The sequence below is a fragment of the Miniopterus schreibersii genome (assembly GCF_964146895.1).
Source record: "Miniopterus schreibersii genome assembly, chromosome: 7".
In the NCBI taxonomy this organism is placed as follows: Eukaryota; Metazoa; Chordata; class Mammalia; order Chiroptera; family Miniopteridae; genus Miniopterus; species Miniopterus schreibersii.
Window position 1 is genome coordinate 4,800,073 of NC_138108.1, and position 127,758 is coordinate 4,927,830.

Consider the following 127,758-nt stretch of genomic DNA (forward strand, 5'->3'; position numbering starts at 1 on the left):
ACTGTTTTTTTAAAAAATATATCTTTATTGATTTCAGAGAGAGGAAAGGAGAGGGAGAAGGAGAGATAGAAACATCAATGATGAGAGAGTCATTGATCGGCTGCAGCCTGCACCCCGGGCATGTGCCCTGACTGGGAATCGAACCCCGATCACCCAGATCCTAGGTCGATGCTCAACCGCTGAGCCACGCCCGGCCGGGCTCACTGGTACTACTTTCTGATTGAAAAAAGAGACCTGTTGCCCTGGCTGGTTTGGCTTGGTGGTGAGAGCGTCTGCCCTTGGACCAAAGGGTTGAGGGCTCGATTCCTGGTCAGGGGCAGGCACCTCAGTTGCTCAATCCCTGGCCCCAGCCAGGGTGGGAGGCAACCAGCTCATGTGTCTCCCTCACATTGATGTTTCTTTTTCATTCTCTCCCTCCCCTCCCCTCGCTCTAAAAAAAAATCAATGGAAGAAATATCCTCAGGTGAGGGTTAAAAAAATAGAAAAAAGAGACATGTTCGTGCAGTTTCATTTTTGTAAAAGAAAAAGGCACACACATGGTGTCTGTGCGTGCACACGTGTGTGTGTGTGCATGTGTGTGTGTGCGTGTGTGTGTGTGCATGTGTGTGTGTGTGTGCGTGCACACACGGAGAGAGTCTGGGGTGACATACGTGAAACGGGACTTTCTGGGCGGCAGAATTCAAGGTGCTTTTCTCCCCTGTGTTTTCTAATTGTTATTCCATGGGCAGGAATCTCTGGGTGACAAAGGGGAGGTTATCGTCCCTGGCAGAGTCTTTGGAATCCACCGCGTTCAGAGAGCGAGAGGAGCCGCACCTCACCCAGTGTGGGCGTCGCAGGGATGAACACGAGCGGGCTGCACAGGAGCGAGAACTGCTCCCTCGGCGACGTGGACAAGCTGGTGAGGACGGTGCAGCTGGCGGTGTACGTCCCCACCTTCCTCCTGGGCCTGCTCCTCAACGCGCTGGCCATCCGACGCTTCTGCACCTTCCTGACCAGGAGGTGGCCGGACTACGCCGCCACCTCCATCTACATGATCAACCTGGCGGTCTTCGACCTGCTGCTGGTGCTCTCGCTGCCGTTCAAGGTGGCCCTGGACCGCCCGGGCTCGGCCGCGCCCGTCGCGTCGCTCTGCACCTTCGTGGAGTGCCTCTACTTCGTCAGCATGTACGGCGGCATCTTCACCATCTGCTTCATCAGCCTCGACCGGTTCCTGGCCATCCGGTACCCGATCCTGGTCAGCCACCTCCGGTCCCCCAGGAAGATTCTCGGGATCTGCTTCGCCATCTGGGTGCTAGTGTGGGCCGGGAGTTCCCCCATCTACAACTTCCATGGGAAAGCCACAGACTACAGGTGCTTCCACAATATGTCCAACGACACCTGGAGCGCCAAGGTGCTCTTTCCCCTCGAGGTGTTCGGCTTCCTTTTCCCCATGGGCATCATGGGCTTCTGCTCCTCCAGGAGCATTCACATTCTGCTCAGCAGCCGGGACCGCAGCCAGGACTGGGGCCACCGGAGGGCCTGCATCTGGACCATCGCGTCCAACCTGGCCGTCTTCGTGGTCTCCTTTCTTCCCGTCCACCTGTCCTTCTTCTTGCAGTTCCTGGTGAGGAATGACTTTATTGTGGAGTGCACAGCCAAGCAGAACATCAGCTTGTTCTTGCAGCTGTCCCTGTGTTTCTCCAACATCAACTGCTGCCTGGACGTCTTCTGCTACTACTTCGTCATCAGAGAGTTCCGCACAGGCATCACGGCCCTGCAGCGTCCCAGAGGCAAGCCGGCCCGCTCGGAAACCATGACCACCAGGGGCTAAGAGCAGAAAGCCCTGCCCAGGGGACGAGACCCTAGCCTCGAATTCCAGGAGCAGACACCCGATATCCTGATCCAGGGCTGTGTCGGGGGGGGGACGGCATGTGGTGCATTGACTAGTGTGCTTGTCCTTTAGTTGCTCATTGAATGCCGTGTCTGCTCATGATGCCCCAGAGACCTTCCCCCCCACACAGACCCAGGCTGCTCAACGTAAGTCACCCCGTGTTTGGGGGATTTCTGATAATGAACCTAAGAACCAGGAGAGTTCTTGATCTCTAAGTCCAAAAAGCATGAGGCAGAAGAATTGAGGAAGAAAATCAGACCATCTGGACAAGGCTGGCTCCCAGTTCTCCCCGTCTTCCGTGAGGTTGGAAGATTCTGGGAAGGGAGAGAGAGAGAGGGGCTCGGAGAGGGAATCAAGAAGGCTGGTCATGGTGGCAGGCGTCCTGGGCCGAGATGCAGTAGGGGGGTGGGGGGGTGGATCAAGCACCTTTTCAGTTTGGGGATCCTAGGGTGTACTTTCCAGGCCTTTCTGGGGCTCCGTTGGCCAAAGACCTCGCAGAGATGGCAGCAAGTGGGGTGATCAGGGCAGAGCAAGCACACACAGAGAGCCCCATGTTTCTTTTGGGCTTTTGAAAGGCCTGGGAGGCCCACAAGAGGGTTGCAGAAGAGTGAAGGGGCTGGTGCGGACCAGGCTGTGGGGGAGCTGCAGATGCTTTGTGGAATCGGGAGGCGGCACAGTGGACAGCTGTTGGTGAGACCTGAGGGCCACGGGGATAGAGGATACCCCTGGGGAAGGAAGGCGGCAGGCAAGGGCAGGCCCTCCCCCATGGCCACAGGGGTGTCGGCTGCCTGGCGTTTTAGGGCGGAGGCAGCGGTAAGGAGCCTGGGACAAAGGACATTCCTGAACGTGACTAGCTTGTATCTTGAACAGACTGGGAAGTTGTTCATTAGACTTGGTTTCCTGGAGAACAATGAACCAGAATCAGGCTCGGTTGGGTTCAGCCGGGGGACACAGAGCGCGTGTGCGTCTTGGCCACCTGCGTCCTGGCTGGGCGGCTGGCCGCAGGGGCGCTGTCCCCCGAGCCGGCCACTCGGGCGGCTGGACGGGAGAAATGTGTGAGCGGGGGATGGAGGCACTTTCTGGGTGGAAACTAAACCCTTGGATCACGGCTTGGCTCGGGCTCCCGGAACCATCCGACCCGATCCGAAGGAGCAGCAGGGACAGCTGATGTTTGCAAGGATAAATCAGGCTGTGAGGTGGCTTTGCCAGCTGGAGTGAGCGGGATGGGAAGCGACAAGTGAGACCAGGGGAAGGTTTTTGGAAGAAGAGCAACTGCCTTGCCTTCCACGCGTGGAGAGGAGGCGTCCACCGCCAAGTGGGGTGGCCGCGGGGGAGGAAGGGGGTGGCTCGGATAAAACCCTAACGGGGGAGGAGGCGAGGCTGGGCATTGCCCTTGGCGTGGTGACAGGGAGTCCTGTGAGGAGGTGGGGACCGGCAGGAGGGATGGAGGGCCGGCTGCTTCCTGCCTGAGGATCCCCCACTTGACTGAGAGCCATAGACGGGCAGGAGCCCTTCCTTCCCCTGCCTCGGGCGGCTGCCTCCGGGGTGAGGTGGTGCTCCGGGGGCTGGAGGGAGGGGTGGGGAAGAAAGTACCAATGCAGGGGTGAAATGGGTACAGAGGACTGATCCTGCCCAGGACCAGAGGCCCTGCCCCTCGAGCTGGACTCCAGGCACCAGCCACTGCCGTCCGGGGCTCTACGGGCCCAGACGTGTCTTGCCCAGCTTCCCCAAGCCCTGGGCGCTCCTCGCGTGCCTCAGGCTGCACTGTCCCATGGCCATCCCGGATAGAGACACACCTGTGCTACTACAGAAAGCCAGGCTGTTGTATCCAACAGGACATTTGGGGCTGGACTGGAGTCAGAGCCTGGGGCTGGGTGGAATTAGGGACCACCCCTCCTCCAGTTTCTCTCTTTGCATTGGGAACCGGGAGCTTACCCGGTGGAGTGAGAGCACCCTTTGCGCTGCAGTTGTATCTACCAGTGTGCTGAGGGCCAGATAGTCTTCCTAAGAGAAAAGGGACAGCATGACCCTGCCCAGGCCAGGTGACAGAGAGAGCGGAGGGGAGTCTTGACTCAAGATCTGTGCAACTATAAGGTGTAGGTCCTTGGAGGGGTAGAGCAGTCTTGGGTTGACTGTGGACTGGTGGGTGAACCTCGGGGACCCCTTGACCAATCCCAGTACACTGAGGGGAGGAAAGGGGCCTCTTCTTCCTCCCCATAGGGATCCATCCCAGCCTGCAAGTCACCAGGGACTCCTCAGAGTCCTCAAGAGTGGGCACAGACCCAGCACTGCTGGCCAGGCTGCTCTGCCTGGGCTTCCACTAGCTGGGCCCCAGCCCAGCCCTGGGTCAGCACTTGGACTTAGCAGGCAGAAAGGGCAGAAGGTCAGGGTCAGTGTCAGTGTCAGGGCACAGATGCATCCAAGGGCCCAGTCCTGCAGCAAGTGGCAGCCAGGGAGTTGGGAAACTTTGAATTTAGTTTTGGGAAAGACTGAGATTCCTGCTATGAAACCCAGTGAAACTTGGAGGCATTTGGCCTCAAAAAGTGACCTTATTTGTACTCCCAGAAAACCCGAGACATACTTGTTACTTGTACGTGTGTGAAACTAGCACAATTAATTGGAAAAAATGATTTGATTAATCTGATTTGCCAAATAAATAGATTCCTGGGATGCTGTGTGCTCTTGTCTGGGGCAGTACTTCCTGGCTCCTGATGGCCTTTGCCAGGTGACCCAACAATCTTGGTCCAAGGGACCAAGAAGGGACCAGATCCAAGTGGCCACCTGGACACCAAGTGTGAGAGCACAGGGATTGCCCTCAGGCCTGGCCCAGGGGCACAGATGGGGCCTGTCCCAAGTGGCAGGAGCCAGACCTTGCAGGGTCTAATTGCAGCTCCCCACATCCACTTGGGTCCTTGGTTCTCCGTGGTAGCAACTGGGCCACACACACGGGATAAGCCCTGTGCTCCCTCCAGTGCCAGGTCCACTCCCTTCTCCCACCACCTTGTCCTACCACATGACACTGGAGCTGCTTTCAAAGGCCCTGGCTCCTCTGTACACATGGTGTGGCCCAGGGCAGAAGACCTGCTGACCACTGATGGGGTGAGGACACGGCCAGTTCTCCAGGGGTCTTTCCCTGGTGACTCCCCTCCTGACCACCTACAGACTGGGTCCAACTCTCCCAGGTTTGACTTGAATTTTCCTTCGTGGCCCCTCACATGTGAATCCTGCTAACCTGTCCAGACCTCCTGGACAACGTGAACTGCTAGACTCTGGCCCAGGCCACCCCTTCCTTGGGAGTTCCCCACTCCTGAGCACAGCCTAATCACGGCCTGGGTGTCGAGGGCTAACCGTGACCAGCCTTGCTCCTTGACAGTTGCTATGGACTGAACTGTGTCCCCCTAAAATCCATATATTGAAGCCCTAACCCCTAATATGATGGTATTTGGAGTTGGGTGGGGCCTTTGGGGATACTCAGGTTAGATGAGGTCCTGAGGGCAGAGCCCTCATGATGGATGTGCCCTTGCAAGAAGAGACACCAGAGCACTTCCCTCCTCTCTGTCCCTCCACCTGCGCTCACTAAGAGAGGCCATGTGAGGACACAGGGGGAAGGTGGCTGAACCCAAGAGACAGCCCTTAGCAGACCTTAACCCTGTCGGCACCTTGATCTCGGACTTCCAGCCTCCAGGACATGGAGAAAGAAACTCATGTTGTCAAAGCCACACAGTCTGTGGTGTTTTGTTATGGGGAACGTGGACCGTCCCAGAGCCCCCCTTCACCTGCCATACACCCCCCTCCACCACCTCCCAACAGGGCCATGTCCTCAGGAACAAGAACTGACCCTCCCTTGGCCGTTGGCCCCCAGGGAGCATTAGACGTGGAGAATGCCAGTCTACAAGCTGCATTTGTCAACGATACTCCTCTTGAGTCCCTCTCTGGGGACCCTGTGAAGATGACAGTCAGGATATTAATGCTGTACAGCTGCAGCGGGATACTAAGGGAGCTTGGATCAGTAAGATACAGCCTTGTAGCAAGTGGCTGCAGATAAACAGCAATCGCAAAGAGGTTTGAAATGGCTGAGACCTGGTAGGCGACTATAGAGACTAACGATGTTTAAAAGTGATTTTGTTAATAGATCAGTGAGGCCAGAAACTGAGAAGAGCCACCCTATGGGTGTGAGGACAGCCTGGTGTGCAGAGCAGTCGCTAGGTGTCCTCACGTAGGAGCCGTGTGGACGGGGTGGAGCAGCCCACACCTCACGACCCTCCCTCCATCCTATGTCCACAGCACAGGCTGTGCTCGGACAGTGACCTTCCAGGGCCGGGAGAGGCAGCTGAGGCCACTGTGAGACCCCACTGCTGAGGGGACAGGGGACTCACAGACCCAGAGAAGTGATGCTTTTTTGGGGTGATACCCCTGTGATGGGTGATACCCATCACAGCCACCACTTGCTTTTTTCCACCCAGAGCCGGCTCCTCTAGTGAGCCAAGGACACAGAGCTGTGAGTGGACATTTGAGGGGGGGTGTATGGCAGGTGAAGGTGGGCTCTGGGGCCGTGAAATGGAGACAGAGACGTCCCTCCTCCCCAGCTCAGGCCTGAGCATCCTCCCCCCCCAAGAGCTGGTGAAATGTCCCCCCCTCACAAAGCCACTGTAGGAGGGGCCCCAGGGCACCTGAACCTTGAGCCGTGAACTGAGCTTGTTCTCAGCTCTTTTAAGTTTCAGAGCTGGGACCCAAAGCGCCCTCACTTCAAAGCCCCGCATCAGTTCTGCTTGGGGGAGGGGCCCGCAGTTCACCCTGAGGTCTCAGGCAGCCTTTGTTCTGGGGGCTGTCCCCTGAGCAAGTGTGACCAAGATGCTGTCTGCGAGGGAGGCTGTTGAGACCTGAGGCTCCCCCGGGGGCCCACAGTCACATAAAAGGTGCCACAGAGGGAGGTTGCGTGCAAAGTGTGTTCGCTGTGGCCCTGCTTCCAAATATAGTCACATGGGGGGTTGGGGCTCCAACACGTGAATTTGGGGGACGCGATTCAGCCCACTGCATAGGGATTTACTCTGTGCCCTGGAGTTAAAGAAATATTGTGCTTTTGTTTCTTCAAATCGAATGTAACCGGCTCCGAGCTCAGCGGCTTTACTGTAGGATTGTCCAGCTCCATCATCTGGGCCCCACACAAGTCCTAGGGCAGTGTCCCTCCATGGCCGATGGCTGCACATCTGCAGAGGCCTCTGCGCCTCCGCTTACACTGGTCACAGCCACTGTGTCCGTTCAGCAGGCCCTTCGATGAGGGATGAGGCGCGGTGCCACCCTTGGGCATGAGGCTCGTGCCTGCAGCTCCGACACACCCGTGTTAAGTGGTCTTCCTCCTTCAAGCCCCAGGCTCCCTTCAGCCATCCTGCCACTTTGGGGGACTTTTCTTGGAACAGGCTTGGGGAGCTGGCCCTCTGACCTCCCCGAATCTGGCCACGCTCCTCGGTGCTCCCCTCAGCAACCCTGCAGGGATTTCTTTTTCTGACCCCTAGACACAGCCCAGCTTCCTTTCCAGGCCGCGGCCTCCTCACCAGCGGGCACTGTGCCTGGTGGCCCGGCGGGGCAGTGCCCCCTGCTGTCTGTACAGGGAACCACGCTCTGCTTCAATTCAACTCAGCTGACCGTTTCCAGAGCCACCCAGGTGTGGACACAGTGAGAAATCTGCAGCCCAGGGCGGGAAGAGGGTCTTACCAGAACCTGACCATACTCGCACCCTGATCTCGGACTCCCAGCCTCCAGCGCTGTGAGAAATGAATGTGTGCTGTTTAAGCCCCCCAGTCTGTGATATTCTGTTACTGGACTAAGGACCCAATTTTATAATTAGGTGTTAGTGAGATTGACAAACTGTTATTTACCAAAGTTCCCCTTCAGAAAGGGAGGTATTTGGGAAAGTCCTTGGAGGTGAACGTGGGAGAAACAGCTCCTAGAGAGGAAGGAGCCAGAATCTATTGCCTCTGAAAGGAAGGAAGGAGGAAGGGAAGCCAGAAAAGTTCAGGGAGGTGGAAAGAACCAGAAAGATGGCAGAGGGCATGTGTGACCTGAGAAATCTCCAGTAAACGATGGAAAATCGTGCAGTGCCTGGTGTGAGCCAAGGGCCTGAGGCAGCACCCGGAAAGAGAGGTGCAGAGAGATGTCAGCCCTGGAAGTGTGGTTGTCATGGGGAGGGCTCTGTTCCTCCTCAGGACTGTGACTTTGGGGTTCCTGTCAGGCTTATTCAAGCCTGCAAGGGTCAGGGAGTCAGGGTGACCTTGGGAAAGTCACACTGCTTGGTGCCTGGGACCAGAGCAGTCCACCGCCACCCCCCAGTGGGCTGAATGTTAGACTCTCTGAGACTGTCTCCCTCCCCTGCCTGAGCTGGCAGTGGGCACCCCCACCCCAGGGTGAGCTACATTCAAGTCGGTCTTCCCAGGATCTTGGAGGCAGCCTGCCTGAGGGTGGTGAAAGCTCGGGCTCTGGGTCAAAAGGTCAAGGCTCCTGGCTCCAACCCTAACCCACTGAGCACTCATGGCCAAGTTGCCCCACTCAGTGTAGCGTGCCTCAGCTTTCATTGGAATGCCAGCTCTACCTGGGATGCAACAACAGGTTGGAAATGTCTGTCACATGGCAGAGCTCGATAAATGTTAGTTCTTGGAATTGTGGTGAGCTTCCTTTAATTTTTTTTTTTTTTTTTAACAAAAGAATCAGCCAGTTGTTCTCTGTGTGGCCACTGTGGATTTCTCCTGCAATCTGGAGAGGCCTGTGGATTTTCCCCAGGAGAACAGCTTTAAATGCTTAAAGTAAAATACATAGGGTTATAAAGAAAATCTGATATACTGAAATACAACTACCAAAAATTAAGAATTGTGCTATAGAAATATGTATCTCTTTATTGGGTAAGGTCCGGTGACAAGTTTAATAACTATGGTGATTTTGAATTAGTGATGAGCTGAGCTGGAACAATATTTTGAAATATCTGCCACATCTGTGGCGTGTATGAAAATAGCTGTAATTTCTGTTGGTGACCAAGTCCCAGGAACCGTCCACACCACTGTGGTGTGATGTCTACGCACCCGGGGAAGGAAATGCTAGTTTCAATTAGCCATTAGTGAAAACAAGTGTATAATGTTTTCCCCCCCCCAACCAGCTCATGACCCGCCTTGCGTTCCACTCCTGGTCCCCAGGTTAAGAACTCCTGGTTTAGGCAGAGACATAAGCACACCGGACGGACGTTCTTGGTCCAGAGAAGGATCATTTTATGTGCGTGACTTCTTGGTTATGCAAGTGTGGGCCACCAGGGTGCCTTCCTCTTCTTTGGGGTGTGTGGGCTTTGGGGCTCTAAGACGCTGGATGCAGCACTGTAGGCGAGGCCCTCGGGCTCTCTGAAAGCAAAAGCACTCATACCCCAGCCCCGCCCCTGAGGTGCAGTCAGGCTCACCCGCCCAGGTGTGCTGGGTGGTCCAGGAGCAGCGGGGAAGAGCAGGGGCTTTCAGAGCAAACCTCCTGCGTGGAGGGGCCCGGATGCTGTGCTTCCCTCGCTCCGACAGCGGAGGGCTGAGGCCGCTGGGATGTGGCTCACGCTAGATGCCCCTTCCCACCCGGCCCCCCTACTCCAGGGGTTGTGATTCCGGAAAGAATGGCTGGGGGTGGAAATGTGGACTAAAAGGAGCTGCTAAGCCTGAACCTAGACCACAAACAGCACCCCAAGCTCCCGGGCAGCAGCACCCCGAGAGAACAAGCTTCAACAGCGACCCCTTGCGACAGCGGGGCCAGCAGTAGCCTGTCCTCCTGGGGCGAGGGAGCAAAGCTGACCTCCGCTTCGCCTGAGGAGGAGCCTGGGCTTTTTGAATAATTTGGGGCAACCCTCATGTCCCAGTGAATCGGGGCAATAAAAGAAATGGGAACATGTTGGTAATCTAAGCTGGCGAAGCAGGTCGCACCAGTTACATTATAATCGTCATATTAAATGTGATACTTCAGGGTCCTCACTGTTCCTTCTGTGCGCTCAGTAACAAGCTCCCCTCTCAGCGAGGGAGCTCCCCTGACCTTATGTGACCCGGGAGTCATCACTCCTGGTTCAGCTGCTTGGCCACGTGCTTCTGCCTTAGGACGTTTATAATGAAACTGGGAGAAAGCTGTAATTCAAAGAGGGAATGTAGAGAGCAAAGGGCAGGCATTTTTAGAGACCTCCCCTACGCATCCGGAACTGCAGTAATCAGCCCGCCTGCAGGGTGCGGTGCAGCATCTAGAAGCAGCAAAGGGGCAGGAGGGAGGGCGGGGAGGGTGCCCAAGGTGAACGAGAAATCCTTTGGCAGGGCCCGTGTCCTGCTCATCTCTGTCCCCATTCCCTGGGCAGAGCCCAGCCCATAGTAGGGCTTTATAACCATTTGTTGAATGAATGACTGACATCACCTCCTCAGTCCCTTTCTGGTTCCATCCCGGTCTGCAGCTGGGGTGAGCCAAATGATGTACAAAAGGACTTCTCTTAACAGCTAGGAAAACTGTGGCGACACCCCTCTGTGCAGAGACAGGAGTGGAGAAGGCGTGGGGATTCCTCCTGGCCTCCCCAGGACACAGGGTGTAGAGTGCTTTCACCTGATGTGTGGGCTGGCTTGCCCTGAGGAAGGGAGGCCATGGGGCTGCCCAACCACGGGTGGAAGGCAGCTCTTCCGAGCCAGGGCATCTAAATCCCCGGGCTAGGAGCCAGCTGAGTGGGGCCGCGAAGCCCCGGGACTTGGTGCATGTTCTTTCCACCCAGCGTTTGTCCCAGTTCTGGCAAACACAAGTTGTATCGCCAGCAACAACATCAACAGCACAAAGACAGAGTCGGATTAGATCCAGCTGGAAGCTCTCCTGGTTGGAGGCACAATCTCTTCTCAGCAAAGCCTGGCTCAGGGAGCCTTGGTGACAGCAGTCTCCTGGGTAACCGTGGGCCAGAATGGGAACTCGGGCCCTGCTGGGGGTCTCTGCCGCCAACTGGGCAGGCTGTGCGGGCAGCTCTGCTGTGAGGGTGTCCCTAGGGGAGAACCAACCTGGGTGGGCGCTGGGGCTCCATCTGCATCACCGGCCTGGGAGAGGGTGCACCTGGGTGGTCAGGGACTGTGAGGCCTGGGAGAAGAGGGCACTCCCAAAACAGGCTGCAGCTGGCCCCTCCAGCCCCATGTTGCAAAGCCCCCAAACGCCACAGCCCAGGTCTGCCCCCCATGAACTGGGCATTTCTGAACATTAGAGAATCAAGTTTTTCTCTTTTTTGAAATGAAAAGACTTTTGCTCCCCAGACTGGTTTAGAGCTGCCCCATTTCCCAGATTACACAGTGCTCCATCAGATTGTGGCCAGCTGCACTGAACCACCTGCATGCAGAGAGAAAACCCAGGACTGGCCAGCTGCACCCCCCTTCCTGCAGAAGCCCAGACGAGACCTCATTTCTTATCTTCTTGAAGGAAAGATTTCAATCCAGAGACATAATGTAGCAAAGTAAGAATTTGTTGGCTGCAGCAAAAATATACTTAGGACAGTGAAACAAGGAAGGACATAGGAGAGGCGGCAGGAGAGCCTGGGCTGGGCCGCTTCGGCTCCCTGGGAAGTCAGAGAAAAGGGGGCCTTGGAGACAGGTTCAGGGGGTTAGCCTGAGACCCTCTGCCTCTGCCATTGCTCCCCTGGATGCAAGTCTCTTGGGGACCCTTAGAGGAAAGGAAGGGGAAGGGAACGGTGTGGGCGTGCTCCCCTGGGGGAGAGCGTGTGCTGGGTTGCTCATCCTGAGCGTATTTCTTTCTTTCTGGCAGGTGGAAATCTTAGGGGAGGTCTCAGGGGAGGGTCTCAATAGAATATTCATCAGCTTCCCAGGTGTGCTCTTTCAGGGTCGTGGTCTCCTCTGATTGGTCAGCACCAGGGCAGGTGGTCATTAGTCAATGCAGCTGGTCCTGAGGCAGCCACAGCGTCACTTGTCTGGCTGGGCAAACTCCCTCTCATGTCCAAGATGCAGGTCGGGGCTCTCGGTTCCCAGGAACCCCGAGCATCAGAGCTTTCCTCCCCACGCAACTCCCTGAGCTCCCAGCCCCACCTGGGGAGGCGCAGAGCCGGGCTCAGGGTCAGGCCCAACTGCCTGGGACGCTGGTGGGGGCTGTGTGGCCTAAGCAATATGTAGACCTCATGAGGTTTCCTGACCCAGTGTTCTGCCCACCACTCCCCTCCAAGTGTGGATAAAGACCCCAGGTGCTGGGAGGAACAGAGGTCGGAGGTGAGAGACGGTTGAAGTGGGCAGGGCTGAGCCCTCCTGCCCCCCCCCCCGCCTCCCCCATCACCTGAAGTTAATTCCAAGAGGCGACCTGTTAACATCCCTCAGACAACTGAGAAAAAAACCCACGAATGTGCCTACTAGTCAGGCTTTCCAAATTAGAGGACTTGCAGAGGAGTGACCCCAAGCCAATCCTGCAGCCTTGCCCACCCCCCACTGCAGGCTCACTGGCTGCACAGATACTTCCGAGAATCATCAGCGTCCCGGGTCCGGCTCCTCTGCCTTTGGCCTAGTGAGAGGGGCTCCCACGAGGCTGTGGAGAGGTTAATATGGGTTCCCTGCTGCCGGGAGGGGCACCCTGAGGACCTGGTGTGTGACAAGCTCCCGAAGAAGCTCAGGGGGACTGTGGGCTGCCTGCTTGGAGCACGGAGCAAGGAGAGGCGGTTGTGTGGGGGCGCCCGTGCTGTGAAGCCCATCATCAGAGCACCGGGGGTGTCTTAAAAGCACTTAGACCAGCCCAAGAGGACTGAGCTGGCAGAGTGCTCGCCTGCATCAAGGGGAGTGAGAGGTGAGGATGGGGGGAGTCAATGAGCACCTACCCTAGGGAGGGGAATAGGTGCCAGACACTGCCCCTCCGGGCCTCCCTGGCCTGCCCCGGCCCCAGCCCATCGTGCTGGAGTTGCCTGGGAGGCGGAGTGCGTGGAGCAGGGCGGTGGAAACAGTTGGCCACACTCTCCTTTGCCGGCCACAGGTTTCCTGTGTGGGCCGGTCTCAGGTGGTGGAGGTGAGCAGCTAAGCTTCCAATGAGCTTTGGAGTCTCAACTATTTTTCATAACCAGACCCTATAATTATTGAAATGGGACTTTTGTTCCTAAGAGTGACCGCAGGAATTTTTATGATCTTGATGGACCCCAGAAAAACAAGAAGTCTCCCTTAGATTTCATTCAAGGTTGGGTGAGAACCAACCCCACTGAGCAAGTCTGAAAGGAAGTGGGAAGAAATAGCTGCTTTCTGATTGCAAGGTTCTCGAGCTCAGTAAAACTGTTACTCAAGGCACAGGAAGCATCCTGGCTCATCTGGGCGGGACGGAGTTACTGACGGGGCTGGGGAGCTCAGGGAAGCACTGCGGGGCTGGACAAAGGGGACCACGGTCCAATGTAGGCCCAGCCACAGAGAGGATCCCGCCACCTCCTCCTGCCCACGGGACGCTGGTGGCTCGGTGTTCACTGTGCCCCATCTTGCGTACTTCTAGAAATTATAAAAGGGGGCAGCTGGTGTCTCCCATGAAAACCCTGTTGGTGGGGAGGACCCCAAATCCAGGAGCATGATCCAGATGCAGGGCCCTGGGGCAGGAGGCAACACTTAACATTTAATAAAAGGGTGACTCCTTAATTGATTGAGCTTAAAACTGCAGGTTAGCCCAAAATGACCAAGCTGACATTTTCTGCCACCAGGCTAAATGGGGATTTGAAAACTAGGTGGTTGTACAAAATAGATTATTCTGGAAAAATAAAGCACCTTTCGTACACCTGAGTTCGTGGTTATGAAATTCATACTTACACCAGAGATAATGTAAGAAGTGAATCAATAAAGCAGTGGAATCCCCGGCATATGCTTGAAAGAGCGGGTCGCCCTCAGTAAACGTTGGACCAGGAAGCTGGTCGAAGCCCCCCCCCCCGCCCGCCCCCCTCATCGGCCCTCGGCAGGCGCAGGGGCACCTCCAGCGGCGGGACTGGACCCCCGGCTTCCTGGAGCAGCTCTTCGTCCCTCCGCAGAGGCTGGAGACAACCCTCGTCTGCTCTCGCACCTTGCTCTGCGCTCCGGCGGCTGGAGCGTGGGCGACACGCAGCGGGGACGAGATGCCAGCAGCATCAGGGTGTCACTGATGCTCTGAACCCGCAGTCTTGGGAGAGCACCATGCATCCCCAGCACCCCGGCCCTCAGGGGACCCCAGGCCTCCCTTCCAGCCCCAAGCTCAGGGGCATCCTCCCAGGAGGGCCACAGGCTCTAACACGCCGCCTTGTCCCCTGGCCCATGGAGGGGGCAGGGCTCTTTCCTGCTGCACCTCGAGCCTCCGCCACCCCTCCGTATCAGTGTTGGAAGCTCAGGTGACTCCCAGGAAGCCTGCCCTGGCCACTGTCTGCTCTCCCCTTCCCTGAGCCCCATGAGCTCTCAAAGCTGGACAAGACCTTCAGGACTCAGCCCCAGCTCCCCATGTTACAGAGGGCGGGCTGGAGCCGAGGCTCGGGCTAGTCCTGCACCACTACACGGCGCACGGTGGCCAGTGGCAGAGTCCAGGCCCCTGGACCTCCAGACTCGAGCCTTCACCCCGCCCCCCGGAACCCTGAATACCCTGCTTCCCCGTCAGGGCACCTCCGTGGGGGTGGCGGGCCCTTCCTCCTCCAGCAGCAGCTGGCGGTGCCCAGAGCCCACCAGGCACCCGGGGGTGGGCAGGGGCCAACCCACCATTCCCTCCCTAAGCATGAACTGAATCTCTGAGGTCCCTGGTAAGTAAGACTCCAACACCCGTGGGTGGTAACTCCTTCAGGCGGAGAGCTGAGACCGGTTTCCATGGATACCCCCAGGCTCTGATTTCCATAGCAACACTTACAGGAGGTTACAGAGCTTCCTATTTATGTTTGCAACTGCTCTGTTCTTCAGGCCAAACCTGGGCCTAATACAGGGCTTCCTGTCTAGGATCCGTGACAGACCACAAGAGCCAGAGGGGAACTGGGTGACCCTGAGCCATTAGCCGACAGTGAGGACATTTCCTCAGCCAGCAGGCCTCCTCCATTCTGGCCGCAGGTCCATATATATGGAGACGCACACACGTAGATTATAAAGAGAAGGCATCTGTGTGGCATGAGGATAGAGACCCAGCCCCCTGCCTTCCAGAGATAACTGTTCCACGGTTTGGAGTGTCCTTCCAGAAGTAGTCCATGCACATCCATAGAGCTACCTTTCAGAAGATTCACAAACGGGGTATATGTTTTATTCTTGCTCTGCCAACTGCTCTCCCCTAATTATATGTTCTTTTAATTGATTTTAGAGAGAGGGAAAGGGAGAGGGGGAGAGAGAGCCACAAACATCAATCGGTTGCCTCCCATATGCACCCCAACTGAGGATCGAACCCAAAACCCAGGCGTGTGCCCTGACCAGGAATTGAACTGTGACCTCCTGGTGCGTGAATCGACACAACCACTGAGCCACGCCAGCCGACCCTCCTCTTTTGTGATTGCATTGCATTTAGATTTATGTCTTTGCAAGATTTAGAACAAGGTGTGTCTGAGTCTTTTATGTCCCTCACAGGATTACTGAACCCGTGAAAGGGGCCAAAGGTGTAGGCACCTGTCCTCATGCCCAGGGCAGGACCCAGGTCCCACCTCTGGGCTCACTCGGCAAAGGCTCTGGGCAGCTCTCCCGCTTCCTTCTTGCAGAATGTGGACCTGACCTGTGCCAAACCTCAGATCGGATCCACCAACATGGTTGCTTAATGCCCAGAAATCGTGAAGAACACATCACTGTCATCGTGTTTCAGGATGAGCAACGACGACGTCATCTTCCAGGGTGATTCATGGGCACTTAAAAGCAGCATAACCTTGGGCAGGCTGTGCAAGCTCTCGGAGCCCTCTCCTCCCTCATCTGCAAACGTGAGTCTGTCTACCTGGCTCATGAGGGGACATCTGCGGTCCTCGGCTGAACCAGGGAGCAGGCCCACCTCTGCAGGGTCAGATGCCAAGGCCTGCTGGCATCTCCTGCCTGCTGCCCCCCACGCCCCGTCTCCCTGACCCCAGGTTCACAGCACAGCCCACAAGACCGAGCATCCTGGCCCTGCGCCCACCCCCCCTGTCACTTTCAAGTCAAAGTCAGAAGTCAAAGATTTTTATTGTTCTACAGACACTTCTGAAAAGAGATCTAATTGAGAAAATATACAAAGCGGTTAAGAGTTCATCTCCAGGGAGCACCTAAGCCTGCCTGGGGCGTCGAAGCCCTCTCCTCGAGGCTCAGGGCTCCCGTGGTTGCATTTGGAATGATCAGTAAAAACATGCAAAGTGAGGAGGAAAAGGAAAGCGGCGCATCACCCAGAGCAGAGGGCAACGGGTTCAGAACAAAGAGGAGGCGGGGTGCAGGTGCCAGGGGCTCTCCCTCCCCTCCACAGTCTTCCAAACAGCTCTGAGCTTGGAGGCAGCCAGGAGCCCGCGCCCGCTCAGCGGGACCTACAGCCCATCTCTGGTCAGTGCTGTGCTCAGCCCCACAGCACCCGGGGGGCGGGGGGCATCCTCTGCCCTGCTCCAGCATGGCTGTGGGACCCCACTGTGCTCCAGGGGCCCACGCTAGGGGCCCTGGCTCCTCCCTCTTTGGTTCCACTCAGAGAACGATTGTGCTTGACAAACTCAGCCCCACCCCAAGCTCCAGGCTCCCTCTGGTGGGCCAAAGGCACTGACAGGAGTCCTGGGAGACCCCCCAGGACAGCCACCTTCCCTTGTGCTCTGGGTGGGCACAGTCCCCCATTCTCAGCCCAGACCCAGGAATGGGGACACGGGAGGAAGCGTGCCACCCAAGGAAAAAGCCCTTAGGACTTTTCCCACTGTGCAGACGCTTCAAACCCCACTCCACACCCCTCCCCCACCCTGTCTCCCAGCCCAGGACTCCCACGAGCTCAGCCCCTCCACCCAGTCCTCCCCTGAGGACCCAACTTCAAGATCGTGGTCACAGAAACCATCTTCGGGCGCCCTCTCTGCCCCTCCCTCAGTGGAAGTGGAGGCCTTGAGAGGTACGGATCTGCTACAGGGAGGCGGGCAGGGCCAGGCAGGAATGGGGAGATATGTCACATCTACTGAACGGCATCCAAAGTACAAGCTGAGAGGGGAAGGAGGAAGGCCAGAGAGTGGCAGGAAGAGGAGAGGAGGGGCGGGGGGGGGGCCAGGAGGGAGGGGAGACCTTCACACCACCCCGCAGATGAGTGTCTCCACCACGAAGGTATTCTCGAAGTGGCGGATGGCGTTGCAGTTCTTGGCTCCACGCTTGTTGATTCCTGCAGGGAACAGAGAAATCCCAGTGAGGCTGGTGTCCTGGCCCAGAACTGGCTGGGCTACAAAAGCCACCAGCCTTAGAGCCTGAGCAGACCTCAGAGCTGGGGGCAGGAGGCCCAGGAAAACAAACCCAGGTTCACCCAGAGGCAGAGCAGTAAAATGCTGAGCTCAGGAGCTGGTGTCAGATGGCTTGGCTCTGCCTCCCTCCTGCTGTATGACTTTAGAAATATTAACTTCTCTGTGCCTCAGTTTCCTCACCTTTAAAAGGGGCAGCAATAATGATGATGATGATGATGATAACTTATATTCTTTAAGGGCATAGAGTGTAAAATACATGGCATGTAGTAAGTGCTCAATTAACATTAGCTGTTATTGCTGCTGCTATCTGAGCTGTCTGACTGTTGGTCTCCAGCTCTGGGGTCAGGCACTGCTGGGAATGGCGGTGGTTTGGAGCCCAGGGCAGGGGCCACTCACGCCTCCGAGTAGCCCGGCGCCGCAGCCGGTAGGTGTCCTTCCCATTGCACAGGTGGGAGATGAAAGAGCCCAGGGACTCCTTGTCACTGACATGCTCTGTGACCACCATCTCCTCCTGGATGATATACGTCTGGGGCAGGTAGGTCCCTCTCTGCAAAGGGAGTGGCCACAGTGCTGGTCAGTACCCAGGGTTCCCTTCCCGTGGTCTCCACTAGCTCACCGCCCATTCCCCTTGTCACCATCCTTCTACTCACTTGAGCTGTGACCCTCAACGTTGAAATGCACCCCCCCCCATGCAGAGGCCCCGCAGCTTGGCCTTCTAACTGTGTCCCCAGGAACTTCCTACTGTGCCGAATACTGCACTGGCCCGAATTCTGCATGTGAGGGAGTCTGATCTCCCACCCTAAGGCCTGATCTCCCGCCTCTCCCTGCTCTGCAGCTGGGGCATGGAGTGGGGTGTGGAATGGGGCACGGGCTGGGGTGCGGAGCCCTGGCCCCAGGCCGGGCCTCCACAGGGAGGGTGAGCAAGGAGGCACAGACACTGCCACGACCGCGGCTCACCTTCACGTTCATGAGCAGCTCCCAGAAGTTTCGAGGGGGAAGCACGATGGTGGTGTTGAGCTCGATGACGTAGCACTTGTCCAGGGAGATGTCGTGGTAGGCGGTCAGACCCTGGGAAGAGCGGCTACGTCAGTCCCGTGGAGAGGGCCTGGCCCAGGCGGGGCTACGAGAGGCCAGCAGAGGCGGGAGCCCCACCCCGCCATGGCGATACACCCCTTTCCTGCTCCTCTCCTGACGTGTGTTTCTAGTAGGTTCCACTCACTAGATGAAAGACACCAAGTGTTAAATGCCTCAGTTGTCACAGGGCTCTCTCGGGGGTCACAGAGCTGAGGTTTAGGGAGCATAGCAATGACCTGACTGCATTTCGTCAAAGCTGTGAGGTCCACCTCTGTGGGCCCTCAGCAAGAAACGCCCCACCCCGGGGCCTCTTTGTGCTACAGCAAGATATTCTGCAATAAAAAGGGACACTGGCTGGGCTGGTGGTGCTCAGTGGCTGAGTGTCAACCCAAGTACCAAGAGGTCACCGGTTCGATCCCCAGCCAGGGCACATGCCTGGGTTTTGGGCTCGATCCCCAGCAGGGGGTGTGCAGGAGGCAGCCACTGAAGTTGATGTTTCTCTCTCATCCATGTTTCTCTCTCTCTCTCGCCCTCTCCCTTCCTCTCTCTCGCAAAATCAATACAAACATATTTTAAAAATTTTTTAAAAGGGGGGACACTGGTCTGATCCACAACAGCTGGTGTCTGCAGCTACAAGGTGGCGAGGAGGGAATCGTGGCTGGTTCACTCGGCGACGGCTGTGCTACCGGCACAGGGCGGGCAGAAGTAGGCTCGGCTGTTCAAATGGGAAATAATACGTACCTGCTGAGTAGTAATACAAGAACCAACCCTGTGTTTCGAGTACTCACAACCGTAAACTTACTTTTGCCCCACCCTGTATATAATAAGAGCAACGTCTTTAAATCCTCACAAAGCTAAGCCGTAGACGTGTCTACACACAGCTTAGCACCGGTACAGTCAAAGGGTGGACGAGGGCCAGCAGCCTTCCCTCCGCACCTGCTCTTTCTCACCACCCGTGGTGCGGGGGCAGTGGGCCCCGGGCGCCCTCTCCTGCCCCGCCTGCCCCCGCTGGCCTACCCGCTGGAAGTCGTGGATGATGTCTGCGGGGTCGCCGCCCCCGAACTGGGGCACGGGCACGTTGATGCGCTCGTAGTTGTCTCCCAGGTAGATCTTCACGTCTTCCTCCAGCTCCACCCGGGCGCGGACCTGGGAGGACAGGGAGTCCTCGTAGAAGACGCCACAGTGGAAGAAGTTGTCTCGGGCCAGCTAAGCACAGTGGGGAGAGAGACAGGCTGGTCACACAGCGCCCTCGGCACAGCCACTGCCACCTGCCTAACGACTTCACGCTCCTAAGGCCTGGGGACACAGCACACGTGGGGCTGAGGCCCATTTCACAGATGGAGAAACTGAGAAACGTGGGGAGTTGGGGAGGATGAGCCAGGCCTAATATTTTCTAGGTGGATGACCTCTCTGGGCATTTCCCCATCTGTAAAATGAGGTGCTCCCCAGGCTTCTTCTGACCTCCAAGTCCATGAGCCTGTGCTTGGGAAGGGGTGGACCAGCATGGGGAGGACCCGAGGGACAGACACTTGAAAAAGAGCCTGGGGTGAGCCAGAGGGTCCTCAGGGGCAGCCACGGGAGCTTGGACTGGGCAAGCTGGGCCGTGGGGGAAGCATGGCCACCAGAGGGCACTCACCCATCTTTCCTGCCCCCTGCTGTGGCGCCCTGAGAGGCAGTCCCTTGTGATTCCAGTTGTACCTCACGTAAACCCCACCACCTTCCCCAGCGCCCACGCCTCACGAGAAACCTTGACAAACGCAGCTTCCCTCGAGTGGCCAGCCCAGGTACTCCGTCAATAAGGGAAGGAGGCACTGACACATGACTGAGGCCCAGCGACTGCCCTGGTGGACCAGGAGGCCCACGCGTACTCCTCCGGGGCCCCTCCCCGTGCCCAGACTGCTGCCTGACTAGGCGGAACTCCCCTCCGGTCCCCAAGCAGGCTCCCGGGTGAGTCACCACACACCAATCCCAGGGCCGGGGCACAGACCTGGGGCTGCTCTAGGTGCCCCAGTCCCTGGGAACTGTGGTGGGTGGGGAACCCCAGGCTGTGAGCGGGGGCTGGGAAAAGAGGGGACCCGTCATCAGACTGGGTGCAGGGGAGCGCTGCAGCCACAGCAGAAAAAGGGTGAACAGGAAAGTGAAAACCTAGAAGGAGTGGGGAGCAGGCCGGGGGGGAGGGGAGAGAGGACACAAGGGGAAGTCAGCAGCTTCCAAGGGGAAAGTTCCAGGGAACAGAAACTCTTCAGTAATTTCCACTGTGGGAAAACTGGGTGACGGAGGACAGTTAAAGCCCAGCGCTCCAGGTGGGAGGAGGTCGCTTGGGTCATAAATGACTGGCAATTCGCAGCCTTTTGTTCCTCAGAGTCCCAGTTCCTTGTACTTAGGGTTCTTCTTTTGAGTTGCCTTTGATTTAACTACTTTCAGTTCAGGTCCGGGTCCATCACAAGGTCGCCGTGACCATGAGCAGCTCTCCAGGCCCAGCTTCCGCCCAGACTGGCTGCAGGTTCCCAGGGGAAAGATGACAGCAGATAGCTGGGGGTGTGACCGCCTGGGTGTGTGGCCGTGGCCAGGGCCGCTTTACAGGAGGTGGTGGTGAGTCTGTCTATAAACCCACCCTCCACTTTTCTCCTCTCATAACCAACATCCAAACATGGAATGGAATGGAATTCCTCAAAGCGTGACCCATGGCACAGGGTTCGGGCTTGGAGGGATCACAGAGTTCCAATTTCTGCTGGATCTGAGTTTCTGGTGATAATGGCCGGGAGCCAGGCCTGGGGCCCCATCTTCTAGCGCACACAGACCCTGGACAAGTGTCCTTACCCATTTCATTAGACACACCTGAGGTCAACAGGAAACTCCCAGTAGTCGGCCCTGGGGAAGCCCCATGGAGGGAGGGAGGCCTTTGGCATAGCCTAGGCACTCCTCCCACCTGGGGCATGCCCAAGGCTTCCTGCGGCCCCCTCCTCACAAACCCCAAGCCCCTGGCTCTCAGCTGCCCACGCCGTCCTCTCCACACACCCCTCTGCTTCCCTGGACGCTCCCCTTCCTCTGCGACCCGGCCTCCCCCTGCCCGGCCTCACCTGGGCGAGGAAGAAGTATCTGTAGATGTAGACGGAGGCAAACACGAGGCCCATGAGCAGCACGACCATGCCCATCGACAGGTAGCACACGCTGCCCACGGACCCCCCCTTCCTGTGGCGGTGGGAGGGGGGCCGCTCCTCCTGTGGACAGCAGTGCAGGGTCAGCTGGGTGGGGGTCGTGCACCCTGGAATCCCTCCCACCCTGCTGGCCAGGAGGGAGCCTTGGGGTCAGCAGAGGGCAGAATGGGTGTTCGGGATACTCCGAGTGTTATCTGGAAGGAAAGGAAGCCTCGGGCTCTCCCCAGCTCCTCCTGCCACGTACACAGAGACCGAGACCCACCACGAAGCCACAGAATGATACACTGGAGCTCCACGGGCGCATTTGGAACTCCCGTGCCCTGAGTCCCCTTCATGGGACCACAGTATATCCTTTCAAACACAGAAGGGAAGAAACACACACATGGCCATAGTGATTGCGCCAGGCCTGGCCATCTGTAGGAAATGGGGTGCTCCGGGCAGTGTGGAGCCAGGGAAGGTGGGGAGTAACAAGATCCACCAGAAGGCTGGTGTCCACAGGGTAGGACAGGAATGGAGGCAGGGAGGAGGGGGCTGTGGCAGGGAGCAGTCACTGAATGCTGGGGACCTGGGCGCCTGGAGGCGCACAGGGTCTGGGCCAGTCTCCTTCCCACCTGGCAGCACCAGGCCTGCAATCCACAGTGCATAGAGCTCAGCCTTCTGGGCAGTGATGGCCTCACATGAGTCCCGGCTGGCAGTGCCAGGCAGGCTGTCAGGAGTGGAGCCTGCAGGGTGAGGTCTGGAGGCTTCCGGAAGCCAGGGTGCTTCTGCCAGGAGGGAAACGTGGCTGTGGCAGCAGCTGCTGCTGCCTTGGAGGCCAGGGCAGGAGGCTCCTGGTAAAACTTGCTTTGGGAGCCAGACTTGGGCTCAGGACAGTAGCTGCAGGGCTGCCAAGGAGCAGCAGGCCAACCCGACCCAACTCTAGGCCACGGGTGTCTGGGAAGGCGGAAGACAGGATGTTATAATCTCAGTAACACGCTTTACCTGGAGCACTGGACGGGGAGCCTGGTGACTCGGGCTCTAACCCGTGTGGCTTTGGTCACCTCTACCTTTACATCTGTCCTCCCTCCCTACGATCCCTGCCCTAGCCCAGGCCCTCCTTCACCCTGCAAGACGCTGTTAAGGCACCAGGTCTGTCTCTGCCTCCAGTGCCCGCCATCCAATCCCTCCTCCATAGTGTCCACCTACAGCCAGGGTGCGGTTAGAGGCCAGTGCCCAGGACCCAGCCCCCCCCCATTCCCACCCTCAAGGAGCTGGGGCGGTGTGTGGGAGGGGCGCAGCCCAGAGCCAGCTCCTCCCTGGGGCCTCTGCCACTAACTGCCTGCCTAGCCCTCTTTGCGCCTTATATCCCTTCCCCTTAGTCCTGGAGCTGGTGGCAAGAGGGTGGGAACATGGTTCAGGTCCAAGTTAACAAGACAGGCCTGTATCTCTTAGCATAGGTCGTCAGTCTGATAGGGATGGAGACTGCTGTGCCCCTCAGGTCCTCTCCCCTGTGGCCCCTGGCTTAGCACACGTGGGGGGTGGGACTCAGGAAGCAGAGGGGAGTCCCATCAGAGGGGCTGCTGCCTCCCTGCTTGGGGAGGGCAGAAAAGGCCTGGAGGACCCTCCCCCTCTCTAGGCACATCCATCCCCAGGCCAGCTGGCCCCCAGCCTCAGCAGCCATGCGGTGAGACACAGAATGCAGAGGTGCCCCTGTTCCCCACCACCCTGGTCTGTGCTCCAGGGAGCTCACCTGGTAGAACCAAGTCAAACCCACTGCCCCTAATGGCCTGGGCCTATCTGCAGGCCTGGGGCCTACCCCCAAAACCTAGCCCTGCTGCGAAGGGGGGGGGGTGTCCTGGGATTGAGCAAGTTTATGAGACCACCCACCTGGCTGTCATCTCCTCAGCACCCTGGGGCTCTAACCAGGGTGACAGCACACTTGATCACTGCTCACATGGCCCTGAGAGACAGCTGCCACCTGGAGGAGGTGGGGGCTACAATGGCTTTGATTTTCCAGTGGGCTCCCAGGAAAAGCACAGGACAGGGTGACCCAAGGGCCAAGCTCTGCTGCCATCTCACTAGGAACAAGATTGGGGGGGGGGGCAGCTGTCGTGCATGGTCCTAAGGACCCAGAAGGCAGGACAGGCTGACTGTACCAGCTGAGACTCTTGCCCTCTGGACCCACACTTGTATTTAGTGGGATGCAGCTTTGAAAGGGCCTGAGCCCCAGCATGGGGCACACTGCCACTGCCCCTCCCTCCTGTGTTTTGTCCTGAGGGGGCTTTTGTCCGAATTAAAGAAGACAAAGGGCCTCAAAGCCCTCGGTGCTGGTTACAGATTTTTTATCAGCCGAGTGACTTTTACTCCTTAGGCCACCACCACGACAGCTTTGAGGCTGCTGGGGTCAGGCCTAGTCTCCTTGTTCAGGAAACAGAGAAGCCTGTGAAAACTGCTTAAAAAGCAACAGAACAGCCAGTGCGCTACAACCAGCCATAGCCCACGGGCCAGCTCCATGAAGGAAGAACCTGATCAGGTGAGGCCTCCTACCAGCGTTACAGCACCAGCTAGGCCTGGTGTTCTAAGGGGCCAGCACAGCCGCAGAGGGAGGGGAGCGAGGAGGCCAGAGAGGACAGAGGAGGGAGGCGGCTTCCGTGGCCACCGCAGACTGTGAGGGGTGGCTAATGTGCCTGAGGACACAGCCAGGATCCCTGACGCCGCCCTGTGTCCTCACGTCTCTGTAGGGGTCACTGAAGGTTGGGGATCCCCCACCTTCCCTAGATGTGTGGTGGACAAACGGCCCCCTCTCCTGCCTCTACTGACACACAGGGGCTCACACCCTGCTCCCCTTCCCATCCCACACTCCTTCAGCCTGCGGGGCCAAACCCCAGAAGCACCATGGCTGAGCAGCAGCTGGAAGAAAATCAGAACCAGAAACCCTCACGAGGCAGATGGGAAACCACAGATGTCCCTGCTTCCAGGCAAAAGGGCCCCACACAGGAGGGAGGGCCCCCGAATCCTGCCCCAATGCTGCCATTGCTTCCTGAGCCCCGCGCTACACCGTCAGGACCAAGGTTCGAATTCCAAAGCCCTGGCACATTCGCAGGCCCCAGGCACTGCGCACCAGCAGCCGGACGGAGGCCTCTGGGGCGTGCAGTCAGCTGAGCCAGAACCTGGGGCCTCGCCCCTTGGGATCCCTGCCTGCCCAGCGCCAGCTTTGGGAAGCCCCCAAGCCGCTTCATCTGTCAGGCTAGAGACCCAGGAAAACGCAGCCCCCACGTGGAACAGTTACCACAGGCACTTGGGGGCTTCCATTTAGAAAGCAGAAAATATTGCATACTGTTCCCATAGCAACTGGGCCTTCCGAGCGAAGTGCCTGGCTGTGCATTCTTGTGAGGCACGTGAGCCAGACCTGTGGGGATCCAAGAGGGGCCTGGGCCGCTGCCTGCCGGCTTTGCTTGGCCCACAGTGGTGCTCATTAAATGATTTAGCAAAGCCAGGGCCAAAGCAGCCAGGGGGAACCCAGCCAACTGCAGCATTAACTCAGCAGACCCTCACGGCTCCTGGACAGAGCGCTCCAGCTACCTCCCCTCGGTGACAGTGTCGAAATGAACTGTGGGCGGATTAAGCTAGAGTTGCAGGCTGGAGGAGGTGGCTACAAGGGAACCAGAGAGGGAACCAGAATGCACCCGCCACAGGCCAGGACTGCCAGCTGGCAGGGAGGGTCTCCCCTCCCCTCCCGTCCCCTCCCCTCCTGTCCCCAGCATCTTGTCTCTTCCTCAGCATCTTTCTTTCCTAGGCCGCAGACCACAGAGACAAGGGCACCGATGTGTGTGTGAGTGTGTGTGTGTGTGTGTGTGTGTGTGTGTGTGAGAGAGAGAGAGAGAGAGAGAGAGAGAGAGAGAACACCGATGGGGTGTGGGGAGAGCAGGCAAATGCGCTCTGCCCCCTGGGGCACGCAGAGCTGTGCTCAGATGCACAGACATCAGCTGGGTCAAAGCGACAGGGTTCATGACTTGGTCATCACTGAACCCCATTCTGTCGTGGGGTCCAGTGGCACCAGGCGCAGGTGGGTGAGGAGAACGGTGAGGTCCCCGAGGACACTCCTCCATAGCCCTCCCACCCCCCACTCCCTGCTCTGCTTGGCTGCTCCGGGTGGATTATCTCTTTGATTCTGCTCCATTCCTGAGTCAAGATGAGGCTCCAAAAAAAGGCTCCAGAGGACGAGAGGAGAGCTGGCTGCTGGAGCTCTTCTGGGGGAGAGAGCGAGGAGAGGCTGCGCTTCTGCCATTTTACCACAAGCATTTTTTTTGTCACTAACAGAAACTCATCCTCCCTGGCACTCTGCGGACAGCCTCGAAACATGCAAGGACAGGCTGAGAGGAACAGAAAAGAGAGAGCAGAAAAGTTTGGTGCTCTGGGAAGTCCCAGGGCAGGCCAGGAACGGGAAAGCCCCAAGTCCCCACACTGCCACGGGGCAGGCCCAGAGCTGGGCAGCCTGGGCTGCCTTTGAACGAAGGTCCTTTCAGCCCAGCCCTGGGAGCCTGTGGGTACTGGAACATGGGCAGGACTCCAAGCCTGGCCAGATCCGCCCTCCTGGCTGGCAGGGACCCTCCCCCCAGCGCTCCGGGAGACCCAGCTCCCCTTGCCAAGGGCCTGAGGCGGGGGCACAGAAGGTGAAATCTGATTCTCAGGTATGCAGGCTGGGGAGGGAGCAACACAGGGGCCATTAATCAAAGGCAAGAGCCCCAGAAAATGACAGCGCTGAGAAGATGACTGTATTGAACATGCTTCTTTCCTCTCGCAGCCCCCAAGCCGGGTCGAGTGGGGACGTGCCCACACCTGGCCATGTGTGCGTGTGCTTGTGCACCCAGCGAACTGTGGGAGAGGGAGGGGGCTGAGGGTGCAGGGCGGGCCCAGTTCACTTCCACGCACATCTGTCCTAAAGGTGCGGGATTGGGCCCCCATTGCTCCCTCTCACCAATAAGGGGTGACGTGGCCAGAAGGTGCTGAGAAGGGGTGCTTCCCCGCCAGCCGCCCACCAGTGCTGGCTTCTCATTATCTCAGTGGCAAACACCACGAGGGGAGAGTGGGCAGCTGGAGGCCCAGCTGGGCCTCCACCCCCCATCCCTTCTGGGCCCACTGAGGCACTTCCTTCCAGCAGCAGGTCTGGGGACAAAATGCTCCTTGTGTTTTCAGTTTGTGCTCAAATGCAGGGGGAGCCGGCTCTGAGGGTGCTGCTGCCCACCTGGCCCCCAGGCCTGCACACAAGTCGACATTTTACTCCAGCGGCCAGAGGGTAGCTCGCCCGCTGATTCACAAGCCGGTCTGTGCATCCAGTGGTCGTTCCCTGGCTTTGGATCTTATTGTTGCATCCAGTTCAGTAACCAAGAAGGGATCTAGCATCACCCCCAGCCCAGAAGAGACCTTCTAATTAGACTTCCTCTGATCCCCACCAAAGCGGCACAAAACCCAAACGACCTCTCTTGATGAAGTGGCTCCCTGGGCCTCCCCAACGGCCTGCCTGTCCCACCCACCTCTCCTCGGTGCCCTAATAAATGGCTGACCCTCTGTCCTGGGCTCTATCTGTGAATGGCTGGCACCTGCCGTGCTCACTGCCCAGGCACTGGGCATGGGAAATGTGCCCACTGGCCAGGGGTGGCCACAAAAGGCTCACGAGAGTGAACCCTTCTCCCATCGCCCCAATCGCGGCATCGCCTTGGCCCTGAGGAGCTATAAAATTTCACTAACAGGCGCATCTGTCCTAAAGGTGTCAGATTGTAATTCTCCTCCTTGACCCCGTCGCCCATTAAGGGGGGGAGGGGACCCTGCCCAACAAGGTCTGCAGAGGGGGCTAGGTCAGCAGGCTCAAGGCCATTACGAACAGCAGGAACAGCACGGGGAAGGAAGTGCATGTTTCCATTTCACATTCCGGAGCCAGGGGCTGGGTGTCAGTTACTGCCAAGGTGATGCTGGCATCTGCCACCCCGCTTGCCTGACACCATCAGCAAGGTGCTTCCCCAGAATGTGCCAGTCCTGCAAATTCGTGGCCCTTCTGATGGGGTTGGAATCACATCCTCCCGTTGTCTGGCTGGTCCTCCCTGCCGCCCAAATCCTATGGCTCTCAGAGGCAGGGCCCTGCTTCCCAGGCCTCAGCTGGGTGCCAGGCATTTGGGAGAAGGGGCAAGCTCGGGCCTTGGAGCCCCCATCCCTGCACCCCCTGGAGCTGAGCGGAAGGAAGGACAGGGGCAGGAGACGCGCTCCTTGCAGACTAACTAGTAAAGCAGCAGACCAGTCGTCAAATACGGAGTGCCCCTCCCCATGCAGGCATCAGAGGGAGGGCACTGCTCTGGTGGGGGTCACAGCAACCCCCCAACCCAGCCAAGGCGGTCGGTGAAGCTGCAGCCACCACGCCAGGGCAGTGGGCGCCCCAGGCTCGAGCATCCACACTCGGGCGCTTGCTCAGGGTGTGACGCCCACGTCTCAGGCCCCTCTGCAGTCTCCTCTTCCAAGGCAAGGGAATTTCCCTGCCCCCCAGCCCCCAGACAAACCCCGGGGTGTGTGTGGATCACCCATAAACTTGGAGAGGCCTTGGCGCCGGGGAGAGTCCTCGGAAGCCAGCCTCAGTCAGAGGCAGGGAGGGACAAAGACTTTTCTTCGAAGTCCAGTCTCGACCGGGGCGGGGAAGGGGGGGCTTAGTGCGCCCCAAGATCGCCGTGGGCAACGCTGCGTCGACACTTTTGCCTCGACACTAGAAAGCCTGGGGGGACCAGCTCCCCCTCCCATCGCCTCCCCGCCCGCGCCACAGGTCGGGTCCCCTGGGCCCCCCGCGTCGGGCCGCACGGCGCCCCAGCCCCCGGCGGGAAGGCGCGCTCTCCCCGCGCCTTAGGGGTCCGGGCGCCGGGACGCGGGGGGCGGGGCGCACCGAGGCCCGCCCCCCGCGCTGGGTGGAGGGGGGAGCCGGGGCGGGAGCCGGAGGGGAAGGAGGAGGGGTCGGGGTGCCGGGGCGCCCAGCCTCGCACCCCCCGAGGCGCGCCGGGCAGGGCGGCGCGTTCCCACGGCGTCCTGCGCCCCTCGGGGTCCCGCCACTTGGGTGCAGAGGCGCAGCGCGGCCCGCGCCCCCGGCCGCCCCCGCTTGGCACGAAATCAGGGGTCCCTCGCTCCTCTCCCCTCGCGGGCATCAGTCCCCCCCGTCCCCCGCCCATCACCACCCGCCGCGCTACTTTGGAGAAACGACGCTCAACCTTCCTCCCATCCCCCACCCGGGACCCGACTCCCGGCCCCTCCCCCGGGTTGGAACCGGCCGCAAACACCCCGCGAGCGACGCCCCCCGAACTTCTTCCCCCGCCCCCTCCCCCCGGCTGGGGACCAGGCTCCCAGCGCCCCTACGCCTTGGGGAGGGGCCTTGAGCCCTCTCCCACCGCGACCAGCCGCCCGGCCCCCTCCCCACTTCGGACTCAGACAGTCGGCGGCCGCCCTAGCTCGGGACCCGGCCCCCTCCGCACGTCGGGAGGAGCGACCACTCCCGGCCCCGCGCCCCGATGCGCCCCGGCCGCCCCCGGCCCCCCGGCCCGGCCCCTCGCCCCGGCCCGGCCCCTCTCACCCGAGGCGGCGTCAGCAGGATCTCCGCGGCCGGGCCGGGCGCCGGGGCGGAGGCCGAGGCCGAGGCCGAAGCCTTGTCGGCCTTGTCGCCCTTGACGCCGGCCACGGCGGGCTGGAAGCTGATCTTCACCATGGCTGCAGCTCCGCCTGCCCGGCCTCTGGCGCGCAACCGTCGCTGGGCGCTCCGCAGGCACCGGAAGTCTGGGCGCAGCTCGCGCGTCTCTCCGCCGCCGCCGGCGCTCCCGCCCCCGCCCCCAGGGGGCCTCCCCCGCGCGCCCGCGCCCCTCGCCCGCCCGCTGGGTGCGCAGTGACCCCTGCCGGGCGTGCTGCTCCGACCTGGGAAGGACTGAGTGAGGTTCGCTCACTCCACCCTCCCATCCATCCATCCATCCATCCATCCATCCATCCATCCATCCATCCATCCATCCTCCACCCACCCACCCTCCATCCATCCATCCATCCATCCTCCCATCCTCCATCCACCCACCCACCCACCCACCCACCCTCCATCCATCCATCCATCCATCCATCCATCCATCCATCCATCCATCCATCCATCCATCCTCCATCCACCCACCCACCCTCCATCCATCCATCCATCCATCCTCCACCCACCCACCCATCCTCCATCCACCCACCCACCCACCCATCCTCCATCCATCCACCCACCCTCCATCCATCCATCCATCCTCCATCCACCCACCCACCCACCCATCCATCCATCCATCCATCCTCCATCCACCCACCCATCCATCCACCCACCCATCCATCCACCCACCCATCCATCCATCCTCCATCCATGCATCCATCCATCATCCATCCATCCATCCACCCATCCACCCATCCACCCATCCACCCTCCATCCATCCATCCATCCATCCATCCATCCATCCTCCACCCTCCATCCTCCCAGCCACCCACCCACCCTCCATCCATCCATCCTCCATCCATCCACCCATCCACCCTCCATCCATCCATCCATCCATCCTCCATCCTCCATCCACCCACCCACCCATCCATCCATCCTTCCTCCATCCATCCACCCATCATCCATCCACCCACCCATCCATCCATTCATCATCCATCCATCCATCCATCCTCCATCCATGCATCCATCCATCATCCATCCACCCACCCACCCACCCACCCATCCATTCATCATCCATCCACCCATCCATCCATCCTCCATCCATCCATCCATCCATCCATCCATCATCTATCATCCATCCATCCACCCACCCATCCATCCATCATCCACCCACCCATCCACCCATCCATCCTTCCATCACCCATCCATCCATCCATCCATCCATCCATCCATCCATCCATCATCTATCCATCATCCATCCATCCACTTTCAGAACTGCTGCTCTGACCAAGGCTCAAGAATCCAGTCCATGCATTCTAAGATACAGTTTTTCATATGTTAACATCTCTGAAATCAAGATTTTTTTACCATTAAAATTGTCCGTGATTTTTCTTTCTTATACCTAGAGCAATGGTGTGTCTTACAACACAGTCTTAGAGCCGACGGAATGCAGTAGAGGCAGTCAAAACCCACCGGGCTCCTGGAGGCAGCATGAAGTTAACATCACACACTGAGTTTTGTGGGTTCGGGTAAGAAGGATAGCAGAGTGAACTTGGGGGTTGGGAGCAGCAGCCTAGGCTCCATGGAAGATGCGAGATCTAGGCAGGAGCTGGAAAGATGGTCAGGGTGTGGATGGGTGACAGGGACAGAGAGGCATACCGAGTCGGGGAAGAGTGAGCTGGGCTGGGTGCCCTTGCCCAGCATTTCAGCCACTGCCAGCCCTGTAATCCTCTTTGCCCTTCTGTCCTTTCCTCTCCCCCAAGGTATCCTTTCATGTCCCCCAAGTGACTGAGCTCCTTCTGCCCACCTCCCTGGTCCCAGGGCCTGCTCAGGCAGTGCTGGGGAAGGAGACACCATCATGCCCTTTGAGAGGTTTTGTTTTTTTTAAAACCTCACTGGAAGATATGTTTTTAATTGATTTTTAGAGAGAGGAAGGGAGGGAGAGACACACGCACACACACACACATCAATGTGAGAGAGAAACATCAATTGGTTGCCTCTCGAACGTGCCCCAACTGAGGAATCAAACCTGAGTATGTGTCCTGACCAGAAACCGAACTCGAGACCTTTCGGTGTATGGGGCGATGCTCCAACCAACTGAGCCACCTGGCCAGGGCCCATCATGCCCTTTGGAGCCACCGTGCCACCACCTCCCCTTCTGGCCCTCGGTGCTGCTGGGCAGTCCCACAGCAGCCTATTCAAGTGATGTCCCTCAGAGCTAAGCAACGGATGGGTGCGGCTTTGTTCTCAAAGTCATTCTCAAAGTGAGGACCTTGACCAGCAGCACCTGGGAACCTGTTAGAAAGGCAAACAGCTCACTCACGCTCCCACCGCCTCTTCCTGTCCTCTCCAGACGGCCCTCTCCTCTCCCCTCCTCTTCTTGGCTATTGCAAATAATGCTGCAATGGCCATGGGAGTGCACATGTCTTTTCATTCTGATTTCATTTCCTTTGGCTATAGTACACCCAGTGGTTGGACTGCTGGATCATACAGTAGTTCCATTTTTAATTTTTTTAGGAACTCCTATACCGTTTTCCATAATGGCTCTACCTGATAAGTATATTGAAGAGGTAGCTCCTCTGAAAAACCAGTAGAAAGACACAAATCTCTGCAAAAATCTAATTTAAAAATAAAATAGAAATATTAATACGAGAAAGGAGATATAACTACAGATAAGGTGGATGTTACAAATTATAATGTATTACATACAATCATATCTAATAAATAGGACTATTCCAAAGAGGGCGATTTTATGGAAGAGTTTAACTGGTCAGACTGGACTCAAGGAGTAGAAAATCAAAATGCCTTGTAATCAAGGAAACTACTGAAAAAATTCTCCAGCAATTATCACAAAAAATGGCTCTGAGTAGCCAGACCATTTAACTGCATGGTTCTTTCAGACTAAAGGGACAGCTAGTTCTGTTGGTACTCAATTAATTTCAGGCATAGATTATATATTCTGACACAAAAATCTGACAAGTAGAAGAGAGACACATAATTTTAGTTGTGAATAGAGAGAGAGAAACCCGGTGGTACACTACAAGAACAGCCAAGAGCCATCAAGTAGAACCTCTGAGAACAAAGACAGATTTCAGGTTTGAAAATCTATTGCGAGAGAAATTGCCTTGTAAAATCATGCTTAAAGGTAACAGCTATTCAAACCCGAGAAGCATAAAGAAAACTATTTCGACAAAACCCACAACAACCATTGTTAATGCTTCGTTATTTTTCCTCTAGTATTTTTTACTCTATATATGAATGTGTGTGTGTGTTGTGTGTGTGTGTTTTACTAAACTGGAATGAGAGAGACAGAGATAAAGAGAGGGAGGGGGGTGGAGAGAGAGAGAGAGAGTATATTTCCAGCTAGGGGTGATTTTGACCTTTAGGGAACATTTGGCAAAGTTTGTCACAACTTAGGCTGGGGGGTGGGGTGAGTAGGTGCCACTGGCCTCTAGCGGTTAGAAGCCAGAGCTACTGTGCATGGGACAGTCCCCACAACAGAGAACTATTGAGTCTGAAATACCAATAGTGTCAAGGCTGAGAAACCCTGATTAATATCCTGCTTTTTTCCCTCTGTAATTTCAGCGTTTTTGCGTGTGGTAGGGCAGGCAAACCGACTCAGCCCCCGCCGAGACATCCAGGCCCTAATCCTTGGACCCTGTGAATTTGTTACCTCACGTGGTGAAAGGAACCCTATAGCCGTAATTAAGATTATGAGCCTTAAAATAGGGAGATGATTCTGGATTATCTGAGTGATTACATGAGCGCTTAAAAGCAGAGAACTTTCTCTGGCTAGAGTGAGGGCGACGTGGCAGAGGGGAAGTCAGAGAGCTCTGAAGCGAGGGAAGGACGGTGCGGTGTGCGGAGGGGGGAGAGGCAATGCGACAAGGAACCCTGGTGCCCTTAAAGTGCCGAGAGTGTCCTGGGTGACCCCAAGAAAACGGAGACCTCAGTCCTACCACCACACAGAACTGAACTCTGCCAACAATCGGAATGAGCCTGGAAGTACATTCCCCACCCCACCCCCAAGGCACTCAAACTGGCCGAGGCCTTGCTTTCGACCTTGTGAAGCCAGGAGCAGAGGGGACAGCAGACTCGCAGGTCTCTGAGCCGAGGAATTCGCGTTGCCACTAAACTTACAATAACACGTTACAGCGATATAGAACGAATACATCTGGCGTAATTAAAAATTCTCTCACATTCGTGAACATTCTTGTCACCTTTCTTTGACCCACACCCCACACCGAATCCATCAGCAAGTTCCCTGGGCTCTGTCTCCAAAGTCTCTCCAGATCAGACCGCTTTCCCCACCTTGGTCCACGCCATCCTCGCTCCTGGGCCATCTCAGCCCGTCTCGCACCAGGACCTTCGCAGGTGTCCCCAGTCCCCTCGAAGCCTGTGCTCCCTACAGCCTGCCTCAACCCGGCTGACCTCCCAGTTCATCCCGAGTAGTGGAGCCCACAACGAGCCCTGCGGTAAGTTCCCTCACAGTAAGCCCTGGCCAAGGGCGTCTAGATCCTACCCGGTCAGGCCCTGCCTGTGTCCTGGCCCAGTTTTCCTATTCGTGGGTTTATCTTCATAAGAACACAGAAGACCCTTTGTACATTAAGAGATTCGCTTTGTCCATCAGAACTCTCTGGTATTTTTCCATTTTGACACTCGCCTTTTCATTGCATTCATGGACTGCTTTGATATGTGAATCCCTCCGATTTTCCATTATGATTTCTTCTTTGCCGGTACACTTAGAAAGACCCTCTCCTCTTTAAGCTTACATGTTCACCAGTATTTTTTCTGGCATTGTTATATACACAGAACGCTGAAATTGTTAGCCGTTACTTTTAAAGTTCTTGACAGTTGTAATGCACTGCCTACTCAAGACAAATCTTAGTATGATTTTTTTCCATCTGTCTGCAAAAACCTATAGGGATTTTTATTGGATTTGCATTAATTTTGGGGAAAGTCGGCATTCCTGTCCGGGAATATGCTTTATCTCTCCATTCACTCTCAGCTGTATGGCCCCCAGAGAAGTTTTGTGCCTTTCTTTACATGGGTCATAAAATCGATTCCTAGGGATTCCATATTTCTTCCGGAGGACACCGTCACAGGCTGAGTCCTTCTACCTGTGGCTGGGCACCTGGAGAGAGCGAGAGGCACGTTTGGGGACGAAGAACTTGGAGGTGGCAGTGGGCCGCCGGAGGCCCTTCCTGCCTGTCAGAGCCGCGCGCTGGCCACGCTCCGGGCCTCCCGCCTCTGGCTGGGCTGCGTCGGGCGATCCAAGGGCGCCCCTCGGCGGCGCTCCAGGGCCGCGGTTCTGCTAATCCTCAATCCCATCTTAACATCCCCCCCCCTTTCCTTCCCTGCTAGCTGTTGGAGTCACCACCTCCCGTGAAGGAAGCAAAAGATTTTCAACATTTTAGATTCAGCAAAATACAGTTTGGAAGATGGGTATGAAAAAGCCACTCTAAAGCCAAATCGACTCTTAAAAATGTAGTGGCTCCTTGCTCATCCGCTCAGCACCTGCTGAGGGAGGGCGCGTTACCCGCCAGACCTCGGGCATTCGGAGGCGGACCAAGACAGACAGAGCTCGGCGGGTTCCTCGCACCTCACGTCCTAGTGAAAGGAGAGAAAAACCAATCAAGTAAATAACTGTGATGCTTTCCAAGAGCGTTAAGTGATTTGAAGAAAACAGCGCAGGAACAATGGGGGGGGGGGCAGCACCGGCTGGGGGTCAGGGCGGACGTCTCCGCGCTTCTCTGCAGAGCTGTTACTGATTGGGGAGCTGAGTGAGGAAGATGGGTGTACTAGAGATCACCCCCTCTTGTCAAATCCAGCCTCTGTTTTGTATAGAAGTAGAAACCAGTGCAGAGAAAAGCGGACCGTGTGTCCGGCTGCCGGCCCTGGCTTCCAGGCCCCCGCTCCTCAGCGCGGGCACGCTTCGCCCGTGAGCGGGGGGTGAAGTTCTGGTCTGTCCACAGGGGGCTGCGGGGGCCGCAGGCCCAGCAAACGGCCCTGGCTCAGGGAATACGGCGTTGGCGGCCATGGCTTGCGTGCGGGAGGCGTTCTCTTTAGACCTGGAGCCCTCTTTCGGGCTTAAGGACTTTCCCCCGCTGTGATCACTGTCGTCAACACAGCAGAGCAAGCCTAGGGCTCAGTCACACTTAGTGCTATGGGAGAAAGCGTGCCCCAGCCCCTTTCGTATGTTGAAGTCCTAGCCCCCGGGACCTGAGACCATGGCTGCAGGTGGAGATGGGGGTCTATAAAGAGGCAATTAAGTTAAAACGAAGGCACTGGGGGCCCTAATCCACTGTGACCGGCCACCCTCCCCGGCGGGCCTCTTGGCCTCCGCAGATGCCATTTGGAACACCCGGGACGCAAAGCTAATCTCCAGGCTATTAGCGTCCTCCCGCAGTAATTTTTGTCCGATGTATGACGGTTCTTTTCTGAAGTTATCAAGGTTTTTTCAGCCAGCAGAGCTCTCCGCTCGTTATCTTGAGCTCTTTCTCGCGTGAAGAATAAGCTGGTTCCGCTGGAGCCCCGATGCCTTCGGATGTTCTGACGGGACCTTGGCTCCTGCCCCGCGGTGTCCAGGTCGCGCCATCTGCCCCCGGAAGACCCTCCTGTGCGGTAAAGGACGCGCCGTCTCCGGGCTGGGGACCTGGCGAACACGCGTCTATCCTTCTTGCTGTTTTCCGGGGAGGACGTGCAATTACGCCGGTGCTTCCTCTCCCTTCGCGGTTTCCTGACCCCGGGGAAGCCTTCTCGGCTTGAAGCCTTTGACCCTGAGTGTGCTGATTCCTTCATCTTCTTCGCTAATTTAATGCATATTCGATTTCTTTGGGAGTGTTTTAATATAGCCCTTTACTTTTTTAAAACGTGTTTACTGATTTTAGAGAGAGGAAGAGAGGGAAGCGTGGACCGGCCGCCTCCTGCACGCCCCCTCCTGTGGCTGGAGTCCGTGGCCCGGGAATCGAGCCGGCGACCCGTCCGGTGCTCGGGACCGTGCTGGCCCCACTGCGCCACACCGGCCGGGTTAAAATTACCCTTCAACTGAGCGACATCAACCAGTGTCTTCAAAAGCGCTCTGCTTAACCGCTCAGGAACGCTGTTCTCTGGTGCATTTGTTACACCCAATCCCAAGTTCCCAACCCCATGTTTGTGCTCCCCCAAGGCCACCCAGAGTCCCCTTACCGAGTGGCCACCTAGAGGCCTCATCTGACTTCCCTGGGAGCTTTCTAACGTTTCACTTGTTCGACACATTCGTCACCCTCCTTCCCCTCCTTGGCTTCTTGCGAAGCAGCCTCGTGCGTCCGGAAGGCCACTGTCACGCCCAGCACCTTTCAGCCCCGTCTGCGGTGTTTTTCTCCTTCTGATGTATTTCGAAGGCTGTTCCAGCCGCAGGTCCTGGATGGTGGATGTGTACCGATGCACCTTCTAAAGTCGGGGTGTTTCTTTAATGTTACCCATCAGCACGACCTGTTCTGAATGTTTAGATTTCTTTCCGAAACGTCCTTCTATCAAAGCCTCTATTTTTTTCATACTCACTCGAGGATATTCTTTCCATTGCTTTTCAGAGAGAGTGGAAGGGGGGATGGGGCAGAGAGAAACATCAATGTGAGAGAGACACATCGACTGGTTGCCTCCCGCACTAGCTCCGACTGGGGCTGGGGATCGAGCCGGCAATCGAGGTATGTGTCTTTGGCTGGAATCGAACCCGGGACCCTCAGTCCACAGGCCGATGCTCTAACCACTGAGAAAAATCAGCTAGGGCTAAAAGCCTCTATTTTAAGTCCAAGGAAAGGGTTGGTGGTTTCCAGCTCTTTATTAATGGTCTCCAGTTTGTTTTTTAAAGATTAATTTTTTTAGAGCAGTTTTAGATTCACAGCAGAATTGAGAGGAAGGTTACAGAGATCTCCCTCGTGCCCCTACCCCACAGACGCATAGTCCCCTCCACTGTCAGCATCCCCCGCAGAGTGGTACATCCTTACAGCTGATAAACCTACGGCGATTCACCGTAATCCCCCAAAGTTCATCGGACATATTAGGGTTCCCGCTTGGTGTGTATTCTATGGGTTTGGACAAATGTGTGGTGACACATACCCAGCACTATAGGGTCATGCGGTGTGTTCACTGCCCCACAGATCCCAGCCATTCTAACAGGTGTGCAGGGGTGTCACAATGTTGACGTCATTGGCATTTCTCTGATGACGGGATGTGAGCACAATTTGCAGCCGATTGGATGGGAGGAGGGGAGCGGCAAGCAAGGGCTCGAGGATGATCACTGATGTAAGAAACCAGAGCCCCGGGCTTGGGGGGCTGGTGGGTGGGCCTGTGTGGATTCCCGTTTGGACCTAGGAGCTCTGGGCTATTGGACATCAACACGCAGCGGTCGCTGAGCAGTGACAGTGAATTCTGGAGAAGGTGCAGGGCCTGTGCCTCGGTCCCCTCGCACCCTGAAAACCTTTCGCCTTGCGTTCAGTGACATGTGCTGGGTATCCCCCCCCCAGCAATGTTTTCGATCGCTTATTTTGTTTTCACCTTTTATTACCTTTTAAGCATCTAGAAAATTAAAATATGTTCGCAGGGGGAAATGTTTTAATGGGAGAGAAGAGACAAACCTCCTATATAGAAAATCCCAAATAATTGATATACTCGCTGTCAAGGAGGTGGAGCCCACCCTCGCTCCTGGAGTGTGGGCTGCACACAGGAACACACTCCTCAGCCAGGGGTCTGCAGCCCACAGCCGCCGGGACGTGGTGCTGTGCATCCTTGATGTGATGCGATGACAGTGGCACTTGGCCTGTGCGGTTGCCCAAATCCAGTCTCATTCTAATCATGAGAAAAACACCAGACGAATCCCGGCCATGGGGATTCTGCAATCTGCCTGACCCGCCCACCTCAAACTGGCATAAAAAACAAGGCAACACCCGCAGGGGTTCAGGTCGGTTCGTATTTGTCCCCCTCGGTTTACTCTCTGCGAATGCCCCCGGCTGCTAGAAACAAGCAGCTCTACTGCCACCCAGTGGGCGTTTTTAATTAAAGCGTTGAGTGCAGGACGAGCTGGAGGCCCCGGGCTGGGAGCAGAGTCTCTGATCTCAGGCTGCGCAGGAACCCAGGCCCTTCTCCACGGATCCCCCATCCCAATCCTTACCTGGACTTTTCCTAACTACGCCCAATTCTCAACTGTGCAATCATTTTTCAGGGTTTTATTACACTTTGGAAAAAAGTCTTTCTTGGAAGGAGGTGGAGGGAGCATGAGGGAGGGAACTGGGCATTTTTGTTTTGATGACCATGAAGAGCAGTATCCGTGTGCGGGTGTGGCCTGTCCAGCTGCTTTTGAACGATAAGAGTCTGGAGGCTTCAGCTGGCTGGACGGACCTCAGGGACTGGGGGGTGGCAGGCTGGGTCTGTGGACTCAGGCCGCAGAAGCTGTGGTCACGAGCAGCCTTGCTGTGCCGGGCCACACGGCAGCTGCTGTCAGCCAGGCTTTGAGGCACACATGCACATCGAGGCCACAGATGTGAGAGGGACAGGACCGGTGCTTCCTGCAGTGCGGCAACGGTGCTTTGCACCCCATGGCCTCCTCTGTGTGGCTGTTCATGCCTCTGGGTTAGAGGGAACCTGAGCACGTCTAGTTGGGGTTCCCCAGAAGCAGAGCCTGGGACAAGGGTTTGAACGCTATTTATTTGGGACTTGATTCCAGAAAGCCCTGGTACAGTGAGATAAGAGCCAGGGGAGGGGAAGAATCAGATAAAAGATGTCATTAAACCATTAAGGTGGTGAGTGGCCTCAGAGTTGACCTGCTGGGGTGCACCCATCCCAGCTGGGGTTCAGGAACTGGGGTGAAGGCTGCTTCTGTGGACATCAGCTGGACTCTGATGTCCTGGAGGGCAATCGGTAGCTTTCCAAGGCAGAAGTGGGTGCTGCTGGGGTGGGGCAGGGCACTGCCACGTCCTCTTAGTTGTGTTCATGTGTTGGGCTCGTCCAGTGGAGAGAGGCCCCAGGCGGGACAATGGCTGGGGGAGCGCAGGACCACACGGGGATTCAGCTGAGCACAAGGCGGCGCTATGTGGCTGAGTGGGCCTCAGCGCCTTCTCCACACAGGTGAGACTCTCTCAGGTGGGGAGACGCACAGGCCTTTGGTGCGTGGAGGGGAGAGTGCCGGGCAGCCATGGGGGGTCAGGGAGCCGGCTGGGGAGCAGCCTGTTCTGGAAGCATCCCCTGGGGTGGCCTGTGGCACTGTCCGCCACTAGGGTGGAATCTCCACCACAGGGAAGACCCAGCTACTGAAAACTGGAGCAGGCCCGTGCTATTTCCAGGGAACACCAAGTATTTAGGTGATAAAAATCTATTACCAAGAACGGGAGTTCTGATGAGCTAAAGCTCATTTTGTGGAGAATGTTGAAAAATATAAATTCCCCCCCATCTGTCTTTCTGAAGTGCTACCTGGATAAAAGTATTTCACGAACTGCAGAGGACACACCTGCGCACACACCTGATGCAAGGTCACTGAGCAAACCAACACGGGAGCCTCGTGCCAGCTGCGGAGACGCGGCTTGCGCAGCCATCGCCGCGTCAACCTGGGGGGTCTGAGTCCCCATCAACTATGCCCCGTGGAGGACTGCGGGTTGGCCGGTGGGAGTTGGGGTGGGGTGTGCTCATACTGCTCCGGAGGGAGGTCTTTCCCAGGGGCTGGTTTTGGGGTCGGCCAAGATCACTTTAAGACCGTAGTGTGTGGAGGGGTCTTACCCTGTCCTTCCCACCTTCTGGAAACCAGATGGCCAGAGAGGGGCCATCAGGCTCCAGAAGGCATGGTAAGGACACAGACCCAGCCTGGAGAACAGCCCCTGTGAACCCAGGAGTAGCTGAAGGGGCAGCGTGCTCCAGCCACCGTCCTCTGAGGGGCACTTCCAGCCAGTTCTCAGGTGGGTTCCTCACCAGCCTGAGGGCACTGCAGCCTCGGAGAGCTGTCACTGTCCAGTGGACCCTCACAGACCAGGCAGGACAGGAACCACCTGGCTCGGTTTCCATTTTTTTGCAGAGGGAGGGGACACCTGCCTGGTGACTGGTAGAAGCAGAAATTGGGCTACAGCATGAATCCACAGTCCCCAGTGTGGCCACGTCCCATCTGTGCACCTCAGAGAAAGAGCAGAATCACAGATCTGACCTCGGGATCCTGCCATCTTCAGGCAACTATAACTACAGGTAGACTGAACCACCTAGAAGATGGGAACAAGATGTGTCGTTCAGATGAAGTGCTCTTGGCAAGAGCACATCCCTTGCCATCACCCCAGAACGGGGTCCCACTCACGACATGGGTTGGAATAAAAACTGAGGGCAGGTTGTGGCTCCATGTCACAGGTGGCCTGAGGACACAGTTTCGTCCAGGGGCCATGAGCTCCTGTAGTTCTCACCTCCGTATAACTTCTCTAGCAGCTTATGAACACTCCTGCCCAGTGCTTCAGTCTTACCTTAAAGGGCTCAGAATAAAGGGTCACAGAGGCGAAGAGAAAGGATCCACTCCCCAAAAGCCATGGTGTTGAAGCAAAGCTATTAAACGGCCTAAAAAACTTCAGTGCGGAAGGCAGGGCGAGGGAGCTGTGAGCTCTACATGGTAAGTGAGGATCTCGTGTGTGGTTTCTGGTTCCAGCCTGTGACACAGCTGTCCTTGCGTCTCCTGACAGGGCTGTGCACAGGGAGACGGATGCCACGATCCTTAAGACACCGTAAACACAAACCATGCTGTTTCTCCAAAATTTTATTTTAATTTAAATTACAGGGCCAGCCATAGCCTGATAGAAATTCCTTTTCCTCAGGAGAAAGGGCACGCGCTCACAGCGTTAACAGGTGCATCCATCTCCACCTCTCTTAAGGGTTAAAAATCACATGGAATAACTGACTTATGCAAAATTAAACCTTTATAACACAGAGAGAAACACTTTTAGTATAATAGTTTTGGTAACATGAATATATTAAATGATCAAAACTTCAAATGCAACTTTTCAACTTTGAATATTTTTCACATTTTTGTTTAAAAACAAACAAAAGCCCCCAAATCTTAACTCTGCGAGATTTCAATGTGATGGTAACACGGTGTTCCCTGACAGGCCCCTCACTGTCTCCCACCCCACCCTCTAGCACTACAACGGTGTCACCGGGATGGAAGGAGCTGCTGTTGTTTCCAGTTCTAAGAACCAGCTTGGCGAGGAAACCTTCCTCCACTCAGTGTGATTACTGTCCTCACGTGACACCCTGACACCAGCACTAGGCCACGAGGACTGGGATGCTTCGTCGCGGCAAGGTCCGCCTTCCTGAACATCTGGATGTTTTCAATTCAAGAAGCTTGGATCGCTTTCCCTACTCCCAGTGAAAAACATGAGTGATTTTACACAGATTTTGGTAAAGACAGCCTCAGGAAAAACAATGATAATGTCGGCTGCCATTTAATTAAATGTAATAAAACACTTCTATGTTTTCTGGAGCTGTTTTCCTGACTGGTGTTCCTAGGAGGCCTTGCAACAGGCTGAAGCAGCACTTGGGAGTCTCGTTTTACTGGCCGACAGATAATTCAATTAGTGAGAGAGGCCAGCGGAGAATAATCGCGTAAACTTCTGAGCCGGCCACAGCCATGCTGAATCGAACTGGCAAACTCGGGCTGTAAGTGGTTAGTTGGGATCTTTGCATCAGTAAGATGAACAGATACCATTCTAATAACTTTACAGAGATATGTCCTAGGAGACGCTGCTCTGCCGTGGTCATGTAACAAAACCGGGGTGAAAATCAGTAACTTTACAAATACTGATAATCTGCAGCATTAAGGAATAGGACATTAGGAAAAATAAATCTCCCCGCAGGACACCTGTGACTAGGAACTCTTCTTTTCCTCCGAGAAGCCAGGGTCTTAATGATTCAGTGTCACAACTATGTGCTGGATTACTTTAAAGAAAGGGGCTCTACCGGGGCTCCCCCCGACAGAATCAGTAATAATTTAGCGTAATCGGTACCATTCATGGATCTGGCAAACCTGGGACTCCTGCTACGTGAATGAGGCCAGATTACGCAAGGAGGGGCTGACTGAGGCCCATGTCTGTACTGCACCCTACTGACGGCGCCCACGAGACACTGAATACAACAGACTGGCTTACTCTTCTTTTAATGCTGCGATACTTAAATGGTAAATCAGCATTTTCATGTGATCTGAAGTATTTCAATTACATAGGAGCATTCATTTTTTTTTTTTGCAAAAACTCAATATTAGGTAATAGTTACATACTAATACAATAACATTCCTCTGCTGTACAAATTAAATCATTTAAAAGAAATGAGCATTCTAAGAATTATATACAAAAGAAACCTGTGAGCCTTGTTGAAATGAAACGCGAGGTGTCGTTGCTAGCTCTACTGTTTGAAAGACCTTCCAAAAGGGAAATTAACAAATACCTTCCAACAATATCCAGGTTTACAAGTCTCAAGAAAATCAAATGTCAAAAAAATTCTAAAAAGCCGTGGAAGCATATATACATTTTCCTTTTGACCTTACGAAGCGTCACACTTTTAAGAAGTTGCTAAGTTTCAGCATCGATTTATTCGCACGTCAACTTTATCCACCCAAAAGCTCACACCGTGGGTACGTTCCCGATTCCAAACACAGCGCTGCACAGTCTTCCTGCAGGGAAGGCAGACAATCCACCAAGAATCCAGCCGGCTCCTTACCAAAGACACACGCAAACCCGCAGCTTTAGTCGGCCCTACACGCCCTCTGCCACACTATCACCCCTACCCCTGCCCTCATGAACCTAGCCGTGCTCACAACTCCTACAGCAAACAGGGTCTCTGAATTCTGAAATGACACAAAGATCAAGAAAGTCCATGTGTGCTCTAGTGTGCAAGAAAGCAGCAGCTACGCTCTCCAAGTCGGACTAAAAAACAAAACAAGGTAAAATGAAAACCGTTCACTTAACAGCAGACTAGCATAATGTTCCTCACGGATGGGTGAGAGTGCCTGACGCTGACGAGCTAACAGCAGGTGCTGGGTTTGGATTTAATATTTTGGATGTTTGTGGGGGGTTAGGCTTCTTGCTGAGCTGGTCTCTTCAAGTCCCTGATCTGTTTGACTAAATAGGTCTTCTCGTCATTAAACTGCTCGTCCTCGGTCCTGTCGTTCTGAAACTTGCTGAGGAACTCTATGAGCTTGGTCTGGTTCTTGAGGAGGATGTCTAGGATGGGCTGCGTCTTGTTGGGGTTGGCAACAAACACCTGCCGGAGAGAAACCAGCATCAGCCACGGGGAAAGGACACACAGAGCGCGCGAGGGACATACCCGGTACTTCCCTCCTGGGGCCCGTGGTGAAGTCGGGATGATTCGGTCAGAGGTTTGTGCTTCTGAAAAATCTTATTTCACAATATGAAAATTAAAAAGACTTACATGTTTTAGCACAAAAAGGACTGGCATGTTCATTCATGCTCTGAAACTCAGTAGTTGGCATTAAATATAGACGCTGATTTTAGGATAAAATGGGCAAAAATTATTTCTGGGCACAAAAAGTGAGAGTGGATTTTGGGAATAAACTCCTCCTCGGGAAGCATTAAGACATGGGTTACCCCTTACTTTGTGATTAATAATTTTCTATGACAAAGACAAACTGCACTCTTCTGTAAATACACTTATTTTGTTCCCAAATCAAAATGGTTTACCCTGTTTTGGGGTCTATTTTAAGTGAGGCTAATACTATTTCAGAAATTTGTCAACGAAATGAGATTGACAACTTCAGAAGAAAATACTGCTTGTGGTTCTAATACTCTACCTTAAAAACGTGAAAAGCTTCAAACTGGATGTTACGGCTTTTGTCTCGTAGAAGGTTCATCATTAATTTGAGGTTCTCGGGTTTACTGATGTATTTCGTCATAATTGTGAAGTTGTGTCGGTCTAACAATAGTTCTCCAAGAAGCTGAAAAGACATTTAAAGAATAACTCTCCATTGTCATAAGAAAAACCAAATTTAAAAAAATAATTCATTTAGCCTGGCCGGGCGTGGCTCAGCGGTTCAGTGTCAACCTAGGATCCAGGCGATCAGGGTTCAATTCCTGGTCAGGGCACATGCCCAGGTTGTGGGCTCGATTAATGACTCTCTCATCATTGATGTTTCTATCTCTCTCTCTCCCTCTCCTTTCCTCTCTCTGAAATCAATAAAGACATATTTAAAAAAATAAAAAATAATTCATTTAATAATCGTCATTATTAAGCACAGAGTATTACTAGGCCCTTAAAGGGCTGATGAAAGGAACTGAACTATGATCTGAAAGCTACCGGGTGCCTACTGCCCGCCACTCACCCACCCGCCTCTTCCTCGAGCACCTAAACCTTCAGTTAGTCCAACACTGCTCCCTGAAGAAAACATCCAGGCTCGTTTGGACCCAAATTTGAGCCTGTCGGAGCCTGTCTACTCTTTAAATATGCATTTGTGTTATCTCGCTAAAAAGGAGCGATCAAAGACAGTGTTCAGAAAAGAAGGTTTTTTGTTTTTTTTTGAATGCAAGTTTGAAGTCTATATTTTGAAAAGACTACATTTTTTTTTAGAAGGTATTGATAATTCCTGTCAACTAACCACAAACCTTAGCTCAACTGAAAGCTAATTTTATTATTTTAAAATTTTATCTGAATTCCACAGGACCAAGGACCATGCCAAAGTTTCCCATACACTGACTTCTGCACACACCAAGGTTAGCATATCTGATTCAGAAAGGTGACAGACATGAAAGATTTCCTGTTCCTCTCCAGCCAGGTTCCCTGAGATACTCCCTTTTCTTCTTAGTGACTCATCACTAATACCATCAGCTAAGCCAGGAAGAAACCTGTGCCTTCAGGGCTCGCTGAGTCTATGGAGCCTCTTTACACTTTATCAGCCCTCAGTATCTGCACTGTCGTTGCTTAGCCTACACTTTGCTTTTCTGGAAACCAGCAGCCACCTCCTCACACCGTCAGTGCCCATGTCTAGTGCAGGTCGTGTGGCCTGCAGTGGGCAGGCCGAGCGGTGGCCCTTGTGGACAGAGGCAGAAGCAGAGTGGGGGAGGGGCTGGCCCTGGCCGCCTGGGTTCGAATCTTGGCTCCCTGCATTTGGTATTTCTAATTTACCAGGAGGTGGGCAGGTGCCCCGTGTGGGCTACTGCTGAACCCCGTTTCTTTCCACAATAATTCTGACCACGGACAAATGTATTTTCCCCTAAAGGTCTAAGACCCACCTACCAGCATTGTTCCTTTTCTCCAAATCCAAAATTCAAACATAGGGTGAAGAGAAGGAAAGAATGATAAATAAATAACTTGTCATACCTTGAGTGACTGTCTTTTGGTCACATAATTTTCTGAATGAAGTAACTTCTCATACTCACTGAAGAACTAAGACAAAAAAACACATATGAGAGTTATTTGTTTTTTGAGGACTGGTAGATGATGTCATAAAGTTTGAGTGGAAACTGAACACCACAGAGGCCAATCACTGCCCGCTCGCCTCCTCCCATTGTTCCAAGCCCTTCCTTTGATGAGCTCAGAGAGCCTCAGGGTGACACCTGCTGATCACCTCTGTGAAAAGGGCTCTTGGGACTGACCCCTCCCAGCTCTAGACAGGCCCATATATAGCTTCAATCTGATCCTCTTCTGTTACCCAAGCTCCTTACGCATGAAACATAACTCCCTTCCCCCAATTCTTGAGTCAGCTATCATTTGTTGGTGTTATATTAGAAAATTCATATTCTTTACAGAGAAGAAGTCAAACAAAACACAAAAAGAAAAGTTACCTGTTCTTTCAATGCATCAAGTAAGGAGAGAAAGCGATTAAGAATAGAAGAGAGAAGAAACTCTGCACTGTGCTATATCGACAGAGGTCCTAGAGAACACAGGCCTTGGGCTCAAACTTGAATAATGGGAGGGACTTCATTTAGAATCGGGGGGAGAAAAGGTATTCTTGGGGGGATAAAAGGGAAGGACACAGCATGAGTAGAGACCTAGAGAATGCAAAATGCTATAGGTTTAGGAACTGATGAGTGTCCACTAGATTTACAAAACGGTGCTCACCAACAAGAACAGTGTCACTAGAGTGGGGAGGAGAAGCTGAATTAAAGTAGGGAAGCAGGAAATGGAAATGAGGGCACCCAGAGGCCAAGGCTACACTCTCAGAAAGTCAGGAGAGAAGGCCAGCTAGCTTTAAGGTGTGTGTGCACGCACACACACACACGCACACAGTCACACATGCACACACACACACAAACACACACATATTTGTTTTTGTTTTGACTCTAGTAGGCTTTAAGATTTCCCACTGTGTACACTAGCATGACTGCTGGATATCAGAACTATCCTGAGGCTGCACTGGTGTGGGGGGCGGCAGAGGATGCTGCTTTGTAATCTGTCCACACCGAAACTGTTTGTGCCTATGCTTTATGCTGGGTCAACAGCCATTCATCTGTGCTTTAGAGGAGGGGCTGGCAAACTTGGCTCACGGGGCAAATCCAGCCTACTGCCCATTTTTATAAAATGAAGTTTTAATGGGGCATAGCCATACTCACTGGTTTACTGTAAACCAATTCGTTTATGTATTTTTAGGGCTGCTTTTGCAGTGTAACAGACAGGAGAGCTGAGAGACACCAAATGGCCGACAAAGCCTCAAATATTTACTCTCTGGCCCTATGCAGGACGTGTTCCCAGCCGTGTTTGAGAGCTAAGCTAGGACTGCCCGTGCATTATTTCTTCTGCTCAGCCTAGGAAGAGATGGGTAGCTATCTACTCACTATTAAGCAAGTGGGACACCTCTCTTCAGAGGAGGCTGCTAACCCTGCCTTCTCAAGTGATCCTCAAACCGATGATCACAACCGGAGGTGCCTTTAGTTAGTAACATGGAATGTGCGCACCTCAAATTCTTGACAGAAAATCCAAGTTAGGGGTTTTCTGCTACATAATTCTTAGTTCCAAGAAGTTGCTCTCATGCACCCGCCAGATGTGCTGGGTCCTGGCCCTGGGTTAGGATGAGGACAGGCACTGTTTGGGCTCCTCGAAGATCTGCTCCCAGGGAACCGCACCTTAGTCCAGCACCTCACTTACTGCAGAGCCACCTTGAGGGTTGTGTCTGCTACATGAACTGTCGTTTGATTTCCCTTCTAGGAATGCCAATGAGAGAAATTTGTTTCCGGTCCCAGTGCTGGAAAAGGCTGTTTCTTTGGAGCAACAAGCATCTGTTTTGCTTTATGGAGACTGTGATCTTTTAAATGATTTCCCTCCTCTATGCTCTGGTTATTAGAAAGCTCAGAGCCAAGGTGTCCAGGATATTTGCCCACGTATTTTGGTGTATTTACCTCACCTCTGGCCTCATTTAAATTACCTACATCACCCTACTTCCCTTCTCTCTCTCAGATCTGACTGTACCGCATACATTTCCTTTCGCTGCCTCACCTGACTTTTTCTAAATTCCTGTTAACCAATGTCATCCATTAATAACATGTAGGAAAATCTTTACTGCAAAATTAAACTGATGCCACTGGCTGTAGTAAATTTCTTGGAAACTGGTCAGTATGTACTTTTGGGAAGCTTTGAGTTAAGATACTGGATGATAAACCCGGGGCCCTGTGGTGGTAACTGCTACAACTGGTGGGTATTAAACATGGCTAGTGTGCTGTAGCTCTGTCCTGCACCTGACACACACGCTCATTTAACCCTCACAATAGCCCAGCAGGCAGGGACTACATGAGCCCCTCACACGGCTGGAGAACCTGAGGGCACAGAGGGTGGATGAGGGCAGAGCCCAAGGGGCACACAGTGGGGCTGGGATCTGAAGCCAGACTCCAGGCAGTCTGGTGCCGAAACCCACGCTTCTAACTACTGTAAAGAGGCACCGATGAAATGACCATGCTGCCATTTTAAACCAACAAACACACAAAAAGAAACAAACCCAAATCCAAAAACCATAAGCAGAAATAAAAATAAATGACCAGCAGTGTTGACGCTATTTATGAGGGACTTACTATGTTATGTTACTGGGAGTGGGAGGGAAACACGGGAAAAGGAGCATAAAAGAATTAGAAAGCACAGGTTTTAATTTTTTACGATTTTTGTAAGATTCTATAAGAATCTTTTCATGTAGTTGAAGAACAAAGTGAACAATGACAATTAATAATACCTAGGATTTCAGAAATTCAAATGACTAGTGGAAGAATGAAACGTAAGCCAAACCCTGCAAGATAAATAGGAATTTTAAGTGGACTGTTGTCGTAACTTCCCTAAGAGCACCCATGAGATCCTGGATGTGTAAGCCAAGCTCATATGGCATAAGGAAGCACTCGTGGGTCCCGTGGAGAGCAGAGCTGGCGCGTGGTGGAAGAGAACACCTGACACCACGGCCTGAAGGTCGCTGTGGTGGTCATGGGCAATCAGGTTATCAGTGCAGAGAATCTCGTACAAACCTCAGGGGGCCCTATCACCAGGAAGTCGGACATCGACCGGCTCCAGCTGTAAGCGACCTCACTGCTGGGCCAGTCCAGTGTCCTCATTTTAGAAATAAGGATGGACTTCTGAGTCCCCCACAGGTAATGGCCTTGGTGGTGACAAGGTGGCAGCAGCAGAGCAGGGGCAGAACCGAGTCCTGCCTCTAGGCTAGAGCTCGTCTCACCCTATCAGTTGCCAGCTCCCTTTCTCTCTATTTGTCAGCTGCCCGAATGGAAAGGAGAGATAGGAAGTCAAATAATATTTTCCTTTTATCTCAACTGTGTATTATCATTCAGCACCAAAGTGCTCTACTTTCCTCTTCTAAAGCAAGAAAAGATCCAAAGGGCAGCATGTCAATCAAACAGATACAAGTCTGCTTCTGACCAGTCACACTCTACACCCCATTTTAGGGAAGAAATGATTATGGCACCATCTTAAAACTTTACACATGCAAAATAAACAATCTGGTACAAAATCTAATTTAAACCTGTCCTTTCTGGTAACAAAACTTAAAATTTGCTATTTTAAAATAGTAGTTCATATACTTACTCTATCATAATGCTGTTCCAAAAATTCCGCACTGAGCAACTTATGTCTTGTAAGCAAATCCTACGGGGAAAAAAAAGTACTGTTAAAAAGTTGTTCTGCATTCAGGTTCTCTTAAAAAAGAGAATCCTAGAATATTCCATGCCACTTAACCTAACAAAAACTTTTTAAAATTACTTAAGTTGAGCATGAATTGTATTGGAAATACTGATTTTGTATAAGAGTAAATAAAATCAACAGTCTGAAATTGTGATTGTAATGATTATGATTAGAATGATTATAATTATTCTTAGAAGAAAAAATTTAAAAACAAACATATAAGGCAACGGAAGTAGATATTCAAAGAGAGTGAAGAGCTGAAGTGAAATAGAAGTATACAACTGCAGTAAAATGTCAAATAGAAAACGGCTCCTGGTGGAGAAAGAGGAAATTTCTTTAATTAGAAGTATTAGAGGTTCCGTTTCCTTCCTCCTAAATTCAGCTGCACTCAGTTTCACATCTAATGCAAACTTTTGCAGAGGTAGAATGTTTTTAAAAGCCCTCTCATTTTAGAAACATGAGCTCCCAAGGAAGCAGAACACTGAAGAAATGTAGGAACAATTATCAGTAAGACCTCAAGTCTAATTCTGCATTCCTATGAAACAGCTGATGTCTTGCCCCACGGATTTCCCTGGAAACAAGCCAAGGGTCATTCGTTCAGAAAATACCTACAACGTTCCAGGTAATGTTCCAGGTGCTTGGGTTACAAAGAAGAAAGACATGGGCCCTGCAAGCTAGCAATGATGGGCCTCGGTCTCACCAGGGTGGGGAGGGGATCGTGTGACAGCAGGAATGGCCAGTCGGTAGTCGGTACATTAGGGAATTACATTCCTGTAGAGCCCCCTACTGGAGGGGCTGGTGCCAATAATGCCCTTTGTCAGAACCAACCTTGCTTAACTTGTACTCTGCTGTTTATGTTTGAGTTACCCAGGTTACAATGAACTAGTGCTTCCTAAGTATGTCCGAGTGCCATAGAAATGGGAAAAGCTCTGAGAAATGTCCCATGGTCAAGCTGACGTGCAGAGCACTACGGCTCTGGGTGCTTCGTGGGGCTCCATCCAGCAGCAGGAGGTTCTGCAGGGAGCTGTTGCCTGCTCTGATGGCACCTTTCCCTGAAAGGCCTCCATGGCTTGCCCCTCTCTCTAGGTACCTACCACCTTCGGAGTCCCACTCATCACTCCCATAGGGAATGACTGGACACCGACACGTGAGCATGGTCACAGGTGTGACTGTACGTCTGAGAGACCGTCTGATTAATGTCTCATGCCAGACTGCACATTCTGTAAACACAAGGCTCATGTCTATTTTTAATCTTTGAATCCCCAGCACCTATGCAGTGTACAGCACACAGCAAGAGTTTAATAGTTAATAAATAAATGAATGACCTAACATCAGGGAATATGTTTGTGAAAACGTCACATTAATCAAGATTCAAAGTATGCTTATAAAAAGGCTTCTAACTCCACCCCAAAGATTTACAGGTGTTTAAACTGCTGGATAGGGTGTGTATTGTATGTTCAGAAAAGACCTGCCCAATTTATTCTAAATCTCCCTTAGGGATTAAACAGGCAAAATTAGAGACCCTGGAGTTTTAGTACAAGAGTCTGGAAAGAAATGCTATGAGGTGCCCATATGGGGAAGGAAGAGATGGTGGGGGTAGGAGAATTGATATTATCTCAGTGTATCATGGGGCAAGATATAGGACAAAGAGGAACACGAGAATGTTAGGGCATGTATCAGGCATACTTGCTAAGAGCACTTCCCTCCTTCTAACATGCTACCCTGGTCTGTTTATGGTGGTCTCCCCTGTGTAGGAGCCTCAAGGGCAGGGGTCTGTCTGTATGACTCACCGAAGAACCCACCTACAGAACAGCACCCAACACAGGGCAGGGCCAAGAGACTCGTGGAATGAACTGAATGAACATACGAATATGGGAATTAAAGGATTAATGAGTCAGGATGGTGCGAGACTGGGAGTCAAGCCTACCTTTCTGTGGTCAATCCTCTTGGAGGCCAGTATGAGGAAGTACAGAGAAAGAAGCCGTGCTCACTGCTCGGTCATAATGTGACCACGGAGAAGGCCAGAGGAGGGGTCTGAGAGACAGTGGCCCTCACCTGGGGTTGGGTTCTTGGCTAGGTAGGAAGTGTTGTTCTGAAACAGCAAAGGTCCTGAACGCATTGTGCAACAGATCTGATTGTGCGTCTGAGTAAGGGGCTATATGCTCTGAGGCTCTATCTCAAGGAGGAGCAAGAGGCTCACGGGTGGGCCACACATGAAAAGGGGGACTGCCCCCATCTCCCCACCTAGAGGAGTCTACTTGTTATCATCTGGTTTAAAGAGAACATGAAATTCACTGGGAAACCACTGCCAATCCAGGAATCAAATCTCAATGGCCTTGGGGTAGGAGAGAAAAGGGGTGCTCTGAGACTACTAAAGTAGGGGCTGGCCCCACATGATGAAAGTCCTTTGTTAAGAAGGGCCATGCCAGGGCAGGGCCTGGAGGGGACAGAAAAACATCAGCAGGAAAGGAGCAACTGCTGAGAGCCAGCGCTGAGAAAAAGGGCTGGCACTAAGCTGGGAAATGGGGAGATGGGACTTAGGCAGTGCCTCTGTCTACTGAGATGAAGAGGAACCTTACCTTAGGATTAGAGCCAAGAGCTCTAGACAACTCAAACCAGGGTATAGAGGTGGAAACCAACAGAAGAGAAGATGAAGGGAAATGGTTATGAGGTATCTGGTCAGCAATCCACAAATTCATAGGATACATGTGGTCCCAGACTGGCAGAGTTGCTAGTTGCTAAATTCCAGTACATCTAAGGCCCAGGTATAACTTGGAGAAAGGTCAGGAATCATCTCCCAAGTCCAGCAGATTAAGCAGCCAACTTTTAGGGTGGGTTGAAATGAAAAATTCCTAAAATTATGTAAGTTTGGGCCCCAAATATCACGTGACAAAGACAGCCCTGGAATCCCAGAAGAAATGGAGCTAAGTCAGGGGGGCTGATTTTCACAGATCCTTGGCAAGTCATTTGGCTCAATTTCCTACTTGACACTTGAATATGTTTGTCCAAGGACAAGAAACTCAATTCTTCTGTGTGGTTCACCTCTGGAGCTCGTAGAGCTAGAATGTTTTTCCTGCGCTAAGAGTTAAAGCCTATGCCCTGGTTACTTCCAGAAACAGGTTGAACCCATCTCCTAGAGGCTCCCACTTCAAATACAGTAGTGCTCTCATGCCAAGTCCCTACTGAGTCTTCTCTTCTTCAGTCTAAACACATCCAGTTCCTTTAACCACTTCTCAAATGACAGGTTCTGAGTGGCCCTCACCATCTAGTGTCTTCTGAAAGTCATCTATTTATCTATGTGCCTCTTAAAGTATAGTGCCTGGAATGGAACACACTGATGTGCTGTTACCTGGTAAGCTTACCGTGGGGAGAGACCATCAAAAGCTCCTGAGGTCGCACACTGTGTGGGAACATGGAGCTTTGGGGCAGCACCATCAGACTGCTTAATGGACGTATTCAGAATTTTCTTTTCTCATAGTGGGCTCTGCAGTCAGACTGCCTGGGTTCAAATTCCGGCTTGCCCATTTACTGTCTGACTTTATTCAACATTTCTAGGCTCAGCGCCCTTATCTGTAAAGGAGGTAATAATACCTCCTTCGTAGGGTTGTTTGAGCATGATAAGAAGTTAGCTAATTTTATTATTACAGTTGGTATTAACTGTTAGTATCACGACTATTCCCCCATCCATGTTTATATGGTTGGGTCCTCAAGTGGAAGACCTCAGTGATCTGCATTTACTTTTATCCTGTTATATTCTGGCTTCTCTGGATCTATGAAGCCTCATTTAGGCTCACTGTTATTTATCTTTCCCTTTGTGGCTACTGCCGACACATTTGGTAAGTATGCCTTGGCACCCTTCACCTAAGTCATTAATAATCAACTTGGCTGAGTGGAGATCCATTAGTCTCTCTCCAGGTTGATGGCGATCCATTTTCTGGCACCTTATGGATACAAGCCTTCGATTAGTTGCAAAACATCATTGAAACTCCAACTAGCTCCTAATCTTTTTATTGTTTCCATGAAAATAAGTCTGCACAGTTATTTGACATCTAGTATACCTTGTCATAAAGGAATCCTTCTAGCTACTGGTTATAGCACACATACTGTGTGAGGCCATAATAACCTGACACATTAGTATTATCACACTCATTTTAGCAGATGAAGACACAGGTTCAATCAGCAGCAGAGCTGGGAACTGAACCCAGGCAGCCACGCTTTAGGACCCCTGATCTACTGGCATCAATGAGATTAGTATGACTGAACTTACTCTTAGTGAATCCATGTTGGCTGTGGGCATTCGGTTTCCTTTCCAAAATGCTCAGATATCATCTCTTTAGAAATACTTTCTAGAACCTTATACAGGTATAACATCAAGCTCCAAGCTCCACCAGCCTCTCTGGGGAATCTACCTTCTTTAACTCTGGAAAATTGGAAATATATTTGTTGGCCTTCTGATGCCCCTCCCAATCTCCTAATTCCTTAACAAACAAACAAACAAACAAAAAAATCACTAACAAATATTTGGCCACTGATTTAACTATCTCAGTACCTGTTCACTCGAGTTACACATTTAGAGCAGGTAATTTGAATGTCCTTTTAAGACTCAGCCTGTTTCCTGGGGCTTTGAATCTAGGGTTATGGATGAGCTGCATTCACTTGAAAGTGCGCAGACTGCATTTTCTGGGAAGTTGCTCTGGTCACATTCTCGAAGGAGAACATGCATCAGGGATCTGTTCTCCTTTTCCTTATAAAAGTATTCTCTGCAAAGAGGACATAAGTGAACCAGGAGAGAGGAAGTCCCCCTTCCCTGCGCCAGTGTCTGTGGAGTGAGGCTGAGGCTGAGACCGCCCCCGCTGGCCTTCCCTGCCTGACTTGAGTGGAGTTTCTTTTGGGCAGGGGTGGGGAGGGAGATTTGGTCTGTTGGCCAGGCCTCTGCCTTGCTCTTGTCTTAGTTTTGGCCTCCTGTCTATTTTGTTTCTGGGAGAGCTCGTTTTAATGAGCTCTCCCCTTTCCATGCAATGAGGAGCAGTTGAGATACAGGATCCAAGCCAGCTCCTCCGTGCTTGCTCCTCTAGAGCTCATCCTCAGACTCCTCTGTTGTTTTCTAAAGTTGTCCTTCTTCAGGTAATGACTACCACCTGGCTCTGCCAATCTTCCCCAGGTCATGTGGCCACCATGACCTGACAGGTTGCTTTACCCACGGTGATTCCATCACCTTGGTGTGAGTTTAATTCAAAGAAGCAACCCTAACTGAGATGAATTATCAGAAGGCCAATCAAGACTTTGTCAGACACTGGGAATCACATTTCTGGCATATAATTAGCACATTTCTCTCACCTCTTGGTTAATTTTGCCAGGAGCATGTCCTCCATGCTCTCCTTGGTCTGGCAGTCTGGCTACATTCTCTCATACCACTGCTGCCCCTCTCCTTCTCTCCGTTTACCCTCCTGCTCGCTCCCAGAGCTGCACTCTCATGCTCACGGCTCTTTCCACACAGGAGTATCTCTTCGTCTTGACACATGGTGCTACTACATCTCTCTTCACAACAGTCTGATGCTTTGAATGGGCACACCTTCCATCTTGAGCAAGAGTTCTACCCCACCAAGGGCTGTGAAACCCAAGCATCATATTTACCACTCTATGCTACCATCTTAAATTCATGTCATTTTGCTTTTTACATTGACACAGAAAGATCACAGGTCTTACCTAGGGCTGCTGATAGTCTTTCTAATGGTTTCTGGAAAATAAATTCCTGGACTTCCCACACTACTATTTTATTCCCATCCAATGTGAACCCTAGTGGCCAGGTTGCCAGGCTTTCCTCCTCTTTAAGGGTGCTCATTTGCTCTGAGTGACAGATTTTACCCAGAAACCAAGGCCTCTGCTCACCTCAGGGGCTCTTTGCAATCATAAAACTGAAAACTTTCAAGAGAAGTGGCTACTTATCTCTGTCACAGTGTTCATGGTTCCTGAGCACAGCAGTCTGCAGGTTAGTACACTACATTCTGATTACATTAAAATAGCAGTTCTCCTCTAGAGCTCATCCTCAGACTCCTCTGTTGTTTTCTAAATATTCACTTAAAAGGTCACACATTTTATATAAGGGAATGTAACAGAAAGACTCGCTCTTATTGTGAAAACCCTAATAAAGATTACCGCCTTATTTATATACCAAAAGCGGCACAGGACCTTACGATTCAAAACAAAGATGTGTGTGTTGTACATTGGTATCCTATATATGTGTATTTTATTTAGATAAATCTACAGCAGAGAGATAAGACACACAGGGGAGAGAGGCTACATAGTAATTTGAATAGTGCTGGTAATCCTGTCTGCCCCCCCCCCCCCAACCATGCATTTAAAAAACAAGCTCCGGCATGAGCATATGATGGGAGAGGTAAGTCCCCTGGTCCCCTTCAGCCTGAACAGAAGCCAATTACTTCATCTGGTATTTAACCAAAGAAACTGTGACAGTATATCCAACACAGGAGAAAAACCTGGTTGTTATATCTATTACTATACTTGATGGTAATTTAACAGAAAAGTTTACTCTTTTAGAAAGACAAAAAATTTAGAATCTAACTTTTCCACCCTTTAAAGCCGTGACTCTATTTGTATACCTAAGTCACACATACATATACAGGGTAGGCAAAAGCAGGTTTACAGTTGTTTGCATGGAAAAACAATACAATAATAAATAATATAAAAGAATAAACTTTCGTGTACTTGCAATGTAAACCCACTTTTGCCCCACCCTGTATATAAACCGTCTTCTTCCTTCCCACTAGGGGGCAGCAGCGTATAGACAAAGGAGGTAGGAAGAGCAGCACTCCTGTTTTTTCGGACTTGCACGCATATTCAGAATTCTATAGTGTTTACATATGTTACCTTGAATGTGGCAAATGCATCGGAAGCTATGTCAAATGTTGACATTTCGACATATCTGAAGAAATCATAAAACTGTTCTGACCACAAAATGATTTTTGCAAGTGGTTCATGTCTGATGCACTCTCTTAACATTATTCCACAATTTAGAGCTATTTCAGGAGATTCATACCTGCAAAGAAAAAAAGAAACATGATTGCTCTTATGAAACTCCAACACTGAACAGTTTGAATTTTTAGAAAGGGAAGTGAGTGCCCAAACTGAGTGACCAGAGCAGGCTACAAACAGCATCTCCCTCAGAGCAGAACATGCGCTAAGGTGAATTCCTCTAGTGGGCACACACGTTAGTTGGTGAAGACTGCTTCCCCCAAAGAAAACAACAGCCATGAGAGTGGTTGGGGGAATAAAAGTTCATTACTTAAGCTAAAAAACTTGAAGAGAAGCATTTATGGTCTCACCTCCACATGGGGGTTAGTTTTACATGTGGGTACCCTTAACACTTCAGAAAAACCAAAAGCTGGGTCAAAAAACAGTATGAAAGAAACAAAATAGTTCCCTAAATTCACAGTATCTAAAAGGCTCTAGCACATATACAGCACGTATACTTTACTGTTTCAATTTAACACTCAAAATCACACTTTCAAGACTCCTGGCAACACCTAAACCCTACAGAGTTGAAAGCCTGGTGCTGATGACATCATAGTCAAGGAGAGCTCAGGACTGTTGCAGTGGGCACAGGGGACTCCATATGCAGCCTTCCTCTACACCTATCTCAGCATCTCCTTAGCCTCCCTTCCCTGTGACCAGAAAGAAAAGCTCATTTTCCTCTCAGCCCAGCGGCCCTCTCCCTTCTGACATGCACCGAGCCCTTCGGACTGGCTCTGCCATTCTGTTCAAACGCATCGCTCCCTTTCTTCCACTTCTTTCCAAGCTGCGCGCACGGGTTTAATGTCCTTCCCACGCAATCTCCTCCAGTCAATTCCATTTCCCAACATCCTACCAGCAAAAACCTCTCTTGGGCAAATCTGTGATTTCTCCTAACAGACCCTACCACCTGGTGTCCAGGCAGTGCTGACCTTCGCATCTCTCTCAAAGAAAAAACTCCTCCAGTTCTCCTTTCTAACCCTCTGTTCTATTTTTCGCCTGGCTGTGGTCTCTCCTCAGTGGCCTCCGGCCTGCTAGTGAACACCATATAATCTCCTGGCTTCCACCATGGCTCCTACAGGCCCCCTGCTCAGGCCTACACCTGAACTATACTTAGGCATGTTCTGTTGTCTCTGGACAACTTCAGTTAAAGGTCTGCCATAAACTCCACATGTCTAAAATCAAATCTCATCTCCCTCCACAAAAGAGGCCGCCACCCCTGCCTCCTCATTTCTTTAAGTTGGCACCACTGTTTTGTTTTCAATACCCGAGTCTGAAACAGGTCTGCGAGAACTTTCTGTGATAATGGAAATGGTTCTGTATCTGTGCTGCCCAAAATGGTTCTGTATCTGTGCTGCCCATTACGGTAGCTACTAGCAACATGTGGCCACTGAGCACTTGCAATTTGGCTAAAATGACTAAGGGATTAAATTTTTAAATGTTATTTAGTTTAAATTAATTTGAAATTAAATAATTACATGTGGTTAGTAGGCACTGTATAGGACAACACAGTTCCAACCATATCCTCTTTTTAAAAAAAAACCTGATTTTAGAGAGAGAGGAAGGGAGAGGGAGAGAAACACAGACACACTGATGTGAGAGAGAAACATCAATCAGCTGCTTTCCATACACGCCCTGACCAGAGACTGATCCCCCAACCTGGGTATGTGCCCTGACTGGGAATTGAACCTGAGCCGAACCTGAGCCACACAGGCCAGGGCCCAACCTTACCCTCTTTCTCTGCTCCCAATCTTCCCATCTCCAGTGCCACAGTCCTTTTTAATTGCTTCTTTGGAATACCTTAGTTTCAGTTCCTGTTATCTGTTCCTACTGCCGGATTAACTCACACCTAGAGAAATCCAGTGTCCCTAACCAGCACCTGTGTGCAAGCTCTGTCTTACCAAATCTACCCAACACACAAGTATACCAATAGCATTTTCAGCTCAGGAGCTTAAAATGATTTCTTCTAGAATCAAATAAGGACAAACTTCTGGGCTTAATGTCTATCTAGGCTTCCCTCAGCAGAGCTGTTCCTCTGGCACAGTGTCACCTCCCACCCCACTTTGCTATAAATCATCCAGATCTCTCCTTATTGTTGCCAATCACCATGTTCATCTGTGCCCCTGGACCTACTTTTTTCTGCAAATTCTAAACCACCTGGAACTTCACTCTTAAGTTCCATCTTTTACCAACCTTTGTCTTATTGTCCAAACCCACACACATTTTACTCCTGGAAACCCTATAGTACTAATTGTTATCTAGTAGCATTAACCTTTTGTTGTACATAGGTTCATCATAGATCCTCAACAAGATCCAAACTATACTGCTTTGTATAATTTATGGCAAGGCAGCTAGATGGCTGACTGGCTCTCAGGTGATTAAAATGTCTGCTCAGAAAATGGCTAATCACACAATTTATCTTCGCTGATCTTTAGTAAGGAGACTAGAAAGACAAGGGTAAGACAGTTTGGTACAAGTTGGGCAGGTTTTGTTGGCTGTTTGTCAAGCTTATCTTATATGATTAAACCATAGACCAATGATTACAAGGCAAACAGTTATGCTGTACAACCTGTTAGCACTAGAGTGGAGGGCACATTAACATTTAAATTGCCGAAGAAGAAACTGCCTCCAGATGCAGTCTAACATGAGCAACAAGATTATTTTCAAATGCAAACTAACAGTGGCAGCTTAACTCCCCAAACAGCTAATGTGGAAGTACTTACAGCCTGAGCAGATAATCACATCCTGTGGAAGTTGTCTAAGCTATCGCTAACTGAGCAACAGAAGGACAACAATCTTAAAAGTTCACAAGGCTCCTTGAAGAAGTGGCTATTTCCGGGTGTGAGGACGGAACCCACACAAAATAAGCGTGGGACATCATGCGCCAGAAAGCACAGAAGCATCAAAGACTAATGTGGCCTGGCTAAAAGGACACGGGAGCCCCCCCCCCCGACCCAGTTGCTTCAACAAATAAATGGTATATTTTTAAAAGGGGGTCAGGAACTATTATGGATGAAAAGAAAGTTAAGAATCACATCAACCTAATTCAGTTTGTGGGCTTTGCCTGGAACCTGATTTGAACAAACTAACCAAAAAATGGCATTTTGTGTGTGTGAAAATCAAGGAAATTTGAACATTGAGCATTAGCTAATGTTAGGTTTGTAAATGGTATTGTGACTATGTAAAAAAAATCCTCAGATGTCTCATCTACTTGCTAGGGATGTAAACTGAAGCAAGGTTGTGAGGAGAAAGGGGGACTACGTGAAACAAGAACGACCAGTTTAAGAAGAGATGAAGCTGGTGATGGAGGAAAGGGCTTGTTATTTTATCCCCTCCATTTGACTCACATTTGACACAGTAACAGTACAGGCTAGAAAGGGTAAGGGGATGGGTTCTGTTGGGTACCCACACCGGCAGCATTCTGCACACGTCTCCTCTCTCCTTTCCTGCTGAGGTTTCTGCTCTGGCTTGGACGGATAAGAGCTTCAAACTTTTCCTTTAAGTTGTATCTAAATATTCGTACTTACATGCTATTTAACAATGTTCTGTTCATACCCCTGGCAGAGATAACCAATTTCTAGATTTTAATAAAGATGGCTTCCTATGGAAAAGGAAATTACTGGCTTTAAAAATACACAATGCTCCTGGAAGCTGCCTGAAGAACACCAAAATTTCAGCCTACTCCCTACATGTTTATACACACAACTCTGGATTGACACAACAAAAAAACATTAGATGCCAAAAGTTCTTATGGCAACATCTGAAGAAGCAACACAGATAGTTGGAAATAGAAAAAAGGAAACAGAATGCTGGCATCCAGCGCACGCACTGACTCATGCTTTGTCTAAGCAAGTCTGAACTTGAGGGAAGTGTTAACCACAGAGATAGGAATCAAGTGAGGCAAGTGGTAAAGCTGGGGTAGGAGAGCAAGCTGATTCACGCCAACAGCCATGCCAGTAAAACGCCTGCCTGCCAATTTAACAGAACACCACCAGGGCTGGGACAGACGCACACCATGCCCAGAGCCGGCAAACAACTCTGGTGTGAACTGACAGGAGGTTACCTTGGCTATCAGGGAGGCTCAGTGACGAGGGAAAGGAGGATTTGTTTTGTTTTGAAGTTTAAGTTTTTAGGCTTTGGGGGACTTTTTTTGAAACTGACAAACTACCCCAACACAAATGCCTGCTTAGTCCAGGATTAATTTTAGGGAGATGCACTCTGCTTTACTTGTGGTGAGTGGACACAGGTAAAAAACAAAGGGTACTACTTCATAAACATGTTCTTTGTTGACTAAGCTATATAGTATCCACGCTCCACTTACTAGACAGTTTTTACTGCCTTAGAGGGTGCACGTCTATCCAAAGATGTCTTTAAATACATGATTTAACTGACATTTCATACACTTACACTTTTTAAATCTTAGGTAATAGAAATAAAACCAGAGAGGACTTATTTCTTCAGTCATGTATGATTTGAAAATTGAAGACTCATGATTCACCTACCTTTAAACTTCCATGGGCATTTTTTCAAATTAAACTGAGCTCACAGGCTGAATTTTTAAGGAGGAAAATGTGTTCAAAATCTACAAAAAAAAGAGCTGAGCGAACTGCAGAGAAAATGCTTTCCCACATTCACCATCCTGTTTTTGCCCAAGACCATCTTTCCTTTTTACTTTTCTACCGAGAATATAAATGTTAGTACATTGTACATACCCTTTCAATAACATGAACAAAATATTCTGTTGGGTGCAGATGTATTCAACAGTAGGAGTTCTTGTACCAATTTGTCTTCTGAGAATATTGTTGAAAATCTGAGCCACATCTTTTTTGCCCTATTAGGAATACAATCATTAAAATATTTACCTGACTAAACATCAAAAAGCCCATCGACCCTCCCAGATAAACTCAAATCAAGGCATTGCATATTTATAATTATGATCAAATATATGACTTTAAAACATTCAGACATTAAATTTTCTTACTTTATTTCTTCATAATTTCAAATTCTAAGTTTTAATAGTATACTATTTTTAACCTGAGCAATGTGTCAACAAAATGAAATCTCACTACATACAATTTCAACCATTCCTAACTCTCAGAATCATGCTCAGTTATGAAAAACAAAACCTTGCTCTATATTTACAATGTTCAGGGATCTGGTTCCCACCCAAATGGAACAGGCAGCCTAAATAGGATGCTCATGTTATAAGCACTACACATACTTTCCTTTGATTGTGATGAATGGAGAAAGTGTATGCTGCTAATATAATAGAAATAAAAGAATTCCGTAAGAAGCTGAACTTTAATGGTAAGTAGACACAAGCCCCTATTAAACTAGGCCTACTTAGGAAAAACTTTATATAGATAAATAATGAAGGTGCTAACATGATGCAGTAGTTCAGCCACTGTACTTGACTCAACAAAACAGATGGACATGACCACTCTACAGTGAACCTGAAAAACTGCATAAGGAAGTAACAAATGCAACACTGGGTGCCAGAGCTGTTTCAGAAGGGCCATTTGTTAACAGGCTGACAAGCCTGCAGGAGACCAAGTGAATGACAGCTTCCAGCGCCAGAGGTCACCCTGGGCCCATGCTAGGTCAGGAGTTGTAACAGCAACAGCTAAGAACCAGTCCCAGGGGCACACGCTTATTTTAAATTAATGTCTCTAAAGTCCCAAATGAATATTAAATTCGGTGTCAAGGCTGGGGGCTGGGTGGGTGGACAGAGAAGGAACTGGATGTTCTAGTGCATTCCCAACATTGCATAGGAAATAAAAACTGTTGTTGAAATTTGATACACTATTAAAAATAAATGAAATCAGCTACATAAATGGAAATATCGTAGTTCTACAGGATAGAAATAAAAAACTTCATTCTCTTTTTGCATTAATATTCTATTGGAGTAACCTATGAACCCCACCCTCATATCCCTTTCCAAAACTGAATCTGGCAATATGTCTGCAATTTTCTCCCCTGGTTTTTCAATCACATGCACAGACATCCAATCACTCAGGATGACAGGCACAGGCTTAACAAAAAGCCCACCCATAATAAAGAATCAGAGTCATGACCATGCCGGAGCCCCTCATTACCATATATACATGCTTCTCAGAGTGGTATCAAGGACCGTTATTCTCACTGCTCCCTGACTAAATAGCTAACATGGCACAACCAGCTGTATAAGCTTGGGCAACAATCTCAAATGGCTACCAAAGCCAGGCAGGAGATGTGGATGGGTAAAGCCGGCCCTAAGAGAGAAAAGCAGGCTGCACTGTCTGCCACAGAGCCAAGTGTGGGTCTCCTGCATCATGGGGTAGGTGCTCTTCTGGCCCAGACGAGAGGCCATGAAGGACTATAGGCCTAATGCTACCAGAGTCAAAATTTTCAAGAGGCCAGAAATTCAAAATTGTGTATAACATCTGCTATTTAAGTGACATCCTAATTTAAACATTTAAAAGCAGTGCCAAGCAAAACACAGACAATCTCTGCTGTAACAAATTCTCTACAGGTAAAAACAAAAAACCCCCCAAAAACATAACTGGATCTTCTCAGAGATTTCATCTACTTCTAAAACTCTAACATTCTATGTTCGTCTTTAGATTATTGATTCCTTGAGAACCAAGGGCCAGTGAATTATGTAAAACAGAAGCTGCTTATTAAATACAACCTAAATGAAAGGGCATAATGAATAGTTAAGAAACGTCCTTTAAGTGGTGAAATAAGGGGAGAAAACCTGGCCAAGCCTGGGACACCGCTGAGTTCCTGTCCTAGCCCTGCTAATAGGAGGCAGCTGGGCATGCTTAGGTCAACAGCCCCTGAGCCAAGAGCCTGGCAGGAATCTCCAGATGTTTCAAAGGAGGGAGCACATAGAAAAGGACTGTGAACAGGGTGCTGTGTGAAAACGGAAAGAGCGATTTCTTACCTCGAAGTCGATGAGCTGCAGGTCAGCCACCAGGGTGCTCAGGAGCCCGCTGTTATACAGCTCTTGAGCGAGCTGAGCCACTGCTTCCGTCTGCGGCTCTTTTTCATTTGTGCCATAGAGAATTTCTTTCATGGCAACCAGATTTTTGGAAACTTCTTCTGTGGCCTGATTTTGGGGGACAGGGGAAAAACAATTCATTTTAACAAACATATATAGCACACCTACATTTGTTAAATACCTTTGCTAGGTACTATAAACCCATGGACCTATGGACAAGAAATAAAAGACGAGCTCAAGCTGCCCTCAGGAGCTTAACGCTGTGCATGTGTGTACACGTGGATCACCACATGTGCTCTGCAGGGAAGACCAGCAGGCTCACAACACGTACACTTGAACACTGAAAACAATACTATGATACACAGGACAGGGAGAGAAGGTTCAATTCTGCATCAAATGGGAGGAAAACAATGTGGAAGAGGCACCTGCTCTGATCCAGAGACTGGAGACACCGACAAGCAAGAACTGTGGAAAGGAGATGGAGGGGCAAGAACTGGAATGACCAGGGATGAGGGGGAGGGAGCACAGGGCCTGTCAGGGAACAGGTGTGGAGAGAACAGGGAGTGGGAGCAGAAAATGTGCTGAAAGAGGTTTTGAATGCAACGGAAAATGTTAGAGATAAACAAAATGTCACTAAAGAGCTTCCATTTCTCACCAAGATGGAGGAACAGAGGCCAGATTTTACTTTTCTCATGGAAAAGACTAAAAAATTAGGAGAAAATGATGAAACAATGAATTCTAAACACTGAACTTCAGGCGGTACAGGACAGTGATCCCTGAGGGAAGGAAACGAATGAAGTGAACCTCACGATTGCCAGAGCTTACTGCCTGGGGGGCATTTCCAGGCCACATCACAGGAAAGAGGAAGCCGGGCGGAACGGGGCCTCCAGGAGCCGAGCTGAGCCGAGCTGAGCGAGCTGTGCCTCTACCGAGGCCAGGGAGCCTGGCCCTTGCAGCAGGGCAGAGCACCAGAGAGGAGAGAGCTCCGCGGAGAGCCAGAGCTCTGCAAAGACTCGCCTGCTTCGTCAGCTGAGTACTGATGGGCACACACATGTGAGGACAGTGCTCAGGGCCAGGGAACAGCACCACAGAGCTCACACAGGTTGGAAGCAGTTCTTGTTCCCATTAACCTGAGGGAAACCTCCTGTTCACAGGACAGAAAGCAGAGCATTCAAAGGGTTTTATCCCATTCACAAAATTTGTCCTAGACTAACTCTTCTCTGGTCCCACACAAAGCTTAACAGCAAGCCCGAAAAGGAGCAAAAGTGGAAAACAGCACCAATAATGAGAAAAGCAGTCAACAGAAACAGTCCTGCTAGTGACACAGGTGGCAGAATTAATAAACAAGGACTTTAAAAGTTACTATAACTATAGTCAGTATGTTCAGGAAAAAATAAACAGGCTAAGTAAAGGCATGGAAAGCATTTTTTTAAAAAGACCCAAATCAAACATTTAGAAATAAAACTACAATGTCTGAAATAAAAATTACACTGGATAGAATCGACAGCAGATTAGACACTGCAGGAGAAATGGTTAGTAAACGTAAAGACAGAGATAAAAACTGTCCAAAATGAAACACAGAGGGGGAAAGCCGGCACAGCAGTGAGTTACAGGATGACTGCAAGCAGTCTGACACATGTGTCAGTGCAGTCCCCAAAGGAGGAAGAACAGACAAAATAAATGAGGACATAATAGCTGAAAAATTACCAAATTAAAAAAATACATATGTCTTTATTGATTTCAGAGAGAGGGAGAGGAAGAGAGAGAGTTGAAACATCAATGATGAGAGAGTCATTGATCGGCTGCCTCCTGCACGCCCCTGACTGGGGATCGAGCCCGCAACCCGGGCATGTGCCCTGACCGAGAATCGAACCCCAATCGCCTGCGTCCTAGGTTGATGCTCAACCGCTGAGCCACGCTGGCAGGGCTGAAATATTACCAAATTTGATGAAAACTGTATTCCCATGGAAACAATAAATTAAAAAAATCCTAAGCACAAGAAACAGAAAGCAAACTACACCAAACCATGGAATAATCAAATTGCTTTAATTAAGTGAAGAGAAAATTTAAAAGCAGCCAGAGAGAAAAAGAACATTAGAAAAAAATTAAAGAATGACAACAAATTTCTTGATAGAAATGAAGCAAGTCAAACGATAGTGGAGGAACATCATTAAAGTTCTGGGAAAAGACAAAGCAAAACTATTCTCTTACAATTCTATACCTAGTGAAAATATCATTCTAAACCAAAGCTGAATAAAGAGTTGTTGAGACACAAAAAAGCTGGAAGGTTTTGTCACCTGCACTATAAGAAATGTCTAAGGACATCCTAGAGGCAGAAGGGAAATGATTCAAGATGAAAATCTGCACATACAAAAAGGAACGAAGAGCACTGGAGATAGTAATGTGGGTAAATATAAAGCTTTTCCCCTATTGTTTTAAAAAATGTCTTTAAAAGGTAATTGGCTGTTTAAAGCATAAATATGTGTTCTGAGGTTATGACACATGTAGAACAAAAATATGTGACAACAACAACTCAAAGGTGGGTAATGGAGTATAGTGTTATAAAGTTTTCATATATGAAGCAGAATAATATTTCTTGAAGACTGCAATAAGTTGAAGTTATGTACTGTAAGTGGTTCCTTTAGGAACCACTAAAAAAACAAAACAAAGAATTACAGGTAATAACAAAGGAGACTAGAGTACTAAAGACGGGTGAAAAACAAAGGCCATAAAAAAGCTACATAAACTGAAGTACTTGTGAACAGAAACCTACTTCAAGGAGATTAGTTAGCATAGATTCGCAGGACATAAGCATTTAATGGTACCTAAAGAATCATCTAGTTCCAAGGTACTCCCTTCTACAGTCTTACCAAATGACTGCATTGCTTCACCTTAAATATTCCTAGTGACTGCAGTATTAGCAGATTCCAGAAACAGATAGTTGTTGAAAATTTTATGAGATGAACACTGCCTCACTAGTGTCTGCTGGTCCTGGGGCTGCACTGCAGAGCAGGTAGTACCCTAACTTCTCCACGGAAAGGCTCTGTGAAGGCAGCTTGCCCGCCTTCCCTCGTCTTCTCCAGGAAACCTCTCAGCTTCTTCAACTATCCTAAGAAAGATAGGGCTAATGCTCCTATCCAAAATGGAAAAATGCAGAAGACATCCGACCACCCCTTTCCTACAAATGTCACAAATGTTAATGTAGCCCAAGGCCGCCTTTAGGAATTTTTGCAGTTCTATCATATAGTTCATTCAAAGCCAGATCTCTGAATGACAGTGCAATGAAGGCTTTAACTCTTCTCACTACTTAATTTCATTTCATTAACAGCCCATCATTCAACATTGTAGAGGTATTTCTGGATCTGAAGGACATCCAATGTACTAGCTATCACTCTCCTGTTTGTATCATCTGAAAATCTGATAGGTATGCTTCCTATGGCCTCCTCATTAACCAAAATGCTGAAGGGGAAATAACCATGAAGGGAGCCTATCATTATATCAATGAATCATGTTCTTTTCAGTAACAATTTACTTACAATAATCTTTGGGCATGGCTGCTCAACCACTTACATATACACCTATTTCCAAATCATGTTCAAGTAGCTTTTTGTTAAATACATTGATAAAATAAGAATAACTATTCCTTCCACTTCCTGAGTTTAAGAAAATGAAATAAATCTGGTAAGACCTTTTATGCTGATGTCTACTGACCATTACTTTCTGTCTAAGCTTATAAACCCTCCTCCTAATACAAGAATCCCGTTATGAAACCGTAATCAGCATCAGCATTAAGCAGATTCTTTACCTTTTACAGTCTGCTGTCACTACCCAATTCTGCTAATGACTCAGATTCCCGACAGCTTGCCATGCCATCCCATATACAAATTTTAAATACCCCGGATTGTACTTTTTCTGGTCCAAAATAGATCAAATTAGTTATCAACAGTAAATGTTCTCTTAAAATCTCATTACACGTGTTGCTTTTTTTTCTTTTTTTAAAAAAATATATCTTTATTGATTTCATAGAGAGGAAAGGAGAGGGAGAGAGAGAGAGAAACATCAATGATGAGAGTCACTGATTGGCTCCGTCCTGCACGCCTCCGACTGGGGATCGAGCCCGCAACCCGGGCATGTGCCCTGACCGGGAATCGAACCCCGATCGCCTGGATCCTGGGTCGACGCTCAACCGCTGAGCGATACCCCACTGGGCACATGTTGCTTTTTCAACTTCATTTTACTAATTTTCATTCTTAAGATGATGCTCTTTGACAGGGAAGAATCTGACAGTTAGTAGGTTTTCTGAGTCTATTATCTGTCGATTTTATACCAGTGACCCTACGTAGTAGGCCTCAGCCCTCTCTGCTTCTCTGGTTAGGCCAAAGTTTTGAGGCTCATAGCAGTCCTTCGTACGCCTCACTTTATACTCTTCTCTGAAATCACCATATGGTTTTAAATCTGCATTCACACCATATTCTATGCTCTCTTCTGATAGCAAAAGATGAATAAGAAGTGGGGGCAGTGACGGCTAAAGGGCAAGGGGTTTCTTTTAGAGGTGATGAACTGTTCTAAAATTGAGTATGGTTATGGCTGCACATTATCTGTGAATAAACTAAACCCACTGAATTATATACTTTAAATGGCTGAATTATATATGTGAGTTATGTCTCAACAAAGCTGTTAAAAAAACAGGGAGGGGAGAAGGAAGGAAACAGAGTTACTTATGGTAATTCTGAAATGAAAGCCCACCTGGAGCCACATGTAAAGCAGCCCTCTTCTCTTTCCGAAGATGACACTGTCACATACACACTGTCACGTACACTGCCGATGGGGAGGAAACACAAATGGGCTTCCTTCATCTGCTATTATATTCGTCCACCCACGTCAATCCTCCCTGCTTCTGGACCCTACCCATCTCCTGCCCTCTCAGGCACTCTCACCCAGTCTGTTACCTCATCTTCCAACACAGTCAATTCCCCTCTCATTTGATATTCCCCCCATCAGTTTTACATATGATCAAGATTCCCATTTACAAAATCAAACACTTCCCTGACTCCATATCCATACCCCTCCTAGCTATAGCCCCCATAGTTAAACCGTATCCATACCCCCCCATAGTTAAACCACATCCACACCCCCTTCTAGCTATAGCCCCCATAGTTAAACTGCATCCATACCCCCCCATAGTTAAACCATATCCACACCCCCTCCTAGCTATAGCCCCCATAGTTAAACCATATCCATACCCCCTCCTAGCTATGCCCCGCAATTAAACCGTATCCATACCCCCTCCTAGCTATGCCCCGCAGTTAAACCGTATCCATCCCCCCTCCTAGCTATAGCCCCCATAGTTAAACTGTATCCATACCCCCTCCGAGCTATGCCCCGCAGTTAAACCGTATCCATACCCCCTCCTAACTATGTCCCGCAGTTAAATCTCTCGAAACATCTGCCTGGGTTGGCTCTAGCCCACATCTTTCCCATTCACTCTTCCGCCAAATCCCATGTGGTCTCTACACCTAGAGCTTTATAGCTTTTAGCCAGGCACCAATGACCCGCCTGCCAGTAAATACAATGTCAAGTCTTCATTCCATGTGAGCTCCTGACAGCGTTTGCAGTTGTTAAGATTACACCCTTCTTTTAAAACCACTCCTCCCTGTCCTCTGTGACTCATCATCACCCTAATTTTTTCCTTCCTGTCTTCTTTTTGGCTCCTCCTCCTTGACTAGGCCATTTAAATATTGGAAATTTCTCAAGGCAGGGTACAAGGCCCTCTTCTCATTCTATCATCTCTCCCTAACTGATCTCGCCCACACCCACAGCTTTAATTAACCTCGATGCAGACACCTCACAGATTCCTATCTCCAATCCAGTTCTCTTACTAGTACATTCAGCAGCCTATTCAAAATGTCTCCACTTGGATGTATCAAGGTACCTCAAACCTAACACACCTAAAACAACGCATGATCTTGCTCCAATGCCTGGTAGTCGTCCTCTGTTCCCTACTTCAAGGAATGGTATCACTACTGGTGCTTGTATACATGACAGAAACAGGAATTCTCCTCAACTCTTCCTCACCCTGCCCCAATATCTAATTCAGCACCAAGTCTCCCTAATCCGTCCATTTATCTCCCCACCTCTACCATCACTACCCAAGTTAGAGTTCTCGTAACTACTACCAACCTGGTCTACTAAGTATCCTAGTGACTGTGCCCTACAAATCATTCTTCATATCACACCTACAACAATCTTCTGATAACACAAAAGTGACTGCCATTCCCTCTGCTTATGCTTTGATTGCCGACTGCCCTTAGGAGGAAGAAAACTCCTTCCTGACGTGCCCATAAAGGGACTCACGGTCTGACCTTCCTCTCTAACCTCACACCTGCGCTACAGTTTCTCCGCACCATCTACTTGCCAATTCTCTGTCACACTGCTCTCCTTTCAGAGTCCTTGTGCATACTGTTTCCTATGCTTGGAATGCTTTTTGTGCCCAAACCCTGCCCCACCTCCTAGTCTTCCTTCACGCTCAGTTCAATTATTACTTCCTTAGAGTCTTTCTAGGTAAGTTCTAGCATACATTCGCCTACCATTGTGCACGTCTTCACAGTGTTTCTCCAGTTGTACGTAATACTGGTTTACCTGTGCTTTCCATTTACTGTCTGTTTCCTTCTGTATTTTATTAGGAGCCCAATGCTTGCAGGTACTCCATACATGCCTAAGAAGGGTTGGACATCAGCACACTTGATCACTGGGATATAAAGTCCAAATGAAAACTGGATGTAAAGATATGTGCGACACCATAACGTCAACGAATTCTCCAAAATGTGGTGCTGATACAGGGACCTAAAGGAAGGACACCCTGAAACCTCTCACCAAGAAAGTTAAGGGCCTCTACCTGACAGAGTTAAGTGGTGAGCAAAGAGCCTCCCTGTATTCTTAGGAAGACAGGGAGACCAGTCTGGTAGTAGAGTCTGCCCATGGGGAGGGTAAGAAGAATACTTTCATCTTATGCTTGCTCTAGTTCAAATTTGTTTGAATGTTTTACGATTCACATTTTACTTGTTTAAAGAGCAAAAAAATAGACAATGAGATAAATAGATCAAAGTGTTGAATACGTTGTACTAATCTATTCATTTCTGCTTCATCCCCACAAGACATCCCCCCCCAAATTTTTAAGATTTCTAACAAACAACTAAGTATGTGTCTATATATGTAAGTAGGTCAACCTTAAAAAAAGAGTGCCACAAGCAATGCAAAAGAAAAAGCTAAAGATTGGGATGGGTCTTAACAGTAAAAAGCTGGACTCAAATTATTCAGAAATAGGGAATAGCACTGGGGACAAGGGACTTCCAAACCTGCGCATTTCCATGGTTAGTTACCATCTACATAAAATAATTAGCAGCATGATATAAAAGAAAAACTAAAATTCATCAACTTTATTACTAGCAGTCCTGATAAGTGAGAGAGATTAAGTTCATATTTCAATTGATGAATTTTAAGTTTATGCATATTTCCATAATTTCTGTTCCCCATTACATGAACAACTGCAAGTTGATTAAACAAAAGCTTTAAAAAACTGTCCAAATGTTACTAAAAGATGATCAGAAAAGCTTAAGAAGTCAAGTATTTCACCAGAAAAGGCAATGCAGCCAGTATGTATGGAATGAAGACACCACACACAGCACAAATAAACTTGACCTTATTTAGGTCTGACCTGGTTCCCTGCACCAGCATCCACATTAGAGACCTGGTCCAGTCCCCCATCTCTGGCCTGCCTGCACCATGTCAGCATGTTCTTTGCCTCTCTGACCACATCCTCCTCCGTATCTGTCACCTTCCTGTCTGTCCCCTCACACCTACTGAGTCAGCTAGTCACAATTACAGCTCCTCCAAACACTGTACCCTTTTCAAGCTGCTGAGATCATCATGTCACCTAATCCACTGGGCTCCTAAGACCGAGCTACCTGTCCTGCTCGCAGTTCCAGGTCTGCTGCTCCCCTACCCAACATCCGATGTCCTTTCCTGAAAACTTCCCCTACTTGGGCTCCCAGGTTCTGAGCACTGTAGAAAACGTGACGCACCTGAGCACACTTGGTTCACTGACATTCATGCTGGTCCACTGCCTTTAATCCAGTCAGAAACATTCCCTCAAACTGGATTGATTTAAAACCAGTAACTCCTAGCCCAGCCGGGCGTGGCTCAGCGGTTGAGCGTTGACCTGGGATGCAGGCGATCAGGGTTCGATTCCCGGTCAGGGCACATGCCCGGTTGTGGGCTTGATCAATGACTCTCTCATCATTGATGTTTCTATCTCTCTCTCCCTCTCCTTTCCTCCCTCTGAAATCAATAAAGATATATTTAAAAACAACAACAACAAAAAACGAAACAAAACAAAAAAACACACCAGTAACTCCTAGTCACAAATATTTCAAATTTGCTCCACTTCCCTCAGGAGATGTTAGCGTCTGTGTGTGTCCTCCCCCTCCCTCCTCCAATGATCTGAACATCTACCTTGACTCCTTCCACAGTGATAGACTTTCTAACGAAAACACCCCCAGCTTCCTCTATGCGTTGTGATGTATTTCTATCACCCTCTGTCTCAGTCCTGGAGACACACCAGAATCACTGGGGAGACTTTAAAAAGAAATGCCCAGTCCTAGCCAGTTTGGCTCAGTGGTTAGTGTTGGCTCGAGGACTGAAGTGTCCCGGGTTTGATTCCGGCCAGGGGCATGTGCCTCAGTTGCAGGCTCAATCCCCGGTCATAGTCAGGGTGCATGTGGGAGGCAACCAATCAATGTATCTCTCTTGCACAGATTCCTCCCCCTTCTCTCTCTCTCTCCCTTCCACTCTCTCTGAAAAGGCAATGGAAAAAATACCCTTGGGTGAGGATTAAAAAAAAAAAAAAGATGCCCACCCACGGACACAGATAACAGTGTGAGGACTAGGGGTGGGGGGTATGCGGGGTGGAGGGGATCGATGGGGGAAAAAAGGGAACATCAGTAATGCTTTCAATATAAAGAGATGCCCACTCCTCCGAGAGGCTTACTAACGACAAAAGGAAAAATAGTACTTTTACATGGAGATGCCACAACAACCACGAGATCAAAGTGAACAGTATTGAGGCTATTGACTTCATGTGCCACCTGACAGACACACAACAAAGGGCACAGCATCACTTCCATGGTTTTCTTGCCAAAAAGGCACCACCTGCATTGAATCATGAAGAAACATCAGCCAAACCCAAATTAAGGGACATCTGCAAAATAACTGGCCAGTCCTTTTCAAAAGTGCTACGGGTATGGGAGGCAGAGACTGAGACACTGCTCCAGATTAAAGCAGACTAAAACGTCACACTTAATGCAACGTGTTGTCCTAAACTCGACGCCGGTCCAGAAAAAGGACAATTAGTAGGAAAACTGCCGGAATCTGAAAAAAGGTCTGCGGATTACTTAATACTAATATGTCAATGTTTTCCCTGATTTTGATCATTCTACTGTGGTTATGTACAATGTTAACATTTGGGAAAGCTGGGTGAAGGGTACTCCTTTTGCAACTATTTTATAAATCTAAAAAAAGCTCATTAATGAGAATTGGTAAGGATATCCCACCATGTTAAGAAAGAATTAAGATGAGCTTTATATTTTCTTTATACTCAGTTGTCTTTTCTGAACTTTTTAAAGATATAGAAATCAATTAAAACTATTAGGCTTAATGAAGGAAGCAGAGATCTCATGCACATGCATGCACCCCCCCGCCCCCATCCCATTACCTAGAGTGCTTATGAAAAGAGAAAGAGGGAGAAGCTGCAAATTTCAGCCCCCCTCCCCAAGTGATTTCAAATAAAAAGGGCTCCGGCAAACAGATACTGAAGTAAGGGAGAAAGAATCTGATGACTCTTAGGTTTTGAGCCAGAGATATAAAGACAACATTTCTGAAACCAGTCAGGAAGAGACAGACCAATTCTAGGGCAGAGAAAATAAATTTTGAGTTGAAATGTTAAGTCAGAAGTAATGCCAGAGTATGGGATTGCATCTTAAGTGTTGAAGGAGATGCCAGAGGTCATCTAAATCAGTAGTTTTTAGTGCTTTTGGGGCCACTGATAGCCTATTCCCTACTCCTGCCTGCCACCACTTTTCAAAGCAAAAATTTTATGTAGAATCCCAATATACAAATTAGAATAAAGTAAAACTAAAAAAGTGAATGAAGGGAGAAGTACCTGGAACCACGGCCTACCTGCTTCCCTAGAGCACTCTTTGCACATATGTGGAACACTAAGTTTAAAAGAAAAACACACACTTTCCCTGCCCCCCCCCCATTTCTAACCAAAATAAGAATCCCTGCTGTCTCATCAGAAGTATCAAGCTTCTCTAGATAAGAAGGTAGCAAACTTTTTGTCATATGGTCTCTGTCACAACTACTCAACTCTGCCATTGCAGCAGGAAAGCAGCCGTAGACCACAGGTCAATAAATGGGAATGGCTGTTTTCCAGTAAAACTTTACTTACAAAACCAGGTAACAGACTGACCTGGGCCACAGTTTATTGACTCATGCTCTGGAAAATATTTGGTGGGTAGAGAAGATAGGCCAAGGGTATGTGAACCTGTAATTAACTGTAGACAACCATCAAATCATCTCAACTGTCTCTCAGAAACCTGCTCTCATACCCTACTTCTCCTCCTTACCCTTAAGCTTTCCTGGTCACCAGAGTTCTCTTACCAAGTTCATCTTCTGCCATTATATCCATCTTCCCAAACACACTTCCAATCTCATGCCATCTCTAACTCTGAAACATTACTAATGGGAATGTAAAATGGCACAGCACTCTAGAAAAGAATTTGGTGCTTTCTTATGAAACTAAATGTGCACTTATCATATGACCCAAAATAGCATTCTTGGGCATTTATCCCAGAGGAAGGAAAACTTAAGTTCACATAAAACTGGTATAAAAATGTTCACAGCAGCTTCATCTGTAATAGCCCCAAACTGGAAATAGTCTAGCTGACTTTCATTGGGCGAATGGCTAAATGCACTGTGGTGCATCCATAGAATGGAGTACTACTCAGCAATCAAAAGGAATTACTGATATACTGCTTGCATGGATCTCATGGGAATTAAGCTGAGTGAAAAAAGCCAATCTCAAAAGGGTACCTACTACATGATTCTACTTATAAATCATTCTTGAAATAATAAAATTACAGATTTGGAGAACAGATTAGTGGTTGCCAGCAAGGGTAGGTACGGGGGAGAGGAAATAGGTGTGGCTATAAAGGGATAGCAAAAAGGGGCCTTGTGGTGATGGAACAGTTTTGAATCTTGATTGTGGTGGTGGTTACTAAAGAAACTGCACAGCTATACATGTGATAAAACTGTGCAAAGCAACCCCCCCACTCACACACATACATTTACAAAATTGGTGAAATGTGAATAAGGCCTGTGGGCTGTACCAACGTCAATTTCCTGGTCTTGATATTGTATATAGTTATGTGTGATGTTACCATTGAGGGAAACAGGGAAAAGGCAGACAGGTCTCCCTGTGTACTTTTATGCAACTTCCTGTGAATTAATAATTAACTAAAAATAAAGATTTAAAACAAAGCAAAATGACAGATTTCTTCAGCTCTCTAAGTTTATCTTTAGGCTGTATGTAAGGCTCCTTTCAATCTACCACAACCTACATCTGTAGCCTCACTTCCCACCATTCATTTATATCTAGTCACCTCTATAAAGTCACCCTGAACTTGTCACTGTTTTTCTGAACATGCCAAACTTTATGCTGTTTCACATTCCGTTCCCTCTAATTCTTTGCCTGCCAAACACCTTAAAACCCAGTTCAAATGTCACTTCAAACTTAATACTATCTCTGAAGAGTACTGACTGCTTCATCCTTCTGATTCTCACAGAATTTCATTACTACCTCCAAGGTACCTCTATACTATGTTATATTATTTACATACATATTTCCTCTCCTATATTATAAACTCCTTAAAAACAGGGGAAAAATTTGATCCATGTGTCCATCTATCTGCCCAAATATATGAGGGCACTAAAATGTCTGTGGATTCAATCAAGTTGGAAATCTTTTGCAAAAAATGATCATGTAATTACTTCCATTGTCATCTTTTGCAAGATTATCTTGCTTTATGCTGTACACATGAAACTCAGCATAATAAAATTCCCATAACTGAGATGGAAATCACTATTTATAAAGTCATACTTTTTGGAAACAATTTTTAAATAATCTATTAAGCAACATTTCCCATGTTTCTGTTCACCATTAGTTTACATAATCAAATTTATTATAATTTACATATAAGCAGCTATTACTAAGAAATGCCTCAAAGAACCCACATCTTCTTGGGGAGGGGTTACATCATTTATTATTTTGCCTTATATTTTACTTTTTTTGTTTCTTCATACCTACTCTTTAGCAAAAGAATCATTTTAAACAAGAGCCCTCTGCATATATATATATACTAATCTATATGTACTGCCTTAAATATCAATTCATCCTCAAAAAACTATTAGATGACCTCGGAAGTTCTTAAGTCAAAGTAAATTAAGATAAAAAATGTGACATGGAATCTAAAAGTAACCTGAGAAATACTGTTGGTGCCAAATATTTGAAATAATGAGAGAACAATTCTGTTATCACATTAATTCCTGAATTAACTTAAAAAAAAAAAGCCCTACACATACATGCACGCATGCACGTCTCTCTGTAAAGAAAATGCCTGACTATTCTCAGCTGAAAGATCACAGACTAAAAGAAAACTATTAATAACCTCCTGGTGTCAAAGATTACTCTAAGCAAGTTTAGTAACCAGGAGTCACTGGTAAGCGGCCTGCTATGGAAAGACTCCTCCCTCCCCTCTGAGCGTGCCAGTGAACAGGCGCTCTCCCGAAGCGAGTGAGCGCCCGTGGGGTCCCCTTGGGGTCCCTCAAGACCCTTTCAAGGGGTCCGTGGGGGTCAAAACTGTTTTTATATCAAACTAACACATAATTTGCCCTTTTCTACTATATTGTCATTTGCACCGATGGTGTGATCCTTTAGCCAGAGCCAAGGCAGTGACACCAAACTGCTGTCACTGTAGTTTTTATCACCATGCACTCAGTTAAAAAGAGAGAGTGAGACAGAGAGAGAAGGAGAGAGAGAGATGTATGGGGGTTCTGAAGGCTGAATGGGGCTGAGGTAGAAATGGATGGGGGGAGATAAGACAAGGGCATGAAACAGTATAGCTGATTATTTGCTTTAGTTACTTCCAATGAACAGAGGCAAGTTGAGATGATAGAACACACAGAATAAGGGAGGGGCCGAAATTCACCTAGAGAAGAGAAAGAAGGTCACAAAGGGTCTTGTGTGCCACCCAAGAAGTCTGCACTGAAGGCTTAAGGCAAGGGAGATATCTGAGAAATAAGGAAGGTCACAAGGATCATCATTTAGTAGGAATGGAAGTCAGAATCAATTCATAAACGCCTCAGAAGTAGGGGTTCATGCTATTTAGTGAAAGATGATGTTTTGGAGGAGAGCAGGGAGACAAAACTGGGATGGAAGTCAGGCTTTGTGCTGTGGTGACTGGGAAGAGGAAGGTATTCCTCCAGAGAACAGAAAGAAAACCAGGAGCGGCACCTCCCCAGGAAGACTACTGGTGGAATGCCTACTGACTTTAGGAATCAGATAAATCATTTCAACAATGAAAAAATAAAATTTAAATAGACTTGGAAACCCCAAATGAAAAACAGAGAAAAAAGTTAGAAATACGTTTGGTAGACAGCAGTACAGGAGAAAACATGGTGTTCAAGCAGCAGCAAATGTCGTATTTTGAAACCAAAAAAACCCCAAATTGGGATTTATTAATTTAAAAAAATCATCTCATAGTGTCTTTTATTTGCTCCTAATCAAAAGATTGAAAATATAAAATAATGCCCAATACATACCTTTTCTGCTTTTTTGTCAGAAATGTCTTGCTTCTCCAGAACGGCCATGCTCTCCTTCAGGTTCTTCACGATGTCTGCGGGAGACTTGTGAGACTTCCCAAATGGGAACGGCATGGCGGCGGAGACAGGCGCCTCGCTGCGCTCTGCCTGCTGTACCTGGGGACACAGCACAAGGTACAAGTAAGAAGAAAGTGGTGTCAATGAGAAGACATATTTTCTAAATCCTAATCTGGGAAGAAAACTGGTGTTTGAAAAAGTCATTTTATAGGACTTCCAAAATCAGTAGGAACTGGGAAACCTACTAGTATATGCGAGAAATGATAATGCAGAGATATCTCAGAGTTGTAGAACATTTTTACTTTTCAAAAACCTTTTTTAGCCCAGCTGGCGTGGCTCAGCGGTTGAGCATCGACCTATGATCCAGGAGACTACGGTTCGATTCCCGGTCAGGGCACATGCCCGGGTTGTGGGCTCGATCCCCAGCAGGGGGCGTGCAGGAGGCAGCTGATCAATGACTCATCACTGATGTTTCTATCTCTCTCTTCCTCTCCCTGAAATCAATAAAAACTATTAAAAAAAAACAAAACACCCAAAACCTTTTTTATCACCTGCTCCTCCAACCACCCATTTGAGGAGGAACACGCAGGTACTGACCATGGGAATGAAGCAGCTATCACTCACAGGGCAGCTAGTTCTGCCAGGCCAATACTGAGTACTAAGTGGTAAAACCAGCTCGGGTTTGTTTTGACCCAAAGTGTCCTTAATCAACACACTATACCTCCAATTAATAGATACCTCTATTTTACAGTTGAGAAACTGAGGCAAAAAGTTAGGTAAGGAGCTCAGCCAAACAGCACTAGCAACAGGCTCACTATCTGTATCTCTCCCGAGGCTTCTCTTCCAGTGTTCATGCTGTTCCTCTGAAGCACTGTGCTGGGCACACACTTCCAAGGCCCGCCCACCCTCCTCTCCCTCCTCCTCTTCAGGTGGTCACAGGGTCTCAGAGCTGGGGAGAACCTTGGACAGAGCCTTGGACAAATCTGGCATCAGACCCTCAAATCCTTTGTCAGTTTCAATGTGTACTCTTTCTACCTGGATACAACTATCTCCTGTGAAGGGACTCAATGGATAACACCCTGAAAATAATGAACTTCTTAATTTTTTGTGGGTAGCAGGAAACATTTCCACCATATCAACCAGAATATCACATCATGCAAAAAAAGACATCAACTATTCTAAGAACTCACCTTGAAAAAACAAAGTTAACAAGACAAACAATGTAACTAACTTGGGGAACACACGTCAGAAATTATGATTTCTTTTTTCTTTTTTTTAAATCCTTACTGGAGATTATTTTTTCCATTGCTTTTTCATAGAGTGGAAGGGAAAGAGAGCAAGAGCGAGAGAGAGAGAGCAAGAGAATCATCGACTGACTGCCTCCCTCATGCACCCCGACTGGGGCTGGGGACTGAACCTGCAACCCAGGTACGTGCCTTTGACTGAAATCGAACCTGGGATCCTTCAGTCCAAGGGCTGATGCTCTAACCACTGAAACAAACTGGCTAGGGCATTACGATCTCTTTTAGTAAAAAAACTAAAATAAGTTACATTCACAGACATCAAACCTCATATAAGATATCAAAAGATAACACTTTTGAGAAGAACCTTATGGACCACTTTGGTCAGTGGTTTGCAAACTCAGTTCCAAACTCCTATATTTAACTGCCCCTGTTTCTTATGTCTAAGTTTGCTATGTATTAAGCTTAAATATCTTATACTAATGTATGCCACTCAGTGATTCAACTTTTAAAATAATTAATTGACAAAGAAAAGTTTAAAATTAATGAATGGCTCTTAAATGGGTAGACAATACATGTGCCTAGAACATTGCTAAAGGGGTAAGAGAGTAATGCTTTAAGAAATAAGGCTCTTAATTAAACATGTTAGCTTAATATGCATAGAGCTACTGAGTATTGATTGTTACTGAATTTATGAGTGTAATAAAGGAAACATAAGCAGCTTGAGGCAAATGTTATGAGTAATATGGTAAAACCATGGATGTGTCATACAAGTGTACTCATTAAAGTTGTGGGAAAAAATGCTGAAAACAATCGACCCAAACAGCTGAATGGTGGTATTTCTGCGGAGAAGGAAAGGGGGGAAGAACTGGTAATTTTTCCTTACAAGCCCTTTTTGTAACTATCTGCCTCCTTCAATTGTACACATGCATCATTTTGATAAACATAAAAACTAAGTTTAAAGAAATCAATGGATAATATAAAACAGTCCATCTTTAATACATAAAAAGTACTGACCATAAGACAACTGAATGGGAAGCTAAATGAAAGAGGAAAGTAAGGCCACCAATGAACTAATCCTACTAATCATGAACCCTAGACAGAGCCAGTAGAACCAGCAGTGTTTTTCAAACTGTGATCATGATCTACAAGAAATTTATTTAATTACACACGTGTGCATGCGCATGCAACAAAGCTAAAATTGGTATTTTCTACTGTATTCACTTTTATTTTAAAAAAAAATGCACGATTGAACAGATTCATGAATCACTCTAATTAATTTTAGTGATTATAAAGAGCAAGAAGATTTAGGATCAAATACAAACTTAACTTTAAAAAGAGTTGAGCTTCATTGCTTTGACAAAGGAAACACCAGATGACCATCCAACAATGCTCAAATGATAGATAGCAAAGGCATCACTAATGGCCTCTCCAGCCCACACTGCTTTTTCCCAAAAGCACAGAAGTGCCTTCAAAAGGGCCTGGTCCATCATCAAGCAATATAAAAGTACCATTCAAAGTGCTCCAGGACCCTGAAGGATATGAAAACATACAGGTGCATGTCTGAGTTTCTGAACTAAGAATTCCAAGAGTAAGGAAATTCTCAAGCTAAAGGCAGCAATGGTTAAACAAGGGTTAAAATGGTTAAAAGGTACCTTTCAGCTTAACAATCTGCCTGCCTTTCTCATTTTGCCCTTTCCTCCTTTATCATCATTAGAAGTATTTGGGGGAATGCCAAGGAACAATTAACAGCAAGAACCCACTGACTGAGGGTTCAATAACTTTTCATTGCACTCATAATAAAATCCAAGTTCCTTACTAGGGCCCTCTAGGCTTTCCCCATCTTCAACTCACAGCACAGCTCTCTGGCCTTTATTACAGAAGTCTATCCATACTGAGATCCTTTCTGTTCTCTGAACATGCCAACTACTTCTAAGCCTGAGCACATTTGCAAATATGGTAAAAACCTTAATATTTAAATCTAGATGGTAGGTATATATGGGCTTTTATTGTTACTCAACTTTTCTGTATGTCCAGTTTTTCCTTAATAGTGTTTTAAAACTGACTAACCTGTGTTTTGGACATAACTGGAGTTCATTTAGAAAATGGACAAAATACACATTATAACTGAAAAAATTCATCTAGTTTTCAAATACAACTAATTTCCCTCTGTCCTGTCAAAAAAAAAAAAAAAAAGTTTCATAATGAACCAGGACTCCTTGGGCTGAGCCAAAATTATTAATGTAACTGGGAGAAAGCCAGCCACTGTTAGGATTGTAAAGAGGGCTTGGAAACCCATAACCACATTTCTCAACCTGGAGGGAAGCATGCTCCTGATGGCAATCAGTGGTGTACACTTAAATCCCAAAGAAAAAGCAGCCATGGAGGGCAAATTTAACTTGAAAAATTGGGGGGGTGAGAGGGGAGGATAGGAGTGGAGAATAATTTTACATGCCACTTTTATATTAAAATAGACATTTATAGAATTTATTAAGTCTGTATGGAAGGAATTTGCATGACTATTTCGCACTGCACACCTCTTAGCTTTCACAAGTTGCACCCCTCTAATTGTATTCCTGTCTCTCCAAATGCTCTCTCTTTCTGCATTTAATTCAATGACTCATCTTTATGTCCTTTCAAGGTTCCACCCTTGGCTGTCTTTTTACTCTATATTCTGAGTGATCTCATCTACCCATGGTTATAGCAACATGAAGTCTTCTTCCTGCCCCAACCAACTGGCCTACATTTCCAACTGCTACTCCTTACAGATGTCCTTCGGGGAACTCAAACCCCATCCCCAAGCCCTGCTTCTTTTTCTATGTTCCCCTTTAGGGCGAACATATCCATCGTTGACTCGATCACAAAATTTGGTGATCATACTAGACTCTCCACGTGTTCACTCTTCCATATATAATCAGGTCACAATTTTAGTCAATTCTATTTTCTAAATCTCTCTATCCCTACAGATACCAAGCGTGTAGACCTTCACTATTCCCCACATAAGGCAGGGGTGGTTGTCAATTGGGCCAATATCATCCCTGGGGGCTGTTTTAGAAAATTTGGTTGTCAATGACTGTCACATTCACTGACCACTAAAATCATTATCAAACCAACCAACCAACCAACCAACCAACCAACCCACCCAGCACTGCTTTTTGTGCTGTTGTTCACATGTGCATAGCCTTCTGCTAACTTCTATATCCTGGCGGGGAGACGGGTTGGGTTGGGGGTCAAAATAATAAAAGGCTATCTACTTCCTACATCTGTGTTCAAAACTGAGAGTTAAACTTCTAGCTTTTAAAAAATGGTTATGTTGTTTATTGTGCAAAATTCAAACATTAAAGGACTACACAAGATAGAAGGTGAAAATGACCTGCAAAGCCTGTGGAGTCAACTGGTATTAACAATTTGTTATGTAGTCTCCTTATCACTTATGCTCTATGTTTGTGGTCTTTCACACTAGGAGTCTACTCCTTTCTTCAAAACTGATGAAGACCAGATGATACTAGAAATGGTCACTTCCATCTTAGAAAGCACAAAAATTTCAAGTCACTGCTCTGTTACGTTAATACTCCTAAAAGTACGAGTAGCTCCACCACATGAAAGTGCTGGAGAACATTCAGAAAACCCACCGGGAAAATCAAAGTCTAACAGCATTAGAGTTAGGGAATCTGACTGCTTCTGGCTTATGTGACATACTCCTAACTCTAACTCTATTCACCTATATGTCGACAATACTGAAAAGTAGTCAAATGCTGAAAAGCAGTCACGACATTCATTCAAAAACCAACTGTAGCCCAGCCAGGTATGGCTCAGCGGTTGAGCACTGACCAAGGATCCAGAAGATCGAGGTTCGATTCCCAGTCAGGGCACATGCCCGGGTTGTGGGGCTCGATCCCCATTCGGGGTGGGGGGTACAAGAGGCAGCTGATCAATGAAGACTCTCTCATCATTGATGTTTCTATCTCTCTCTCCCCCTTTCCCTTCCTCTCTCTAAAATCAATAAAGATATTTAAAAAAAACCCTCCAAAACCAACTGTACAGTCACTATATGCCACAAACTTAAGGCACCAAGAGTGCCTGCTCTAAAGAAGACAACTTTCTTCTGTGTGTGGAGTGCGTGTGTGTAGAGACAATAATGAAAAGCTGCTGAATGAGAACACATTCCTAGACAGATGAGTTCATAGGACTCGAAACTAACGTATGTTAAATCTAACTCATAAACTTGGTGGTCAAATACAAACTGCAAACAAAACGCCCACATACAATAACAAAATTGTTGCATACAAGAACTATTAAGGTACTTAATTAAGCAGTCATAGGAAGTGTGTAATTTCAAATAAATGCTGAGTATCTACAACATGCCAGATACTGTGTTTAGGTGCACTAGACTATCCATATACTAGTCCAGGGCAATTACATAAAGCACAGTAGTTAATTACATGGGCTGTAAAGATTACCTGCACAAATTCTGACTTCACCCATGCCTAAGCTGACTTATACTTTTCTAAGCCCCCTTTCGTCATCTCTAATGGGAAAAATAGCTACCTTACAACTTAGTAATAAGAATTACATGTGTTGCCCGGCCAGTGTGGCTCAGCAATTGAGCACTGACCTAGGATCCAGGAAATTGCGGTTCGATTCCTAGTCACGGCACATGCCCGGGTTGTGGGCTGGATCCCCAGCAGGGGCCGCGCAGGAGGCAGCTGATCAAAGACTCTCTCATCATTGATGTTTCTCTCTCTCTCCCTCTCCCTTCTTCTCTCTGAAATCAATAAAAATTAAAAAAAAAAAAATTACATGTGTTTCAAGTGCATAGGTATATGTTACAATCTGAATAAGTAGTAGTAAAGGCTACTTATGTGGAGTTTTTGCCTTCTAAAATCTGATTCGTGACCGCTATTTCCAGAACCAAAACAGGGTTAAAAAAAGAAACAACAGCTATCTACACAGACTGAGCAGCAAAATAAAATGCACGATCTTAACCCTTTTTCACTTTCGCCTCTAGAGTTCTGATGTGGCTTTTGGATGGACAGGATACCTGCTTTTTTTTTACCCTCACCTGAGGATATGTTTTATAGTTTGCCATTTGCATTTCAACTATGTCACTTAATGTATGAGGTTTTCATTTTCTGACAGCTTTATTTGTAATCTTTTTTTCATGAATTCTGGATTTCTTACCAGGCTTGCACGGCATGTTGAATATGAAGACAAGGTTTCATATTTACAGATATCAGACATTTACAATTAAACAACAGTGGCCTTTTCTGAAGTAAGTTCTAATAGAATCTAATTTAACAAACCTCACTATGTTATCCAGTTTCACATGGTACGGTAACTTTCACATTAGCACTGCTTAGTTGTAGGACAATTAAGAAATCACTGTAACATGAATTCATGAGCTTTTCCCAATTAGCCACCAAATAATAAAGTTACTGGATAGGGTTAGACTATATTCTGTATATGTGGTAACCATACTTAAGTACATGTTAAGTAAGTATGATGTTAAATAAACATCTGATACATTTTTCAAAGTTATAGGTCTATGATTTAAGAATATTTAAAAAAAATGAATGTATAGACATGCCTTTTAGAAATGGATTCCAACTGGTAATGTGACAGGATTCCTATTCCAACATTTCATCCTAGTCCAGGCCAAGGCAGAGACAAACACTAAATTTAGAAGTTGACAACCCTAGCTGGTTTGGCTCAGTGGTTAGAGCAACAGCCCACTAAGGGCAGGAGCCTGAAGGGTTGCAGGCTCAATTGCTGGAGGCAACCAATCTATGTTTCTCTCTCTCTCCCCACAATACCCCCCCTTCCACTCTCTCTCAGAAATATATGGAGGAAGTATCCTTGGGTGAGAATTAACAACAACAAAAAAGTAAGCTGACAGAATATACTGTCAATCCTGGGCAGCAATTTTAGTGGGCATCCAGTAGGAGTATTTTGCAGTAGACCTGTATCCTCATGTCCTAAGCACTAGGCATCCAGGACTGGAGTAAATAGAAAGTGAGAGGTGTGAACTTAAAGCATTTTGAATAGTCTAATCAAACGTGTTAATATATAAATTACCAGCACACTAGCCTGTGAGCTGTCTGGGAGGCAAGAGTCATATATTCATACTCAATCTGTATTACACTTACCATAGTTGGCAACCAAATTCCTACAAAATTTATTCAGTTGTGGTATTGTTTTTTTTTAAAAAATATATCTTTATTGATTTCAGAGAGAGGAAAGGAGAGGAAGAAAGAGAGAGAGAAACACTCACTGATTGGCTGCAGCCCGCAACCCGGGCATGTGCCCTGACCGGGAACTGAACCCTGATCGCCTGGATCCTAGGTCGATGCTTAACCACTGAGCCACGCCCGGCCGGGCTCAGTTGTGGTTACACATTTAAAAAATGAACCTTGGGGGAGTTGACTCAAACACAGGACCACCTCCTCAGTTATCCTCCAGACACTTCAGCTTGTCACCATCCTTCTTTGAGAGTGTGGCGTTTCAAAATGGTCTGTACACTCCATTATGTGATCTGACCAGACAGGGCTACCTATCCCTGTATTTTATAAATGTAGTATTAAACTCCATAATAGTTGTGATGGTCACACTGCGTGCATGGCTGCTTTCTAGTGAACAATATGCCATCAGTGAGCTACATTTTCACCTATTGTTTACTATTGCAATTTGGGACATACCTGCAGGACTAAAGAATCATTTCTATTAAATTGCTTCTGGTTTAGCTTCAGTATACAGTATGACATTAAAATTTTTTCTTGGATCTTGACTCTGTTGTCCAGTGTATTACTGGCTTTCCCTACCAGATTCCTGTCAACTACAAATCTGATCAGCAAGTCACACAAGTCTTCCTTGACCCCGTTAAAAGCACAAATACAGAAGCTTTCCAGTTAGAGCCTGCCATGAACCTCTATTGTGTGTACAGTCATTAAATAACCACAAGGCCACCAAGCCACCTAACTGCATTACCACTAGCAGTGATGGCTTACAGATTTCTGACCTCATGGCACACATATATTCATTATATAAAAAATAAGTATCCCCAGCCCCTACACATAAAGTATCACCAAACAGCACTTATCCTTACTATGTAAAATTACACTGACATTCTCTATTCTGTGCCACTTTCCTAATGCCCTGCTCACTTCCCTCCCCTCCCTTTAAAAATGCTAGTCAGAGCCCACTAGATTGATTTTTTGTTTGATTAATCCCCATTCAAGGATATGTTTCTATTGATTTTAATTCAATTTTTTTATTTAAAAAAATATATCTTCATTGATTTCAGAGACAGGAAGGGAGAGAGATAGAAACGATGAAAGAGTCATTGATTGGCTGCCTCCTGCACACCCCCTGCTGGGGATTGAGCCGGAAACCCGGGCATGTGCCCTGACTGGGAATTGATCTGCAATCTCCTGGATCCTAGATAAATGCTCAACCGCTGAGCCACGCCCGGCTGGGCTGTTTCTATTGATTTTAGAGAGAGAGGAGGGAGAGGGGGGAGAGAAACATCGATTGGTTCCTTCCTGGACGTGCCCCAACCAGGGATTGAATCCGAAACCTGGGTATGTGCCCTGATCAGGAATGGAACCCATGACCCTTTAGTGCATGGGATAACGTCCAGCCAACTGAGTCACACTGGCCAGCGGTAGGCTGATTTCACAACCAACTGATAGGAGGAACCTGCAGTTTGTAAAACAGACTTAAAATCAATTTGAGTAGCTTTTTTATTAATGACATCTATCTTATTCACAATGCTGAACTTCTCAAATTATCACAAGGCAAAAATATTTTAGCATGTAGTTCAAGACTTGAAATTACAGTTACATATTACAAAGTGGTATTTAGAAACATCTGTAATACATAACTAATTAACTGGTTTCCATGAGTATTTTAAAGGTCTTTTATCAATATGGATCTGCCATCTTTAGTTTTATCTTCACTGATTTCACAGATATTCTAAGGAATGAAGAGTTACATTAATCACAGTTTTTGAATTAGTTTCAAAACGTGAACTTCAACTATTTCTTTACAAGTTAGCACTGTACTTTAACAACATGAAAGGTTAATCCATGCCCACATTTTAAAATGTGAAACTGTCAATCTTCAAGGACGAAATGATAAATCCATTTTCTTTGTTATATTTACTACTCACTTTGCCACAGGTTGTGTAAACATAGCCCATATGATCACGGGTACATATCATGGCCCCACCCACATTTTGGTAAATAAGAAAAGTAAATAGCCAATCCTGCTTTTTAATAAAGATAACTCCTTAAAAAGAAGGCATAGTTCAAACTTGAACTATAAACAAATGAAAAATGTGAAAGAAAGTTCAAATATGAAAAAAAGCCTTTTAGAAAATATTTTGTCAAACAGATAGATTGAAAAGAAAATACTGTGGTTCTAAAAAGTTACACCTGAGAAGGGTGAAATAATTTTTACTTTTTCCCTTTTAGTCATTCTGATGAAGAACCACACAGTATTCTGAAAAACAATTTCCTTTTCTAAATTTACTACCATAAAACTTATTTCTAGAGGATAAGAGGTAAACCTGGAAAATCACTCTCCTCCAAGGTCCCTGCTGCTATTTCTGTTCTGGCCAAATGCCCACAAAAGCACCAACATGCCACAAAACCAGCCTGAGCTAAAGCACCATAGTTGGAGATTTGAAGGTCTGTTTTCTTTTTAAACTGCTCAAAGGCCACCTTGTGGTGGTATTTAGTGTAAATAGATTTTTTTCAGCAGAAGTATTTAGAGTCACAGAATAAACAATGACATGGCCCTGTAGAGGATCACGTGGAACATTTACCCAGGGATGATTTCTCTGAGATTTCTCCTAAAGAGTCAATATATCCTTTCCACCCCTCCATGTCGACACTTAACTGGCATATGGTGTCTTGACCCCCGATTGAGAAAAATTCTAGATGAAATAATGATGCTATAAAACATTTCATTTCAGAGGAAGTGACTGAAGTTCATTTGTCAAATGATTGGCATGATCAAATATAAAAGCTCTTGCTTGCACTTCTGGAGGAAAAAAGTTCCCAATTCTATAGCCAAAACTTAGCTGTGGTCATGCCTCATCTTGTGGTACACATTCACCAGGAGCTGCTCCAGACTTAGAATACAGCTGTGAGACAAGGCACACACACAGGAAGACTGAAATCTACAGAAGACTAATACATGCCACTTGGCCATATGAAGAGAGCCCAAAAAAGTGATCTGGGTAGCAAATTCAGAGGATACACTGGGCACTCTGTGCTGAAGGTCTCAGACTTCAACAGAGGAGATGCTTCTTGAACTATGTTTTATACAAAGAATAAATTTGGATAAGAGTAAGAAAATGTATTACAGTCGGCAAGAGACGTTTATGCAACAATCTAAACAATCACGAGGAAACAAAAATTATTTTGTAATTTCACCAAGCTCTGGTGAATAATAAAGTATTGAGCAAAAAGGAAGGCAAAAGGTGGTGAAAGCCTCACCATAAACCCAAGTTCTGTTTACAGAATAACCACATGCCTTCATTTATTGCTCAAAGAACATTCCAGTCTTTATGGAGTGGTGCTTTCCAGGTGAGTGTTGACATCACAACACAGTCACAAGGGAAAACTTGCTTTTTAATCTGAAAGCTGGATCTAAAATGCACAACAAACACATCTATCCAAGGGAGTTAAGGTAAGTTTTAGGTAGAGGCCCCAAACATTCATAAGAGTATCAGTGGATACATTTACTTACATTAAAGACTTACTTCCTTCTACAAAAATTCTGAACATGACATTTGACTTTTCCTTTACTATTTTGGCAGAATCCTACTAACTCAAGTGAATGTGGTGACTCAACAAATCATTTGTGAAAGTGGTCTGTATCTGCAAAAAAGCATACAGACAGACATTACCATTTCTGTTCAGGCCTCAAAAATCTACCTTCTTGGTGTTTAACTTGATTTCCCCAATGCTGAGGTTACTGCTAACCATTTTACCAACCTGTCAAAACCTTAGTAGTTCAAATAGGAGTTAGTTTTAAATAAAAGTAGATTTATATAGGTGTTCTTGGGGATAGTGGAATGCATAGATTGAACCTGTTCCTTAAAAGTGAGAGACTGGTGATCCAGGCTTTGAAGCTCTTCCAGGCTAAAATAACATTAGCCATCTTTTGAACCTTACTATAAGGGCTGGAGCAGGAGAGGGTCCAGCTCCTCTCCAGCCCAAACACCTCACTGCTATCATTTAAAAAAAAAAAAATATTTGGGCTTCTTTGTCAGAAATTTAACAAATTTTTAAAAACTATACTTTATGATATAATACACTGCCCATTAAATCTGTCTGTATGTTAAACACAGTATTATTTTCTGAGAACACTGACCTGGTCTTCAAGTTAACTTATACAACTAGATTTAAAATGAAGTCTTGGTTAAGCTCTTCAATTTTCAAAGGCAAATGTTGTAGTGCTACCCACCAGTTCAGTAACTGTTAAAGCAGAGTGGTTACTTGGACTTCTCTCGTACCAATTTTTAAAAAAAGTTCAATGGCATGAATATGTACAGAGCATCAGAAAAGTAATGATTTAATTGCACTCCAGCCTTGTATTATTCTTCATGTCTTGTACTAAGATACCTTAAACTTGAACTCAGGTACTTCACTTTTACAGTCTGTAGAAAACTGAAGAGACAAGTGTACAAAGGACCAGAGCCTGCATTACAAAGGATCCAGAGGGTCCCAATTCCTGGAAAAATGATGCTTCTCCTACCTACGTGGCCGGATTGGTTTATCTCATGAACTCGGTCTTGGAATTGATCTTGTTTTCTTTTTTGTTCTGGCTAGTCAAACTCAACGTCAAATGTATGGCCCTCACCTAGTCAGTCTTTAAAACACATGCATTTATTTGTGTATTACTCCTGCCCTGGGAATCATGTTTATCTCTCCCTATTTTTCCTTTGCGCCTCATCTAATTCTTTGGGGTAAGGGAGGAGATGAGACAGAGGGAAAGAAAAGAGAAGAAAACATGCCCCTAATTTTTTCCATTTCCCTAAAATGGAAGGCAAGGAACATGAAAAAATAACTAGCTAATTTTAGCATGAGAGTATGGCTTTTAACCTTATCATGATAAATTTGTTAAATACTACAAGATCTAATGTGTCACTTTTCTCGCTCAGGTAGAAACAGGTAACACAACTAAGGGGACATCCTGTCTGGGGAAGGTTACTAATGGCCCAGGCCGCTCTCGTGACGTGAGAGATGGTCATCACAGCTCCTCCACCTCCCAAAGAGCTCCTGACTCCAGCGTGAAATGCCTTAGTCCCTTTCATTCCCCTTCCCGGGAAGTAAGAATAAGTTAAAATATCTCCAAGTTTATTCACTGTATTTTTCAAGTACGGTGTAGTGTCTGTGTGAGGCACTACAGACATTAAGGTCTAAATGGTTGCCTTTATAGAAAAATATTTTTAAACCAGTTATACAAAATGTATTCTATTCAACTAGTATAAAAAATACCATTCATAAATAGCTGAGCTGTACTTTCAAACCTCTTGTCTCCATGCTACTCCAATTTCTTCTAGGAAATTAGGAAAACAAGAATATGACTGGGGGTGAGGGGAGTGGGTCAGAGGAGGCAATAGGCAAAGGGCACCATGTAAACAAACTGAGAATGAGATAAACCAAAATGCCACCTCATCAACAAATACTGCTAGTTTAGATTGAAAGCAGGTTAATGAAGCAGAACAAGGTTCCACCCTTGGGCAGCAAATACTGCAATTTCCTTCTGTATTTCCAGGACTGTTGAAGGAATACAAGCATAGTGGCGTTTTAGTTGGAGGTGGAATTCCTTTGGGATCCTGTGCTCCAGTCCTTTACAGACCCTCCTGGGCCTTGAGGATATCTATGGCCAGAGAAGCTGAAATGGAGCCTGCTTTTAAGGCTAAAGTGAGAGCTAAAGGACAAAATAAGAATAGGAAGAAATATGTGGGCTCAGAGCAGACAAATAACCAAGAAGTCCATCAGATTTATCATGGACACCTAAGCAAATCAGACAGGAGGATGAGAACCCCAACAATCTTCACAGATGGGAAGGTCATGGGGTCACTCTATATTGCTTCCAGCACCACCTCCTTCTGGCAACTGCCTTGACCCCAACACACACCATTAACATAACGGGAGGGGCAATAGTCCTATAAGAACCATACCCCTGCTGGGCCCAGCAAAGTTACCTAGAGGGGCAGGTAGACCTCCTGTTATTGAGGGGCTGACGCTCCATGAAAGAATACTTAGGAGATGCAGGTGGCCAGCTTTCTATCAGGCTGGAGAAAGCCGGACTGCACAAGAGGATGCAGTAAGCAAGCAGAGAAACCCAGTAGCAGCTGGCTAGTCATAAAAGAGTTTGTGTTTCTGGTTCCAGCTGTTGGTGAGACCCAGTTGCATCTCTGCTGTTTTCCACACCTTGAGTGTTTTGACATTTCCCTGAGGTCAATTTTCACTAAATCCCTGCCCTGTTGACAGAAACAAGAGTTCCAAGTACCACGGGGGTTCCTCCTGCCTAAGCTCCAGTGCTCTGCCCCACAAAGACAGCTACAGAAGGGCAGGGCCCAGACACTTGTCCTCCTACCCCTTTAGAGCTCCCATACTGGCCTAGCCAAGGCTGGGCGTGGCCCCTGCTGCTATTTTTCCACGTACTCTGAGTACCTACTATGGGGGGTTAGAGACGTGACATGTGTTATTACAGGACAAAGGGAAAAACAGTAAAAAAAGATGAAGCCCGGCCTGGCGTGGCTCAGCGGATGAGCATTGACCTAGGGTCCAGGAGATCGCAGTTCAATCTCCAGTCCGGGGTGTGCAGGAGGCAGCCGATCAATGACTCTCTCATCACTGATGTTTCCATTTCTTTCTCCCTCTGAAATCAATAAAGATATAAAAAAAAAAAAAAAAAAAAAAGGTGAAAATAGACATGTATGTTTATTCTCATAAAATGAGAATAAAGTTCAAGATTATATAAACACATAAAAAGTAAATGCAATTTTCTTCCCTGGCCATCCTAAATTGAATTCTCAAGATGATCTTGTGAAATTCCTGATTTTTCTCTTGGATACAGTTGCTCTAGGACTTGGGAAGAAATTCTCTCTTAAGTATACAGAATTAAAGATTACAGAAATATGTAAGTGTATGAATGCTGGTGTATCACCTTCCTAAACAGTCCTCTCTGAGCTACATGGCATCCAATAACAACTCTTCAAAAACTAGAACTCCCCAACTTCTTTCTTCAGTGGTTCCTGAGAAGCTACAGATGAGTGGAGGACAAGTGAATCTGGGTGAAAACAAGGTGCTTACATTTAGAATCTCTCCTTGTCTGACTTGAGGCAAAGCAGAACATTTTAGCGTTAGAACATCATAGTGCTCACTCAGAGAAAAGTCAAAACAACCTACTGAAAATCCTTTGGTTCCAAAGACAGACCAGCTAGCTGCTATGGCTGCAGAATTAGGGCAGCAACTATGGAAAACAGTATAGCCATTCCTCAAAAAATTATGACCCAGCTATTCTACTTCTGGGTCTTTATCCAAAGAATAAAAAACACTAATTCAAAAAGATAAACGGCACACCTGTGTTCAGTGCAGATATGAAAACAACCTCTATGCCCATTGACAGAAGAGCAGATGAAGAATACAACAGAATCTGCTCAGCCACAGAAAAGATGAAATCCTGCCATTTGCAATAGCATGGATAGACCTTGAGGGTATTAGGCTAAGTGAAATAAGTCAGGCAGAGAAAAACAAATACCATATGATTTCACTCATATGTGTAACAAAAAACGAAAAATTAAACAAAAAACAGACTCAGGGAGGCAGACAACAGAGGGGAAGGGGATGGGGGAGGGTGAAGCGGGTAAAGGTGGTCTATAACGATAGATGGAAACTAACTTTTGGTGGTGAGCACAATGCAGTATCTAGAGATGTAGAATTATAATGCACAACTGAAACTCATGTTATAAACCAATGTTACCTCAGTTAAAAACAAATCCTTCTTCCTTCCCCACTGATGTGTGATCTCGCTCATGCGGTAGGTGCATATATACCATTTACTGAGTTCCCTAAGTTGACTTTTTAAAAATCTGACTGTACTCCTGGCCAATAACTTAACTTGGGAAATTTTCTTGCATAGCTGCATTCAGTCTTCAGATTCAAGAACACGGTAACTCTCCATTCTTAAGTCTTTCTTCACTCAATTATGTTTATTAGTTTTTTTCATAGAGATCCTGGACATTTCATACAGATGCCCACACCTTAGGCATTTCACATTTTGTTGCTTTAATGACATTTTTCTCCCAATAGTTTTATAATTGGTTATTTCTAGCAAGAAAAACGCTACCAATTTTTAAATATCTTTATGTGGTATATACAGCTATCTTACTCAACTCTTTATTTTCAGTTTTTCAGTTGAGCCTGTTGGTTTTCCTAAGTTTAAGACTGTAACATCTGCAAATATTGTTATTTTCCACCATTTTTTCCTAATATTCTTGCATTGGCCAGGATAATACCAAACATCAGAAATGTTATTGGGGGCATGCTTATTTCATTTTCTGGTTCCAAGGAGAATTCTGTCAGTTTTCCCATTAGTAGGCTGTATGCTGTTGGTTTAAGGCAGACATTCTCTTCTCTCCTACAACTTTTATAGAGTTCTGGATCAGGAACGACTACTGAATTAACAGTCATCTTGGCACATGCTGAGATGAAGTAGCATGAGTCTTCAATATCCACTGGTCCCATGCCATAATGTTCACAACTAGGCTCTGTAACTTGGGCAGGTTATTTAACCTCTTGGCCTAAATGTCTTCATCCATAAAATGAGGGTAATAACCTCTTTCTTAGGGTTGTTGTGAGAATTAACAGAGATAACGTATTAGAACAATGCCTGGCACACAGTAAATACCAACTGCTGCCTGTTATTTGTCCTCTTTAACTAAAAGAACTTCCTATTTAATTAAACTTGCTGGTGTTTTACTCCAGATTTTCATGGCTATTTCCATAAGTGAAATTGGAACAGAGTTTTCTTCCTTTGTAGTATCTTATCAGGTCGCCTTCCTTTATATTTTATTAGGTTTCTAAGAGTTTATGCCAGTTTTAAAACATGAATTTGGCATCTTCTAGTATTTTTCTAGGATCTAAATCAGATGGTTTACTGATACGCTCCCCCCTCCATTTTAAAAAATAACTAATTTCTTTATAATCTAGGCCTGGAGTACCCCTTCCTTTTTTGGTTAGGAGGCAATGGCCTTCAAAATATATTTAATATATTCCATAACTGACAATCTACTCAAGTGCTCTACTTAAGAAATTCTGAAAAGCAACCAGTTCTCCACTTGAATCATTAGATCTTTCTTTTAAAAATTATTTTTAAATTGATTTTATTAGAGAGAGGGAAGAAGGGGGGGAGAAAGAGAGAGAGAGGGATTGATTTGTTGTTTCACTTACTTATGCATCATCGGTTGATTCTTGTATGGGTCCTGACTGGGGATCGAACCTGCAACCTTGGCATATTGGGATGAAGCTCTAACCAACTGAGCTACCCAGCCAGGGCCTGCATCATTAGATCTTTCAAATTTGTTCATGACACACAAATTTTAGACCCAGTGTCTTCTCTGGTCACTTCCCCCTAGATGTACTCCTATGTCTTGTTTCCCCTCCCTATTTCTTATTCCTTCCTCCTCTCAACAACAAAAGCCTCTGTAAAAGATAGTTTTGCCCTTTCCAAACACCTATGGGGCACTTGTACATAATATCCTATGCTAAGCACACTCATCCCTCTGTCTTCCTTTTACTCTATTTAATTTTTAAAATGGGGAAACTTTCAAGGAGCATTTGAGATCTTGCTCCCCAGCCTATGTCATCAGCTTGGCTCAAATAAGCTCATAAAAATTAAAAAAAAAAAAAAAAGGGGGGGGGTTTCATAAGATAAAAAAAAAAAGCTAACATTCTCCACCCTCACCCCTCCTCTGTAAGTTACAGCTTCTGTGAGGAAGGAATGTACTCTCCTAGTGTCTAACCCACTTCCCATCACTTAGCTTCCACTCACTCACTCACTCACTCACTCACTCACTCACTATGTTGTCTTCAGGAACAAGAGCAAGACTAGCTCTTGAGTAAATAAATGGGTTATAACCCATCTTAAAGAACAGGGATGAATGATTCTGAACAACATAGAACTAGGAAGTACTTACTTTGCCATGTGCATATACAGGAAGATGTCAGTTCTAGTTCCTTCTTGCCTACTTGAGAAGGCAAGGCATAGGGATGTGGGCCAGTGTCTGAGCCTAATGTTGCTATATACAGCACAGGAAAGGTCTATTCTATAGCTATATTCTAATATAATGAATGTAAGTAAAATTGTCTTGTAAAAATATCAAAATGACTTTTAAGTCCTAGATAATATTTCAACTTAAATTATACAGGTTAACATTTTTCAGATAATCTCAAATATGAATGAAACTATGAATCCTTGCAGGTGTCCGTATCCTGCCGACATCCTTCTCCAAGACATTTAACAGAAACCTGTTAAGAAGGGAAATGGTAATGGGTGGTAGCCTCCAGAAACCAGCACTTTGCTAAGGGACTTGTTCTCTTCTGGAATCTGTCCATTAATCAGCATCAAGTCCAGCCTCTGTGATTTATAGATTCCACCCTTTCCTTCTTTTTTGAAAAACAGTTCATTAGCTTCTCTAGTCTTCCTGCACAGCTCCCTCTCTTCACAGCTCCTCAAAGACCACTGACAGTAGCATGAGAGTGCACTTTGTCCTAGGACATCACCTGTCCTGACCAGAAGACTTAACCTCACCTGTTTCTGTAACAGAGATTCCCTATGTTCCAGGATGACTCTATATTCTAGCACCATAGGGTGGAGGCAGCCGAGTACGGTGGGTTACAAGCGAACACTCTGGGACCAGGGTTTGAAATCTCAGGCCCCTTTCTAGGTGTTTGACTTCAGGCCAGTTACTTAGCTTTCCTCTGCTTACTCGCCTGAAGATCTGGGATGAAAACAGGGTTCCTATTGGACTGAATGAGGTAAATATACAGGGAGGTCTTAGACTCTGTACCAGCAGGTAACAGGTATGTGCTATGTCAGCAATTACAAGGGCGGGCAAATGTAGGTTAACAACAACAAGTACAATAATTAATGAATAAATAGTAATACAAGAACAAACTGTGTTTCACACACTCACGACTGTGAACCTCCTTCTCCGCACCCTGCGCTTACCCTTTCACTCCATCCCTTTTGCTCACTCAAGTAGAGAATCACACTGAACTGGCAAGTCTCAATGAGGCTCACTGAAGCCTCTCATTTCAGCAACCTCGGGGCACGTTGAGGACAAGTGGGCAATACAAGAAGCACACAGGGGAACGCTTAACCAGGGACAGACACATAAATGCATGAGGTAGCCAGATATGTTCAGAACAGGGAACAGCCTACAAACTGGATTTGGCCCCACCATTGTTGATCTCTTCTAACTGTCCCTTTTCTACAAAATTAACCTCCCAAAAGAAATATAAAATACTGAGGATGAGGGAATTAACTGCAGAAACGAGGACAGAACATGAAACAGCAACTTTTACCTTGTTCTTTTAGTGAGTTAAACTGTAAGAATGCTAAATTAATCACTGGTGTATGTGTGTACATACTTGTATTTAATTACATGCTACAAAGAAAGATTCTTCTAAATTTAAGGTAATGTTTTAAAAAAGAGTAGTTTAAATTACATACAATAATACAGTATAAAGCTCAGCAACTAAGAATCCACTTGCAACTATGAGGCTGATATCACACCAAATGAAACACCCAGCTACAGGTCAGAGTCCAGGTTCACTTGAAGGCTGCTTCACACTTTTGAAGTCTTAAAATATTTTTGGAAGTGTGTGTCTGGTACAGCAGAAAGAGCTTTAGAGCTTCAGTTATCATAAAAGCTAAAACATATTGGGCACTTAGCATATCAGACACATTGTACAAAGCATTTCTTACTGAATCCTCACAACCACTTTAAGTGTAGGCTCTACTTCTGAGGCAAAACCGGCTTTTAACAACTGGTCAAGAAAACACAACCAGAAACTAAATCCAGGAATTCTAAGGTTAGAGCCCTCTCTTATCTCCAAGCTGAGCTTTAGTTTCCTCACTCACTATAGTAAGGCCTAGGTATTGTTTCATGAAACTTCTTTTTCAGTTTCGACAGTGTGTTAATGTATGTGCTGGGTCACTGATGAAAATGTAATTTCTCATTGTGGGTTGAAGTTAAAAAAAAAAAAAAGGTTGAAAAGCTGCCCATCTAAGGTGCATTCTTTTCCTTATTGAAACTGAAAATAAATTCCATCGTTAGCTGGATTCCATACCTGATAGAAATAATCACTCTAATCAAAACGTAAATGATCTGAGCCCTGACCGGGTAAGCTCAGTTGGTTAAAGCGTTGTCCCGATCTGTCAAGGTTGCAGGTTTGATCCCTGGTTAGGGCACATACAAGAAGCAACCAATATATGGAACAAATCGTTTCTCTCTCACTCTCTTTCCTTTCCTCTCTCTCTCTAAAATCAATAAATTAGAAAAAAAAAAAAATTTAAGTAAATGCTCTGAATTCCATACTAGCAAGTATGTAAATAAGAGGGTTTCCAAATTATTTTCCAATAGAACCTTCCTTCAAGATATTTGTGCATATTTTCCAGGGGAAGAAATGCTCTTGCAACCAAATAAACTTGGCAAATTGTACATTATATTTCCTTTTTGGACAGTCACAACACACATTATTAAAAACCCTGGCATGCCCTCTTTCTAGAGCATGCCCACGCCTTTCTCCCACTTCTTTCCTTAGGCTCATATCCTTTGCTTTCTTTCTCCTAAGCTCCAAGGACCCTTCTTTTGCCTCTGTAACTTGTTTTCTGAGTCCATGCAGCCTAGCTGGCTCACTTCTTCTGCCTCTGTGGCTTTCTCTCTTAAAAGCTAAATAAACTTCTTGCACTAGGAAAAAATAAATAAAATAAAAACCCTGACAAGCTCTGCAGAAAAACAGTAACACAACTACCATCAAAATTAAAATCTGATTAACTGTTTTTAACTCAGTGTTTTCCCAAACACAAATTTTATTCTGGAACCTCTCCCACCAACAGCTACTAATCTCTCATAAGACTAGTGTTCTGCAAAACACAATCTGGGAAACAATGCTTTTATGTAAACTTAATGGAAAGGGTCTTAATAAGCTTCAGCTATTATAGCAAGTAAGAGCAAATATAGCAGAGATAAATAAATTCACAGAAAATTGTAATTTGGATAAATATTTCATCTCTGCTGAGCAGTGTTATCCGATTACAGAGTTGTATTACTGAATAAATATGTAGAGAAACAATGTATTATACTCTGAAAACATGAAGTGAGGGTAAGACAAGAGAGAAAGATATGAAGAAAGGTGAAAGGAAACTAACAATTCAAATAAATTACAACTTATTGTACAAAACACACACAAATGACTCTATACATAGGTAGTCTACTAAGATGACACACAAGGAAGAAAAACTTGTAACTCACCCTGGAACAAGGCTGAACAGAGAAGAAAACCACACTGTAAATGGAGCCAAAAGATCCACAAAGATCATGTTAGTGACCTGGGTCTCTGTCTCCCTGCTGGAGAATCCAGAAGTAAATGAACTGACTGATAACATGCCATCAAAGAAGGGAGCAGTTGTTTACCTAGACCAGGAACCCTCTGGGGGCAGCATATAGAACAGGACCCAGCATAAAGGGGAATAAAAACTGCTTGTGGAACAACCTAATCCATAATAGATGTCTGAGGAGTTATGAATGCTCAGGGATGGTGAACATCACCGTCATCTATTATCAGCAACAGAACCCTGGGCTAGAAACAACCCTATGATCAAGGCTAGCATACCCTTTTATGTTGGTAGAGGCTTAACATCAATTAGAGCCAAAGAATACTATCTTATGAATGTTCTTCACATCCTCAAATTCGATTCTACCTTTTTGGTCCTTTCTTTTCCATTCTTAATGTTTTTCCTTTCCTCAAAACAAAGAGCTCAGAGAACTTCATAGCATATAGTACCTAAAATTGACAGAAAAACTAGATGTGAGGCTTGAGGATTTTGTTAATCATTAACTTGACTTACTAAAAGCTTGTACTTTACAACTACATAACATTTAGTTGTTAACTATTTGTTCCTAAGTACTAAAGTAAAAAATTTAAAGATACACATTTTGATATTACATTATCTGAAGCAGAGAACTACCCTACTATGACATACAACACCAGGCACTTGACCAAGCAGGAGAAAAAAATGATAAAGCATGCTTATGTGCCAGAATGTTCTCATAAAGAAACTGATTTCAAGACCACAGACAAAAAGGCACGGTACTTAGTACAGGAAAAAAAAAGGCAAGTCAGAAAGTCTATGCATAGGATCACTGAAAATAAGAACAAGAAACATGAAGGGTTTTCAATCCGATCCCGAGTATAACAATTGGATGACAGATGCCCAGAAAGGTGAAGTGACTTGCCCAGAGTGACATGATTAGTCATCGAGTCAGGAGCCAGGCCAGATCTTCCAATTCCCAGGCTCTGCATTTCCCACTGTAACATAAGGCCTCCCGCCTTCTCTATAAGAACATGGAAAATGAACACTAGCTACTGGCCTAACCAAAACTATAAACCACTAATCAATTATGACTCTATACAACTAGAGCATTTAGAATAAACCATCTTATTTTGTATTATGACATGTGGTTACTGTCTGGAAACCCATTAAAATCCTCAGTAGGCTACACTTACAAACCTTCACTCTAAAGTACTAAATAAAAAATGACCAACAAGAAACCAAGAACCTATGGAGGAAAATAAAACTATTTCATACGAGAGAGTCATCCCTATTCCAAGGAATATATTTTGGAGTGAGGCAGATCTGGGTTCAAATCTTACCTCAACTGTGCAATGCCTGTGCGAGCCTCGACAAGTCCTCATTTTTGTTTCCCATCTGTAATGATGCTGGGAGACAGCACTACCTACCTCAGAGGTTTGCCCTACAATTAATGGTACTGAAATGGTACTTTTCTCACTCAATCTATTTCTGTCCATCTCCCTTGAGTGCTATTCCAACTTTTAACTTCATACAACCACCCCCAAGCCATTTCCAGCTATAATTATAATTATAGACATTAGTATATTCAACACCTCAAAACAAGAATTATCTTGTAATAAAGAGCATCTAGGATGTGGATATAATCTTTGTAAATATTAGTGAAAAGGTTGAAAGATGACATTACTGCATAAAGTATAAAGCAATTTCTTTCAAGCCAACTGGATAAAGAACAAGGAGAACCAGGTTCTCTCTAGATCAGTCCTGTGGCTAATAAGCTGCATGACCCTAAGCAAGTGACTCCACTTCACAGAAAGTTCCACCAGTTACAGCTCAAAGCCACACACTGCTCGGGTTACAGCGGGCCTCAGTGTTCTCAACTGCAGAAAAAACCATTCTGACTAGAGGGTTTCTCAAGTTCTCACATTTCTTCCACCTAACAGTCCAGCACCAGCAACACAGAACTTATGTCCTGCACTTGGTACGTGCCTGGCCCTGTTATAAACCATTAGATGGAGTAACTCATTAAGCCCCCTACGATCTTTGTAGATACGGACTATACCATTCCTATCCAAGGAATGTAAGCTAGAAAGAAGTGAAGGAACTTGCCTTAAGTTACAGAGCCCAAAGAAGGGATGAGGGTTCCACAATCTAGGGGGTTTGGCTGCACCTGTGCTTTCAACCAGCTAGTCTCGGAATTCTGTAAATCGCAGAGTGGGCCTTAACTATAGACTTGTAAACAAAAATCTGTTCCTGCTATTCCCTCCTTGTGCCTAAATACATAATCTACTGTGGAGAGAACAGGGACTAACATGTTAACAGCACCCTGTAAAAGAGCAAGCTACAATTCAGACAAAGTTATCAGGTAGCCACTTAATTAAGATCAATCTACAAAATGTATATGTTGTTTCTCTGACAAACATTTTATCAAAAGAATCAGTGTTGTGATGTTTTAGCATTATCATATTTCCTTGGTCATTAACAAGTTATCTGTTGGAGAATGCTCCCAAGGAGTACTAAACAGTGGTTAACTAGATTTTCTCATCCTTGTAACTATGCATATGAAAATGCATGTATACATACAAACAAGTAAACACAAACACAATCTCAAATTAGACACAATCTATTAAGGATTACGCAAATCTTAAAGAAAAATCTATTAAGGTATGTGCTAGACACTGCCAACATAAATGGGCAGGCTTTACCTCCCTCCTTTGGGGCCACTTCACACCTGACTGACCTCTTGCAATTCTCTGCATACCATTCCTCCTTCCTCTGCCAGCTTAACACCATAGTTGCTAACAAAACACAATTCTGCCTTCATCACACCTCTTCTATCTCTAAAGAAAGTTAAAAAAGCACAGTGGGGCCAGGAAGCTCAGTGAGGCAGAAATAGTACATTGGAGGAGGATGCACACATATGCACACCCTAAAACAAAATGCTGAGGCCAACAGGCTGTTAACCTTCATTTTATCACCATCAGTCTATCATGTGTCACTTAGTCCTTCAATAACTCCTCTCACAATCGTGGAAGGCCTGAGAAACAGAAGCAGAACATTTAGTATTTACTCCCAGGCTGGTCTACTTTACAAATGCTGGTGGTAGAGATATTTGCCTCACTCTGCCCCAGCCCCATACTGTGGAATGATAAAGATGATGATTAGGGTCCAGCTGGATAGTCATTAGAGGGTAAGACACTCAAAGAAAGAACTCTCATATAGCTCAATTCCTTTTAATTAGAGATGGACCCAATGCCAGCCTTCTCTCCAATAAAAACCAAAATATAGACTGATGACTAAATTATTATGCAATTTTTAGGCTACTTGGCTTGATATGCATTCACACAAACATAAGATCTTTACACCTCAAAAATTAAACAAGTACACCGAAGTTTTACCAGTGTTTTGCCCTTACCAATACTAATCCACCTATGACACTATTTCTGTAACACACCATTCATAAAATCAAATTCCTAATTAAAAGGAGCCATAAAAAAGAGGAAAATAGATATTAAAAATAAAAACACCACCAGAAATGTAACCAGAACACACTGCCTGAAATGAAATTATACCCTATATTTTTGCGTTCTGTGGAGGTCAGGTGGGGGTACAATTTGGATTTGGGTCTGTATTTTTATGGCAGATGGTGAACCTGAATGATCAGTGATCAACCGCTCCTGGAAAAAAAGGCTCTTGGGAAAGTAGGGCAGTAATAACAGAAATCTATAACCTACAAAAGATGATCAAAAGAAAAAACTTTAAATATTCAAAAGTAATAAAGGGTACCTGTGGCATACACATCTGCACTATACAAATAAAGATTCGAATAAAACCAAATTATAAAACTAAACCCCATACTTAAACTGGACTTTCTCAGCTATTCTTTTATACTGATTTTATGAAAATTTATATTATCTAGCTCAGCATCTCACTTCATATGCCATTAGAAACCTCATTTATACATTTTAGAATGTAAAGCACAAGAGGAAAAACTGGTTTAAACAAGAACCTGCAGACTGCAATGCTAATGAACTAAAGTGAAGTGCCTCAAAATAAAACAACAAAAAAAACCAAGTCCCTTTTGTTACAGCAGCAACTTATTTCGTGACGAATTCTATATTTACTAAAGAAACACCAATAGAAAACTTAATGTATCTAGCCTGAACCTTTGTAATGTCATGATCAAAAGTAGTTAGCCTATATGGATGGCCCTAGTATAAAGACTATTTGGGGAGGGGCAGGGAATGGGAGGCGCGTTACACTGTATGGGAGCTATGAAAAGCTGTGAGAGCAATCTTTTTATAATGCGATTTTAAAAAGTACATCCTCTCATATAGCAGAGATGTGTGATCGCTTCCTGATGACAAGATGCGTCCCAAGTAATATTTACTCAACAAGCAACAGGATCTAAATTGTACAGAAGTTAATAAACATACTTCAAACAAGACAATTTTAGAAAAAATTCTGTCCATAGTAGCAGTTATTAAATAAAATGCATGTCTACTGCATTTTATCTTACATAAATAGTGCAACCTTGTCAGAAAAAAAAATACATTTAAGACTTCCCCTACTTGGGTAAAATATTTTTACATGAAGATATTTAATGACAAAAAAGCTTAATAAAAGTGATATATATATATATATATATATATACACACACACATATGCAGTTTATTTCATTATGTAAAGAAAAAAACATAAAAGGAGTGAAAAGGAAATATGCAAAAATGTTAACAGTAACGAAATCTAAGTGATAAGATTATAGAATATAATTTTTAAAAATTTTCCAGTACGTCCTGCATTTTACAACTTTTTTTAAAACTGAAAAAGGTTTATAGTCATCATATAAGCAAACAAATAAGTGCTTGCAAAACTAACACAGGTTCTAAGCTGCTTCCATAGAGTCTAGATTTCAAATAGAGACAGTAATACTTTTTAAATATACAAAACAAAGCTAAAGACTTTTGCTTCTGGCTCTCCTATAAAAATTTTCAGAACTGAAAAAAAAAAAGAAAATTTTACCTTTCTATAAGAAGGTTCTATGTCCAACTTTCCATCCCACAATACTGGCAACAATTTGATTTTGAAAACCATCCATTCAGATTGCTTTACACAAATGCCATCTGAAAGAAGTTACGCTCCGCTCTGTAATTCCACGGGGCAGACACCCAACACACACCGTCTTCAGTTTTGATGCGTTTTAGTGAACTACACACCCACAGAACCGCCTTCGGTGGAGATGAGCTTATTTTAAACACATCTTCCCATTACCTCTTAAGAGCCTGACATCTAATGAAGCTTTGTGCAAAAGGTACTTTGCTCAGACTGGACATGGATTTATTTAACTACCCGGGAAGCTGTCAAAATCGATCTCAAGCTGCATTACATTCAAGGCACCGAGCGTCAACTCCAGCCGGGGCCTCCTCTCCTCTCTCACGAGCGCGCCTTTGACGCCCCTCCGCGTACATTTCCGGGCTCATGAGTCACAGAGAAACGAGCTCGAAGTTTCCGGGCGAGCGCCGCTCAGGCAGCTCCTCCGCAGCGCTCAAGGACCAGGCCCCCAAACACCTCTCTGCTCCCCCCCGCCCCCCCCGCCGCCGTCCTAGGCGACAGAATGAATTACCCACTGTTTCCACACTACGCCTTTTTACCTTTGTCCTCTAGCTTCGCCGGCCCGCCCCGTACCTTCTATTCCGCGACCCCTCCACTCCCAAATCCCCCCTGGGGAGGCCCCCGAGGCGCCCCCTGGCACGGCCTCGCCCAGGAAGCCTTCCAGATTTCGGCTGGGCGGAAGCGATTGGTCCATCCGCCGGGCCTCCCCGGGTTCCTTTCTAGCACCTTGCAGTTCCGTCCCAGGACTTTATCGCCTCCTTCCTGGTATCGTGTTATCTGTGTACCGGGCTTATCACCCACACCCGGGCGTGAGCGCCCCGCGGGAGGAGGCGCGGGCCCGGGTTCACCTTTGAGTCCGTCCGGGGCGGACGACCGGGCACCTGCGCGCGGTGAGCGCGCTGGTGGTTCAACCGAACTCGGGGACGCGGCGCCGCACACTCCCAGCCAGGGGTCGGTTAGGCGTTCTCCCCCGCGGGCCGTGGCGGACCGGCCGCCGGCCTCGCAGAACAGGAACTTGACCGGGGGCCCGGGCTTGAAGGCAGTGACAGCTGGCCCGGCCCGCACCTCCCCGCCGCCCGGCCGCAGAGCCGCGGGAGGGCCCGGGGCGCCCGGACCCCGCCGCAGGCCCCGGGCGCGGCGCCGGCGAGGGCAGGAGGCGAAGGCTCCGCGAGGCGCCGGGCCGCCGCTGCCGCCGAGAAAATGGAGGCGGCCCCGGGGCCGGTGACGGGCCGGGCACGGCAGGCGGAAACCGGGCCGGCGTCCGCGCCGCGCGCAGGGCAGGGCAGGGCCGGGGGTCACTCACCGGGCTGGGCCGGGCGGCTCCCTCTCAGCCTCCGCGTCGTCGCCGTCCCCGTCCTCGGCCGCCGCCGCCTCGGGCTGCTCGCTCGGTCCCCGCGGCGCGGCTCGGGCGCTCGGCCCCTCCGTTGTCTTCCGTCCGCTCCCGCTCCCGGCGACGGGCTCCCGCGGCGGCGGCGGCGGCGCGGGCAGACGGCGGCCCAGAGGCTCCCGCGGCGGCCGCCTCACTGCTGCGCTCGATCGCCCGGTGGCGGCTGCTGCGGCTGCTGCTGCGGAGCCCGGCGCCGCCTCTGCCTTCGCCTTCGCCTGCGCCCGGCTCCCGGAGGCTCCGTCTCTCCCAGGCCGCGCCGCTCCCCGTTCCCGGACCGAGCCCGGCTTTGACGTACGCACTGCGCAGCCGCCGAGGGGCCGACGTCGGGCGGCGCCGCAACGCCCCCTTCGGCCTCGGGCGCCCCCTGGCGGCCGGGCGGACTCGGCGCCCGAGGCCCCGCCGCGGCGGGAGAGGGAGGGGCGCAGAGGAAAGCAGAAGCTGAGCCGGGGAGTTCCTCTTCTTCCCTCGCCGCTCAGATGTCGGTGCCCGGCCCCGTGTCTTCTGTCTAAGCAGCTTCCTGGAGAAATCGCACGCTCACTTTCCGCGACCACTTCCTCAGCTCTTAACAAAGCTTTATTTCTGCTAAGCACCTGGAGCCGACGGTGTAGCTTGAACCCGGCATCCCTGTGGGGGACGCATCGGTCACGCTGGCATCCTCGGGGCCGTGGACAGTGATGGAATGGCCCAGATTAGTGGGATGCAGCAGCCTGGATTTGAACCCCAGCTCTACCGTCTGGTCTCCACGGGCTATTTCCTTTCCCTGTGTCTGGTTCCTTCACACACACACGCATACAGGCCATAGGCTTATGAGGGTGAACATGAAAAGGCATTGCAAAGCCCAGACAGCAGAATCTGGACCATAAAAATGCCATAAATGCCTGTTTTTGTTTCTTTCTGTTGCTTTGGTTTTTATTTGTAATTGGACAGGGATTTTGGAGCATCTACTGTGTGCCAGGCACTGTTCTAGGAGGTGGGACAGTCAACCAAACAGTCCCAGCTCCCAAGACAAACAATAAACAAACGAACAGCACATATACGGCACTGGATGGTTTTCAGTGCTGCGGAGAAAAGCAACAGAGGCCAAGGAAGGGGGAGAGTGCACGGTGTTGTTATTTATAGCTCTCCTGTATGGGTAGCTTCTAGGTGAAAAAAATAAAAGCATGTTGCTATGACCTATGTTCACGGAAAGGCAGAGGGAACAGCAAGGACCAAGGCCCCGAGGTGGGGCGCATGGACCCCAGCAAGGCGAGATCCCTGAGCAGAGGCAGAGATGAGCAGAGAATGCGGACCATAGAGGCTGAAATGAGGCCTTTGCTTTTCACTCTGAATGAGATGGGAAGCTATTTGGAGGGTTTTGAGCAGAGAAAGGATGTGGTCTGACATTTTAAAAGGACCACTCTGGTAGTGCTGTGAAGACCAGCCTGAAGGGCACAAGGCTTTCGGCCCGGACACCTGTTAGAAAACTTTTGAAATAATCCAGTCGACAGACAAACAGAAGCAGATGTGAAGGAGGAAGTCGGGAACACATCTGGGGGCATATTAACTTGGAACTGCCTGTTAGACACCCAAGTAGGAAGATGGATGTAGAAGTCTGGGGTTTGGAGGAGAGGCCCAGGCTGGAGATAGAATTTTGGGAGTCCTTAAAGGAAGCAAGACCTCAAGACTCAGTGGGATCACTTAGGGGGTGAGTGTTAATGAAGGGCAAAGCCACGGATGAGCCAGAAGCCCCCCATACTTGAGAGGCCAGGGAGATGACAAGGAACCAGCAAAATATTCTGAGGAGAGGAACCAGGGTGGCTGGGAAACACCCAGGAGAACTTTTTGTGCTGGAAGACCATGGCGGGTTGGAGGATGGACCGACGCCACCGATTCTGGCTAATACTCAAGCAAGGTTGCTGCTGGCGATTGGTCACTGGCATCAGCACCATAGAGGTAACCAGCGGCCTCGGTAGGAGCTGTTTCAGCAGAGGTGGGTGGAAGAGCCTGACAGGAGTGGTCTCTAGAAAGAGTGGGGCTCTGGAAAGAGAGACCGTGAATGTAGAGAACTTTTTCATGAAGTTTAATTCTAAAGAGCAACAGAGAAATGAGGTGGTAGCTGGAGGAGATGGTAGGGCCAAACAGATGTTTGTTTGCTTGTTTTATTTCTTTTCGTTGGTTTGATTTTGATTTTAGGCTGGGAGCTATTACAGCCAGCTTTAGTGCTGATGGGAAGGAGTCAGCCGCGGGGGGAAATGTGATGGGAGGTACGTGTGGGGGGCATTTTCTAGACACCTGTCCTTGAGTGAGCAAGAAAAGAAGGTTGCAGCGCACAGCGGAGGGCCTGGCCTTGATGCCCGCGAGGTGGCCTTCCCTCCCAGGGACAGAGGGGAGGCCGAGTGCGGGCACAGAGGCAGGGAGCCGGTGGGCAGAGGTGCCGGGACATGTTTCCTTCTGAGGACTTCTCTTTTCCCGGGAAAGCTGGAAGCCAGGTCATCCGCTCACTGTTGGGAGCCTGAGGGAAGGGGGGAGTGAAGCAGGACCGGCCCACAGGGCTCTTCTGTGTTTTTCACCAGCCACAGTTGCTGGGAAGGTGGGGAGTTGGATTCAACCAGCGTTGTTTCTGTTAGGGAGCCCCATGGAGAGACGGAGCAAAGGAAGGAGAGAGTGTATACAAGGCAGTAATAATAATTAAGGCCTACTGTTGAATCCAAGCCAGATAAGGGGCGGTGAGGAAATGGGGACGGAGGTGGGGGCATCGGGAAGGAGACACCTTGTAGGAGTTAGAGGACCCACAAAACGGTGGGGGAAGGATTGTTGGAACCAGTGCAGTAGGGGGACTGAGCTGGAATGAAGGAGGCGTTGGCTAGACAGTCAGGTTCCTTACACTGAGATCAGGAAAGGAGCAGTTTTCAGTAAATGACAATGCCTGGGGCAGCTTCTCAAACTATAATGTCCATGTAATTACTGGGGGACCCTGTTGAAATGCAGATAGTGATTCCACTGGTCTGGGAAGGGGGTGGGAGGGTGACGATTATTCTTGTTACAACCTCGATACCAAAACCTCAATAAACGCAACCCACAAAAAAAAGAAAACTAGACTAATCTTGCTAGGAAAAACCTAAATAAAAAATTTGAAATATAAATAAAATAGCAGCATGTTAAAGGTAAAGTCCATCCCAGCCAGGGACAATTTATCTCAAGCATGTTAGAAACTATTAGAAAAGCCATAGCCCTCTAGGCCAGAGAGAAGTCAGCCGGCGCAAAGTCCTGAGCAGGCTGGCTCCCAGCTGCTCTTCGCTTCTCTCTAGTTACCATGGCAGGGAGGTGCCAGGTCCTCCAGAGGGAGCAGACTGCAAGTTTTATCTAATTTTGAAACTTTGTTCAATAAAGACTTTACCCCCCGCAGCTTTCTTTCTTTCCTTCCCCCCGCCCCCCAATTAAGATGAGAGTCCCCTTTTACCGTAATCCCAAGGGGAGGCTTTGATTGTACCGACATCCCACAAAAACAAGTCAAGACCCAATTTCCCACAGAATGAAGGACCGCATGGGGATGGATAACCCCATACACAAGTTTTTGTTTTGTATTGTTTTAATTTATCTTGTCCCCTTCCCCGCCTCCCCCCCATACACAAGTTTTTGATTCCTCTGCTGTAGGGTAAGAGCAGGTCTCCAGCAAGATGGCAGACATTTCTGCAGGGGGAACAAATTCTGAAGCCAAAGCAGAAGGAGGCCTGCGATTCGACCACTTGAATGTGCACCTTCTCCGGCCTTCTCCCAGGCTCTCTGCAAAGCCCATTCTATTAATACATGTTTTGGTAGACACAGCCTCTTTCTGGAAAACTCCTCCACCTCTTCATCTTGAAACGCTCTTCACAGAGGCCTCACCCTCCCGTGCCCGGTCCGTAGATCTCAGGGTCAGAAGGCAGGGCTGCCATTCCGGGGTCACTGCTGGTCTTGTGTAAACCTTCCATCACTGTCATTTCCCTTCCTCTGCTCCACTGCCGCTGGGCCGAGGGCTGAAGGCCCCTCCCTGCCTTAGTCACACCACCTGTGAAAAGACCTTGGAGCCTGACTCACAGCTTCCCTTCCCACCCCACCCGCACCTGACTTCTCCGGGCAACCTAAGTGCCACCCAGCTCAGAGGCTGGGGCAGAGGCGCCTCCTATTCTCTGCCCTGTGACCTTCACTTCCACTCCACCTGGGCAGCCACTCGGTTAGCCCCACCCGGGTCTCTGGGTCACCACCACTGTACGTTTGAAGCTTGAACTTTATAACTCTCCGGTTTAATTGCTCCTCCCGGCCACCCACCCGTCCCACAGCCTCACACCCACCAAACCTGCTCTAAAGCTCAGTGAAACTTTGTTTTTCAACAGATACAGACTGAGAGCACATAATTACTGGGCACATGCAGCAGGAGTGAGACGTTGAATAACATGGTCCCTGCTCTCAGTGAGCTTGCAGTCCAGGGGGGACACAAGGCTACAGGAGTTTACGAAGAGACACGAAGCATGAGTTGGAGCTGGGGGGACATGCTCAAGGGAAGCCATGCGAATAGCACCAAAAGCCGGAAAGAAAGCACGGTGAATTTGGGAAGTGCGTGTGAGGAGTTCAGTCTATAGAGCTTAGAGCTTGAACTTGAGGAGGGGAGTTCAAGCTCTAAGCTCTATAGACTGAACTACTATCCCCTCCCCACCCCAGCTTTACTGAGATATTGTTAGCATATAACACATGTAAGTTTAAGGTGTACAATATGATGATTAGATACATGTTTTTAAAAATGTACTTATTGATTTGAGAGAGAGAGAAACACTGACTTGTTGTCCCACTTATTTACGAACTCACTGGTTGATTCTTGATGTGCCCTCATTGGGGATCGAACCTGAAACGTTGGCATATTAGATGGTGCTCTAATCAACTGAGCTCCGGGGTCAGGGCAAGTACATGTTTATATTGCAAAATGATTACCACAGTGAGGTTAGTTAACACCTTTTACTCCTCACATAATTATGATTTTGTGTGTGTGTGTTGATATCATTTGAGATCTACTGTCTTAATAACTTTTAGTTATATAAATACAGTATTGTTAACTATAATCATCAGGCTGTACATTAGATCCCCAGACCTTATTTATCTTATGGCTGGGAGTTTGTACCCTTTGATGAGACATCTTCCCCTGGCAACCACCATTCTGCTCTGTTTCTGAGTTCAGCTCTTTTAGATTCCTCATATAAAGGACACCATTTGTCTTTCTCTGTGGAACTTATTTCACTTAGCAGAATGCCCTCAAGGTCCATCTATGCCGTCACAAATAGCAGGATTGAGGATAGAAGTTGGCACAAATAAAGTTGGAGAGATAAGCAAAGGTCCAAAAATGGAAAGTCATATCATCCATGTTGAAAAGACTTGAGTTTCAACCTGAAGGGAGTGGAAATCCCTAGAGATTTTTGTGGCCCTCACTGGACCTGGTGTTTCTTGGTGCTGCTGTACCTGAGAGTAGACAACCACAGGAGGTGTTGAAAGTCATAATTTCAGCTGGTGCTGTTCCTGTAAAACTAGTTGAACCATCTGTTGAGAGGTGGTGGTGAAGGTCAGTTGTTTTAGGGTCCTGGACCTTAGACATGTTAAGAGAGGGATGCCCAAAATAGAGAAATAGTAGTACAAACGTTCTTTAAAGTCAAGAGCCAGGAGTTGAACCTTGAGAATTACTCAGCCCAGTGGATACCAGAGGTCAGCTGTAGAAAATCGTGTAGCATCGTTTCTTGAGTTCCTTGTTTTATGTTTGTTTGTTTGTTTGTTGTGGTACCAAGCCTTTGAAACTCAGGGTAATTTATACTTACAGAAGAACATCCTTGAGGCTAAGATGTCTATACTCTTGGTGGTGTTGTGCATAGTCTTGGCTACCTTCATCTAAGGGCATGTGTGACCCATCTTGCTGGACTTCCTTAGTGGTCCAGCAGCAGCTCGTCCAGGGAGAGTTCCAACCCCGTGCATGGTCTGCTGCTGTGCTGGCTCCTTCCAGGTCACTGCCAAGTCACCGGGCTTCAGGTCACAGTGCTTCCTCCGACTCGGAGGGAAAGGCCACCTGCAAAGCAGCCTAGAGTCTGGTAGGGACCTGAGCAGTGAAGTCTTAGTTCCTGGTGATGCTGAGTCAGGCCAGTGGAAGAAAAATTTGAAACATTAGATTGGAGGATTGTAGCCGGATCCTGGAGAGACTATGTCTTGGGCCCTGCATCACCCTACTTGGGAAGTCTATGCTTACCTCTGAGTTGTTTAGTGACAATATCATATTGAACAAAAGGGGGGACTGACGAGGTTGAGCTTTATTGGAGCCCTGTGCAATCTCAGCAGCGATGGTTAAGAACTCTCCCCACCCTTTTGTGTTTCAGAAATGACAAACCAGCTGAGTGATTGCCGAGACCAGTTGTTTGAAAACTCCAGTCGTTCAAAGTCAAGTGCCCAGGGCTGTTTTCCTGTTCCCTAGAGTTGTTTCAAGCTGCAGTGGTTTCCCTTCGAGGCTCACTGATGCCAGTTTCTATTGAGTTCATCCCTCGAGCCTCTTTTGCTATTATTCATGTCCTGGGAGTTGGCTTTGAATGGAACAAGGTACTTCAAAAAATGAGCCCAAGCCTGGCCGGCGTGGCTCAGCGGCTGAGATGGACCTAGGATCCAGGAGGTTGTGGTTCAATTCCCGGTCAGGGCACATGCCCGGGTTGCTGGCTCTATCTCTGGTCAGGGGCCTGTAGGAGGCAGCCGATCAATGACAACTCTCTCATCATTGATGTCTCTCTCTCTCTCTCTCTCTCTCTCTCTCTCCCCCCCCCTTTCCTCTGAAATCAATAAAGATATATTTAAAAAAATATGCCCAAGAGCAAAAGTCCTTTAGCAACATGGTGACCCCATATATATGGTTGGAGCCTCCAAAGCCAGGTGGACATGGTTGGCTGACTTAGAAAAGGCTGGGTGAGGGTGGAAGGAGGCAGGTCTGTGGTTTCCTGGGGATTTTTGCTATTTTGGGGTCCAAGCAATATTCTTATTTTGAGGAAGTCCATTGATGCCGGGGCCAGCCGGCAGGCGAACGAGGACCTGATTGAGGGGGTGAGGATTAGAAAAGAAAGACTCATAGAAAAGGATGGGATCGGGAGGGCTACAGCCAAGGCAGAGCTGAGCTGAGCTGAGCCGGGCTGCGCCCCGAGTTTATTGATTACAAGCTTTTTATAGTGCACCCAGACCACCATACCCAAAACAGTGACCTTTTACCCAGTTCCTGCTCTGCACAAACATTCTTGTTTGTCTAGACACTCTGTCTCCAAGTCAAGGTCTTTGTGCAGGGTTTCTACTCCCTAAAGCAAAGGACACTATGTAATCTTAACTAAGCTACAGGAGGCAGAGGTGCTAGCTCTGCCGACCCACCCTGCGGGTCAACGTGCCAGAGATTTCTCTCTAAGGCGACGCTAGGGTCGGCGAGCCCCTGGAGAGACTCCAGGGCAGCACCCTACCAGGCAGAGGTGCTAGCTCTGCCGACCCACCCTGCGGGTCAACGTGCCAGAGATTTCTCTCTAAGGCGACGCTAGGGTCGGCGAGCCCCTGGAGAGACTCCAGGGCAGCACCCTGCCAGGGAGACTATTCAGGAGGGGCAGCCAGCCGGCTCCCCACATCTCCCCCTTTCTTTTCTAAACTAAAGACCTAGGCTCTAAAGCTTTTGGGCGGGTATGCAGGTGGAGAGTATGTAGTCCTATTTTTAGGACTTTAATATCTCTCATGAGTGTTTTCAGTATGCAGGGTGTTATTAAAAAACCAAGGACAACGAGAGTAGCCAATCCGGCCACTCCGAGAATTCCATGTTTCCAATCTGTTGCTGAGAGGAAATGTCCCCTCATTCCATTAACCCAAGATTGCGCCATTTCTGCAAGTGAGGTGTCTATCTTAGGCGCTTCCCTCAAGGCCAGAATTTCTTGATGGAGTTGTATTAAGTCTAGAGAGACATTACCATCATGCCAGACCCCTGTTAAATGCTTTTGCACTCTGTCCCAGGGGTAGGAAGAGCTGTTATATTCCTTACGGGTCACGCAAATGTGTTTAAAATCAGCATGACAGTCTAAGTCTAGCCGTAGCTTTAAACTTTGCACTTCTCGCCCTATGATGGTAAGGGTGTCATAGAGTGCATTAAGTCTTTCTTCTATCTTTAAATCTATCGCTTCCTGGGTTCCTAGTGCCTGAGTAACATTGGCACTAAGTTGATTCACCTGATGTGCTGTTTGTATACTTTGAGACAGCGATACGGCCGCGGTGACACTGGCCGCAATGACGGCCACCAGGGCAGTAATGCCTGCAATTAGGAGGCCGATAAATTTCTTGCTCCGCAGGAGGAGCTCGGTGGCCTCTTTGATCACCTGAAGCCCTCTATCATTATACCATTCCCCAGAAATATTTACAGGAATCATTACAAAGGTGGGTTGATACATGACCATAAGTTGATAGTTCAGAGATACATTATACACACAATTACTGATGGTACAATTATTGCATTGGATCTGCCAATATGAGGCATCCCGAATAATATTCAGGGCGCCCACGAGTAGGGCATAGGGTGGTGGGACACAGGCTTGTATTTTACGGAATCGTTGTGTCTGCCCCATGAGGACTGCTGTATTTCCCCGTTTGTCATTGGTATAGATGTCTCCCCCCATGGCAGCAACGAGTCGCCACAGCTGAGTTTGAAATGGCCCCTGGTTCACTGACCAAAAGGATTCAGCAAGGGCCTTCCATTCCGGGCCTGCAGCAGACCAGTCATGGATTGGGGACCCCCCAGTTGCATTGATTAATACACCAAGTTTCCCTCTACAGTTCATCCAATGTGGTTGCTTTGTACGATTGGTGAGATCAGGTTCACAGATAGGCACCCCCTCTGGGGGATTCGTGGCGCTTCCCACAGCGATCTTACTGGGATACCATAAGTCCACATACCAATGTGTCCAATCTGAAGCCGACAAAGTCCAAGGCTGTTGACGGCCATCAAGAGAAAAGACTCCGCTGAGTACCGGCAGTAAGGACTCAGACTTAGTAATGCCAATTTTAAAGCAGCCCACTACCCCATCATTTTTTGAAAAGCAGATGGGCTGATTCTTGGCGTGTCCATGATAAGTAAAGTTCGAAGCCTTCACTGGCTGAATATGAATACTAGAGTGTCCTCCCACTGCCCAGGTGTCATTGGTGTAAATCACCACCTCCTCATGCTGCCAGGTTACAGGTTGCAGCAATGGAGGACTGGGCAGGTAGGCCCAGTGAACCGCCGCAGAGGCTCTAGGGGCGGCCGCGACCAGGGCTATCATAGCCAGAAACAACCGTTCAGGAGTGACCTCCATTCTCTGGTTCTGCACCATCCTCCTCGCCTGGTCGGTCGGTCGCGCGAGGGTCTCCGTCACTGAGTTCTGGGGCGCTGGGTTCCGTCGAGGCGGGGCTCGGCCGTGCATGGAGAGGTTTCTCATCCGGTCCACGAGTGTTCTGGGACGCGTGTCGTACCAGCCTCTCCGGGAGCCACCGCGGCGCTTCAGCATCCTGTGGAAAAACACACACATGCCCTCGGCCCTAGATTAATACCGGATCTGGCCCATGCCAAGCCCCATCAAGCGGATCCTTCCATCTCACCAAGGCTTGGTGCTTAGATGAACTCGGCTGCCAAAGCCTTTGGGCTGCAGAGTGGCCTTCAGCATCCAAAATTAAAAAATTAAGAATAAAAAGAGCATGATTTAACTGATTCTGGGGGGTTAGGGGGTACAGCTCCCCCTTTTTTATTCTAATTAATTGATTTTTGAGGGTGCTGTGCGCACGCTCGACTATGCCTTGGCCCTGTGGGTTGTAAGGGATTCCAGTCTTGCTCTGAATTCCTAGTTGGGCGCAAAAATTCTGAAAACGCTGGTTAGTGTAACCAGGGCCATTATCAGTTTTTATTATTTTAGGTTGTCCTATAATGGCCATGCAGCGTAAGCAGTGAGCAATAACTTGAGTATTGGACTCACCCGGCAAGGCCGAGGCTATTATAAAGTCTGAATACGTGTCCACTGTAACATGAATAAATTTTTGCCTACCAAAGCTAGGGATATGGGTGACATCCATTTGCCACAGATGGTTGGGCAGCAGCCCTCGGGGGTTGACTCCATAATGAGGAATAGTAGTAAGAGCAGGACATGTGGGGCAGTCTTTTACTATTTGACGAGCCGCCTCTCTGGTGATTTTGAATTGTAGTCGGAGAGTATGCGCATTTTGGTGGTGCAGGGCATGGGATGCCTGGGTGGCGGGCACTCCGACGAGGTAAAGTCGGGTGGCTTCATCTGCCCGTCTATTGCCATCAGCTAAAGGCCCAGGTAAATTAGTGTGGGTGCGGATGTGCCCAAAATAACAAGAGTGACTGCGATTTAGAATGGCTGTTTGTATGGCCAGAAATAATTGCTGTACAGTGGAGTTAGTGGTGCCAATAAAGGGTATAGTTTCAATACATGAGAGCCCTCGGACTATATAGTGACTGTCAGATATGATGTTTATAGGCTTGTGTGCAAAGTCAACAAGCACCCGACATACAGCAGCTAATTCAACCTCTTGGACTGAAGAATAGGGGGTGGCCCATCTGACAACTCGTTGCTCATGCACATAGGCGGCGGTGCCCGATGAAGAGCCATCAGTAAACACCGTGTCAGCATCAGGCAAAGGCTGGTCCGTCACTATCTTGGGAAAGATAACAGAATGCCTGAGAAAAAACTGTAAAAGTTTATTTGGAGGGTAATGATTGTCTACCTGTCCTGGGAATTCAGCTAGAGCAATGCCCCAAGGTGTGCATTTCTGGAATAACCAGTTTATCTGGGCCTGAGAATAAGGCACTAAGATGGCCGCAGGCTCTCGTCCGAAATATCGGCAAGATTCTTCTCGAGCCTGTTGGATAAGAATTGCCACATGCTCGTAATAAGGGGTTAACACTCGAGCAGGTGAAGATGGGAGATGCACCCAGCGGAGTGGGCGGTCCTGCCATAGGACGGCCGTGGGGGAATGGGTGGTGGCCAGGATGCAGGCATACCAAGGCTTGCTATAATCACAAAAAGTCGCCTGCTGTGATTTTATGGCTGTCTCGACCCTTTGTAGGGCCGCCCGTCCCGCCTGTGTAAGTTGTCTTGGCGAAGACGGGCTTGAGTCACCCTTGAGAATGTCAAACAGGGGTTTTAACTCTCCAGTAGTTAAGCCTAAATAAGGTCTGATCCAATTAATGTCTCCAAGCAGCTTTTGAAAGTCATTTAGAGTATGAAGGTCGTCCACTCTGATGGACACCTTCTGACAAGAAAATAGGTCAGGCTGAAGATGAAACCCCAAGTAAGCAAATGGAGGATGACGCTGCACCTTCTCTGGGGCAATAATTAACCCCTGCTTACTCAAGTCCTGTTCAAGGTCTGCAAAAGCCCTAAGTAAAATTCCTTCTTGACTAGCTGCAATTAATATATCATCCATATAGTGACACAAATAGATAGTGGGATAGATCCGCCGGACTCGGGACAGAGTTGCGGCTACAAATTTTTGACACAAGGTGGGGCTATTTGCCATCCCCTGCGGCAGCACTCTCCACTGGTATCGTTGCATGGGTTCTTTGAAATTTGCTGATGGGACACTAAAAGCAAATCTCTTGCAATCCTGTGGATGAAGGGGAATAGTATAAAAACAGTCTTTCAGGTCAATAATTATTTTGAAAGTGCCTCGGGGGATGGCCGCAGGAGTGGGCAGTCCTGGCTGAAGAGCGCCCATAAGTTCCATAGTCTCATTAACTTTTCTTAAATCCTGGAACAATCTCCACTTTCCAGATTTCTTTTTAATAACAAATATGGGGGAATTCCAGGGGGAGTTAGAAGGCTCTATGTGGCCCTGCCGGAGCTGGTCCTGCACCAGGTCCTTAGCGGCAGCTATTTTTTCCTCAGACAGGGGCCATTGATCTACCCACACAGGCTGATCTGATTTCCAAGTTACCTTATCAGCGTGGGTAACAGGAATATCAAAGGCCCCACCTAAAAATACCCTAGGCCTGTGCGACTAGGGCGTGGCTGGGGCTGCAAAGGTTCCGTAATTCCATCTCCAGCCTTTTCTGTGCTAGGGCAAACAGGGCACGCTCTCGGGGGTCTAGTATTTTAACCCCTGCCTGTCCAGCGTGCGGCAAGGCAGTCCTCGCTGCAGCAACACCAAAACCCGTCCCAGGGTAATTAGAGGGGTCATCTGTACCTCCTCTCATCCCGCCAGAGCCTGGACCCTGTAAGAGATCTCTCATCTGTTGTAACATTCCCTGCATCTTGCTCTGTACCTCCTCCGCGGTGGCTGCGGAGGGGGTAGGGCCAGACCTTTTTGTGCACTCTTCAGAAAGAAAAGCAAACTCCCCATATCTCTCTCTCTCATACTCTGCAGCGGCTTCTTCAAGATCTCCCTCTTCCTTTGGGGTTAATCTATCAGGCCGGCTATTGCCAATAAGAGGCCCCGGCTCCAGCGGGGGAGCGGTGGCCACATCCTCAGAGTGTGGATCTTTCACAGAGTCAGCACGGACCTCTAGGGGAGGATTCATGCGGGTGCCTTCATAGCGTGGGTCAAGGCTGTCCCTAACCAAATTCCAAAGAGAAAAAGTTTCTACTGGCATCTTTTGGGGTCCATGGGCCTGAAAATATCCCTGCAAGCGTTCTCCTACCTTATTCCAAGTTTCTAAACTCACCGTGCCCTCCTCAGGGAACCAGGGGCACACTTCCTCCACAAACTGCAAAAATGTACGCAGTTGTGAGGTACTAACCTTGGCGCCCCTAGAACGGAGCATTGTTTTTAAGACTTGTGCGAACAGCATTCTACTATTCTCCTGTCCCATAATTTCCTTACTCCCGATGTACTAACCGCCCTCTCCGCTACCGTGGTTGCACTTACCCAGTAGCAATGCGCGCTCCCCGAGCGGTGTCCTCTACCGTTGTCCCAGGTTTTCAGGTCCCTGTTCGGGCGCCACTTGCCGGGGCCAGCCGGCAGGCGAACGAGGACCTGATTGAGGGGGTGAGGATTAGAAAAGAAAGACTCATAGAAAAGGATGGGATCGGGAGGGCTACAGCCAAGGCAGAGCTGAGCTGAGCTGAGCCGGGCTGCGCCCCGAGTTTATTGATTACAAGCTTTTTATAGTGCACCCAGACCACCATACCCAAAACAGTGACCTTTTACCCAGTTCCTGCTCTGCACAAACATTCTTGTTTGTCTAGACACTCTGTCTCCAAGTCAAGGTCTTTGTGCAGGGTTTCTACTCCCTAAAGCAAAGGACACTATGTAATCTTAACTAAGCTACAGGAGGCAGAGGTGCTAGCTCTGCCGACCCACCCTGCGGGTCAACGTGCCAGAGATTTCTCTCTAAGGCGACGCTAGGGTCGGCGAGCCCCTGGAGAGACTCCAGGGCAGCACCCTACCAGGCAGAGGTGCTAGCTCTGCCGACCCACCCTGCGGGTCAACGTGCCAGAGATTTCTCTCTAAGGCGACGCTAGGGTCGGCGAGCCCCTGGAGAGACTCCAGGGCAGCACCCTGCCAGGGAGACTATTCAGGAGGGGCAGCCAGCCGGCTCCCCACACATTGACAAGGTGTCGGTGGAAGTAAGTTTTTGAGTGCCCATGATAACCAGGTAATCTTGGTTGTTTCTGGTGTTATAGGGGTATGCCACTTGACTACAGGAACCTGGTCGATTCAACCTCAAGTGTTTGGAATATAAATTTGGGGGAGGGACGATGACTCACATGAGTCATAAAGACAGGGTCCAGGAAATAGCTGAGGGTTAGGGCACCAGTCATGCCTGGCTTCGCACCTGGCCAGGAGGCCTTGCAGGCTCACACCTGTGAGTCCTCAAAATACACATGGGTGGGTCAGAACTCAGGGGATTACCAAATACCTGGAATGGTCCCAGCAGGTCCAAAGGTCTTCTCTGCAGGCCCACAGGCCCACACCTGCACTGTCTGTCCTGCTTTGTGAATGGACTGGCTCTTCTGAATTGGTTCCATGAGTTGAAAATGATCAGAGGTGAGTAATGGTCTCTTATTGTGATGGCCCTGATTAGGGCCACCAAAACACGGTCTGGCATCTGGTGAGAAAAACAAACCTGGGGGCTTGATGGTTAAAAGTATTTACGTGGAGTTTGTGTGAATATGCAGCATAGTTAGATCCTACCTTCTGTTCCAGACTAGCGTCTCCTGTCTTGGTGACTCCAGCCCTGTTCTGGGAAGTCCTGTTTTAGCTGGAGCTCCCAGTTTTCCTTCATTACAAAGACAGACGTCCTGGTGACTGTGGTAAAAAGTTTGCTAACTCCCGATAGTAAGTTTCTTCTAGGTTGTTGTGATTGAAAGATTTCAGCCTCAAAAAGATGAACATACCCATTCAGCTATGCTTCTGGCATTGTTACCGTTGTAACTAGCTAGCTAATATTAAAATAGGAACAGAGTAAAGGGGAGGCCAGATATTATAAGCATGGTCACCTGGGCAGCTTCACCAGGGAGCTGCAACTTCCCGCTCCACAGGCTTCAATACAGGCACACCTGAGTGCAGGGCAACCAGGGACCTCGGCAGGGTGAGCACTTGCTTACCTTCTGGAAGAAGAAGGATTTAGGGGTCAGGGCCACCAGAGAATGGGGTGAGGCACCAGGAGCACACTCAAGCAGTAGTCCTGGCTGGAATCAGCCTTCTCAAGACAGAAGAGAGCTCTGGGAAGCTGCCACCCACTGCTTCCGGAAAGGATTATTCAGACCTAGCATGGTACAGAAGATGGGATCGCTCCAGTCCAGGTGTGGTCCGGGTGACAGCATGCCGTGGCACATGTCGGGACTGGTGCAGCTAGGATGCAGGTGATGGACTTGGCACCTGGCCGCCACTTGCCAGCAGGGCCCCCAAGAAGGAGCTGCAGCATCTCCAGCTGTCTTAGGGTCATTGCAGAAGGTATTATTTGTGTTGCCACAGTGTGTGAGGAACAGTACATGAGTTACACAAAGTGTGCTAGAGATGACCCAGATCCAATCCATCAAGCTGAAACTTGACTTCCTCCAGGCTAAGGATCCATGTGTCTAGTCACAATCTCAGTGCAGCTTCTGCAAACGTCAGTGCATGGAGCCATGCTCATTCCACATTCACAGCACGCTCTACTGGCCACTCCCAGAACCATTCACATAAATTTTCAGCCACTTCTCCAATCAGCCCAGGGACAGGGACTGACTATGCCATAAACAAAGTTTCAAATTAAAAGTGATAAAAGTTACTTTCAAAATTATAAAATACAAACAATGTAACTTTTTTATTGGAAGTGGCTATAGTCTGTAGATCTGAGTTGATCATAGGTGTTCAGTGGCCCAAGTCTATTTTATGGTGATTAAACCACAAACCACCCCAGAGCGCAGGCTAGGTTATGGGTAGATGAGATACCTCTAAAAACAAAATCCTGTCCCATTCACCCATAATTATGGCATGGCCCTGATTAAAATTACCCAGCAAATTAACTTTAACACTATGGGATGTTTTTAATTAAAATCACATTACAGCCAGCCCAATTTTTATCTCAGCTTTCAAATATAAGTTCCATCACTGACTACTTTAACCAAAATTATCTCTAAAGAACTCATCTTGATTAAATTAAAGGACAAATTACATCATGGAAAATATTTATAAACATATTGTTATTTGCCAAGCTCTCTTATGATCAAAAACTCAATTCCTCATTTTGTAGGATCTGTATTTTTTTTAATGTAAATCTACTATACAACTTTATACCTTCACTTAGCAGCACTGGCCACATTTATCCCATCGTGTACTGAATTATGTACAAAACAGCACCTTCCCATTTGCTCTCTTCTACCATAGAAGTAACATGACAATTGGCAATTCGATTTCCAAAACAATTCATTAATAATTCCCTTCCCTTAAAATGGTGAATGTCCTGAGTCATTACTTGCCCAAGTTTCTTCATAAACTTATTTTTTAATGTCCTTCCCTGATTCTTATCATCGTGACCTGCAAAACCATAAACACTTGACATCCTGCGGAACTTCTCCAGATCAATACAGATCAAACCCTGATTTTCCTTTTAATAATACCTCACTGCATTAAGAAATGAAAATCCTTAAGGGGGATAAACTGTGATGGAAAAAAAGGAAGAAAAAAAAAGAGAAAAAGGAATGAAATCCTTTTATAAAAAGCATTTCAAAAACCACACTATGAGTGCAGAGGGAGGAGAGTGGGTGGAGGTGGAAGAGGGTGTGGGGAGGGGTGGTGGTAAATGGTGATGAAAATAAAATAAATTAAAATAAAGAAAAATTTAAATTAAAAAAAAGATTAAAAACCCCCCACCAAACTAAACTTTCAAGTGTTAAGCTCAAGTACAAATATCCAGATAGTCACACACTAAGACAATTCTAACAAAACTGATACAATTCAAACTGAGCCAATCACTTGTGGTGGGGGTGGGGGTGGGGGTGGGGGCGGGGGTGGGGATGGGGGCCAGGGTGGGGATGGACAGTTCAGGGAAGGAGCTGGATCTAAACCAGGGATAAATGTTGGCATTGTCTCCAGATCTATTCCCATGTACCTAACAGTGTCCCCTCATTGCTTTAAAAATCACTGGGGAGCTTTGCACCGAAGGTCTGTATCTTTCTGATGAAAAAGGTTTATATTTTCAACTTCCAATTTTACAATAATCAAAGTTCATGGCTTCTGGACTCTTCTGGCCTCTGGCTCTCGGAGGCGGAGGATTATTTGTTGTCCTGGATGTTCTTTGCTCCTTGCTGAGTCATTCACGAGGCCTGATCTCGCATTCGGGCTCGCTGCCTCTCCCCGGCTTGGAGCCAGCATCTCTTACAGTTCGGTTGCGATTGTACAGTTCCAATGAGGTCATCGATTAACATTGTGCCTTTAATTTCTCTTCTCTCTGTCTTCTCTCTCCCCCACCCCTCTGCACCCCCTCATCTAGCCTTTATTTCAGTCCCACCTGCAGAATGAGCCCACTGCACCCCACAAGTCATGCATGGGCACTGCCCGTAATGACAGTTGTACAGAATCTGAGGGTAGAAATCAATCAATTCACAAAGATTTTTGAGGACCATTTTTTATATCATGAAGTTAAAAATAGCAATTTTTTGAGACTCTACTATGCACAGGTCCCATGCCAGAGGCATTACCTACGTTCATAGCTGATCCTAAAACAAAGGGGAAATACTGTATTTTATTGAATACAGGACACTTGGGTTGTAAGGCCCATTGTTACATGTTGTTACATTAAGAAAAAACACACCCTGTAAACTATGTTGTAACCTGCCGCTGATTGCAAATTGCACCCTCATTTCGGAGATGTTAAAATGTGAAAAGAAAGTGCATCTTAGAATTGATGGTGAGGAATTGATTTTACAGACGAGGGAGATGAAGTTCAGGGAAGCGAGTACTGTGGCCAGAACCTCAGAGCTGAGAGGCAGAGCTGGGTTTCAGATGCTTCCAGAGTCCGCTGCCTCTCTAGAGTCTGACGCCTTTTTTCCTGAGTATTTCTTTGTCTGACGCCCTTTTTCCTGAGTATCCCTTTTCCCTTGCCTCCTGTTCTCAGGAACCAGTTTCTAAGCCCTCTGTCCTGGGAAACAGGTCCTCCCACCCTTTCAGGTACCGGACAGCCAGCAGAGCCAACAGGACTGCCTTTTCCAGGCGCTTCCCCTCCTCCGGCGCCCAGTTATAGAGACCGCGCATTCTGCTGCTGCTACTTTCTTTTTGGCGGTGGCAGGGTGGGAGGGGGAGTGGGTGTCGGTGATGGCTATGCGACCTTCCCCTTCTCCCCGGCAGCGCCTAGCTTCCCTGCTTCTTGCCCCACGGCAGCCGAGGGACGGCCACAGGGCTTGCAAGGTCCTCAGGCCAACTGGATAGTTTCAGGCGTTATCTTTCTGGACCCGTTTATTGACCTGCCCCTGCGACCACACTGGTTCTTGAGACCTCCCATTTCCTAGGCTCCCAGGACAGCCCCTTGCCCGGTGTTCCTTCTCCTTGTCAACCGAGTCTCTTGAGACTCCTTGCTGGGGGCTGGGGGCTGGGGGCTGGGGGCTGGGGGCTGGGGGCTGGGGGCTGGGGGCTAGGGGCTGGGGACTGGCGGCTGGGGGCTTGAGATCCCAGTCTTGCTCCTTGGGGTTCTGGGCTCAGTGTGGCGCTCTCCTGTCTCACATCTGCCTCACCTCCCATCCCCTTAGAATTTCCATCACCTCTATCTGCCAGTGCCCTGGGACATATCTTCAGCCCTGACACTGCATCTAAGGTTTAAAATGTTTTATTTGAATGCATCTTTTGCTGCTCCATGAACGTTGCCACATGGCTCACCCACCACCAAGTCCAAGTTCGTCAGTATCACGCATGTGCCCTTGGGCCTTGGCCCCCCCCCCCCCCCCCCCCCCCGCTCTTCCTGCAGTCTCGCTCCCTGTCTGTCCCTGGACGCCCCCGGGCAGGCCCCATGCCTCATCCCTCTGCCTCGGGATGGGGCAGCCTGGAACTCCCTTCCGCTCCCCAGTTCTCAGCTTCCTCTTACTCATCCTCGATGCTCCCCATAGGCATCTTTTTTCTTTGCCAGGAAGCTTTACATCTGGTGTCCTCAGGTAGAGCCACGTGCTCCTCTCCCAGGCATGCCTCTACCTCCGCAAGTATCTCAGCACGTTATCTCAGATGGCTACACCCAGCCAGCCTCTCTCTCTCGTTCTCTCTCTCTCCCCCTCTCTGTCTGTCTCTCTCAGCCTCCACCCCTCTGCCCTTTGCACACCTGCTCCACCCTCCCTTGGCAGCTGGGGGAGCTTTTCCTTGTGTGTGGCACTGACTCCACCTCTCTGGCCTCTCCCTGATGCAGTGCCCATGAGCCAGCTTCCAGGCAGCAGCAACACCTCTGGGACTCTGAGACTCACTTCCACATCCCTGGAGAAAGTGGTTGGGCCCCTTGAATCAGAGATGATCTATGGGCAAATAGGGGGTGGGGGGAGGAGAGGGATCGCTTGGAACACAGGGTGCCTATCTGAGCTGTGGCCCAGAAGGAAATGATTCTCATCTCTAGTATAACTGCTTATAAAAAATAAATCATGAAAAGAAACTTCTAGAAAATGGCACTAAAGCTGGCTCCTGTTCCCCATGCCCAGAGCTAGCCTCTTTGAGTGGATTATGGTTCTTATGAGGCCATCTGGGCAGAGCTGTCTTCTAGGTCATCTGGCTGTTAATTCTGCATTGAGATTCATACGCTCATAAAAAATCAGAATTTTGCATTCATTAATTCTTTGCCCAAAGTCTTCTTCTTTAAGGGCTCACAGAAACAATATTGGTTCAGTCTCCAGATTGGTTTCAAGAAGGCCTGAGTGGGCAGGGATTGCCTGGGCGGTCCTGGGATCCTGGGGAAGCCCTGCCTTGACTGTCTTGGGCCCTCACTGCTTGGAGACTGGTTGGTGATCTGGGGAGGGGGAGGCATGGGTTCAGGCACCTAGGGTCTCTCTAAACTCTCAAGGGGCAAGTGGCCATGCATGTGGCAGCCCTGGGGGAGAGGATCAGTCAGTAGGTACCCAGCTAGTCCTGGGGCCCAAAGAGAAACACAACTGAACGCTTGTCTTCCAGGAGCACACTGTGAAAGAGATACCCCCATGCCTCCTTGTCTTTGCTGTTTTGTTTATCCTCACAGGACTTCAAATCTGATGTGAAGTTAATTTTATTTATTTTCTGTCTCCCTTCCACATGATCTAGAAAGCAGATTCCACAAACGCAGGGATTTTTTTAATTTGTTTGTTATATTTTTTGCTCATTGCTGCATCCCTAGGACCCAGGACAGGTGCATAGTAGGCACTTAGGTATTTGTGGAAGGAATGGATGAAATACTGGGAGTCAGGTCTGTGCAGGGTGCTGGAGAAGTTTAGTCCATACTAGAAATTCGGAGATGGCTTTCTGCAGCCAGCGTGCCTGAGCTGTGATTCTAAGCATCAGCCAGGTGAGCCCGGGTATGAAGAGGAAAGAGGGCACCTCAAGCAAAGGCTCAGAAGGAAGGACCAGCCTGGTGTATGTGTGGACTGGCTGCCTCAGTGCAGAAAGGCTTCTGGGGGGGGGGGGGGGGGGGGGGCGGTGCCCAGGCAGCTAGGTACTGATCAGGTGAAGTAGAGCTGAAGTTCCAGGTGTCCCTGTGTTGGGACCAAGAGGGGGAACATGGTGGGTGATGGCCTCTCCCAGGAACCCAACAGTCAGGCCCCTCTGCAGTCAATCACTTTGGACCTGGAGACAAGTACCCCAGATGGCACAGGATTCCAAGTGTCAGGGGGACAGTGAATGGGTGGAGACCTCAGTTGACTTCTGGCTTTGGCCGTAGTTGCTGCCGAGAAAGAGCTCCACACAGAAGAAGGTTTCCTTGTTCTCACTGGGGACTGACAGTGACACTGCTCCGAGTTGAGCCCAGATGGCAGGGGGACCCCACCCCTGGGCTCCTGAGCTCTGAATGCTCACTTGACAGTGTCTTGCTCAGCTGTGGTCTCTGAAAACCACCTGGGAAAAGCAGGTCAGTCCCCAGGCTGAGCCGCATGTTCTAAGCTTTCCTGTTGAACCCGGGCCCTGAGTTCTGCCACTACCTGTTCTTAAGGGTGTTTCCCTCTGAGGCCCTTCCTGCGACCAGTCCTCATTTGGGACAGTCTCACTTCATCAGAGATGCTCTAATGGTGCTGAATTCAAAGGCCCGGGGCCTGGGTGGGGTTGCTTTTGTCCTGGGAGGTTCTTTGGCCCATAGAGCAAGGGGACAGAGCAGTGACCTTAAACACTGCATCCCTGGAGACCAATGCTCCTAGCAGTGTCACACCATTGACTGGCCCCATCCAACTCCCCCTGGGGCAAAAGGCGCCTCTGAGGTTGGCCTGGAGCTTGCCCTTGGCTCCACCCTTAGCGCTTTGCTCACCTTTCCCCCTGCCCCCTCCTACCTTTTTCTGGGAAACTCCCAATCTAGACTGACAGCTCCTTCAGGGTCTAGCCCATGATCCCAGGAACCAAGGGTGGCTCAGGCAGAGCTCAGATGTGGGGTGGGCCTCGCCTAACCAAGACAGCCCCTCAGGTTGGTGCAGAGGCGACTGCATCCCAGGCAGGTACAGCAGCCTCCCCCAGAGGCCTGGGAGGGAGCAGGGGTGAGCTGGGGTGGGGAGAGGAGGAGAAGGGGTCCCTCGACTCTCCACCTGCTCTTGTTTGTATCCTATCCGTCTCCCACTAATTGGGAAGACCGTGGACTGCTTTGTGCCCCCTCCCCTCTCTCTATTTCCTGGGCTGGAGGGGCCAGCTCTCCCCTTACTTCCAGAATGATGGAGAGAGAACATTTTGTTAAAAGGTAACATGGGAGCGGGAGAAAGAATAACTTAGAATATCTTTTTAAAGGCACTATTCTGACTTGCAAGGCTTATTTTTCCTCTCTATAGCTCTTTTGTCTTCTTAATTTAACTTCTGTAGCAAATCCTAAGATCTCCCCAGGCAGATCAATGGAGCACAGACTAAGGTGGAAATTCAAGGTCTCATTAATATTTTTCAAACCTATTGGAGACTTTCCTATTCATTCATTCCTCATGTACGAAGTTCTTGCCCTAAAAAGAAGTTGTGTTTGGCTGTTTGAGGAAGACCTGAGCTCTCCCCTTTGTTCCCTTCCCCATGGTTCTGGATAAGGAGTGAGTCAGACAATGAAGGGGTCTGCTGGGGGCAGCCCTTTGTTCCCTCATCTCAAGCCAGCGTCCCGTTCCATTTCTGGCCTCCCCGGTATCCCACACAGCTGCTCTACATATTACAGAAGAATGTGGGGTATCTACCTCGGGTCGGCTGCTGTGGAAAATCCATTCCCCCGGGAGATGCTGTCCGGATCTCAGATGCAACCTGAACAGCAGACAGCACGCTCCCTGCAGTTGTCAAGGGGCCACAAATGGGTGGGTCTCAATACTCCCCTGCACTCTGCCATCTGGACATTTGCTCAGGGCTCACAAAGGAGAAATAAGTCACATTTCTGCATACCTGCTGTGCTGAGCACCTGTTGTGTGACATCCAAGGAGGAGGCTAGCAGAGACAATTGAGTCCCTTGCTCTGAGGGATGCCCTGTGTAGGAGGGTGCAAAGCTCGAATCCGGAGTAGAACCATAGCAACGCTGACCCAGGGCCTCCAACCACCACCCTCCTCAGTGTGCGTGGGAACCCATGCACCCCCCCCCCCCCCTGCCCGTCTTTGGCGTCTAATGGTAAAAAATCTGGGACTTGGCTCCTGAGTGGTCCTTTCAGATCCTGCCTCTGTTTCACTTACTAGTTGTGCTACTTTTGTTCACCTTCCTGAGCCCCCATTTCCTGATCTGTAAACTGGGGATTATACTAGCACTCACATCGTGGGGTTTGTGAAGATTAGGCGAGACTGTGTTTGGAGGGGTTCAGTTCAATGCCTGGCACCCCAGGAGTCGGAGATTCTAGTGATTCCGACCTTTACCTTCCCCTTCCCCCAGTCTGAAACAGCCTCTGGCTGTGAGCTCTGAGCTGCAGGGGAAGGGGGGGCGGGTTGCGGGTCTTGGGCTGTAGTTGAAGACTAAGACTAACCCATGGGGAGAAAAGAAGACAAATTAAGAGCCAAATTGGGATACAGATATATTAGGATACAGAGCCACAGATATATTAGGAATTTACATAAGAAGAAAAGCTGGGAGCACTTGGGGGGCTAGGCGGTCTGGTCTCAGAGCAGCTAGAGCTGGTGACCAGTGGGACCAGAGGGACCTCCTTTGACTACGTAAAGGGCCATTTTTGGGAGGCTGAGTTAGGGCTGCTGACTCACACTGAGCCCCATGCAGGCCCAGATGGTGGGCTCTGAAGACTTTCTCCTGCCTCAGGGCAGTGTGCACTTGGATTTATGAAGCACCTACTGTGTGCTCAGCATACAGTTACAGAGCAGCTCCAGCTTCCCAAGACATCATTTTGGAAAGTGTAAATAGATGACTTGGAGGCTTGCTGTTAAATATATACCCAAGGCTCCCTGGGTAGGTGTTCGGCAGGGCTGAAGAGCTCTCTTGTTTTCCAGTGATGAGAGCCCGATTTAGAAGTTCCCCAGAACAAATCTAGGTTTGGTTTGCATGGTTGCCCTCCGTGAGCCCTGGCCCTCCCTTACTTTTCTAGTCTTGCAAGGCTGCTTTATTTAGAAAAAATG

The 127,758-nt window shown here is 48.2% G+C and overlaps 3 protein-coding genes and 1 long non-coding RNA gene across 7 annotated transcripts in view; 1 reads left to right on the forward strand and 3 right to left on the reverse strand.

Moving 5' to 3' along the window:
* The window catches only part of GPR55 (G protein-coupled receptor 55), a gene marked incomplete at both ends in the record, with an annotated part of 9,308 nt that extends 7,498 nt beyond the window's left edge, over positions 1-1,810 (forward strand). The window contains 1 exon segment of the mRNA XM_081142859.1: positions 837-1,810. Within this exon segment, the coding sequence (XP_080998985.1) occupies positions 837-1,810 (974 nt within the window).
* Positions 1,811-15,968: 14,158 nt separating this feature from the next.
* ITM2C (integral membrane protein 2C) lies at positions 15,969-29,275 on the reverse strand. 2 transcript variants are annotated; one of them, XM_081142452.1, is made up of 6 exons: positions 29,025-29,275; positions 21,368-21,508; positions 19,305-19,493; positions 18,171-18,281; positions 17,610-17,760; positions 15,969-17,137 (listed from the first exon to the last, which is right to left on the reverse strand). In XM_081142452.1, exons 1-6 carry the CDS (start codon positions 29,154-29,156, stop codon positions 17,046-17,048), a joined length of 816 nt encoding a protein of 271 aa, XP_080998578.1. In that variant the 5' UTR covers positions 29,157-29,275; the 3' UTR covers positions 15,969-17,045. The 2 variants fall into 2 exon arrangements, with proteins under 2 accessions (XP_080998578.1, XP_080998579.1); XM_081142453.1 differs by lacking the exon at positions 21,368-21,508 and having other exon boundaries at positions 29,025-29,251.
* Positions 29,276-40,851: 11,576 nt separating this feature from the next.
* Positions 40,852-104,876, reverse strand: CAB39 (calcium binding protein 39). 3 transcript variants are annotated; one of them, XM_081142790.1, is made up of 10 exons: positions 104,707-104,876; positions 104,500-104,552; positions 77,167-77,322; positions 63,175-63,339; positions 60,962-61,080; positions 56,109-56,277; positions 49,125-49,184; positions 45,435-45,500; positions 43,912-44,055; positions 40,852-43,364 (listed from the first exon to the last, which is right to left on the reverse strand). In XM_081142790.1, exons 3-10 carry the CDS (start codon positions 77,278-77,280, stop codon positions 43,176-43,178), a joined length of 1,026 nt encoding a protein of 341 aa, XP_080998916.1. In that variant the 5' UTR covers positions 77,281-77,322; positions 104,500-104,552; positions 104,707-104,876; the 3' UTR covers positions 40,852-43,175. The 3 variants fall into 3 exon arrangements, with proteins under 3 accessions (XP_080998916.1, XP_080998915.1, XP_080998914.1); XM_081142789.1 differs by having other exon boundaries at positions 104,674-104,865; XM_081142788.1 differs by having other exon boundaries at positions 104,500-104,876.
* A 6,816-nt stretch (positions 104,877-111,692) lies between these two features.
* Positions 111,693-117,706, reverse strand: LOC308559607. Its single transcript, XR_013999182.1, has 4 exons — positions 117,493-117,706; positions 113,390-114,117; positions 112,089-112,492; positions 111,693-111,973 (listed from the first exon to the last, which is right to left on the reverse strand). It is a non-coding gene; the product is annotated as an uncharacterized lncRNA (long non-coding RNA).
* Positions 117,707-127,758: the final 10,052 nt, after the last annotated feature.

Excerpts from the sequence above, each read along its gene's own strand:
- CAB39 (XM_081142790.1), bottom strand. The coding sequence starts at position 77,280 with ATGCCGTTCCCATTTGGGAAGTCTCACAAGTCTCCCGCAGACATCGTG. Across the intron at positions 49,185-56,108 it reads ATGCATTTGCCACATTCAAG|GATTTGCTTACAAGACATAA; the intron begins GTAACATATGTA and ends TTTTCCCCGTAG. Across the intron at positions 44,056-45,434 it reads CCAAAAGACAGTCACTCAAG|CTTCTTGGAGAACTATTGTT; the intron begins GTATGACAAGTT and ends ATGTCTTTTCAG.
- ITM2C (XM_081142452.1), bottom strand. The coding sequence starts at position 29,156 with ATGGTGAAGATCAGCTTCCAGCCCGCCGTGGCCGGCGTCAAGGGCGAC. Across the intron at positions 19,494-21,367 it reads GATACTTCTTCCTCGCCCAG|CTGGCCCGAGACAACTTCTT; the intron begins GTGAGGCCGGGC and ends CACTGTGCTTAG. Across the intron at positions 18,282-19,304 it reads TCATCCACGACTTCCAGCGG|GGTCTGACCGCCTACCACGA; the intron begins GTAGGCCAGCGG and ends CGCTCTTCCCAG.